General features: G+C 40.9%; 5 protein-coding genes across 11 annotated transcripts in view; 2 read left to right on the top strand and 3 right to left on the bottom strand.

Annotated features, from left to right (window-relative positions):
- Nucleotides 1-51,033: 51,033 nt before the first annotated feature.
- Nucleotides 51,034-59,224, bottom strand: mzt2b (mitotic spindle organizing protein 2B). The gene is made up of 5 exons (XM_031317419.2): nt 59,073-59,224; nt 58,189-58,377; nt 57,695-57,858; nt 54,316-54,453; nt 51,034-52,381 (listed from the first exon to the last, which is right to left on the bottom strand). The coding sequence occupies exons 2-5, from the start codon at nt 58,362-58,364 to the stop codon at nt 52,236-52,238; spliced, it is 624 nt and encodes a 207-aa protein (XP_031173279.1). The 5' UTR covers nt 58,365-58,377; nt 59,073-59,224; the 3' UTR covers nt 51,034-52,235.
- Nucleotides 59,225-59,632: 408 nt separating this feature from the next.
- On the top strand, nt 59,633-73,177 carry trim23 (tripartite motif containing 23). Of its 4 annotated transcripts, none has more exons than XM_031317416.2 (11): nt 59,633-59,808; nt 61,418-61,580; nt 63,301-63,422; nt 63,504-63,782; nt 64,361-64,519; nt 64,640-64,855; nt 67,634-67,768; nt 67,876-68,005; nt 68,116-68,226; nt 69,319-69,443; nt 71,389-73,177. In XM_031317416.2, the coding sequence occupies exons 1-11, from the start codon at nt 59,710-59,712 to the stop codon at nt 71,581-71,583; spliced, it is 1,734 nt and encodes a 577-aa protein (XP_031173276.1). In that variant the 5' UTR covers nt 59,633-59,709; the 3' UTR covers nt 71,584-73,177. The 4 variants fall into 4 exon arrangements, with proteins under 4 accessions (XP_031173276.1, XP_031173274.1, XP_031173275.1 ...); XM_031317414.2 differs by having other exon boundaries at nt 59,639-59,808; nt 64,361-64,543; XM_031317415.2 differs by having other exon boundaries at nt 59,642-59,808; nt 64,361-64,543; nt 71,404-73,177.
- A 381-nt stretch (nt 73,178-73,558) lies between these two features.
- Nucleotides 73,559-81,195, bottom strand: ppwd1 (peptidylprolyl isomerase domain and WD repeat containing 1). Its single transcript, XM_031317413.2, has 11 exons — nt 80,853-81,195; nt 80,641-80,743; nt 79,977-80,080; nt 79,675-79,795; nt 78,835-79,282; nt 78,561-78,751; nt 77,363-77,552; nt 77,074-77,255; nt 76,897-76,978; nt 76,144-76,326; nt 73,559-73,751 (listed from the first exon to the last, which is right to left on the bottom strand). The coding sequence occupies exons 1-11, from the start codon at nt 80,983-80,985 to the stop codon at nt 73,608-73,610; spliced, it is 1,881 nt and encodes a 626-aa protein (XP_031173273.1). The 5' UTR covers nt 80,986-81,195; the 3' UTR covers nt 73,559-73,607.
- Nucleotides 81,196-81,466: 271 nt separating this feature from the next.
- Nucleotides 81,467-112,032, top strand: cwc27 (CWC27 spliceosome associated cyclophilin). The gene is made up of 14 exons (XM_031317418.2): nt 81,467-81,719; nt 82,082-82,178; nt 83,400-83,512; nt 83,696-83,839; nt 84,947-85,045; nt 85,149-85,252; nt 85,478-85,547; nt 86,937-87,016; nt 87,106-87,142; nt 87,242-87,417; nt 97,606-97,709; nt 106,567-106,676; nt 106,813-106,919; nt 111,493-112,032. Exons 1-14 carry the CDS (start codon nt 81,678-81,680, stop codon nt 111,659-111,661), a joined length of 1,452 nt encoding a protein of 483 aa, XP_031173278.1. The 5' UTR covers nt 81,467-81,677; the 3' UTR covers nt 111,662-112,032.
- Nucleotides 112,033-130,938: 18,906 nt separating this feature from the next.
- adamts6 (ADAM metallopeptidase with thrombospondin type 1 motif, 6) overlaps nt 130,939-144,179 on the bottom strand; it is a 66,176-nt gene continuing 52,935 nt past the window's right edge. For all 4 annotated transcript variants that reach the window (XM_035991854.1, XM_035991856.1, XM_031317815.2 and 1 more), the window contains 6 exons: nt 143,305-143,443; nt 140,593-140,722; nt 137,934-138,138; nt 137,676-137,852; nt 133,889-134,045; nt 130,939-131,158 (listed from right to left, as the gene is read on the bottom strand). In XM_035991854.1, the coding sequence (XP_035847747.1) occupies nt 131,049-131,158; nt 133,889-134,045; nt 137,676-137,852; nt 137,934-138,138; nt 140,593-140,722; nt 143,305-143,443 (918 nt within the window). In that variant the 3' untranslated portion in view covers nt 130,939-131,048. The remainder of the gene's footprint in view (nt 131,159-133,888; nt 134,046-137,675; nt 137,853-137,933; nt 138,139-140,592; nt 140,723-143,304; nt 143,444-144,179) is intronic.

The raw sequence follows: 144,179 nt of genomic DNA, 5'->3' as shown, positions 1-144,179 counted from the left end.
TCTCAAGAGCTCGCACTCGACACTGCATTTCCTTGGTTCAGCAATACAGCAGCCAAGCATGAAGTCGATCGGGTGAACGGTTGTCGAGAAAATCGAAGGACAGACAGACAGACAGAGACCCCTTCCATTTTAGTTTGACAGACAGAGACGGGGCTGCACAATGTTTGCTCAGATTTTTTTTAACCTATTAATACATTTGCAGGTAAAATGCTTTATGCACTCACACCACAGTGTCACGTAAAAGAAGTGAAGTGACCTGAAGTTTTTGACCTGAGACTTTCCACATGCTGACGTTTTGTACAGTCCACAACTTTCTAGTGTAAACATTTTACAAAACACAGAGCAAGAGAACAGTACTTGATGTAAGAGGCTCAGCGGTAAAAAAAACAAAAAAAAAACGCCATGACTCTTCTAATTCAAGTGGGTCCAATCTGAAATATTCAGAGAAATTAAATAAAAACGAAACAGCCGTCGTAGTAGGAGGTTAATTAGCTTTGCAACAAAAGATACCAATACTTGAAGCTACCATCTTTCCAATTAAACAATAGGCTACTTGATCAATTCTGCTTGAATAAAGAAACAGGGTTTTCATAGTTCTGAGTGCAAAGCAGCTCATTACTGCTGTGGATTGTATTTAGAAGCCTTTCAGCTCATCTTCAAACAGATTTGGTGCAGTTGTAGGTGGCCCTGTATTTGACCTCTTTGTATCCTGCTCCTTATAAACGACATGTCTTTCTCATTAAGACTCAGAGAATCAGAATAACACTTAAGGGTTAAGAAGGACTTTATACGTGAAAAACAAGGAGAGAAAACTACTTTAAAACAAGTTTAACTCTTTAAATAATCAAATGAAGAATTAAAAGTTGTATTTCTGTTTCACTGCAATCTTGCATCAGTGTTTAGTGTGCATCGTTATATATTTCTGCAATGAACTGCCACGCATTTTAGTATTTAAATGATCAAACTATATGTCAGCTATGCATTTGGTTCGTTGAACCTGCTGCGTGACTGAATGAACCATCAACCGGCTGTGATCATGTGAGCTGATGAGGGGCACCACAGCTCTACTACACCCACGGGTCACTGTGGTCTCATCACCCCTTCTCACTCACACACACACACACACAGAGAGAGACAGAGAGAGAGAGAGAGAGAGAGAGAGAGAGAGAGAGAGAGTCAGGTCCTGTTCATAGTGTGGGAAAGCCCACGTTAAATCCAGACCACCACTCTGAGCACAATGCCCCCCGAAGGTGGTTATCTCATTGCCTGAGTCACTGATCAGGGTTTTGTCTTGTCACCTTTTTTCACTCCAACAGCAGCAGACAGCTCAATCCTCTCCATCAGATCAGAGCTCTTCTCTCCACATCTCCCCTTTTCTTTGGCTTTCTCTCAATAAAGGTCAATCCCACATCAATACGCAAGGCTCCTTTCACCGTGTCTATTCCCAGAGGTGGCCTCATTACCCCGGGGTGTTTTGTTTGTTTGTTCCTCGGTTAAAGAAGCTGAATTGAGCAGCCGGCAGGGGTGGACTGCAGGAAGAGGAGGGCTGGGGGTGAAGATGTGGCTTAAATGGGGGGGGGGGGAGACACAGGGGGTCTCTTTCGCTCTGAAGGGGACATTTTCTCGATCAGAGGGTGGGAGGTCAGTGCTGATGCCTGCATCGGTGATGACTACGATAACTGGAATGATTTGAATAATGGTGACAAAAATGATGATGATGATGATGATGATATGTGGTGTGTTACGACACGTTAGGACAGCAGAGCTATTCATTACCATTTTGACATGAATGACTCAGCTGATCAGGCTTATTGTTGCGTCAAATCAAGCGCTCCCTTTTCCACAGGTAAACTGCCTGACCAATCACAGGTGTTTGCTTCAGTCACTCTGTGATTACTTCTCTCTGCACGAGAGGACATTTTCTCTCCACAGGCAACCTGCAAATATAATGCAACTGCATGTTCTATGTGGAGATGTATTGTTCCTGTTTGGTTGCATGCTGTGATGATATTACTATTATTATTATATTCGGTTTTAAAAGGAATAGTCCGACATTTTGGAAAACACACATATGCTTTCTTGCAGAGTTAGATGAGAACATCAACGCTCTCGTATCTGTTTGTTAAATATGAATCTGGTCAGGAGACTGTTAGCTTAGCTGAGCATAAAGACTGAAAACAGGGAGAAACAGCTGTCTTAAGGATAATATAATCATAAGCTGCGTACCAGCAGCTCTAAAGCTCATTATAGCTTCTTTTTTTTATCTGTGTAAAAACAAATTGTGGTTCCACAGTGGATTATGTGCCGGACTATCGCTCTGATTTTTGAACGTTAAACAAAGCCAGGCTATCCATTACACAGTTTCAAGTTTTTATGCTAAGCTAAGCTAATCGCCTGCTGGCTGTGGCTTTATATTTATCGGACAAATATGAGAGTGGTATTGATCTCATCTAAGTCCCATCAAGAAAGCCAATGAGCACATTTCTTAAAATGTCAAACTATTCCTTTAGGACGACATTGATTTCATGTGAAGCGAGTTCATAGAAAATAAATAGGTCAAGGCAGTGCAAAGAGAGAGTTTGCCGTCTTTTAAAAAAAGGTTCATGAGCAAAAAAACCACTTTGTTCCCTAAGACAGATGAATAGTCATGGTCATGCTCTTAACCGTAATTCTGCAACCCTACACATTAACCTGGGAGGGAGTGTTGACACTATTGTGCCACTGCGACCACTTCATTCACCTCTGAGTGCACCATGAGGTCTGCACTGCACACAGATGTGGGCAGATGTGGACACCTGCCCAGTCTACATCATGGAGAGCATCCGAGGCTTCCCTCTCATTTTGAGCTGTGGCAGCCCTTTTTTCAGCAAGTTTCTTACCTAGCAGGGTCAATGGGCATTCACATGATGGGAGCTTCAATTATCTGGCTTTGACGGATTTCACTCTTTTCGGCCGGATGTCCGTTACCTTCCGCTTTCTTTGTGTTAGAATTTTAAACTCCGGTGGATTTGTGAGGACTATGGTTAACTGCTCCTCAGATCTCTGCAGGGTAAATCCAGACAGCTAGCTAGACTATCTGTCCAATCTGAGTTTTCTGTTGCACGACTAAAACAACTTTTGAACGTCGACATGTTATACCAAAACAAGTTCCTTCCCGTGGCTATTTTGCAGAGGCACCGTGGCTCTGCCCGGTGCTTAGCGCTGCCCATGACGATTGTGATTGGTTTAAAGAAATGCCAATAAACCAGAGCACGTTCGTCTCCCAGCCCAGAATGTTGTGTGGACTAGCCAGACCCTCCTCCGCAGCGCTGTGGAGGAGGAAGGTCTGGCAATGCGAGACTAACACAGAAGTGGTGGGGTAGAACAGGGGGGGGAGGAGAAGATGGAGGAGACTTCATGTGAACTTTAAGAAATCATATTGCAGCGTGTTTGTAAACCAAAATAACTGATAACAAAAAAAGGCTAATTTTAGGGCTGCAACTAATAATTATTTTCTCAATTAATCGATACATTTTTCTAAAGGTTGGTGAAAACGTCCATCAAAACCTCCCAGAGCTCAAAGTGATGTCCTTAAACTGTTAAATCCTCACATATGAGAAGCTGTTTCCTCCACCACTGGGGAAAACTATACGTTAACCTTTACATTGTGGTGAATCCGCTCTGACTTCTGTATTTTTGGTGGCTGATTTGTTCATATTCTTGTGATTCTTATTAAAAACGGACATATTCTCACACACACAGACACACACACACACACGCACTTTGCACCTTGTCAAGGACACGCAGGACGATTAATTACCAGGAGCCCATCGTTTTAAATCTGGTGGAAGGACAGCCTGTTGTTTCTGCAGAATGGGTTGTAATTAAAGGAAGCTGAGCTGCGGCGGTGGAAAAGGCCACACATCAGCCCCTCGTGGGCCTGGACGCCACTGATGGGAATTTATAGTCCAACATTCGCAAGTGTACGTGCTCACTGTTCACTGTGCAGCTTCGTGTCGCACCATGGAGTCAGCTGTTAACTGTCTAGATGCAAAGAAATTCAAGGGTTCGGTGAGCGCTCTTTATGAAAAAGTGAAACTGCTCTTATGTATAGAAAATGTCAGCTGCACGTCATACTAATCATGTTGTATTTATTCACTAAGAAGAGGTTACTGAGAGATACAGTCAACGGGGTGTAGGCAACGGAGAATAGAAAGGCACAAATAAAAGCTCACATACAACAAAAAGTACAATTTAGCATAGACAAATTTGAGTATGCTCTCTTCTCAAACAAAAAGTGAATTGATTTTATATGACTAGTCTTCAGCAGAGGGATTTATTTGAACAAGCCAAAAGTGTCTACTTCACTAGGCAATGAAAATTGGATACCCCCCTACCCGTATAAAACTCCCCTTCTATTTCATCCCTTTTCTCATTTTCCACTTTCTCTTCATGTTCCTTCGTCATCACGTTCTGTCTCAAAAACACATCCTCTCTTTTCCTTCCCCTCCTCCCTTTCCTCCCATATCTCACAGCCTGTGTATACGTCTGTCTGTTTTTACCTCTCTGTGCATTTTTACACCTCTATCCCTCTCTTTTGCTGCTCGGTTCTTTCCCCAATCGCTCCATAAAACACTCCTTCTACCCGCTGCTTTTCTGACGTCTCTCCTTCCACCTCCATCCATCTCCTCCTCACTCTCTCCCTCCCTTTCCCTCTCAATCCCCTCCCGACAGTCCCCACCCCCTAACCACCAGCACCACCTCACTCGCTCTCACAGCCGTTCACTCCATTTTTCTGCACATGAGATTTGCCTAACAATAAGTGGCTCTGCCCAAGGTCAGATAAGAGAAGCACAGCCCAGGAAGCCACAGCCACTGTTTCTTTCATCCCTTTTTTTTCTCCTCTCTCTCCTCACAGCTTTCGAATTATCTCTGCAGCACATAATAATAATTACTGAGGACGGCAACATAGAGATAAGAATGCAGGAGCTGAAATGGCGAGAGAGAGAGAGGGGGGGGGAGAAAAAGAGAGAGAGAGAGAGAGAGAGAGAGAGAGAGAGAGAGAGAGAGAGAGAGAGAGAGCGAGAGAGGGTGGGGGCAGGTTGGAAAAACTATAGAAGCAAGAAGCAGTGTAGTGAAGGTATATTAGAGAGAAACTGTGAGGCATGAGAGAATAAGGACGGAAGGGAGATTGGTACAATGTGGAGAGGAAGAAAGAGAAGAAATAAAAGGAGAAAACAAGGTTAAGAGCAGCAGAGGAAATGAAAATTATATATATGTATATAGGTAGGGCTGGTGTTATTCTATATTTTTCTCGATAAATAAAGACCAAAACCAATAATGCGTTAGTCCGTCTCTCAATATTGTCGATTCCTACAGAAAGACATAGATAAAAAAAAAAAAAATGGCTTACAAATAAACAGTCGAGCCTTTTTTTAAAGCCTCAGTCATTTCCTAAAACAGCTGGTCACTGTAGTTTTTAGCAGACATGAGTAAAACAGAGGAAAGTTGTGCATTTCTTGCAGCGGATTAATACATATTTGATGCTCTAAGTGAGTATTTACTAGGGGTGTGCAAAAAAAAAAATCGATTCACATTTGAATCGCGATTCAAGCTCTACTGATTCAAAATGGATTCATAGAATTCAAAAAAATCAATTGATATTTTTTAATATTGTTTTTTTTTTTTTTTTAATTTTTTTTTTTTTTTATTGTAGGTCTACTGCAATCACATGGGAAAAGTAACTACATTTACATACTGTGAATCGATTTTGAATCGAAAATCGATTTTGAATCGAATCTTGAGCCTGAGAATCGATATCGAATCAAATCGTGGCATTTTCTGAATCGTGCACCCCTAGTATTTACCAGTCCAGTATCCCTCAGAGTTCGCCACCCATCACAGACATGTCATCAACAAGATTAATGTTAACCAAGTGTTTTAGTTGCCTAATCCTAACCATACCTTAACCAGAGTTTACATAACTAAAATACCTCCCTAACTTTAACCGTACTGTAGTTGCACAGGAATTGTAGAAATCGAGAATAAAAAAAGAAGTCGTAATCCAGCAACCCGTTCAATAGTCGGCAGCAGGACGGTGTGTGTGTGTGTGTGTGTGTGAGATTGAGTCAGAATAATCTACAGTGTGTGTGTTTTAATGATAATGAAGGAAGAGATCAGCCAGTGCAACAGTGTGGCTCATTGATGTGTTTTTAACAACAATGGAGCTCTATGGCACAGGGGGAAAAGATATATCAGGCTGTGGATACACACACTATACTTGTTAGTAGATACATGCAATGTTGGCTTTTGTCTTTTCACAGGATTTATAGAAAATGAGAAAAATATATAATATAGCGGCTTATCCTTTAAAAAACAATCAAGTGCAATTGTTTCCCAACCTTAAAAAAATTGTTATTCTGCCTAAACCTAACCAAACCTTAACAGAGCAGTTAGAGTTCTGCAACTGTGATTGCTAATGCTTTTGGAAGGCACTGACAAATAATGGCTTCCTGCCAACGAGGCCTCGGATCAGAAAACGCTTCTGTTGAAAAGTGTTGCTCTGGAGGGAAGATACAAAATGTGTTTTGTGGTTTCATTTGGAGAACTTGTTTAAAACAAACCAGGCATCAGGAGGTAATCTTTGTCTTTGAGGCTGCTATACCCAGAAGAGGAATCACAAGACACAATTGTCATTAATTTTTGCCAAACTTCAGCGTGGTGTCGTCAAACCCCAGCGAGAGGAAAAAGCTAGTGGACAGCACACAAAGGAAATTGCTTTCTTTCTTTTTAATGCTGGCATGTGGTTCAGTAGCATTTCTGCACCTGTGACAATACACCACTCACTGTCACATCAGCCCTGCTCGCTGCAGGGGTCAAATTGCCATTTTGCTACAAGATGAAGAGTCCCCTGATTTGATTATACTTCCACAATCACTCTTGGGAAAAAAAAGATAGAAAAGAGGACAATTTCTCTTCACGAGTTGTTACACCTGAGCACACGCTCGTTTGCTGAGCCAACTCTGTAACCACGTACGACCTGCAGAGCGTCAATCAGAACATAAATGTGAAGTTTTTTTTATAAGTTAGGATTATCTTAGCACACAGGACACATTTTAAACAAAGAATCAGACAGAAATACACCTACAGACTGAGAGCTGCAATGATTCATCGAATAGTTGTCAACTACTGAATTAATCGCCAACTATTTTGATAATCGATTAATCGGTTTGAGTCATTTTGTTATAGGGGGAAAAAAGCTTCTTAAATGTGACTATGTTCTAGATTCTTCTCTCTGTGACAGTAAACTAAATATCTTTTGAGTTGTGGACAAAACAAGACATTTGAGGATGTCATCTTGGTCTTTGGGAAACACTGATCCACAATTCTCACCATTTTCTGACATTTTATAGACCAATCAACTAATCGATTAATCGAGAAAATAAATGGAAAATGAAAATAATTGTTAGTTGCAGCACTACTACAGATACACAAACACACCAGTGGTGTTTCTCTGCAGCACAGTGGCCGTCCTGCCCGGACTAACCCCTGACCTCCATATCGGAGGGAGCAGGGTAAGCCTCCTATAGTCCCTGAGCTGCTGCTCCCAAACACACACGCACACGCACACACGCACACGCACACGCACACACACACACACACACACACACACACACACACACACACACAGCCACCTCCACCCACCCATGTCTCACCCCTCAGCACTCCACCCCCAACCCTCAGAGGACCTGCTATCAGCTGGGCTGAGCCCTTCTGCACCAGCCTGATATCCACACTGGATTGGAGGGAGGGGCAGCGGCTGGGTGGAAGTACAGAGAGCTGTGATTTACAGTGAGAGAGTAAGAATCAGGGTCTTTCTGTAATTCTGTTGGTTGCTCCTGTCTGTTTGTCTCCGTCTTTGTGCGCAGCACCCATGTGTGAATGTGTGTGTCCTTCTTCTCTCTCTCTGTGTGTGGTGATGATTATCACTAATGTATTATTACTTCAAACGATGGCAGATTAGCCCCCACCTTCACCGTTCAAGCCCCCTCCCTGTTTCATCCCATCTCTCCATCCAGCTGTCGCCCCGGCGTCACCCCTTAGAGTGTCGGGGTGTAGTAATGCCATTCTGGCCTCGTCTTATCTCCCAACTCAGGCCCTGTCACCCGGCTGACCCATGAACTAACCATCAAGAGGGGAAGAGGAGGGAGAGAAGGAGGAGGAGGGGTTCTGGGAGGTTATATGGGTGACTGGAGAGCGGACGAGGGAGAAAGGAGGGGATGCTAAAAAAGTAGAGGAGAAGGGTGAGAAGAGTGAAAGGCAGAGTGGGTGGCTTAGAGGGTGGAGGGCGTCTCTGGGAAAGCTGCCTGGTCTGGAATCAGTTAAAATCAGTCTGAATGTAGTCCAAGAAGTTCAAGTCAAGCTGGAATTTGAATCCTCCTCACTTTTCGTGGAAGGAAGTATAAACTACGTTGTGCATACTGTGTATATTTTTCCATTTTTCAAGAGGATAAAACCATTTCTTGACAAAAAGGGGTGTCAAGCTGTAGATTCAAAATTCAGAAAAAAAGAGTAATAATAGACCTTGTTTGCAGTTGGAGGTGTCCTGTTAACAATTTTACATACAGGCGTCTCTTTTATAATGGTGGTCTATGGAGAAAATGCTTTTTGGGCAGCAGAGGATTTCTTGTAGCAATACCACGAGTGGCCACTGGGATACATTGGCAGCAAGTGAGAGCACCAGCTCTCGGCCACTTAAATTGAGAGGCGAAGTCCCTCCCCTTCCGGTGGACCGCCATGGGACCTTAACTCAGAAAAAATATGAATGGTAGTCAATGGGGAAAGACAAATTATTTTTTGATCCCGTTTCAATTGAGCCACGAATTACACATATGATGTTCATCAGTTTAATAGATAATTTCGCAAGTCAACAAAGTCTCAGTTTATTGTTAAACTGTTGAAGTATAAGACTGTGAAAATACATAATTAGAAAGACTACACACTTCAAAGTCGCATGGATGACGTCTCGCTGAAGCTACGATGTCTTTGTGTATCGTACCGGGATGTACCGTTACTCAAATGAGCAGTGGATCTTGCTTGTTCTTTTGCTTATCTGCTGAAAACAGTTCACCGGATAAAACACATCAGGTAAGATAACGTTACATGTGTTGTGGAACAGAGCTAAGCTAGCTAGCTAGCGAGCAAGTTGAGCATCAAGCTAGGGGACATAAATTGTGTGAGACGAGAGATGTAGCTCACTGAGCGGTTTCACACAAAACTAAGCGGTCATGTGACAAACTTACGGCTAGACTTTCTTTGGTTGAAAAATTATCTTTCAAATTGATGAACATCATATTTGTAATCCATGGCTCAATTCAAACGGGATCTTTCCCCATTCACTACCGTTCATATTTTTTCTGAGTTAAGGTCCCATGGCGGTCCACCGGAAGGGGAGGGACTTTGCCTCTCAATTTAAGTGGCCGAGAGCTGGACATGGTGCTCTCACTTGCTGCCATTGACATTTGTAACTACGCTAATGACTAAAAATCAGATGGAACGGAGCCTTTCTCAACATAATGTTGTATGACTAAAGTAAATGTTTAACCTTGTTGAAATCACCTTATTAACTTAGTTGTTGAAGTTGATGCCAATTTGTCTTAGAATATTGAAAGTGGAAAAAAAATTTATTTGATTTCAGTTTGACTTTAAATGTGTCCTCAGTCTGATATTTTCCTGACCGTGTGATTATATCTGTATTTGATTTGGCAGCTCCAGAGCTATCAACGCTCCAGTCGAATATGGATTATTGTGAGGTGCTTAAAATGCTTGATGCTCCCAAATTCCCATTTAAAAAAAAACATTTAAAAGTAATGTAAACATCTCTTCCAGTTTGACAAATTTACTTGAAGAACATAATTTAAAAATATATATAAAGCTGTAGCTGAGCAGATGTGTCAAAGATTTGTGATTTTAATCTTGGACTGGGAATGAATATGTTGTCTCAAACAAAGATTAAACGGAGAAACACATTCAGATCTGTCAACAGCATCGCAACAGCTACTTCATGAGAGATTTAAGGCAAAGCAGCTAATAGAAAAATGTCAGTGGATGTGTTCGGAAAATGCTGAGACAGAGACAATGCTTCGGAGATCTGCTAAGAATTTGACAGCGACTGTACGTACATCTGATTTGCATATTTGTCTGTGCAAAATCCAACACCATCCCGTCTGATTCGGAGGCCGACCTTATCTCTGTGTTTTTGGTCTAAAACCTGCCAATGACTGACTGTTAACCCTTCAGAAATTCATCATTTGGCCGCATTGATTAAAAGATGAGTGAACTTATTATGCATTAAAGCGTCATGTCAAAGCCCTGGCACGGCGAGATAGCGGCCTTATCTCTTCTCTACCTGATAAGAGACAACATGGGGGAGAGACGGGGCAGCGGTGGCAGAGGGGCTGAGGTGGGGGGGGGGTGATGGAGAGGTAGAGGAAGAAGCAGAGCGGGAGGAGAGATACAAGACGGGAGGAAGGGGTGTAAAGGGTGGTGGGAGGTGGAGAGGTGGCGGCTGTGGAGTTGTAATAAGAAGGGAGGGAGAGGAGAGGGAGCATACAGTACATTTAGAGCAGAGGGGAGGGGAAGAAGAAATTGAGAGGGATGGCAGAAGAGATGGGAGACAGTTCTGGGGCATCTAATGTTCCCTCTGTCATGGCATCAGCCTCTCTCCATTCACTCCTCTTCCTTACATTGCCTTTTTTGCCTCCATTTGCATTTTTTGTTATTTCTTTCCTCCACCGTCCAATGGTCTATCTCACTTTTTCCTTTTTTTTCCCTATTCTCTCCCTCTCCGCCCACTTTCCTCCCTCCCCTCTCTCTCTCTCTCTCTCTCTCTCTCTCTCTGTGGAAGGTCTTTGAAGGGAGGTCATGAGGGAGACAATGCAAACACAGGCCCTCTGAATAGAGAATGGGAAGAGGACAGCTGTTTCAGATGACAGCGATGGCTGTTAAAACGCAATCTGTCTCTCTTCCCACCGGCCTGTTGCAGAGGAAACACACACACACACACACACACACACACACACACACACACGCACACGCGCACACGCTCACGTCTTCACCGAGGCCACAATGTCACCGCGACACTCCCAACTGTCAAACACGAGTGCGAGAGCACACACTTACGGGCATGTGTCATCACACACACTATGTAAATGCACACACTCCGCATTAATACGCAGTGGCTGGCACATGAACAATGTGCACATGGTGAGACGTGTCTATGTGACACTGTTATGTGTACAGAATAACTAGAATGATGGAATAACTTGTTATAAGCAAGTGTACAGATAGACATTATTATACATACATACATGTTATACATACTTATTGTGCATCATGTTTAACAGTGGGGGAGGAAACACACTGTGAAAATACTCAATTACAAGTACTGAAATTATTTAGTAATAGTATGCACGTATTACTGGCAAAATGTACTTAAAGTATCAAAGGTAAAATAAGTCACAATGAATAAAGTTAGTGTGATACTGTAATATGTAAGTAGGATTTTACTGTTGTTCAATAGTTGCAGTCAAAGTGGAGACAATTCTTACTATTGTATACACTGTTGGGTAGTTTAATCTGTAACAATGCATCATATTTTATAAACACATCATGTTTGGTGTGTAGAATCTGTTTTAAGCATTTTCTTCTGGCCAGGACGCCCCTGTATATAAACTTATGAAGTAAAGTAACAAGTATCTAAAGGTGCCAAATAGATTTAGTCGAGTAAAAAATCACATTTTTCTTTTGAAGTATAAAGTATCATATAAAGGAAATTCTCAATTGTGACAAAAGTAATAAAAAACCTGCATTCATTGATTTTTTTCAGCACAAGCTATAAACACAACACTGAAATATAATCTCAAGTTATGGAATAACGGTGGCTTATTTACATATGCAGCATACAGCTGCAAAAGTTGGAGTCACGTTTGTCCATTTTTCACTCTCTTTTAGCTCTGTTTTTGGTCTCTACCAACTCCGAAGGAAATATCCACCTTTTTAGCTGCCAAATGCTCCGTTATGTTCACCAGCTAGTCTCGAACTGTGTCTTTGATGCTGAGCAGGTAGTGTACAGTTAGTATTAAGAGTTTTTTTGCTGAAAATAACTGATGTAAAACCGTAAAGTAACTGTTGTAAAACCAAGACAGTTAAACAAACAAAAAAAAAGCTTTGTAGACCGGAAGGAAACTGCAGAGTCATTGTCAGGTTATCACTACGAGTGATTCCTTTAACATTACATGTAGTCATTTGATTTATTGTTAATATAAATATTGATTAGAGCAGCTTGATATACTACAGTAGATAACTATAATCCCATTATTACCTTTATTTTTTAACTTTTACAGAATTTTAAACAATGGACCACATACAGTAACTGCATCTGGCTACAGAGGAACAGCCGCATCCAAACTACATTAAATTATGAATGTTGTAACTTTTGCATGATTAACTGTATAAAGACATCATGTTTTAAGTTGCTATAGCAGCAAGCCCATTTTGCTCACTTTAATTATGTTTTATGCACTAGCGGTAAAGTTTCACGTTATTTGATTAACATGAAAGTAAAGTAGCTGTACAGAAATCTCACATATTTAAGTACATTTCTGTTTCAGTGGCATTGCACATATAAAAATAAAATATGTGTAAAAGTAAAAGGATCAGTAGCTTTCCTCTGCAGAGAGAGAAGCATTGAGTATTACTATCTGAACACAAAATTCACAAAAGATGTCAATCGACAATCAATTAGACTAAAATTTACACATATTCCTGCTGGGACTTTAAATTGCACGTATTACATATTTTTTAAACACACATTGGGGAACCTAAATGTCATAAAGTTCAAAGGTTTCATGACATCTTTGTAACACAATATATTGGTTTGAAAACATATGTTAAGAAAATCTGTCCACTGACAATACACAGTGTAAGATTTTCCACTAAACACATGTTGTATATTGGGAAACAGCTCATCTCCATCACTATCCAGTGTGTGCAGCCACAACGTGACCTTTGTTAAAATCATAAAAACAGAATCCTGAACACCTGCGATAGCCAGCAGCTATTATCATGTTTCCATCCAATAAAAGCCGAAAAAGGGTAATAAAAGCAGAAGGGAGAAAGGGGGTGAGACTGGTTGAACGTCTATTAGTCAGCTAGTAATCAGCACAAACAGCTGACTGATGGGATTTGGGAGGAAAAAAAGCAAGAAAGGGAAAGAGGAGGCCGGCCCTACCTCCACATCCACCTAGATGGAGGAGGAGGGGGATGGAGGGAAAAGCAAAAGCAAGAAATCTCAGGTAACAACGGTCCTCTGTTGTCCTTGTTGATGTGTGTGTGTATGTGTGTGTGTGTGTGTGTGTGTGTGTGTTTTGAACGCGTGTTTTAATGTGTGAGCGGTATCTCAGGCCCCATACTCCACTGACAGCAGGAGATAAACACAGGCCTGTGCTACTGACCACATGATTTATCAACATGAATTTCACCCCCATCCGCTATCTCTTCCTCTGCCCCTGCTCTCACTCTCCTTCTCCCTCCTTTACTTTCTCTCTCGCGCTGTAGTCTCACGAAAACACACACACACACACTCATTAACTGTCAAAACGCACTAATGAGAAATAAAGAGATTGTCTGAGTATATTGGATAGAGGTGAAAGAGCAGCATACCAGCAGACACAAAAGAAAGAAATGAAACCGAGACAGAGAAGAAAGAAGGGGGAGGCAGACAAAGAGAAAAATGTAAAAAGAAACATTTTAGCACCCAGGGCACAACAATAAGCAACAAAATGTACGGCCGGAAAGTGCAGCAAAGGTCTTAAAATGTTGGGTTTGAGTCTAAACAATGAGCTAGCTGCAATATAGTATAGTTACTAATACCATAATGAAACGCTTGCATTAAAACTGCTTTAAAAAAAAAAAAAAAAAATCACAGCTAAAGAGCCTCAACACGCACGTGCACGCGCACACACACACACCTGACAATTAGACAGTTCCCTCTGCTTGGTTTGTGCGAGGGGGCTCTGGTGTTGAAAAGGGTGTTAACACCTTGTCTTCCTGCCTCCTTGCTCCTTCCTTTCTTTATTTCTCTCGCGTTACGCCCTCGGCTCAGCCCCACACTTGGAGCCAGATTTGGGCAAAAAGGTGCCAGACACTCAGAGCCAGACTAGGGACTCACTCTGCAGGAGATGGATAGGAAGAAAGAAAGAAATAATGATGTAAGGAGGTGTGTGTGTGTGTGTGTGTGTGTGTGTGTGATTGGTCTTCCATGTGTCTTGCTCGTACAAGTGTTAGCTTGTTTACTTACTGTTTGGACTGTGTTGGTTGTCCCCCTACAACCTTGCTTTGCTTGATGAGTGTGACTTCGCAGAGGTGCTAACTAGGACGCAGATGCTTCGGTATATAGATAGCATTTCCCTCACCACTCTCTACTTTATATATCTTGCTAGTGATGAACCAATCAGAGGGGACCCTGAACAATATTGCCAAAACATTTGACGATGATAAAAAAAGGACTGATTTGCACCATCGAAACAAGCTCAACTGCGGTCCCTACCTGTCTTCTTCAATTTCCATTTCTAGAATCCTGATTTGATATTAATGATTTCCCTTCCCTTATTCACTCCCATTTTTCAGACCTCCTTCCAGTGGCTTTTATGACTCAAGTTTTACCTGCAGCCCTATCAGCTTTGCATGCACAATGCATCCACATTACAGTAAGAGAGAACCCTTTCCAAGTCTTTGAACCAGGCCATGTACCTGTATTTTACTTGAGAATTTCTATTTTATTCCATTTTACTTTATACTTCTACTCCACTACATCTCAGAGGCAGGTATTAATCTGACAGCTTCAGTTACTTTGCAGTGAAAACATGTATTTAAAAAACCTTTAAGTCCAAGTTATTGTATGTTTACTCACTACCGAGTTGTTTTTTGACGACTTCCTGTCATGACAGACAATAAGGTTTTCTGAATCTGAATTTTGCTAATGCATAGTATTACTTTAGTAAGGGTTTTTTACTGATTTGGGGAGTGTTTTTACAATATAGTAAAGTAATTGTATACTGTATTAGTAAAGGATCTAAATACTTCTTCAACGCATGATGTAGCTGCACTCAAGTTTATGCTTGATTCAATTTCATTCTTAGCAAATCACGTACCTTTGTCATAACACATAAGGAATGATGGTGCAGTGCAGAATCAGGGCTGATTAGATAGTTCTTCTGTAATTATTTCTACCCAGCAGTCACTGAAATTGACAACTCGTCACTGTTAAAAAAATAAATAAAAATAAAGTCCAGTCGCTCTATTTTTGGCCCTTATCCACTTTCTGCATACATTGTGTATCGATCAGGATTGTTTTTAACAGACTGCTGTGAGGTCCATTAACCTGTGGTGATGACAAAGCATTAAGAGACTAATGTGTCCCTGGGGGACGTTAGGGGCAGGGAAGGATGAGTAGGACAGTTCAGCAGACAACACTGCTCTGCTCCTTTTATTCAAGCACAATGAGTTCAAAGTGGGGATGGCTGAAAGGCTGAAAGGCAGTGAAGATAAAGCGTTTCTGTGCCTCACATTAATGAACATTTTTATGTCCATGTTTATGTGTATTCTGTGGTTATGCACATGCTCTGACCTACACACACAACATACAACCTAATGTTCAATCTATTGTTACTTGTAGGCTACATCTACTACACAAACACACTGACATTGCACTGGACATAAGAAGTAAATTTCTCACAGCTATTAACTATCCAATCAGGGCACAATATGTTCTGTTATCCGGTAACTTCTTTACTCCATATTAATCTGAAGACGTTAAAGCTTTAATGCGTAACTTTAAGATATTAATGGACGTCCGTTACATTCAAGCCATTGCCAAATGAGTTGCTACAAAGCTAATTAAGACTATCAGCTCCACACAACTCTCTCTGTATTTCTCAGTATGACTATGTTCAGTAGATTGTGTCGTCCGGCGACTTTCGAGCACAAAAACTCGAGTGAAGATAATTACCTCTTCTGAAGAGTCCATCATGTTTTTTTTAATCCTCCGTGTCCTCCTTGACTACTAGCAACTGCATGGAGGTGGGGGGAGGGGGTCTCTGCGCGATCACGGAAGGCTTGTATCACGTGGATGCGCTGACAGCGTTGTTGGCATTACTTAGAATTCCTCATGGGGGCGACAGAAACTATGCACTATAGCTTTAAAGTTGAATTTAGAAAACAAATGTCTGTATTTGATTACATTAATGAGTGGGTGTCAAGGATAAAGCTGGCGTTATTCAATATTTTTCTTATTGTCAACAAATCCAGTGTAAAGGCCAAAACCCAACAATATACTTTCTGAATTCCTACCCTGACTGTCTATGGCACTTAGCCCCAAGCCCATTGGTTCCTCAAGACACCAATCTGTAGGAAGTCACAAATATTTTATTTCATTTTTGTTTTAAAGGCCCAATAGTTACAGCTGTGTAGCTATGTACCTTTGAGCAAATATTAACAGGATAATTATGGTTTATGGTAACTTATACTGTATGTTAAGACCATAATTCTTATCTGTTAAAGCAACACTAGAGAAGTTTTTGTAACTTAAAATAATGTTTCCAAAATCGTTTCACAGGGTGAACGGCACTTCTGCATTCGCTTTGCGGCTCTCTACCGGCTATAACCGCACTATGCAAGTTCGCCAGATCGGGTAGCGGATCTGTAGTTCGAATGAGACATAATGGGACAATTCCCCTTCTAACCTGTAGGGGGACCGAGGTGGGAAAAGTTCTCTAGTGTTGCTTTAAGATAAAAATGTACTCACAGGAAGCACCTTGGTAGTAGAGTTTAGATTCTCTGCCCGAGCTCGAGCCCGAACCGGACCCGACCCACGGGCCGGGCTGGGACAATATTTTCTGCTGCTATCCTCGGGACGGGCCCTTGATCAAGCATTGGTGTTTTTTTAATCATGACTTTATTAGCCTTATTCGGTGGGGAGCAAGCTATGCCTCTCCAGCTTCTCCCGTAGCTTTGGGTGTATGTCCTGCACTGACTTGAGTGTGAGGTAAACTGTGCTACATCGTGTCTCCCCCATCTGCAGCACTGTTGTCGGCCAGTGCGTCAGCATGCAGACCGTGCCGAAGGACAGTATTAATTAGGTGATCGAGACAAGAAAGTCTCCTACACGGTTCCAGGGCTTTGATTATGTTGCTGCCTTGATCTGTTACCCACACTATTCGGTTGAGGGAGCAGCTAGGGTCGAGTTTTTTTTTACGTTTCTTCATTCGGATCCATTTGCAATCCATTACATTCTGAATGGAATGGATTGCATGGCAGCACGGTGGCTCAGTGGTTAGCACTTCTGCCTCACAGCAAGAAGTTTGAAAATTAGCCGACTGGTTAACACTGGCGCATTTACAGAAATGTTGATTAATGTGCATTGTCCTAATCAAATAAACTTACAAAAATAAACAAACAGCACAGTTTACATGCTTCGTCCTTGTCGCATTACCGGTATTTATTAAGATAATTCTAAACAGATTTCTGTAGTTCAAACAACTCGGAATTGTAGCCCACGTATTATTATTATTGTCGGGTTTAAATCGGGCTCGGGCTCATAATTACAGTTAATGTGTCGGGCCGTGCTCGGACGCAACGTGCATGGGCTCGGGTAGGGTCGGGCTTAATTTTTTTGGGCCCGATCTAAGCTCTACTTGGTAGCCAAACGATCACAGCGCATGCATATAACTGTGTTTGATTCCTGCCTCGGGAACTTTCTTGCATGTCATACCCCTCTCTCTCTCTCACACATTTCCAGTCTGCCTCTATGCGGTCATCTTTAATAAAAAAACACACACATTGCTATAGTGAAGTGTGACAGGGCACGTACTGTATGCTGGATAATTACTGAGATTACATTTCTGAAAGGAGAAGGAGAAACACGTCAGACGATCAGACAGGTTGTAAACAAACCAACAGTTTAACCAGATTATCTAAATCACTATAATTAGAGGTCAAACTGAGAGTGAGGGCGTAATGCCAGTAATAATCCCTCATTGTACTGAAAGACTGTGGGTGCACAGTTACAGTAAATACATTAAAGTTAAACTAGGAAGTAGATCTTTAAACTGTGATGGATGTTTACAACAGACAGGTTTAGGTAATTATTTTACAGTTCGCCTTGGTCCTTCCAAAAAGATTTGCTTACAACCTGTCCGATCATCTGACTTATTGTACAAACAATGGCCAAAATAAGACCAAAGTTGTAATAAATAATCCTTCATGAGTAGCTAGTTGATCATGGCTGGTGGAAAAGACAGAAAGAACAGAAATATAGAGGTTTATGAAGAGAGTTATAGTGGTTATCTACAGAGTATTCAATGATCTGACTGCGCAGGGTGAAGAATAATGATTAGGTTATTGTTAAATTGTTTGTTGTCCTTTCAGATATTAATACTGTGCCTGCAGCGAGCATCACACAGATACAAGGTATCGGTCCTCCTGTCATCCACCCACTTTTCTGATTTCATGCACAGCTGGGAAGCCATGTTGTCTCTGTGACTGTAAAATCAGCCAATCACAACATCTTCAGGATAAAACAGTGCTTCTTCAAATTACTTATCTCCATGTTTTGTTGATTATTTTGTATATTTCAGATACAAGAAAAGCGGGCACAGTGATTCCTCAGAGGAACATAGAATTCTTTCAATCCTTTTACACTTTTTATTCAGCTTAGTCTTTTTTTTCCTAGCAGTGGACTCCTTTTTCAGCCTCCCTTATCTCCTCATCAGATCCCCTCCCTCCATAATTACCACTTATTAATCTTAAATGAGAGCCCTAACACGTTGCATAGTTTTAATACAGCCTGTTAATATGAGAGTTAATTTATGGGGTGTGGGTGGGATGGAGGGATGATGGAATGAGTGTCGTCCATCACAGAAATCATTAGAGACTGGAAGCTCTCTTTCACTCTCCCTCTATCAAAGAAAGACCCTCACCATCTCCTTCTGGACACAAGCTGATGACACACAGGTGAGTGTCAGCTAACCCTCAACGAATGCTAAGCCCGGACCGTAAGGATATAAGAAGGAAAATATACACATTTTAAACTTTTGCAAGTACAGTAGGAGCATGTTCAAGTGTAAATAGGAAACCGGAGAAAATATATTCCTCCTCCTCCACTTACAATCTTTCTCTCCTTCTCTTCTCCAATATCCTTTCTTCTCCTCTCCAATCCTGTCTTTGTGTTGTGTGCCCCATTTCAGAGGCTTTTCAGGGGCTGAAGTGGCGCTTGGCTATGCTGAAGTGTCTGAGCCTGCAATTCAACGACTGTATGTGTGTGTGTGTGTGTGTGTGTGTGTGTGCCCGAGCCTGCAATTCACCAATTTTACTGCTAATTAGCCCACAAAGGCTACCGGCAGGGAGGAGGAGGGAGAATAGGGTGGAGAGGGGTGGCATATGCGGGAGGTCCAAGCCTGAGGGGGGGGTGGCGATGCTGGCACAGCTGAGACACATATCACTGGACCAGACAGACGCTTTTGTGCATGCGTGCGTGCGTGCGTGCGTGCAGAGCGTATGTTTTTCTGTAGCAGTGTCTCGGAGCATGTATCCCATGGCCACTCTCTCTTTCTCTGGCAATGGCTGGGTTGGTTGCAGCTGTAGTTCAGCGAGTCTTAACTCCTGAGGCTGGTCCCAGCATGTCCAGTAGTCCTACTACGCTACTGGCATAAGCTGCTGGTCCTCTGCCATCACTACCTCTCCGTGTGTGTGTGTGTGTGTGTGTGTGTGTGTGTGTGTGTGTGTGTGTGTGTGTGTGTGTGCGCGTGTGTGTGTGTGCTTGGGGGAGAGGAAGAGAGAGAGAAATTCACATCCCTCTTGCCAATTGTTTTACAATGCATCCAACAGGGCCTTCCAGGGAGGCAGGCTGCCTGGCAGTCAGCCCCCAGAGCTGTGGAGTTTGCCCAAAGGGTTAGTTTTGGTTTTTTATTTGTTTGTTTCAGTGTGGTCTGTTTGTTCTGGTTATTCACACACACATGTACATGTATAATGGTATGCATGCCAAGGTGTATACAGTATGGGTATATGTACATACTATATACTGTACACATATACACCTTCACATGCATATACAAACATGCATATACTATATATGTATGTATCCACATATATGTATAAACAATATAATTGCATATATATAGTGTATACATATAATTTCCATGTATACAATTACATAAGCATAATCAAATTAATACTAAAAATAGTTACTGTGCATAACATATATTATATACACATATCTAGAAACGTATATACATTGCGTTGCATGCAAGCGGGAACGTATTTTCAGCAGGGGGGTGGGGGGGCACAGCTTACGTATACACGCAAATCCATGTTTAGAATAAACAGCTGACAGAAGTACAGTAGTTCATTTTCTAAAATTAAATCTGTAACTAGCATGGAAATAATGCCAGCAGAATAAACAATATGATCCAAATGATGTGCAACGAGTTCAGCTGCAGCTGACTCATCAAATCTGCAAAACTTCAAATACAGACTTAACACGTACATGCTGATTAACGCTGACTTTGTGGTGTTTTATTCAACATGTTATTATTAATGATGCCTCATGTTTCAGATGTCCATCCTCTGTCCTCAGAATAAGAAGCAGTCCTTCTACTTACTACTACTACTACTACTACTACTACTTCCTCTGCACAGTGTTTGTTTTAATCTCTTTACCTCGACAAGTCGATGGTTAGTTGCTGCTCTGTGTGCACAAGAGGACATCGCGAGAGGACACTCTATTTCGTGAACCCAGTGGCCACAGCTTGCAGTCAAGTGCGCCCTGTCAAGTGCGTCGGGAGCGTGCCAAACACACTTTTGTCGATTTCCTGGCCAGGCTCCCTTGGCGCACCTGTGGCAGTGGCTCACTTGGGCACGGGGTGGTATCAGAAAGAACGCATTACCATACATTATGGGTTCGTTAGAGGCTGTGACAACCATGGGCAATTATATTTACTAATTTTACTGCCTTTAATCAGAGGGCTCTCCCCGTCATGACGTACTGACAGTTTGGGAATCCTGGAGAGAGTTTCCCTCAGAGGGCCTGGGACTTATTATTGCTGACAATCTGGGAACAAAATTGTTGCCCATTTAATCTTTATATTGTCCAGTCCCTCCAAGATTTTGCGATGTCGCAATCGCAACAATTCATGCAAATTCAACCAATGAATTTGGCGCCACTCACAATTTGACCAATCAACGCAACTTTACCACAAATTTGACCAATAACTGGAGTTTCCCGCGACTTCAACCAATCACAGCGGTCCCATGTGCCGGACTTTGCGTCAGTATGTGACTCTGAGAGTCAACGGGTTGACGTAACACACGTACGTCAATTTCATTTCCTTGTTTCTGATATGAAGACGAGACGTGTGTGACTCGAACATCTCACATTTACCAACAAAACGTTCAGCGATAGACCGTGCGAAACATTTCAGACCGCCCTGCCAACCTGTATACATTTTAACATCAACGTACGCTGTAATGTTTTTTCAATCTAAAGTCGCTGAAAGCTGCTGCTGTTTCCCGTCGGCTCTCTGCAGTGGGCAGGGCTGCTGATCAGTTCCCCCCGCGACTGACGCGCGCACACAGACACAAACACACACGGTAGATGCAGGAAAAACCGGAGATGAGATGTACAGGATGACCTAAATTGAGAACAGCTACGCTCGTTATTGTAAGTGCAACGATAAGTTAAAGTCCAATAAGTACTTTATTAAACCGTATGAATGTGTGTCCCAGGCCAGGATAGGAAATTAACTAACAATGTAAAGATCAACAAGCCACTGACAAATTTGATTCATTCAATAAATTATTTTTTTTGTCTTAAGTCCACCAGCCATTTTCATATTATACCAACATTTGCAGAATCCTGAGCCTTTTTGGTAAGGTTACTAGGAAAACTCAGCCCAGAGTAGTTTTATTCTCCCCGAAACAAGTTTCCTTTTTATTTTTAAAGAAGTATACCAAAGAAAATCGGACTTATTATTATTAATTTTCACTGTCTCTCGCAACTTCATTGCAACAAAAATACAAAAGACGTTGCAATTTTTTACAAAAGCTCCCACAAAATCAGGCAACAATCTCAAAAAAAGGCCACGAAATCCTGGAGGGACTGATTGTCACATAAACGTGATCCTCGTAATGATCCACAAATAAATTGGGATTCTAAATAGTACTAGTAGAGCTGGGCAATATATCAATATTATATCGATATCGTGATATGGCATAAGTGTTGTATTATCCTGGTTTTAAAGGCTACATTACAGTAAAGTGATGTCATTTTCTGAACTTACCAGACTGTTGTAACTGTTCTATTATTTGACTTTACCCACTTAGTTATTATTTATCAAAAATCTCATTGTGTAAATATTTTGTGAAAGCACCAATAGTCAACACTACAATATCATTGCGGTATCGATATCGAGGTATTTGGTCAAAAATATCGTGATATTTGATTTTCTCCAGATCACCCAGCCCTACTATACAGCGTTTTGTTTCTGGGAGCACAACTACAAAACTGATTTCTATCACATCACGTTGCCTTTTGGGTGACAGACAGAGCTGTATTTATTAGTATAAAATCAGCATTATCATGTTCTAGAGTAAAGTTGTTGCTGCCACAACAATTCAAGTCAAGTCAAAGCACTTACTGTCATATGCACAGTTAAAAACAAGTTTCACTGTACAATAAAATTCTTCCTTTGCCACTTCCACTCTGAATGCCGTTCACAAGGAAACACGAGGTATAAACAGTGTTGGGGAGTAACGGAATACATGTACCGGCGTTACGTATTCAGAATACAAATTATGAGTAACTGTATTCCGTTACAGTTACAATTTAAATAGTTGGTATTTAGAATACAGTTACATTGTTGAAATAAATGGATTACATGACGATACTTCTCTGTTTCACAAGTTTATTTACTCTGAATAAATTAAGATAACTCCATGCATTTCCCACAAGCCCCAATATAAAAACAAAAAAATTAGATATTTGCGTGATCACTGATAGAGGTAGAGATGGACACCAACACAACAGAGCCAGGGCCGGAATGCATTTCTATCTTGGAAATTCAAACAGCATTTCACATTAAAGAAAGAACAGGGAGAACGAAATATAACTGTGCAGTGCAACCTCGCCAGCAGCCAACCTCCTTTCAGCGTCCAAATTACTCCACCTCCAACCTGAAGAAGCATCTTAAAGTAAGTTATTTTTTTTAATTAGCCAAGGGTAGTCGTCTGCTGTAGTTTTACTGGTCACCTTGCTATTTTATAGTTGACGTGCGACTTTACATTCTCCTACGTGCTGATTTACTAGCCCCAGAGCCGTTGAAAGACCCGTTTGACATGCTAGCTAGCGTTAGCTAAAATTAGCTCATGGTAGCTTAGACTGCGGTTAGATTTTTGTAGTATGCAGTTCGGGACTACAAATACAAAAATATATCTGCTTGTTCAGGTACACATTCAGCCAGTTGGAACAGAAGAACACAACAGAATAGGCATGTTTAGTAAGCTGTATGTGATGGCAGCATTCCTACACTTATAAACCGCAATTCAATGTGGAAGTAATCCAAGTATTCAGAATACGTTACTCAGATTGAGTAACAAAATACGTTACAAATTACATTTTTGGGCATGTATTCTGTATTTTGTAACGGAATACGTTTTGAAAGTATCCTTCCCAGCACTGGGTATAAAGAAATAAATACAAGAAAATGAATAAACAACACTATGTACAATATATAATTCACTAAGTTGCACATATTACCAAACTAATTCATGTTTGTAAATTCATCTGCTTTGCAGATATAACAGCATGTGCCATCTCAGGAATCCATTTAATCAAATGGAAAATGCCAAACAGAAATACCCACCAAACAGAATCCAGTTACCATACAGACACATTAGTGTGAAAAAAGGAACTTTGCTGATGGACAAGTTTCTCCATGTGGCCATTTAGCAGGCTGAAGTAGAAAGGGGCTCTGGTCTGTTTGTGAGTGATGGCTTCCTTGCCCTGTCTCTTCTCCCGGCTCACCACTGATGGATTAAAGCTCTGGACAGGTTTCAGCCCTATTGATCTCACCTGCCATGGCTGCTCACATCAGTTGGTGTGCGGGGGGATAAGAGGGGATAGAGAGCACGAGGAGGCGCGTTTTAAGGATGTTTTCACACTCGGCCGGTTTCAACTTTTTTGGTGAACTCTAAAAACAGATTAATCAGCACGTGTTGTCAGCATTAACTGTCCGACTCAGAACCCTGAACTCTGAAAACAATAAAAACAATCTGGAAATTAAATTAAAAAAGGAGAACTTGAAGCTAATTAGCACTAGGTTTGTAGAGGGAGTGGGTGTAAGCTGTTTACTAATTAAATGAGCCAACCTATTTCCACACAAAATGAAAGTCACCTTGTTTGTTGGTGTTTAACAAGCCTAGGACGACTCAATTCTGACTTAATTAAACTGTTTATCAGCACGGTTATACGCTGTATGTTGTCATTTAAATTTCAATATACAAATACAGACACAAAAAGAACTGAGAATCTACAGCCATGGTAGCAGCTCTGTGAGACTACTTATTCTCATTCAGCTCATAGCTAACGTCCGCATGCTAACATGCTGATGTTTACATGGTATAATGTTTACCTTGTTCAGCATCTTAGTTCTGCCACTAGGGCCAAAATAGGGGGGACAACAACCCCCCCCCCCCCCTCACTTTCGGGTGTTGTGGTAATAAAGTGGTCTAAGCCAGGTACTACGGTCACAGAACATTGGCGAAAATGACTAATGTCTAAGCCTATGGCCTCTAACAACAACAACCTGCTTTTCCTTCACATCTATCAATAAAATGTTAAATAACTTTGCTCCAAGTGACAGACACACTCTCACTACTTTGGAAAATAAGTCTAGGGGACTAAACCTCGCTCTGCTGCGGGGGCTGTCTATTTGTATGTAAGTAGGCATATCGGATGTAAAAACTCCTTTTTAATAGGACATGAATTTTGATTCTCTTTCTAACCTCATTTAAAAAGTAAACATATTAACTGGTTGAACAGTTCTTACATTAAAAAATATAACGGTCTGCAATTTGTATTAACAGGAGCTAGGATGCTCCTTTTGAGTCGCCACGCCCTTGTCCTTTATTCTAATGTAAGTACGTGCATGAAGCATTCTCAGACGAGCGCCGCGCACCGCAGAAAGCCTTGCGCGCTCACCGCTTGTTGGTGGGAAAAAAATATGCTACCATTTTGATCTGTAAGTACCCTGATGAGAAAAGGGAATGCATTTCTTACCATATTTTAATTGTACAAAAACAGTAGGCTAGGCTGAGATGGAAAGGAAGTTGACCAGCCTATTACATCATCCACAGCTGGATCCCCAAAAAAAAAGTTATTTTGACGCTGCTGCTGAGTTCAGCATATTGGCATGCTAACATTAAACATTAAAAAAAACACAGAGGCTGATGGGAATGTCATCAGTTTTGCAGGTATTTTGGTCATCAGCAAGAGCATTCGACAAATTAATGCATTTGACCTGATGGTGGCGCTGCATAGAAAGTTAAAGGATCACCAAAGTAAGTGAAAGTGAAAGACTACCTGAACCAAATTTGAAGACAATCCATTTAAGTAGTTGTTAAGAGATGGACGGAGAGGACATTTTGCTCCCTGGAGCCACGCTGCCAAAATATCAAAGACAAATAGAAATGTCCTTAAAGTTATTTTTTTATGATTATTTTATTTTTATTTTACCTTTATTTAACCAGGAAAAGAACCACTGAGATTAAAAATCTCTTTTTCAAGAGTGTCCTGGCCAAGCAGTACAACCACACATATGTACAAACACAAAATACACAGAACATTAAAAACATAAAACAACTGAATCAGCACATCCCTCAAAAAAGTCAACCACAATCCCAAACACATCAGTCAAAACATCTACAGCCAGATGTACTGTAGCTGCCTCCAAGTCATTCAACACCCTCTTAAAAGCGACCAATGAGAGCAGCTCATTACCTTTCATGGATTTCTGGAACTTGTTCCAGGTAGAGGGAGCAGCAAACTTAAACGCCTTTTTCCCCCCAGTTCAGTTCTAACCCTTTGGAACAGACAAAAGGAAAATATCCTGGGAACGAAGACTGTAAGTCCCAATACTATTTACACTGATATAGGTCAGAAGGTAGGATGGAAGCAGACCTAAAATAGCCTTGTAGTTGAGGGGAACTGAAAAATATTTTCAGTCCTCCTCAAAGAGACAACTCGTTTTTTTTCTTGCTTCACTTTTTCGGCTCACTTAAAGATAACTGAGCATGTGTGAAAACAGCCCGGGGCCGTGTTTGTCACTGCAGATTCACTATCGAGAGTCATTTTCGTGTGGTAGACTATCACCATCCTGCATGCCGGCTTATCTAACTAACTGATAAATAACAGTCTGTCACAACGATAACAAGGTCAATTCAATAGGCTGACCAACAGCAATGTTTTCCCTAAAGCGTTAAGCAGTCACATCTGATGCCTGCACTGACCTCCATGCTAATGAACAAAACACAGAGACAGAGAGGGAGGTAGAGAAAGAGAGAGAGCAAATGAATATGAATGAAAGGCAAATCTATCAGAAACACGCCTCCTTTAAATAACCCCCTCCCTCATTCCCCTCCTCCACTCCTTCCCTCGTGCTCCCACCCCCTTCCACCCTGTTAGATTTTATTCTCCAACGCGTGGTGAATTTAATAAATATATGCAAATGTGTGCTGTGGAACATGACGAGTGTAAATCAGGCGAGGATGTTCTTTGAGCGCTGCCGAGATTGAGGCTGAGAGCTGACCCCGGGTTAATCATTTTTCACTTCCCTATCGCATTCAATTCTGCTGCTGCTGCTGCTGCTGTGTGTGTGTGTGTGTGTGTGTGTGTGTGTGTGTGTGTGTGTGTGTGTGTGTGTGTGTGTGTGTGTGTGTGTGTGTGTGTGTGTGTGTGTGTGTGTACTACACTGTGGCAGAAGGCAATACACAATTTCACTACAAACTTTGTACACATGATTAGGAAAATATTTGCTTTAAAATGTATGCAAAATGTGATGTCAGTACTTTAAAAAAAATGTATGTTAAATCTGGATTTTGGTATTTCACACAAATTTGCTTGAGATTTATTTCTTCAGCGGTTTATTTGCACATGTGAATTGAAGTGACAGCATGTCTCCTTTGTCATTGCCTCTGAACTGCACATCCTTGCTATGGGAAATCAAATGATATCTTCCTAAAACAGGTAGAGTCACATTCAGTAACATGTTGCACACACTTAAAAATTGCCATAAGGTTTATTAAAAGCTTTTGTTTTGTCCCTCCGTTGTTAGATTGTTAATTGTGAAGTAAACAGCACAATGCTAACACGCTATCACCTCGGTAAATGGACCACGTGCGTAATGATGGCAGCCTCATGGACTGGTGCATAATTACTTGTCTTACAGTGCAAGCCTACAAAATGTTCACACATCCTTTGCCAGTGCAAATTGCATTGACAGTGCAGCTATTAATACTATTACACGTTGAGATGTATATCACACTACTGTTTGTTCCAACTCTACGTGTAGGTTAGTATTTTAAAGAACATGAGTAGTCGGCTGAGTCGGTCATCTTTTCTAAATGTAACGACGCAGGATATAAGCAGAGCTGCAGCTGAACTAACATGACTGTAAATTCTTAGGAGACATATTTAACTCTGACTGTTGCTGTGGAGGTCAGATCTAGTATTTTAGCACTGGTACAGTATAGCATGCTTTAGCTGCAGTGTGTCACAGTGCACCATGCTGATCCGATGATTCTGATTCTTTAATTACGTAGCAACATTAGCATTCATTTGGAGTCATGTTTTGGCCAACTGATGAATTTAAGTCCAGTGTTCACTCTCCTTTTAGCTCTGTTGTGTTCTCCAACCAACTGCTCCAACCACCTGCAAGGGACAACAACAACAAGGGAAATATATCTCTATTTGCTAACTGTTCCACTATGTTCACCAGCTAATCGCTAACTTTGTCTGTCTGCCGTTTGGTGCAGACAGAAAATGTACAGTGGGTTTTTAGAAAACAGCTTCCTGCGGCCAAAATAGTAAAGTTGTGGGCCAGAAAACTGAAACAATGAGCTGAAAGATGATAAAACGCTCCGTAGCTGAGGGGAACCACAGAGCTGGGTGATAACGCTCTGTTGGTTCATCACGACAAGCAAACGCCTTACACATACAGTATGCAAAGTAATTTCATCCAGCTTAAATATAAAAATATTGGTTCTAGCAGCTTTAAATTGCCCCTTGTGTAATGTAGCTAAAAAGTAGAACATACTACCAATGCTAAGTCAGGTTTTGAGTATTGATGGTGCTGGTGTCTTGAACTTTGCGTGTATTGAACTTCTCTGCTGCTATTGTCTGCAATCACCTTGTTTACTTCAGAGAAAACGCAATATTTGTTAAAGGCAAAATATGTGTCAAACCATTCTGAATGGAGTACTGTGGGGCTGTAGAGACGTCCTGGGCCTACATATCCCATCCTACAGACTAAAGGAAAACATCTTTGTTTGGTACAGATTCTTGCAAGAATCACACTAAATGACTATAGTTCATTTTTATGTGTTTCAATGAAAATGAGAATGATGATCCAAAAAATTATCATTCCCTCCAATATCGTGAATCATATCGCAATCGCAACATCAGTCAACATAATCGCAATTTGACATTTTCCTCATATTGTGCAGCCCTACTTCCTATTATATCGTCTATAAACATTTTACAAAATAGTATACAGTCACGACAAATGTCCAACTGTGAATCCTTATTCTGCATTGAAGGTAGCTGACATGACAGGACAGTAAAGAACACTAAGCTGTTTCTATTCATCTTCTATGAGAGATTAGAGAACTAAATCGACTGGCTGCTCATTTTAGTTGACTCTTGTTAAATAATAAAGCTGAAAAACGATGACAACAGCATCATTGCGACGCTTCACAAGTAGCGAGTACTGTCTAGATTAAAAATGTTCGACACTCATACCACACATCATTTGTGCAGCATTGTGTGGCTGAATGAACATAAAATGAACATATTTAACATTGTCTAATACCATTACGGGTTGCTGACATGCAGAAATGAGTCTGTGGAGCAGCTCATTCGGTAACATTTCACTGTGGTCTCTCGTTTGTGGTTTGCAACTCAACTGTAACTGTTGTCAACATTTCATCACGACTGATAATTGAAGGACCAGAGAAGAACCCATTTAGAGGATATGCTGGGTTTTTCTTACAGCCATCAGATCAAATGAAAAGTCCAGAACCAACAATGAATTGATCCAAAGCTGATATATTTTAGTCCTCAGTGCCTCTGAGCTCTGTTGTTGTCAAAAAACTATTAAAAACACATCAGTGAGCCACACTGTTGCACTGGCTGACATGTTCCTTCATCACCATGAACACACACACACACACACACACACACACACACACACACACACACACACACACACACACACACACAGAAAATAAGACTAATAGTAATATATATATATATATATATATTACTATTAGTCTTATTTTCTATTACCTATTATATTTTATTTCGATTTTCTTTATTTATTTATATTTAATGTGTATTTTTCTTATCTGTTTGGTTGCATTTGAGCTGCTGTAACAAGGGAATTTCCCCAATGTGGGATCAATAAAGTCGATCTTATCTTGTCTATAAGGTTACAAATAATTCATGAAAATATAGTCAAACACAATAATAATAATTCCGTGTAATAATATAAGATATGTCTTCATAGAAGTTATAATTGTATTGAACATTAATAAACACTTAAACATGTCCTTATAGCTGCTTAAAAACTACACTATAGTGTGTTAGAAAGCATAAATTAAATGTGTCTGTGCTGCTTATAAATACTAAATAGGGGGGGTTCTAAACTGAATACTATGTTATATACTTCATAGAGGTGTAAATCGATACGACGATACAATATATTGATTCTTTGGACATTTTATATAATATTTGCTAGGGGTGTTGAAATTAATCATTGCATCGATGCATCGCGATGCGGACGTGGATGACTCTGCATCGATGCAGTGACAGACCATAATCAATTATCAATTATTTTTTTGGCCTTTTGCTTTTTGTCTGCTGTGTTCAGACTCCGCTACATTCAGGAAGCGTCTTTTTTTAAAGTGCTCATATTATGCTTTTTGGCTTTTCCCCTTTCCTTTATTGTGTTATATATCTTTTTTTTGTGCATGTTACAGGTTTACAAAGTGAAAAAGCCCAAAGTCCACCCCAAAGGGACTTACCATCTCCAACAGAAAACACTGTTCACAAACTGCTCCAAACAGCTCTGTTGTAGTCCAGCCTTTACTTCAGAGACAAACGTGGTCACTTTGGAACACACGTTATAATGCTCACCTAGCTGCTAGCATGGCACGCCTTCATACTCTGCTTCTGACTGGCTAGTAGTCCTTACCTAGGTACTGTCAGGGCACGCCCTCATACTCTGCTTCTGACTGGCTAGTAGTCCTTACCTAGGTACTGTCAGGGCATGCCCTCATACTCTGCTTCTGGCTGGCTAGTAGTCCTTACCTAGCTACTGTCAGGGCACGCCCTCATACTCTGCTTCTGACTGGCTAGTAGTCCTTACCTAGCTACTGAGCATGTGCGACTCCCAACAAAGATGGAACAGAAGTGAGATGTCTCACTCTGTAGCTAAAACAGAGAGCTCAACACACAGGGTGAAAAGAGGAGCTGCAGCAATGTGCAGTACAACAAAAATATGGTGTTTTCTGAAAATTAAACCATGTAAACCTATTCTGGTACACCCTCTAAATACAATTATGAACCTGAAAATGAGCATAATATGAGCACTTTAAGAGCAGATGCATTAAAAAGGGGAGTTCATGTGATTGCTTGAATTTGTTGATGAAAACCATGTGTAGCAATATATAATAAATTTGAGGAGGTGGCGCATCGTGATGCATCGGGACATCGAATCGTTGGCAGGATAATCGTATTCTAATGGAATCGTGAGACCAGTGAAGAGTCACAACCCTAATAATTGCTCATATCACAAGTCTGCCACGATATGATTTTGATGAGATTCAATTCGGGGGCCTGCGAAGGAATATGAGACAATATCATAAGCCCATTTAAAATAATCAGTTACATTTATGTCAACTCACAAAAAGCAACTGATTTGACAATTGTATTACTGAGCTCTTCCAGACATTTAAATGAAAAACAAACTATTCTTTTTGATAAAAAAAATAATGAATAAAAGTGGGAATTTTTAAATAAGGGCGCATCTTAAAAGCTATGTATCGATATTTTCACTTTGCATCATTGATCACTAAATCGATAACTCAATCCAGATCGATGTATTGTTACACTCCTTATATGCACATTTGTTTCATCCTGTATACAAAGTCCTTTGTCATCTGAGCTAATAAGATGAATAAAGTAAATACAGAGCAGCGCAGTAATGCCTTACCGGAAACACAGAGCACAGACTATTCGTTTTCTGTGGCCTGAATCAAGCTGTAGTGCTTCTTCAGGTAAACACCAGCAGTGAAAACCCTGGAGAAAACCCTCGAGAGGCATTCGGAGCGGCTTCCTATACACCAGCATTCCTGCCATCTCCACATACAGTACAGCACATTTCTGTCCTCTCGCCACCACAGGCTTTTCTCGGCTCGCTTTCAAATGATTGCGCTTCTAATCAAACGTAATTTAACTCCCTATCTCAGCCCTCCTCACCCGCACTCGCTCACCCATCCTCACCCCTTCCCCGGTAGCCCCTAGCCCAGGGCCTGTTGCCAAGGCAACCAGCATCTCATTTCTAAAGTGTCAGTTTGCATTATTGTCTTCACGCTTTGCAGCAATAACCTCTCTCTCTCTCTCTCTTTTCTCTATCTTTTTCTCTCTCTGTGTATCTCTCTCTCTCTCTCTCTCTGCACTTTATCCTTTATATTTATATATTTTCAGAGCTATCCACTTGAATTTCCCATCTTTCTCTCTCACATACATAATGCAAAGCATACACAAATAATATCATGCAGAGAGTATGTAACTGTGTGAAATACATTGCCTGTCCTGCTGAAGACATTTGGATGTTTTCAAAACATTGGCTTCTTTGTGCCATACTTAAAAAACAATAACACCGTGGATAACGGATAATTGAAGCAGTTTTGTTGGCAGATGTGCATCAAAACCGCATGTTCAATTGAAGTAAAGACATAAATAACAAATATCAGAACAAAATACAATGAAAAGACATGTCCAATCTACAAGAGGCCAAGAGGCCATGGAATAAAAGACCCTTGAAAGCAGAAATTATGGGCTGCACAATATATAGTATATCGTTTTCTTATCCTCATCGCTGATATCAACTGGCGCACTATGCACATCGCAAAAGGCTGCGACATATCACGACATTTAAAATATTTTTTGTGTTAGTTGAAAGAAAATATCAGTAGAAAACTGCACTTTTTTTAAAGGTGTCAATTCAATGTTCAATTTGTTCAATAAAAGAATGTTGGAAATTATTTCATTTCATTTATTTTAAATCCAACAAGCAATTTGTTGTATTTTAGCAGAATACTGAAAGCAGCAGAAATGCAGAACTGGGTACACTTTTACATCCGTTTATTTATCGCAAGTAATATCATTATCGAGATATTCAACAATGTTATCCCATAACGCATATTTTCCTCATATCGTGCAGCCCTAGCAGAGATTTAAGAATATCGTGATATATGATTTTCTCTAAATCACCCAGCCACAAGTTCAATACAGTAGGCCTTATACTGTATCTTAGAGTTCTACAACAAAAGTGCCTTTAAATTGATTAAACCCAAGTAAAAGTACTGCTATCTGTGTAAAAGTGTACTTAGATAAAAGTTAAAAGTAGGTCAGTTAGAATGTCTCTCTCTCTCTGAGTAAACATTACTGTGTTAGTGGGATTTAGGCACCAAAATAAAATAAATTGCATTGAATGTCAATGTACAAACTACTGAAACAACAATTCTTTACAGAGCCCTGATGTCCAAAGCAAGAATAAATTCCATTTCTATGGATGGTACTATGCAGCCTGTAGGCTACATACACCTGATTATCAATTATAATACACAACCGCTATTCCTCACTAGAATTAACCAGAAAAGACACAACTCTAAATAATAAATACATTTTTAATAATAATATATATATATATATATATATATATATATATATATATATATATATATATATATATATATATATATATAATAATAATAATAATAATAAATTAAATAGCCGGAGCAACAACTCAAGAGATGTATATAACGTTAACCAATATGAACTTCAGCTGCAGCCACAAACACACGTTACAGCAAAAAAAGAGAGACTGCACAGTTTTTACATAGCTACATCACAACAATGAATGTGTTGTTGTACTCACCTGTCTGAACTAGGGTTGGGTACCGAACGAGACCGAGTCCACTCAGGCTTTAACTGACGTTACAAGCAACAGAAACTTTACTGCACGTTAGCCTAACGTTAGCTCATAGCCGTTAGCTAGTAGCTAGCTTAAAACACGGTTAAAATACATAGCTAAAGCTAAACGGTCTAAAGTGCGACTGGGAGGACCCACGGAGGTGGATATTGGAAAACCTTGGGCCACTATAGCGCTCCTTTAACCTCTGTGCTATCTATTATTATAACTGTAAATAATGTATTAAAGTTTCTTTCTTTCTTTCCGCAAAATGATCTTTTTCACGGCAGACATGTTGACATGTCACAGTAAGAAAAACACAGGTGTATTCAAAACCATTAATGATGGCTGCATTCCACTTAGAAGAGGCCCTGGTATTGTGCCATTGACTGTAAATATTAATATTAACAGTCTATGTATTGTGCATGCTGACTCACTGAAATAGCTTATTGGGACACTTGATGGAATTGAGCCATCGTTAAGGTTATCAATTTCAGCTGTGCTTTTCCTACTATGACAAGTCAAAATGTCTGCTGTGAAAAAGGTCCATTACTGGGCCTTGGCATAAAAAAGTTTGACAAAGGCTGAAGTAGGCTACCCATTTACCATCTAGTGGTTCTTCTTTTTCTTGTTTAAGCTAAGCTAACATAAGATAAGATAAAATAAACTTGATTGATCCCAGACTGGGAAAAGTGCATTTTACAGCAGCAATTGACTGGTAAAATAAGTTATTATTACATTTTAAATAAATTATTTAAATTTCACCATATGGCCTTAGTGTGATACATTCCAAAAAAATACTTGACACTTGATACCATTTACTATCTTTTTAAAGAAGAATTTTAAAATGTAAATGACAGTTGTCAGGGCATTAAACCTGTGATCTGTTGATCTTTACGAATAAAGCCCCCATAGTCTGGATTTGGAGAATTGTGACACTACTTTTAACAGTAGGCCTATATATATTGTTCAATTTCAAGTTCAAATTTGCCTTAGCAACAAACAAGCAAATCGGAGTCCATCGTTTTATGCTCCTTTTTTTTAAGTTTCTTTTTAAATTTCTATCGGTTCTTGGTCCGGTACCATTTTAAAAGTATTGTTTTAGCACCAGTATCGAAAAGAAAGAAAAAACAATACCCAGCCCTAGTCTGAACGTCATTCTCTGAGTCTTGTGCACCCAAAGTCCTCCATAATCTGCAATGTTTACCCCATGTAGTGAGTTTTAAGTCACAGCATCGCCTCAATGGCACTTTTTTTATATTGCTGCAAACACATACATTAGAAGTGAAAATTGTGTTCCCACTGACCTTAATACTGTGTGTCTGTGGCCAGTGCTTATGGAATCAGCATCTAGTGAGGAACCCTGAGAGCAGCATTGGGAACTTCAACACTAACTGGTATTCACTACATGATGCATTAAAGAGAGAGAACGAAAACTATGAATAAACTGGAGTTTCGAGTGCATGTATCAAATGGTTTACACACAAAACATGCCTTTTTTTCACGTTTGAAATCCTGGCTGTCGCAAAGTTGTGCATATTTTCTCATAAAGACCACTTCATTCCTCCCATTAAATCTTGTGTAAGTGAATTGATATTTTATCTCCCAAACGATGGAGATCTTAATCCTGCATAATTCCTGAGGGAAATTATTTGCTGTAGGCTTATTACAGATTGCTTCTTCAGCTGCAATTTACCCAAAGTTTATCTCACAAACACTTAGATGTAAACTACAGACATTCACAAACAAATTGACATGCCCAAACTCCCGTAGCACTTTCATGTATTTACAATGTTGAGGTCTTTAAAAATACATAAATGCTAGAAAAAAAAAGGGAGGGAAAACTGTTATTTCAATGCTCCACCTTACCATCATTCCTCTCTGGTGTTAAAATGTCAATTTCAAACTGATGAATTCAGGAAATACACTCATGGCAGAACAATGGCAAAAATTGAATGTAAAACAAAAGGTAATGCAGGCATTATGTGTAAGTATCACCAAAACGTAATGAACAAACACTCCCTGGGTTGGTGCTTGAACGTAGTGAGGTGCTTCCACAAAGTGAGCACCAGTTCTATAAACAAGATGTGTAAAGTGGAGTGTTTTAGAAGGTCTTAAGTGAACATTACCTGTGATCTCAGTCTCATGAGAAACTGAGAACATTGTGAAGAGTTGATAGTCGCCGCGGTCTGAAGATGTGTGTGAATATGTGAGAACGCATCTGATGTCAGACGAGAAGAAGAAGAAGCAGAAACCCGCTTGATGTCAGCTCCAAACATCTGCTGAAGAGATGCAGACAGGAGACGAAGGAGGCAGGAACAGAGGACCGCTGATTTGTGTTGGATGTGTGAACCGTGTAGCCACAAGTGAGAACACAGAGGAGATGCTTGTTGAATACCACACTGTGTGACATGTGGCATGTTTATAAAAGGCCTGGGGAAACTAGGTATATTTATACCTTTGAGTGATGTTTATATTGTTTGAGTATTCACCATCTAAGTCTTTGTAAGCTGCGGTGGTGGCTGAATATAAGACTATATTATATATATATAAATATACACATTATTACTGTATATTGTAATTGTTGTAGAAGAAATATAACAAACAAACAAAAAGGTACACAAAAGGTTGTGTTACTTTGGAGGAAAGTACATTTACTGAAGTACTGTACTTAAAGCAACACTATGTAACTTTTCCCGCTTTGGACCCCCCGTTGTCTCACTGGAACTACAGCTCGTGTGAGCTGTAGTTCCAGGGGGGGGTGTTCGGGAAAAGTTACATAGTGTTGCTTTAAGGGAATGCTTAAAATGATCATTTGTACATCAACTACTCACCCGGTGTTGCCTTGAATACTTTTTTGGACAAAACACACACACACACACACACACACACACACACACACACAGAAACTCAATGTGAGACCCAGGTATGAGAGGAATTGTGGGTATTGTGCATCTGAGGTCGTTTGCACTTCACGTCATGCTGCAATCATCACAACTCAGTGGAGGTTCTCCGTGTGTTTGCTCTGCGTAAATTAAAACCTTGATCTATGCCTGCAGGTGACACTGCATGCATGTCGGAGGAAATAAAGTATATCATAGAATAGAGTTGCATACTTCTTTGCAATCTTCTTTTTCACAACTTTATGCATTTTTCTCGACAAAGAGTCCACGAAGACGCCGTGCCTTCCTTATGTTCGTCACCTTGAGGTAAAATAATGGCTTGCTTTGGCGTTCTGTGCATTTGTATTCAACAGATTTTCACATCTATTATATACACTCAACAAAATTATAAACGCAACTCTTTTGTTTTTGCCCCCATTTTTTATGAGCTGAACTCAAAGATCTAAGACTTTTTCTATGTACACAAAATAACTATTTCTCTCAAATATTGTTCACAAATCTGTCTAAATCTGTGTTAGTGAGCACTTCTCCTTTGCTGAGAAAATCCATCCATCTCACAGGTGTGGCATATCAAGATGCTGATTAGACAACATGATTATTGCACAGGTGTGACTTAGGCTGGCCACAATAAAAGGCCGCTCTAAAATGTGCAGTTTTATCACGTTTACAGCAAAACATCCGTTAACACGGACGGATGTGTGCAGATGAGTAGCGCTGTTGTAAATAGTAAAGGTTTAGCCAAAATGTATAGTGTTTGGGAGGTACTGAGCACACGACTGGATAAATGCGACTTGGATTATACTGCATGAGTTTTGTGAGAGTTTGGAAACTGATGTTTCAATATAGTTTTGCTGTCGTTAAACGCCGTAACCCTAATACTTTATTGCGTCCAAAATTCTCTCCATTTTTGGATTCTTCGTTCACTGTGGAAGCACGCGAGAAAAGTTTCTTCAAGAATTCAAAGCAACACCAATGATCATTTTGGAGGTGAAGTATTCCTTTAAGTTCTTCCATTTTACGCTGCTTGGTAATTCTACTCTGCTGGATTTCAAATGGAAACAGTTCAATTTAGTCATATTCATCTCATAGTTGCTGAATTTCAATAATGGATTCATCATTTAAATGGGCTCTCCATCAATTTAACACATAAAAGTCAGTTTACAGTACATAAAGTTATTGAAATAACCTACACCTGGACTGGCTACAGCAGCAGGGGCGTCGGACTGGGGGGGAAAAAGGGGACTGAGTACCCAGGGCCCTCATGTGAGGAGGGCCTAAAAAGATGCTAGAATGAATAGCTGTGGATGCAGGGAGGGACCCATAGAAAATGCCTTTCTAAAGGGCCCAGAATTTTGTGCTTACTCCCCTGTGCAGCAGTAAAAATCTACTCGCACGTTAATGCATCAGAATTATTAATCCAATCATTCAGAATACTACAACAGTGGGGCGACCTCTAGCTCACCCAGTAGAGCGAGAGCCCCATGTAGGCTGAGTCCTTGGCAGCGGCCCCGGGTTCGAATCTGACCTGCGGCCCTTTGCTGCATGGTGTCCCCCTCTCTCTCCCCTTTCCTGTCTTTAAGCTATCCTGTCAAGGGCACAAAAGCCCCAAAAATAAATAAAGACAAGATTATAACAGTGAGAAATAAGTCCTGCACAATGCGTACTTTTAATTTTTGATAGTTCAAGCATAATTTAAGTAGAAATTTGAACTTTTTAGATTTTGGTATTGCTTTTTATTAGCTAATGTGCTCCTGTATACACACACTGTCTCCTTTGTGACAAATGATTGATGCACATGGAAATCTGAGACTATGAGACTGTTTAATGTCTTGATGTGAGTGGCATACTGTATTTCCTCTACGAGCTCAGCTGCGTTGCCCCGTTCCAGGCCATCCAGCCCACAGTGAGTGCAGGGCTGAGTCGTCCGAGGCCTCCCAGGACCTGGAAGGTTAATATTTGAAGGAAGGATGGCCCATAAATATGAGCAAAGGGACTTTTAATTAAATAAGCACTTCTTAAATATTCTCCTGGGCCTGCTGCTTTTGTTTAAAGATGATTGATTGACTACTATCTCTCCGGGCAGGACCATTAGTTTCGCCACTCCCCGCCATACTCCATCCCTCCCCATCTTCCCTCTATTTTTCCAGCTCTGCCAACATCTCGCCTCCCTTTCTCTCTCAATTACCCTCCTTCTCTTACCTCTCTTTCCTCCCTCCTTTTTTTTCTCATTCATCCCACCTCCTGCGTCTCTTTTTTTTCTTTTGCACTCTCCGTGCGTCCGCTGTCACCTCTCCCCTTGCTTTTCTCTTTTCATCAGTCCATGTCCCTGAGCCTCTCTCAGGAGGCCCATATTTCTCCAAACTCATGACAAGGTAATGAGGCCATGCTAAATCCTACCACGCCCTGGAGCAACATCAGAAGGTGGAGGGGCAGGTCGGCCCCTGCCTGGCCTGGCTGCCTCTGCGTCGGTTTCAGCCACTCTGTGAGGCATCTGTCATCGCCCGGACTCGAAATAAAACTTTTTGGATCTGCACAACCACGCAAACCAAAGACAAAAAAAAATATATATATATAGAAGAATTCTACCTCTACAGCCATCCTGCTTCTCTTTCTATTTGTCTTTATCTCCTTCAGCTCTTCTTTCTGTCTCTCCCTTCCCTCCTTCCTCTGGAGCGGTGCTGGAGCAGCAGTCTGCCATGCTCTGCTGATTTCTAGCTGGAAGATGGGGATCGGCGGGGGAGCTCAGTCTGGCTGAGCCATGGACAAAGCACGCACGCACACACACACACACACACACACACACACACACACACACACACAGGTAGAAACTCGATGTGAGACCCAGGTATGAGAGGAATTGTGGGTGTTGTGCGTCTGAGGTCGTTTGCACTTCACGTCATGCTGCAATCATCACAACTCAGTGGAGGTTCTGAGTTTGCTCTGCGTAAATTAAAACCTTGATCTATGCCTGCAGGTGACACTGCATGCATGTCGGAGGAAATAAAGTACATCATAGAAAAGAGTGTTGTATACTTCTTTGCGATCTTTTTCACAACTTTATGCATTTCTCTCGACAAAGAGTGCACGAAGACGCCGTGCCTTCCTTATGTTCGTCACCTTGAAGTAAAATAATGGCTTGTGTTGGCGTTCTGTGCATTTGTATTCAACAGATTTTCACATCTATTATATGTGTATATATGTATGAAAAGAAAATACAGATATTAGCACTGCAAACAGAAATACAGTACGTTGTGATTTCCTGCTATAGTTGCATTTGTAAAGAAAGCATACAGAACAGTAGAGAAACATTGCTTGAGATGTTTTGCACATGCACATTCAAATACTGAACTACAGCTCACTAAATTATATACACAGGCAACTCAATAAGATGAGAAAATGAGAATAAAGGCAGAAGGCAAAAATGTTCAAATATGCTGTCCTGTAACAGCCTCTGAAGCACCGCGCATTCATTAGCTCGTATTGATCATGTGAACTGAACAACATGTTTACCAAACACTTTAATGATACTACTGAAAACTGGAATGCAAACAGAGAGATTGACACGGAACGGTCCGTGTGTGGGATGGAGTGACACTCCACAGAGAGGAGGAGAGCAGGGAGAGGAGACAGGAGAGGCGATGGTGTGATAATGGAGGCGGTGGAGAGAAAACACTCGGAGGGTGGCGCGGTAGGATAGAGAGACGATGGTTACAATCCAAGTGTTGGACAGAGAAGCAGGTAAAGTAGGCTGCAGGTGAATGGAAGGGGGGGGGTGTGTGTGTGTGTGTGTGTGTGTGTGTGTGTGTGTGTGTGTGTGTGTGTGTGCGTGTGTGTGAGAGAGAGAGAGAGAGAGAACGGGGGTAGGCAGGCATATTAAAAATGCAGCAGTGGGGAGCAGGCCGGGGATTCACAGTAATTAGATGACAAAACGGAGATGAGAGAGAGGGGTCACACACAATGCCACTGCCGCCGGGTAATTTGTAAGTGTCAATCACTAGCCTGCCAGGGGAAAAGCGAGAGGGAGAGAGGGAGTGGGAGGGAGAGGAGAGGAGAGGGGGGTTAGTGTATAGAGAGAGGAGGAGGGGAGGGGCAGAGGTAGACGGAGTGAGACAGAATATGAGGGTGCTAGTGGGCTGCAAGAGACAAGAGGGAAGGAGGTTTAAAAAAAGAAAGAAAAGGAAAGTCAGAGGAGACAGGAAGTGAGAGTGAAAATTTAAAGATTGAGAGAACAGCGTGAGGTGACAGAGATTTTTTTTTTTTTTTAGTATCTAAGATTTGTCCAAAAGAAATAATAAAGTCTTGAAACGTGGTCTGTTGTTTCTGTCATTACAGACCAAAATCACATATACACTTAAGCATCAACAGTGTTACACCGTGTCATCGTGTCAACCTCATTATTCTACACACTGATACGCGTAAAAACAATCACACCAAGTGTTTACACTTTTAAACTTAGACTTAGACTTTTCTTTATTGATCCTTTTGGGATGACTCCTGCAAGGAAATTAAATTAAATATCCAGCAGCAGATTTTAGCAGCATACAAACAAAACACTCTTTAAATAAAGAGGTATAGAAAACAAAAAAATACAGTATAAGAATAACAATATACATAGACTTTTAGCTAAATATTTTTTTACAAAAAGTAAACAAACAGTAAAACAACAATAAACTATAGATAAATATATAGATATATAAGCATAAATTAGAAGTTAAGAGCAGTTAGAGTGTCCAGATATGTGAGTAGATTATAAAATTATTGCACAGTGAATGAGTGAGTGAGTGAGTGGCTACCACTCCTTCCCTTCCTTCCTGTTATGTCCTCTTTTACCTATTTCCTCCTCCCCCCAAGTGAGGAGTTGTAGAGTATGATGGCATGAGGGACAAAGGAGTTCTTGAGTCTGTTGGTCCTGCACTTGGGAAGGAGCAGCCTTCCACTGAACAGGCTCCTCTGGTTGCTGATGACGGTGTGCAGGGGGTGGCTGGCATTGTCAAGGGGCAGTTCACCCAAATTACAAAAAAAAACAACAACAAAAAAACACATTTCCTCTTTTACCTCGAGTGATATCTGGCCATGCAGATAGTTTACATTTCATTTATTCAGTTTTCAACATTTCTGCAATACAAAACAATACTATAGAGGCATACATAGGAATGTAAAATTCAGCATGTTTTTACAGAAAAGCCGTGATAATCCACTTTCAACAATTTTCTTATAGGGACTAGTTTTTTGGGTAACACTTTACTTGAAGGTATCTACATAAGAGTGACATGACACTGTCAGTCACTGACAGTGAAGTCAAAACTAAAGTGTAACCCACCGTTTCCGGAAACACGCAGGGTTCTTTTTTTTTTCTTTTCTTTTTTTACAATTTTTAAATTCAAATGTTCACCCATTTGACCTGCAAAAACTAAATTCCTTTTACCTCCACTGTGCATTGGAGTAGAAGCAGAAATCTCAAAAACAGATACCTCAAAACATGGACAAATGAAATGATCTGTTTAGTCTTTTAGAGCTCGGAGAGATGAGAGGATGACTTGCGTCCAGGGTCCCCATCAGGTCCCGATTCAAAACCACAAAACTGCAGGTACATCGTTCATCCAACGGGCCTACTGAGACGCGAGGAAGCCCCCACCTTCATTAATAAACTGTCAAGTCGCAAATTAATTGCAAACTTCTAAATTCAGGTGCAACGGCATGGACATGTTCGAATCACTGAGGCACAAAAGGAGCCCGAATGAAAATGGCATTAACCTTAACAGGATCAGCAGTGTATGTAAATATTCATCGTGTTATAGGGTAATTGTATGGTTTTTGCCATGTGGTTTGACAGACAGGTGAATGTGCGTGTGTGTTTGTGTGTTTGTGTGTGTCTGAGAGAGAGCTCTTTCAGTCTTTTCAGAGTAGGTACAAAAGGGGTAGATGTTGGCATTATTCCAGCGAACCAGTATGTGAGGAGCCAACACAATGGGCAAGCAGCACAGCAGTCTGTTGGGGTGCACGGCCAACACATGCACAGGACGCCATTACAGGATAACCCTGTTCTTGTGCACACACACACATGCATGCACGCGTAGACAAACCAGGGTAAAAGCATGTGCCAAAAAATGTACATAATCTGTCTTTACACATGCAAAATACTATGCTGGTATTGTGTCCGCGAGTCAAGGCAGTGACAGGACATGACATAACACCACTGACATTTAATGGATTCCTCAGGGGGATACTGTCCTGCACTACAGCTGGTTTCTTTTATTCTTTTCTTTTTTAAGATTATTTTTGGGGCATTTTAGGCCTTTATTTGTATAGGACAGCTGAAGACATGAAGGGGGAGAGAGAGGGGGAATGGGCCACAGATTGGAGTCGAACCCGCGGCCGCTGCATCGAGGAGTAAACCTCTATATATGGGCGCGCGCTCTACCAGGTGAGCTGCCCAGGCGCCCCAGCTGGTTTCTTTAACTGCAGCGCCACACACACACACACACACACACACACACACACACACACACACACACACACACACACACACACACACACACACACACACACACACCTGGAGAAGCCTATACATGCAAACACATGCCAGTGCAAGCTCTCTCTCTCACACACACACACACACACACACACACACACACACATAAACACATAAACACACACACACACACACACACACACACACACACACACGGTGAAATATAGTACCAGAAAAACAAAGAACAAATCTTTTAGAGATAGTTCTCAGTCAACAAACAATTACACAACACAAAAGAAAACTAATACATTTAAAAGAAAACGTATAGCCCTTAATTGCAGTCTGTTCTTCTGCCCCTGTTCTTCTCAGCAAACAAGTGTGCTACACACAATAAAGAAAGCCTGAAAACGATTCCAACTCAACAGGTTTAAAAGTTCCTAAACTGTAAACTGAAGGTGTATTCATTAAATACGCATAATTAAAGGGAATTAAAATCTTCACAGTTTAAACACAAAGAATAGAAAATGTATGAAGTACAACTGAGACAAAGATAGACTAGTAACCTCTGTCTCTGCCTTAATTAAAAGGAATTTGGAGCAGTGTCACACACACATGCACACAAAACACCTTTGGAAGCGTCTTAATTGGGGAATGATTAAACTCTTTCCTTCCCTGTTTATTCTTCAGTCGACAATTAGCAGCTCATAACCCACAGCACGGTTATTGTTACCTCTCCTTCTTTTAACAGCTCTAACACTGGAGTAACATTGCACTTCAAATGGACTTCATCAAGTATGTAGCAGATAAACAGCATCTCTTAGCCAGAATTTTGGAAAAACTGAGGTCATGAGGCAGCCAGCGCACCCCTTAACACTCATAATATTTTGACAATCAAAAAAAGGTGTCTAACTTTGAAATGTCCTCAGTGTCCTTTACTGGCAGCTACGCCTACACATAATGGGACAATTACTCACTTAATTAAATGACTATTTTAGTCTACAACATGTCAGGAAATAGTGGAAAACAAGTTCCAGGAGCAAAGAATGACACCAGTGGGGGAAGTATTCAGATATGTAAGTAAAAGCACTGTAAAACTCCTGCAGCAAAAATGTTACATAAGCAGAAATATGTACACATTATCAGTAAAAAGTACCAAAAGTAAAAATCCGCAATGCAGCAAAATGGCCGCTATACATGGTATACCATTATATTATTTGATGAAGTAGCATTTTAATTGTAGATGGTCAAGGCAGAGCTATTTTGTAAACTGTATTTTAATCTATAAAAATGTATATTTTAAGCTGCTTCCTTGGCTAGGAATCAGTTGCGAAATCACCTGAATCTTCGAGAGCTGGTGTCATTAGATGCATTTAAAGTGACTCTAAATGACTCGGAAGCCGACACATCTATGGCTGTAAATGTTTAGAATGTTGAAGTATGTTTTTGATATCTTATAATTCTGTATTTTGTTCTTTGTGTACATTTTAAATTGTTATACGTTTGTTTTATGTCTGAAACCATGGTATTTGCGCTGCTGCCTGTCTTGGCCTAACCTGACCAACTAGATAGTTTGTAAACATTTTTATGACATGTAAATGAACCAGTAGTGATTCTCGTGTGGACTCGTGATATACTCGCGAGAAAAAAAAGAAGAAATAATCAAGGTATGGGGAACAAACATTAATGAAACCAGATCTGATAGGTTGCTTTAGAGTCACCGGGGACTAAGTTTTCAGAAGAAAGTAGTTCCAGTGAAAACTGTTGCTAGAAATGTTGCTACTGATTTCATGGAATGTCTTCTTTTCTTCATTTTTTTACCATGTTGGACCTGCACAAACTAAATTTCATTAATCTCTAGTGTTTTAGTGTAGAGACAGAAACCTCAAAGACAGATATTTCAAAATGTGGGCACGTATTTTATGTTTTTTCAGCGAATCGACCTTTGATTCTCTTAAGAAGTACTAGAAAGAGCCAGCAGACTTGCTACAAAAGTCACATTGTGTGCTGGAATGGCTAAATATCGCACACTTTGAAGATATGTTGAACACAGTGGTAGAAGAAGTATTCCGACCTTTTATCAAAGGAAAAATTATATTACCACACTGTAAAAATACTCTGTTACAAGTAAAAGTTCTGCATTGAAAATGTTGCTTAAGTAAAAGTATGCAAGTATTAGCATGAAAAAGTACTTAAAATATTAAAAGTAAAAGTACTCGATGCAGAAAAATCCTCACATTTTAGAAACTGGAAACGATCCAAACAGTTGTGTGTTTAATCGTATAATCATTTCAGCTGGACTTGTAGGCCGTTATATTGTTGTGTAGTTTAATTTATAATGAAACATTGTATTTTATAAACTACCCGTGTGTTTTATGTGCAGACATCTTCATCTGTAAAGTAACTAAAGCTGTCAGATGAATGTAGTGGAGTAAAAAGTACAATATTTCTCTCTGAAATGTAACAGAGTAGAAGTAGAAAGTAGCATGAAAAGAAAAGACTCAAGTAAAGTACAAGTACCTCAAATTTGTACTTAAGTACAGTATTGGAGTAAATGTACTTAGTCACATTCCACCACTGGTTGAACATAAATGAAACAAAATCTGAAAGTTGATGTAGAGTCACCCAGTTGAACAGCCGTGTCACACCTTATATAGTAACAATAGCACAACAGCACAGCTTTGGAGCATTTCTATACAGTAATACTCAGCTACAGTGATTCCAGAAAACAATTAATGTAAGACGCACCTCGCAGGCAGCTGTGCGGAGTGTCTCGCCTTTTGTGCATGAGTGTTCGTCTGTGTATGTGTGTGTGTGTAACCTGACAGCCTGCCACACAATAGGGGTCCAAGTGAGTGTGAACTCTATTCGTTCCCACAGCTGCCATTAACAGACGGAGTGAACAGCCTCTTGCTAATAGTGAATAAATAAATAACGCTTAAGAGGCCATGTTTACCTCCTCAGTCTCTGTCGATTAGTGCTGCTTAAGGAAAAAAAATAAAATAAAAAATAAAAAGCAGGAAGAGCTTTGGGTTTGGTGGATTAACTCTTGTCAATACAGTTCATACATTTACCTCGGTAATTACAGTCACTCTGAGGATTGCTAGTCAGATTATTGCTAAAAGGTCATGGCTGCTGTTACTCTGTATTTTCATGTTCATATGTTCAGCTTTGTTGTCCTTGTTTTTAGTTGGATGTCTATGTGTCTATTTCTGTTGATGTACTTTGAGAGCAACAACAAGCCAGAGCTAAATCCTCTGTATGTGTTTACATCTACATTAAAACTGACTTCAGATTGGTTCTTATTGTCAACAAATCCCACGAAAACAACAAAACCAGCAATGTGTTAGTCTGTCTCTCTATACTTTCTGACTTCCTGTCTGTTGCACTCAGCCCTAAGGCCCATACATATCTACTTAAGATGTAAATCATTAAAAAGGGCATTCAAATGTAGTTTCATTTTTCAAAAAAGGCTAGATAATTTCCTTTACAAAGCTAGTTTTTTATGAAACTCCTCTTAAACAGGATGAAATTGTGCATTTATTGGGGACTAATTTCAGCGGCGGATTAATCCACATTTGCTGCTCTATAGTGAGTATTTGGGGCAGCAGGACGGTGTGCGGGGGATTGAGTCAGAATAAACTACTGTGTGTGTGTGTGTGTGTGTTCATGGTAATGAAGGAACATGCCAGCCAGTGCAACAGTGTGGCTCATTGATGAGTCTTTAAAAACAATGGAGTTCTACGACACAGGGGAAGAAGATACATCAGATAATACTTGTCAGTAGGTACATTCACTGTTGGTTTTGGTCTTTCCATGGGATTTATTGACAATAAGAAAAATATAGAATATCACCAGACTTCACTGTAAGTGGGTTTTTTTTTTAATTTTTGGGCATTTCTGCCTTTATTCGATAGGAAAGCTGAGATATGAAAGGTGAGAGAGAGGGGGAAGACATGCTGGAAAACCGTCACAGGTCAGACTCGAACCATGGACCTTCTGCGTCGAGGAATAAACCTCTGCACATGTGCGCCCGCTCTACCAACTGAGCTAATCGGCCACACTTTAAGTGTTTTTTTAAGCAAATATTTTATTAAGGTTCTATCAGTCAACGCAGGTGATTCCAAGACGAATGTTTAGAGACTAATAGTTATGTATTCATGACATGTTTATGTTATGGTTAGGGTACATTGTGCTATTATATCTCTATTTTCTTGATGTAAAAAGTAATATGTAGGCTAATAATAGGCTTTTTTAAGAACATATATTGTGTGAAACCACTGCTGTAACTGTGATCTAATTCCTTTAATGTAGCTTCTGGATTTTTGTCCACCACTGTAAAGACAGCTGTACAAGAGAGTCCTTAAAAGGGAAAGTTCAGCCATAATATAGCGCCTTATAAAACACTTTATGTGTGACAAAGTATTCTCAACTCAAGGTCCACTTACTACCTTTTTCAGAGCTTAACTGCACATTCTATTCTACCTTTTTTCTCCGCATCTCACGCTTAACTTGCAGGTATGTAAATTGCTAATCATTTCCTAGGAAGTTTCCTGGATGTAGTAAGATTGAAGTATGTAATCTACTAACTACACTATATACAGGGAAAAGAAATACAATTTGTTATTTAGTCAGAGTTAGGTTGGTTGTGTTGATGATTTCCAGGAGGAATTACCTTGAAAGACCTGCTCCATTTAAATAAAACCTGGCAAAAATATAATCGAACACAGTACTTATTAAATCAAATGTAAAAAATTCAATTAACTAAAACATTAGAGACTTTTCTTTGTAGGAATTTTGACTCATGACCTTTAGTATTTCTAAAAATGCTGGCTATGGCCCCGCTTTCAAAAAAATACATTTTGAAAAGGAAATGGCAACATTTAGTTTTTCCAGTAAAATGTCCAATTTAAACTGTGTGTGGTGAGGTCTGCGGATCATCCAGTGTAACAGAGACATTGTTTCTGGAAACAATTGTGAATTCTTCAAATGTCATTCGGCAATGCTTTGACGAGCAGAAATGCAACTCAATTCATCTCCATTGTATTGAATTGGCAGCAAAAATCACAGACACAAAACCAAAAATACAAGACAGTAAATAGGGGGGCTTTTTTGTAATTTGGGTGAACTGGCCCTCGAGGAATGCTCTGGGAAGAAATAACAAACAAGAAATAAAGTGACAATTATGGTGCTGAAGGTGCTGATCCAGCTACAAGAGGGAGAATGATGGAAGAGGAGGATCAGCGTGAAAGGGTTTAGCTGGTGGTTGAAAGACTATAGTGCGTAGCAGAGAGTATAGAGAGTGAATGGAGACAGAGACAGAGGATGGCGGGAGGTGTGGGTGTGGGTGGGTGGGGGGCAACAAGATGGAGAGAGACTGCCTGCACATACTGTCAAGGCAGTTAATATAAGGTGTGGAGATAAGGCCCCACAGACAAACATTGACCAAATCAGGCATTTCAGCAGCACAGCCCGAACTGTCAGTCAGCCTGAGAGACAGACCAACAATCAGCACTTTACCTCTGATAAGGGCTCTACTGGGCGCGTGCAGGAAATAGCCAATCTGCAGCCAGCCTGGCAAGGATGGTGATGGCGGGGAGCGGAGGAGAGGGGAGGAGGGCGGTGTGATGATGGAGAGTGAAGGGGTTAGAGGAGGGAGTGAATGTAGAGAGACAACAAGTGAGGGGAAAGTGGCCTATAAATTTAGAGAGAAATGTGGACCAAGAGTTCACAGGAAAGGATAATACCTGAGAGAAAGAGGAAAGATGGAGATGGAGAGAAGGGAAAGAAAACAGGATGATATTCCTCCACACCCTGCCCGAGTGCTCTCACAGAGAAAGAGATTCAGGAGGGAATATATGTGATGGGGGTAAAAAAAATATATATATATATATATGTATATATATATATATATATATATATATATAGAAGAGAGGTGTGATACCGGCTCCTAAAATAGTGTCTCTTCCCAGTTTTTTGTCACCTGGGAACAGCTTGCACAGAGAGAGTGTGAGAACTTGGTTTAGACCAACACCTTACATTAATGATTTGCCAACAGCTTCGACTAGCTCATTATTCAATGTGCTGTTCGCCTTGCCTCGCACACAATAGCATCATTTCATCGTCTCTATTGATTAATGGTGCATACAGTGTGTACATGCACACGCACAAATTCACTGCATTCATTCACATGAGTGTGTGCGGTGCGCCTGAGTGAAGGATAACACTCCCTATTTAATGGAAGAGTCTGCACTAGCCATGAAATTCCCTCATAACAAAATAAACACATCCAAAATGCTGGAGTGGATGCCTACAGAAAATCCAAGGCAGTGGAAGGCCATACTGGTAGCTTGGATCCACACTGGCCCCTATAGGTCACATCGGGAACTACAGTCTGGGAGCAAGTTTGTGGAAATAAATTCCCAGCCATTTACCTTTGTCAAACACATTTAGGTTCCTCCGAGCAAAACAGACAGGGAAGAGCACCAACAGCTGGCGAGTATTTATTTTCGGAAGTGGAGTCAGAGGGGTGTCTGGGCTTCCTTGATCATGAACCAAACTGCCATTACCATGACCACTGATAACAGTAGGAATCATAAACAAGCTAATCACCGAGGGCCCTATTTGTATTCTCATTTGTGTTTGCGTGCACTGATGTGCAGGGGGAGGGCGCAAAGACCAGGATAAAACAGGCGAGGGTTGCGGTGGAGACACGGATGGAGGGTGGGGGGTGTGTGCGAAAGGGTTAACTTCCCTCCCTGGTTGCATGCTGCTTTCTCTTGCTCTGTCAAGCCCCATTAAACCTGCTACACCACAGCAATAAGGTGCCATCAATTACAGGCACGCTGCCATCAATGCAGAGCGCAGAGGAGAGGCAGGAACACATAAACAGGACAAACGGCCACATAAAAGCCCTGCAGCTACATAAAGCCCTGCAGCCTGCCTCATAGACCGCTAAACACACAGCATCTCCCCGCTTTGGCTCTCTTTGCATCACCTGTGAGGTATACCATCAGTCGGTTTGTGAATGAGAAGATGCTTTGTTTTTAAAATACACAAAAAAAAAAAAAAAATGCATTCATTTCAGATTCACTTTCATTCATGATAGCAGCAGGAAAGGTGAAAAAAAGATTTGGGCACAACTGGATGACAGTATTAACTGCAGTGTGCTTTTACTGCCCCCATGTGACAGCAGTAAAACTATTCAGGGGCACGAGCATCAAATTCCAAACCTAAAAATATATATTTTTTATATATATATATATATTTTTTTTTATATATATATATATATATATATATATATATATATATATATATATATATATATATAGCACTTATAATGTAGTCCCACCCACACTTCTCACAATCATGGGACAGAGAAGAATAAAAATCAATTAGACCTTCACAGTAAGAGTACGATCAATAGCAGCATTCCTGCATTCCTCAAGGCTCTGACTGCCGTATTATCAACCATTCAACAAGAGGAAAGACAGAACAGCTGTACTCATCCATTGCCAGACGAAGAAGAAAGACAGACCATCACTACGCTGACATCTGTGGAGGTAACTGTTGCCAGCAACAACAAAAACACAAGGCAATCTTTCTTTGCCTTGTGCTGTTGTAGTGTCTTTAAAAGATTATTTTTGTGTAACAGTTTGACCGAGATTCTCTGTGCAAGTCATTACATAACAGAAAATCAAGCTTTTGGTTGTTACAAAAAAAAAGAGAAAGCATGACAATACAAATATTATAAACGCAATGGAAACAGGAGACATCTTGTGTCCAGCATTAACACTGTTGAAATTAAAATATAGATGTTTCAATGAGTAGATCATAAAAGGACATGTAATTAGGTAATTGGCCTGTTTTGGTGGACAATACATATCAGACACAAGTTATTATTCAAAGAAAAATGTTGTTCATGTTTGTATATCTTTAATATGTGTGCAGGGGATCTTTAAATTTGGAAAAAGAGAGTGCAGGTATTGGATCAAGAATCTGAGGTGAGGTATCAGAAACTGGTATCTGAAGAGCTAAAGTTGGATTGATGCATCTCTACCAAAGACGACGCAATAGAAGGATCACATCTGGGTCGGTATATTGTTATTGGATTTATTAAAGATGAATCACTTTATAAAAAGTTGCATATTGAATACAGATGTTTACATTTTTCAGTAGAAAATGTAAATATTTATTTGTTTTTTTCTTCTTTTCTGCCTGTCTCATAAAAGTTACAAGGCAACAAAACTTTGCAGACCTTCCAGTAAGAACGAGAGTGAGTGAGGAGACACTCAGGACCTCCTTACATTATGTTAGAACTTTAAAGGATTGGTTTACCCAAATTACAAAAGAAAATTCAAGGTTTTAAGATATCTATTTAAGATGAGGCTGACCTCACTGTAAACGGTTTTCAATGGAACTGTGTGTTGAATCAAAGAAATAGTCCCTACAAAAACTGTTCACAGTGAGGTTTGTGAATTATCCAGAGGCCCCGTTAGGCATGACGTGAAAGGAAATTAAAAGGTACTTTAGCACCCGATTAACGACATCTCAGTCAAATCTAAACACACAGACATGGTACACATATTTTAGATCCAGTGTGACGTACACTTTTCGAGGATATCATTATATCTGATGTCTCTCTTAGATAAATGTCCATAAATCCACTTAGAAATCCTAGGGAAAAAAAGATGCTCCTTATAACTTCTGGACTAATCCAGTGATAGTTGTCTGGATATACATGGGTACACTGCAAACAGGAGCTGCTAAAAGCTAAATGGCATATTTTTAGTGGTGCCAATTTGCCAAAATGTAAAACACAAATACAGGCTAAAAGAAAACAACAGTGCTGACTATGAAAACCCACTGATCCTAGGTTATCTGGACATTGTTTATGGAAAGACGGATTTTTTAGATTCCAATACTGTAAGCAGCATTAACAATTTTTTTGTAATTTAGGTAAACCAACCCTTTAAAACACATTGAACAGTCAAGCACACAGATAACTTAAATGTAAAGAAAACTACATATTTACAAACGGTCTCATATTTACAGTAGAGGATTAGGGCCACGTGTGAAAAAAAGTATTTGAGTTCTGAGATTAAAGTCAGAATTCTGACTTTATTCTCAGAATTCTGACAATTTTTTTTTTAAGTCAAAATTTGTTTTTTTGTTTTTTGAATTCTGACTTTATTTTCAGAATTCTGACTTTATTCTCAGGATGCTGACATTAAACTCAGTAATCAATGCATTTTTCCATGTGTCCCTAATCCTCTTCCGTACATATATTGACCTGAGGTCTCATGTGGAGTTTATCTGAGAGGAGGAACTGCTGCTGCCGGAGCTCTTAGTCTTCTGCCCTCTGGTGGCGCTGGGCTGCCGCTGCACTCGCTGGCTGGACGCCTCTCTGCTCTTCTCGCCGTGGCTCGCTCCAGCTTTACCGCGCACTGCTTGGGACAAAGCAAGAAAACGCAGCGAGTTGAAGGATTACGATTGTTGCTTCACAAGATCCAAAACAACGTGAAAAATGGAAAATGGCGATGACATGGAAAACATACAAATGCATTTTAACATAAAGAAGAGGAAATGGTTCCAATGTCTTACCTTTCCTTAAGCTACAGTTTATAGCACTGCACATCAACCCTGCACACTTGACTAAAGCAGGGTCCATAAAGTGACTAGAAAGGGCTTTTTTTGCAACTATGGACTGGGATAATTCAGTGTTTCTCAGGAGACTACAGGCGAAGCTATGCTACATCTGACAGAAGAAAATTGATTCTTCCTCTTACAAATGAAAAGCTGATTTCCTAAATAATAAACAGTCTTGCTCAAAACAATACTCTCAGGGTTTTTTTTTTTTCTGTTACCGCCTCACTTGGTCTGGTATGACCAGTAGCTTATTATATTTCAATGTTTTTTCATACAGCACCTTGGTGTTTCTTTGTTCAGCACTTTGGTCAGCTTAAGCTGTGTTTAAATGTGCTCTGGAAATAAACTTTACTTACTTACTTACTTACTTATTAGATATTAACTTCAGCAAACTTTCCACAGTCTACCGCGCTTGAAAAACATTTCACTATGTTGATGAACAACATCCACATACAATAAAGAAAGTCAAGCAGGTCTGGTATATTATCAACTACTTCACTACAAAAAGCACTACACGGCAACAACCAATATTTAATGAGTAGTAGTGGGAATGTTGGGGGAAAGATTCCAATAAATTCAACTAAGTTTTTCATTCAATAAAGGTGCAGCCAGTTTAATAGTACAAGTGTTTTAGTTTTGTATGACAAAATGTTGTTTTGTCTCAGTCATACAGTAGATGTTACATTAACGTCACATAAAAAGCTCCCACACACTTTTCTCCGCTTTATTTGTCAGTTTCTCGACAGCAATGGCTTTCACCAGTTAGTTATATTTCATATCACGGCACACACAAAAAAAAAAAAGACTAATAATCATTATTATGTTAAGTTTGCAGTGCACTGCAGTAAGATCCTGAAAACATTACCCCCAACAGTCAATATCGGTCATGTCAAGATCCTTTTCTTTTTTTAGTACTACGGTTAAGTTCAATGTGTGTCCAAAGTCCTGCTTCTATTGAAGATTGAGCTGTTTGAATTCAATTCTCTGCCATCATCAGCATATTTGGCGAGAAAGAACCACAACGTTAACGCACAGGACATTGTGAATCGATTTAGAATGATGGGAAAAAAAATATGTTTTTACTTTACCGCTATTAATGAAGCATACTGCTGTTTATAAATCAGAAGTTCACACATCACCCAAAACTATGTCGTGCAGTGAATATGTCCACTTGAGGGCAGGTTACCACACACACACACACACACACACACACACACACACACACACACACACACACACACACACACACACACACACACACACACACACACACACACACACACAGCGTTTCACTATCTTTGTGGGGACCCGTCATTGACATAATGCATTCCCTAGCCCCTTACCCTAACCTTAACCATCACAACTAAATGCCTAACCTTAACCCTTACACTCACCCTAACCATAACCTAATTCTAACCCTAATCCTAAAACCAAGTCTTAACCCTCAAACAGCCCTTTTTGGGGGGTCCAGCATTTTGGCCCCACAAAGCTGTCTGGACCCCACAAGTATACTGTATTCCCAGTTTTTGGATCCCACGAATATAGTTACACACACACACACACACACACACACACACACACACACACACACAATTATGAAATGAGGACAGCACAGCATGTAGTTTGCCACGATCTTGGTCCATATAGTGACGTAAACATGCACAACACTTGATATAAGAAAGGCAAGTAAGCGGACAGATGGAGGTGTAGGACAAAGGGCGCCAGAGGGGACCTTGAGAGTGAGGAGCGCTAGCGTCTTGGGGGCCGTAGACCACAATCTTAGTGTTGACCCTTGTGGCTCTGGGGACAGACGCTGAGGGGGGAGCTGCAGGAGGCTTAGGGCTCTTTCCAGAGACCAAAGAGTCTTCTTCTATAGCAAACAAGAGGCACAGAACACAAAAAAAAACAGAATTCAAGGGGGATAGAAAAGAAATTAGAAAGCACTACATGCACACAGTGAGGAGCAGCTTCTTCTTTTTTAGGACTATCTACTGTATATCCTTGGTCTTCAGTTCACCTCCATTTATGTGGAAAACCTCAGTATGGGGTGGAGTGAAGAGGGAATTTAGTTAGTGAGGGGATTAGATGGTGCAAAGTGCAGGACAAGAAGCTCTATTACAGTGTGTGCCCTACTTAAGTAAAAAGGAATGTGAATATTTTACATGCTTGAAAAGCAAAGTGAGAAGCAAAGAGCACAGGAAGAATAACGAGAGCAAACAGAAAGGTAAAGTCTGTCAGTTAATAAATATTTGAAAAATCCTGAAAGTTGTTTTCTACACTTTGGTATGAAAGGCTGAGAGCCTGTGCTTTGCAGACCTTGAGCTCTTTCACTCTGTAGAAAGGGACACACACACACACACACATACACTCCAGCACAAAATCCAGACGTGTCCAAAAGTGCTTTCCATAGTTTGGGTTATTTCCTTTAACCAAAACATTTGGACTTTTGAGAGAACCAACAGCGATTATTTGAAGAGGCGTTTGAAAGTCAAGGCGCGCATTTGAACGAGAGTTATTATGCCCAATGAATGCAAGTGTTACATGTCACAATGTTACATTCCCAATATGACAAATACGAGACGAGCAACATTTTTCACGGCAGACATCTTCCCTTATGATTGCAGAAAAAGCTCAGGCCTAGCTATACCACGAATGATGGATTCATTCCATTTAGGTATACAAGACAGCAAGCATGAACTGGAACTAGAGCTGGGTGATATGGGGAAAAAAAATTCAAATATCACGATATTTTGGACCAAATACATTGATATTGCGGCGATATTGTGGGGTTAACTATTGGTGCTTACACAAAATATTAACACAATGAGAGTTTTGATAAATAATTACCAATTGTGTGGATACAATGACTAAAGTGGGTAAAGGCAAATAACAGAACAGCTAGTAAGTCTGGTAAGTTCAGAATCACTTCACGGTCATGCAGCCTGTAAAACCAGGAAAAGACAACACTGCATTTGCACTTTTCCAGTACTGTGATCTTCTTTAAAAAAAGATTTTGTGAGAGTGTGAGAGTACGGCGTGAGTAAGTGTATGAATGTATACTACTATGCGCTAGAAGCACCTGCCCCATTATGCGTATGTGAGGGTATGGTTTGTGGGAGGGTATGGCATGTGCGTATGAATGTATACTTCTAGGCACCAGAAGGAGTAGCACTTCAATTCCGTTGTGACAATGTTTTACAATGACAAATAAATGATTCTGATTTGACAAAAATCGAAGGCGATATCTAGCTACATACTGTATATTGATGTCGATATGATATCAATATATTGCCCAGCCCTAACTGGAATGCCTAAATGTTATTAATTCAACCTGCGGAATTAAGTCCAAAAGAGAAAAGTTGACCTTTCTCACAGCAGACACTCCGGCTGTGTCTGAAATTAGAATAAGTTACACAAGGAATTTGACTCCGGCTTTTTTGTTGCTCTCACAGACAGTACGTACACATCACTAGAGCCATGTGGCTAAAAACAAGAGCAACGAAGCTAAACAAACATTTTCCATCATTTATCATCCTAACATTTAATCACTTCCTCATTCATAACAGACACTCAGGGGTTCAGTCTAAGCAGTGAATTGGGATTACGGGACACTTGTGAATCCTTATCATCATTTTGTGTCTTCACTGATGCGTGTAGAGTTGCACAACTGTCAAGTTTACATCTGTAAAATAAATGTTCTAATCCTGAAAGTAACTCAACACACTTTTAGATTTATACTATCAGGAAATGATAACACTACGTGTGGTGTTGGACATCAATTAGAATACCACTGCCAATGAAACTTCCCAATGAGACAACATTTTATATATTTATTTGTCGTTTTTCTTGGGTGTTCCCTGAGCAGTTTTGACCATCATCCAATATAAGTTTTATTTTTTATTTTTTTGCAGCTGTGAGCAGCTTCTGCCATTTCTTTGCAGCACTTTCCAACAACGGTGCAAACGGTGACAGGAAAAAGGAGGGCTCTGCAGCGGGTGATTAAACCCACCCAGAACATTTAGGGGAGGGGTCTGCACAGAGCCCAAAGGACCCCAAAAGACGATACCCGCCCCCAGCAACAGCCTGTTCACCCTGCTGCCGTCTAGCAAGCGATAAGGAAGTAGCCGCTGTCTTACCACTAGAGCTCGACCAAGGCATTTTCCAAACTATCGGTATCGGCATTTATAATGGCTGAGTTTTTGTTGGCGTTGCGTAGTTTGTCCACCAGAGGGCTCTGATTTATTTTTTTGTTATTGTGTTTTTGTTCAAAGGACTTTAAGTTTCATATCTTAAGTTTGTATTTTAATACATTTTATTTATCAGAACTTTGATATATTTTGATGTCCCTCTGTTCTGCTGTGACAATAAAACAAACAAGTTTATTTTTAAACTGCATTATCATATTATTTTAGTGAGGACTCATAAATAATTACAACTAACTAATGTTAGGGAAATCTGTTTATGTTTTGTTACGCGTTTCTGGATTTAAAAAAAAATATATACAGGCCGATATATCGGAATATAGCAAAATTAATGTTTTTTTTTTTTAGTATACAGATTTTTTGAGGATACTTTATTTTGTCACGTTTCTAGACATATAGCCTAGTGTGCTATATAGTAGGGGTGTGTGGGGGGGGGGATCGATACAGCATAGTGTCACGATATTTTGCGTGGCAATACTGTATTGATACACAGACGCCAAGTATCAATCTTTTATTATATGTGTTTGTCAGTTTGTCTGCTTAACAATCCCATTTTGCAGCGATAAAACTGAAGTGAGATGAACAAACAGAGAAATGTATCTTTTTAGATAAAACAGATGTTGACATAGTTTCCTTTTGGGGACATCGTTTGAAATTGAGTATTGCAATGTGTTTCAAATCGCAATAATATTGTATCATGACATAAGTATTGTGATGATATTGTATCGTGAGGCCTCTGGTGAGTCCCACCTCTACTATATAGTGTAAGTATATTAACCGCAAATAGTTATTTACACCTGCACTATTTTTGTTAGTACATGGACTATGAGCCTTAAAACTAACTTTTTGTCTGTGATCAAGTAGTCAATTTAATAGTCATTGTTGAGGTTGCAGAGTGCAGACACTGACCTCTTGCCTCTGTTGGTGCTGTGGTGATGCTAGTGGTGTGGGAGGCAGTTGAAGTCTCCCCGCCGCCGCAGCTGTCAGCTACCCTCTGGCCTGCACACATCGCCTTCAGAGTCTGGAAGACTGCTTGAGGAGCCACATTCATCTTTAACAGGTCCACTATGATCCTGGCAGGGCATGAAGAGGAGTGGAAAGATGTGGAATCAGGGTTTCTACCTGTTTATTACTCCATACGCACATTACTCAAGATTCAAGAGGTTTATTGTCATATGCACAGCAAAGACAACTTACACCATGCAATGAAAAAGCTTGCTTTGCATTGCAAGTGCACCGTGCCTAGACAGCTCTGTCTGTGGTGTGAGCCCAGGAGTCTAGGAGGGCAAGATCGTGGCAAACTACATGCTGTGCTGTCCTCATTTCATAATGGTGTGTGTGTGTGTGTGTGTGTGTGTGTGTGTGTGTGTGTGTGTGTGTGTGTGTGTGTGGTCTTCACTTACTTGAAGACCTCTTGGTCCATGGTGATGCCTGCAGCCTGGGTTACTTCAAACAGCTCTGCCTCTTCAGCACTGAGGACTTTCTTCTTCTTGATGGCGTATTTCTGCACGTTACTGGTGACCACCAGCGCAGGTGAGTCCGGGGCAGAGGGCGCCGTTTGTTGTGGTTGTTGAGACATCAGTGATGGATACCTGAGTGGACGTGAATGGGTGGTTTAGATGAGGATAAAATGGTAAATGAAAATAACTCCATCAATAAGACTGTGACGTTACTGTTCAACCATAGACTGCATGGGTTTTAACCAGTGGTGTAGTCTACGTGATAGGCAGGTATACGCAGCATAGCCACTAAGAAAGCTCCAGGATTTCCATATACCCACTTAAAAATGCCCAATGACACGCAACAACATACTTTGCATTATATTTTTGAATTGTCATCTATGTTTTTCTTCTTCACATAGGCTAAATAAAAGGTATGTCCACCGTAAATTGGTGCATACAATTGTATCCGAATACAGGATTGTTGGGTCTCTGTAAATTATAGAGTGTGGTCTAGACCTACTCTATCTGTAAAGTGTCTCGAGATAACTCTTGTTATGATTTGATACTATAAATAAAATTGAATTGAATTGAATTGAATTGAGGAAATGAGAAGTAATTGAGGACACCCAGACCCCCCCCTATGATATGCCCCCTCCCTCCTCCCCCCAAAGGCAGATTCTGGCCCATATACAGCACAGTATACCCACTACAATACATTAGACTACACCACTTGTTGTAATAGTTAGCTAACGTTACCCGCCCAGAATAAAAAAACATGGAGGAACTTTTTCCGACCTGCCGAACCGACCCGACTCAACTATTCTGTAAAAAAAACAAACACCTACCGTTAAATTTGCGGTGATGAGTTTAAGAGGTTTAGAGTATCGTTAGAAACAACAGTCCTACTCATGGATGTATTGTGTATTGGTATTAAGAGGTGAGGCGCGCTAAAAAATACGTCATCAACATTAGACAAATCGTCCTGTTTTTTTTTTTTTGTTTTTTTGTGGGACTTGTAGCAAAGAGTATAGAAGTACTCTTTGCTTGTAGTCAGCATTAATGTATCAAGTGGCACAGTGATGCAGGATTTATTTTTCATCAGTGGTGGAACAAGTATTTAGATATTTTACTTTTAGTAAAAATAGTAAAGATAACCTGGTAGAAGTACTGCATTCGAGTGATTCAAGTCAGCTAAATGCACAACAAAAAAGACTGTGGTACTGCGCATGCGCTTCGAAGAAGGAAAACGATGGCATTGGCATCTCAGGTTTCTCCTTATCTGCACGAGGCGATGCCTCACATTTACGTTACGCTACCCGTATCGTATCCGAAAACTAAAATCTGTGACAAGATAAGGAAAACACAAAACAGAGAAGACGAAAGAACGGCGTTGTTTGCTAATACCGCTTACCGAGCGAAACCGGAAGTACTTGCGGGATTCTCCTCTCGCACTTGCTCAGTCCTCTGCGCCGTCGTCCAAGAATGGCCGCTGCTGCAGCAGGAATAAACAAGCAGGGCGCCGTAGCGACGATGGAGCCCTGTATCCGACACGGGAGAGGAGCTCATGGAAACACGGTTAAGGTTGTTATATTGTCACTAAAATCCACAGCTGCGTTACGTTCGCGGTGGCTATGCTGTTTGGGTTTAGTTTGCACCAAGGGTCGACTGCAGGCTCGTCTTCGTGGCTTCTGATTTTGGGTGAATGCTGCTGCGTTGGCGTTGGTGGCAGTGGATGCTAAACAGACAGCTAGATTCTATAATAGCCGAGTTGTATCAGTAACGTCGCTAGGTTCGTACTAACAACATTCGTGTTATGCTAACAAGTTTACCATCGCTACAGGCGTCACTGTGGTTGCCATTTAGGTTGACTGCAGCTCCTCTGTGTGGTAGCATAGCTCACTAACGTCATAGATTTTAAAAGTCGCTGCACAGTGTGCATGCAAGTTAGAATATACTTCTCTCTCTCTTAAATTGTTTTTGTGTAACAGATATCAACATAGCATTTGTTTAAAGATCACAGATAGAAACAAGGAGGATTGAACCATCTAAAATGCTAAGAGTCAAGGTGACTGCGCCTCACTAAGATATTCAGTGAGTCTGAATCTTATTCACTCGTCTGTATTCTCTCTGGCTTCTTGTAGAGCATCCCTCTGCATGCTTAATAATAATAATAATAATAATAATAATAATAATAATCTTTATTTATAGAGCAGTTTTCAAACTCCATGTTACAAAGTGCTTCACAAAACAATGAAACAAGCAAGTCATAAAAACATCAGTTTTTTTTAAAACAAGAAATAAAAACTAATTCGGTGTATGAAAACCTGTCCAGTGTAGGTAGGGTTGGGTACCGAAACCCGGTTCCACTATGGAACCGGTTCCTACACAACCGGTAGGAATCGGACCGGATTAGAACGCGAATTTTGGTTCCTCATTTCGGTTCCACTTAATGTGTTGACTGAAATATTTTCCCTCTGTCGCTCCGAAACGGACATAAAAATATCACACTTTATCTGTAGTCTACCACTAGCTACTGTAAATGTAGGCTACTTTTTAAAATGCCATATTTTCCCTCTGGGCTCACCAAAACGGACGTAAAAGCATATTAACCATTCACTGCACGTGATCGCGCCTTTCTTTGATGTCATTTTTCAGTTTTTCAAGAATCGGTTTAGAATTCAGAATCATTTTAAAAGTACCGGTTCGGCATTGGAATCGTAAAAATCCAAGCGATAACCAACCCTTAGTGTAGGTAAGAAAAGAAAAGAACTTTTAAAAAGGATAAAAGACAGTTCAAGGAGGTTCAAGCATAAATAAAATTAGAAAAAGACTCTCAGATACATTACATTACATGGCATTTAGCTGACTCTTTTATCCAAAGCAACTTCCAATTAAGTGCTTTCAACCTTGAAGGTACAAACTCCAGACAGCAAGAAGTAAGTGCGTGCGCATTAGCTTTAAATAAGCCAAACTACAACGAGCCATATGAAAGTGCAAGATAAAAGTATGTTTTAAGAAGGGACTTAGAGATCACTGACTGAGCTGACCTGATATCCTCAGGCAGAGCGTTGTATATTGTGAAATCAGTGCCAGCTATTAAATACGTCTTCCCGCTGGCTTTTCTCTGCAGCAGTGACTGTCACATCGGTTGTCTGGAAGGTAATCAATAAGTGTTCACTTATAATTGCAGGTGCTGGAGTGTGGTGTATGCGAGGACGTCTTCTCTCTCCAGGGGGACAAGGTCCCTCGTCTCCTGCTCTGTGGTCACACAGTGTGCCATGATTGTCTAACCCGGCTGCCCCTCCATGGTAGAGCGGTCCGCTGCCCCTTCGACAGACAGGTCACTGAGCTGGGTGAGTAAAAGGACATCTGTTGCTAGGGATCGACCGATACTGGTTTTTCAAGGCTGATACCGATATTTGGAACCGATATGCATTTACAGGGAAAATTAAAATCTTAAAGTCAAAATTAAGATTTTGGAATGTTAAAAACTCCAACACAAAACCTTGTTTAAATGCTTGAAGAAATGATTTAATAAATTAGAAACTTTCAACATAATACCCAGTAAAATAGAGTCAGATAGTGTGTTGGGCGGGACATTAAAGGAGCAGTAGATAAGACTTATAAAACTAACTTTCTGTCATATTTGCTGAAACTGACCCTATGTTCCAGTAGAACTACATGAAGCAGGTCATCTCTGGCTCCACCTACAGCCTGTAGTGAGATTTGCAAAAATCCACCGCTCCCTGTTCAGATGCACCAATCAGGGCCAGGGGGGGTGTCTAACTGTGTGTCAATCACTGCTCATGCACACGCATTCATTCTCCCTTGTTGGGGGAGGGGCTTAGGAGACAGTTTTGGGCTTTAGCAGAAAGGGGGGGAGGGACTGAGAAGTCGTCGATTTTTTTGGCTAAGTCCTGGATCTTCACACTCCTACCTACAACACCTTTAAGTCAGACTCAGTGGTGAGTGAAACAGAAGCAGAGGGACAGACACAGAGCTGTAGCCGAGCCAAAGTAGACCACTTTTTGATTAATTAACTTGATCGGTTATCAGGCAAATAACACGCTGATACAGATAATCTGCATACTGCCAAAAAAACAGCCCGGTAATCTGTCTATCCCTAGCTGTTATTACGGTAACATGCAAATATATCCATCTCCTGTCTGAATATTTTATTTACATTTTCAGGCATCTTTCGTTTTGAATTCATCTTTGCTCAGTGTGAACCAGACAAGCCCTGAACATTACACTGCACAGAGGCACATCCTGCAATGCTAAGAAAAGATTATGTGACCTAGGGCTGCAACTAACAATTAGTATCATTGTTGATTTAATCTGTCGATTATTTTCTCAATTCATAGGTTAGTTGTTTGGTCTATAAAATGTTAGAAAATGGTGAAAAATTGTTGTTGTTCCCCAAAGATGCCCAAGATGACATCCTGAAATGTCTTGTTTTGTCCACCACTCAAAGATAAAGTCACAGAGGAGTGAAGAAACTAGAAAATATTCACATTTAAGAAGATGGAATCAGAGAATATTTTACTCGAATCGGTTAATCGATATAAAAATAGTTGGCGATGAATTTAATAGTTTGATTAATCTCCACAGCTCTAATGTGAACCAGTTTGTAATGCTTGTGTCTGACAAGTGTCTGTCTACCTGGAGAAAGTTTGGAAGATTTATAGTGCAAACCTTACAACAACATTTAGGGATCTTCTGGTCTTTTCATCCTTTGAATTTATGGCAGTTATTTATGAAAACATGAACGCCTAAAGCAAAGTTAATTAAAAAGCCCACATTTGTTCTGGAAAGTTGGGTATAGATGTGATGATAGAGGTGTCAAAAGTCCAAATGTAGGTTGGACAAAATAACAGCAACAAAATAGTTACACTCAGTAAACACACTTACTGCTACAGAAGTTGGTGTACATCCAGTTGACAGTATGGAAGCCATTATTTCACTATTCCTTCAGCCTTCAGTCGTTTTCTCTGTATTAAAAGGTGGAACTCTTCCCTTCCTCTGTCATTTATAGTCTTAAAGTTTGTTTTCTTGTTTTCCACATCTGTTTAGGGGACTCTGGAGTTTGGGGTCTGAAGAAGAACTTTGCTCTGCTTGAGCTCTTGGAGCGACTCCAGAATGGCGCTACCAACCAGTCGGGAATGGCGGAGGATGCCCTGAGAGGCATGGGAGAAGTAAGAGTGCTGATATATCAGATATTTACATCACCCTCACACCTACTGCACCTTTCACTCACAACTCTTCTTCGTACCTAGTGTATAATCCGATGTGATGAGGACGAGAGCCACACGGCCTCTATGTACTGCACCGTGTGTGCCACCCACCTGTGTGCCGAGTGCTCCCAGCTCACCCACTCCACCCGCACGCTGGCCAAACACCGTCGGGTGCCGCTGGCCGACAAGCCTCACGAGAAGACTCTGTGCCCGCAGCATCAGGTCCACGCAATCGAGTTTGTCTGCCTGGAGGAGGCCTGTCAGTCTGGGCCGCTCATGTGCTGTGTGTGTAAGGAGTACGGCAAGCACCAGGGACATAAGGTACTTCAAAACAAGTTACAGCCTCGTGTTAGATATCCTCATCAGGGTTTCCCACAGAAAGGTTGTTTAGCCCGGTGGCAATTTTTTTAACAAGGGCCAAGCTGGGGCCAGTTACAGACTGATGGCAGCTGATGTAGAGCCCCAATAGTTTCTGTGATAACAGAATCATGGAAGGAATCGCAAAATTGATCATTTAAAAAAGCTATAAGCAGATTCCATAGGGCCCTACATTAAGTCAGTGCTAAAAGCTAACTGGACATTTGAAAATATGACTAAGTTTGTAACCGAGTTGTTAAAAAATGGTAGTTTAAAAAAATGTTTATCTAAAAATACATAAATTCCCAGTGGCTTAGGTCTAGTTGGGGGCAACTTAGGCCCGATGGGCCAGCAGCAGGGGTGATTCTAGGATCAGACCTTTAGGGCCGACCCCCCAGAGCCGCTGAGGTGAAATTTAGGGGTGCTTGAACCGCCTTAAAAAGGGTCTAAAATCGCCCATGGCCAGCAGGCTTGCAGTACACTGGGGAAAACATTGCTCATGCGAGGAGACCTGCTCATGTGTTCCCTATCTTTCCTTTCAGCATGCTGTTCTTGAGACTGAAGCTAACCAGATCCGTGCATCCATTTTGGACATGGCCCACTGCATCCGCACCTTCACAGATGAAGTGTCCGAGTACTCAAGGAAGCTGGTGGGCATCGTGCAGCAAATAGAAGGTGGAGAGCAGATAGTCGAGGACGGTGTAGGCATGGCACACACTGAACATGTACGATACGTCACAGGACTTTCTCTTCATAGGAAAACATTGGTGATTGTGCTTTTTCTCCTGGCGCCAACAACTTCTCCGTGTCTTTTACGTCAGGTCCCCGGCACAGCAGAGAGCGCACGCTCCTGTGTCCGAGCTTACTTCGCCGACCTTCACGAGACTCTGTGTCGGCAGGAGGAGATGGCACTGAGCGTGGTGGATGCTCACGTCAGGGAGAGGCTGATCTGGCTGAGGCAGCAGCAGGAGGACATGACCATCCTGCTGTCTCAGGTCTCCACCGCCTGCCTGCACTGTGAGAAAACTCTTCAACAGGTAGGAGACGCGATAAACACTGAGTATAATGAATAGACCTGACCAGATACAGATGAAGCCTCTAGTATCAGGATGATACACATATAATGCAGTGATATATGTTAATAGGCTTATTTATCATATAGCACCTATTACAGACAAAGTCACAAAGTGCTTCCAAAAAAAAATAAGACCCATTGTCCAGTTCATTCGAACTACAGATCCGCTACACGATCTGGAAAACTTGCATAATATAATGTAATGGACAATTCCGCCTCCAACCTGTAGGGCGACCGAAGCAGGAAAAGTTCTCTAGTGTTGCTTTAAAGCATGAACGGAGACCACAGGTCGTATGACAATAGGAAGCGTGTCCCACCGCGTCAGAGCAACCACCTCAACGGTCACCTTTTTGTTTTTTTTGTCGAGTGCGAGGAACCACCTCCAGTTCCGATTCTTCCTTTCGATTCCGGTTCTTATCTCGATTCCTTTGAGGGGTGGAATCACATGCTTATTTCACAAATAAGAGGAACGTTTTATTTTGATTCAATGGTGGGTTGCAGTATTACCAGATTTGAAACCAAATCCTCCAAACGATTCCAATAAAATATCTCGGAAAATAATTGGCACTGACCTCAACAGCATTAGGTCTGTGTATGAGGCCAGAGCCACACAGAGGGCAATGGTCATTTTGGCTAATACCACTCACCCACTACACTCTTGAGTTTTGCCTCCTACCATCTGGAAGGAGGTATACCTTCCGAAAACGTGCCCGGTCTAACAGATACCTGAGATCATTTGTACCATCAGCTGTTGGGTTTCTCAATAAACTATAGGTCATTTGCCATCCCTGCCCATTTCACAGCATATATTTGTCATTTTTTAAGTGTAGTGTACATGTGTATTTATGTTTTTATCTATTTACTATTTTAGGTTTTCTGTGCTAATGTTTATGTGTTGGCTACATGTTGTGAACCAAATTGCCCCTTGGGGACATTAAAGACATTTCAACTTCAACTTCAACTAAAGAAACGATTCCACTGGAATCGTAATTTTTGAAACGATTCCAAGTAGGAATCGGTTCTCGATGCCCAGTCCTAGTGATGAAGCAGGTCAGGGATGTACACGGGAGCCATAAGTCCGAACAGTTGTCTTGGGCGGCGCTAAGCGCCGAACGGAGCAACGCTGCCGCTGCAAAATAGCCTCGGGAAGGAGGATTTGGGGATGGGAGGAAAATGTGCTGTGGTTTATTGGAATTTCTTTAAACGCATCACAATCGTCTTGGGCGGTGCTAAGAACCGGAGAAAAGCCGCGGTGCCGCTGCAAAATAGCCTCTGGAAGGAACTTGTTTTGGTGGAACGTGTACATTCAAAGGTTGTTTTAGTCGTGCAACAGAAAACTCTGATTGGACAGATAGTCTAGCTAGCTGTCTGGATTTACCCTGCAGAGATATGAGGAGCAGTTAACCATAGTCCTCAGAAATCCACCGGAGTTTAAAATGCCAACACAAAGAAAGAGGAAGGTCAGGAACATCTGGCCAAAATGAGGGACGGTCCAGGGACGAATTGCTGAGGCAGGTTTAACCGTCGTCTTGTCTTCCCGTCAGCCATACAACTTTTTGTTTTTCTGAGTCAACATTTTGACGTTTTTGTCACTTTTATCCAAGTTTTTTTGTCACTTTTTCCGATGTTTTTATCAAATTGTTTCTGCGCCTTTTGGACATTTTTGTCACTTTTTTTCAACGTTCTTTTATCTTCTTTTTTTTCTTCAAATGCTATAAAATTAAACACACAAATTCAAATTCTTAGAAACTTTTTGAAAACAGTCTCGTTAAAGGGAGTTGCAGAAGTCTAACTCGGATGATTATAAAAGCATGAATGATCATCTCTAGTAGGGCTGGGCGATATGGAGAAAATCAGATATCACGATATTTTTGACCAAATACCTCGATATCGATATTGCGGCGATATTCTAGGGTTGACAATTGGTGCTTTAAAAAAATATCTTCACACTTAGATTTTAGATAAATAATCATCAGTAATGTGGACATAATGTCTAAGTGGGGAAAAGGCAAATAATCAGTCCCTCCAGAAAAACGCGATTATGCGATCGCATAATTCAATTCGTAATCAGCCAAAGTCCGCATATTTATGCGGGGGGCCGCATTTTTTCAAATACACCGCACTTTCGCCGCATAAATTGCAGATTTCCGCGCAAAATATGCAGGGCTTGCATGATTTCATAATCCCCGCATTTTCATTGCAAAAAAGTCACATATATCTTAGCAGGAAGTTGAAAAATGTTGCGTTTACTTCACACAAGAGCAGCCATTTTCCCCTGTTGCCATGGGAACGTTATGAAGTGACGTAATTACGCGACGTGAACATCATCGAAAAGCTGCAAACCCCGTGATGAAGCCATGATGAAACCGCAGTTTTTGCAAGTTCCTGCAATTTCATCGCATAAAATTGCATAAATATCCAACATATTCCATCGCATTTTTTAAGAAAACGTGCCGCATAATCAAGGATTTTTGCCCGCAACAATCACAAAAAAACTCCGCATTTTTCTGGAAGGACTGAATAATAGAACAGCTAGAACAGTCTGGTAAGTTCAGAAAAGTACATCACTTTACTGTAATGCAGCCTTTCAAACCAGGAAAAGACAACCCTTATGTCATGTCACGATATTACGATATCCAAAATCTAAGACGATATCTAGTCACATATCACGATATCGCTATAATATCGATATATTGCCCAGCCCTAATCTCTAGCTCATGTTGCCTGTGTCCTTCTGTAGGATGACTGCAGAGTTGTGCTGGCAAAGCAGGAGATCAACTGTTTGCTGGAGACGCTTCAGAAGCAGCAGCACCAGTTCACAGAGCTGGCAGATCACATTCAGCTGGATGCTGGCATCCCCGTCACCTTCACCAAGGTACACACTGTCCCCCACTCATAGCTGGAGGTCTGCATTGATCTGACACTAAGCGTGAAGAGTTTTGGGTTTGTTCCAATATGTAACAATGTGCTCTGGGTTTTCAGGACAACCGGGTGCACATCGGTCCGAAGATGGAGATCCGTGTAGTAACTCTCGGGCTGGATGGAGCTGGAAAAACCACCATCCTCTTCAAGCTGAAACAAGACGAGTTCATGCAACCCATCCCAACCATCGGTAAATGCATCGACAGCATAAAGATCTTTTTATAATGAATCCACAAGAATACAAAAGCTTTTGTTCTGAGTGGAGCTTGTTTTCAATCTTTTTTTTTTTTTCTCTAAAAGGTTTCAATGTAGAGACGGTTGAATATAAGAACTTGAAATTCACCATCTGGGACGTGGGTGGAAAACATAAGCTCCGACCCCTCTGGAAACACTATTACCTGAACACTCAAGGTATTGTATGTACTTTGAATATATAGTTTAATGTTGTCTAAATGACACACACACACACACACACACACACACACACACACACACACACATATTCAACGCACTGTGCAGCATTTACAGCACATTTGACACAGATACACATACATTTAAGTATTCACCGAGGTGCATTTAACAAATGCTGACTTAGCAACATGTATTGTGTATTTCATATGGTAATTAATTTAGACTTTAGACACTTTGTAGAGATCGGTTTTCACTTGGACATTACATCATTGTCAAAAAAGACCCATTAAACCTACTTTGATTGACTGTGTTGAGACAAACAAACATGATTTAAGAGACTTGGTAATCTGGTCCAGTAGCTTGATCGTAGTTAACCATGGGGTTGGCTTCCAGTCGACCATGCAACTTGTTGTTTTTCTGGGTCCAAATTTCAAATTAAAAGTATTTTTCCAGAGTTTTTTTTTTTCCTTACCTTTTTTGACAATGTTGTCGCTTTTCCTGACGTTTGTCACTTTCTGACGTTTTTGTCACTTCCCGCTGTTTTTGGAAATTTTTTCCACGTTTTTTGCCCCATTTATACAATGTCTGTCAATTTTTTTTTGACGTTTTTATTGTTTTTTTCAACGTTCTTTTATCATTGTTTTTTTCAAATGCTATAAAATTGAATAAAACACCCACATTCAATGAAAGTAGTTAACTGGTCATTTACTTACTTGTGAAGAGAGTTGTATGGAACCATCCACGTTATTTTTTTTTTTTTTTTTTACAATTTGGTTGAAAGAAACCCAAATTTCTGATCTAACTTTTTGAAAAAGGGTCAGATTTGACCCGAGGACAACAGGAGGGTTCAGTTAGACAAAGGCCCAGTAATACCAAAAAGCGTGAAAATGCACCCTTGAAGGAAACCATTATCTTCAACATGAACTTAAAACATATTGATTAGATATATTTTTTAACTCATAGGTGATTTTTATTTCTCGAACTCTTGTGTGGCATCATAAACCTAAAATGTAATTGCTGAATGATTTCTGAGGTGGATGTTGGAAGTTAAAGCTGTAGCTCTCTTCCCTCCCTCTTTTTGTGCGTGTGCAGCGGTGGTGTTTGTGATTGACAGCTGCCACAGGGACAGACTGATGGAGGCTCACAGTGAGCTGGCCAAACTGCTGACGGAGAAGGAGCTGAGAGACGCCTTGTTGCTCATCTTTGCAAACAAACAGGTATATTTTATTATATTTATATTGTAGGTCATTGGTGCTTTTTTATGTACTGAATATAGAGCTGCAAAGATTATTCAAACTATTTTGAGTGATTCTTTTATTTTTTAAAAACTGATCCACGTTTTTTTTTAATCATTTTCTGACATTTTATAGACCAAACAACTAATCGATGAAAATAATCGACACATTATTGGAAATAATGGAAATGGAAATAATCATTAGTTGTGTGCATGGGGAGTGTGTGGTAGAGCGAGGGAGAGAGTGATGGCGATTAGCTTCGGAGCGAGTACTCTAGAGAGTCCTAGTGAGAGAAACAAAGTGTCTCCCCTGTCCTTTCCGACCACGGTGGGAAATCTGCAGCAGGAAAAGTTAACCCTCTCCTTGATTTCATGTTGTTTATGGAGAAGGAGAACCAGGAAATGTAGTCCCGCTTTGCCAGACCCTCCTCCAAAGCGCGCTGGAGGAGAGTCTGGCTACTCAACATAGCATTTGGGGATGGGAGGAAAATGTGCTGTGGTTTATTGGAATTTCTTTAAACGCATCACAATCGTCTTGGGCGGTGCTAAGAACCGGAGAAAAGCCGCGGTGCCGCTGCAAAATAGCCTCTGGAAGGAACTTGTTTTGGTGGAACGTGTACATTCAAAGGTTGTTTTAGTCGTGCAACAGAAAACTCTGATTGGACAGATAGTCTAGCTAGCTGTCTGGATTTACCCTGCAGAGATCTGAGGAGCAGTTAACCATAGTCCTCAGAAATCAACCGGAGGTTAAAATGCCAACACAAAGAAAGAGGAAGGTGACGGATATCCGGCCTAAATGAGTGAAATCCAGCGGATTTTCCTGTCCCGGAGATGGAACGTCAAGGATACAGACTAGCGGAAATGCTACACTAGCAAGCCACGGCTGAGCGACGTTCGTCGCCGCGACGTGCAGTTACATTTTCCGAGAGGTGTACTTCAGGCTACGGCGTAGGGTCTGTGTCTCCACGTATCTATGTACGTAGCCATGGCGTAGATTAAACGCAGAAGCATAAATCACACTCAAGCACTTTTTCTGTTTAAAGTGCTCATATTATGCTTTTTGGCTTTTCCCCTTTCCTTTATAGTGTTATATATCTTTTTTGTGCATGTTATAGGTTTACAAAGTGTAAAAGCCCAAAGTCCACCCCAAAGGGACTTACCATCTCCAACAGAAAACACTGTTCACAAACTGCTCCAAACAGCTCTATTGTAGTCCAGCCTTTACTTCAGAGACAAACGTGGTCACTTTGTAGCTAGCTGCCTAGCAGCTAGCGTGGCACGCCCTCATACTCTGCTTCTGACTGGCTAGTAGCCCTTACCTAGCTACTGTCAGGGCACGCCCTCATACTCTGCTTCTGACTGGCTAGTAGTCCTTACCTAGGTACTGTCAGGGCACGCCCTCATACTCTGCTTCTGACTGGCTAGTAGTCCTTACCTAGCTACTGTCAGGGCACGCCCTCATACTCTGCTTCTGACTGGCTAGTAGTCCTTACCTAGCTACTGTCAGGGCACGCCCTCATACTCTGCTTCTGACTGGCTAGTAGTCCTTACCTAGCTACTGTCAGGGCACGCCCTCATACTCTGCTTCTGACTGGCTAGTAGTCCTTACCTAGGTACTGAGCATGTGCGACTCCCAACAAAGATGGAACAGAAGTGCGATGCCTCACTCTGTAGCTAAAACAGAGAGCTCAACACACAGGGTGAAAAGAGGAGCTGCAGCAATGTGCACTACAACAAATATATGGTGTATATTTAACCATGTAAACCTATTCTGATACAACCTCTAAATACAATTATGAGCATAAAATGAGCATAATATGAGCATGTTAAGTACATTGAGAGTCTAATATATTGTATGTGCACACACTCTTGGTAAATACATCTGATTTGAATAACCTTGTCTAAGCTCAGACAGAGTTGATGATCAGTTTGCATGTCTGCAGGACGTCCCCGGTGTCGTGTCTGTGGAGGAGATGACGGAGCTGCTGAGCCTACACAAGCTGTGCTGCGGGAGGAGCTGGCACATTCAGGGCTGCGACGCCCGCAGTGGGATGGGCCTCCACGAGGGGCTGGATTGGCTCTCCAGACAGCTGGTGGCCGCTGGTGTCCTGGACGTTGCCTAAATGTAAAAACCTCTCTGTTTTGGCCCGTACTGACTCTCCCGTAACGACTCCAACCCCCCCAGCCTTTTGAGCCCTGCTCACCGGTTCTTCCCACCACTTCCAAATATTAACTTTGAAGACTGCGCGCTTTTACGCCTGCCCTCCTCATCTTTCCTTCTTTGTGCACCAACGTGGGCAAAGAAAAACAAAGATGCATTTACTTTCTCTAGCTTCACTGAATCGAAAACACAGAAACTACAAAACCACCCACCCTCCGAGAAATAAACCCAATGGCCCCAAAACCTGAGTTCAGACTACAAATGCCCATCCTGGTTCATTTGTAAGGCAGCGTACACGTAACGTAACACATTGCTTACTTTAGTTTTTCTTCTTTCTAACCCTTTTTTCCAGAGACAAGCCGTTTATCTGGCATCTATAGCTACCTGACTTATGTCCAGTAAAATGTTAAAAATCCTTGTGTCCCGACTTGAGTGAACTCTAATGTTTTTTCTATCTCACTTTCATCATAACCACCTCCATATGTGACAGTAACCTTAACTAAACTGCAGAGTAGTCTGTATTCGTGATAGTATCATTCACGTACCTTCTGTTGATTCAGTATATAACACATCTTATAATCCTGAGAAATAACTACAGTGACCTTTTTAAGCTACATTCAGTATATATGCAGGTGAGACAGGACAGAAATGTTCACTACGGTTTAAATGGACCCAGACGACTTCCAGTGGCTTTAGACAGATGGTCAAAAGTTCTGATTTTGGCTAAATTCTCACTTTGCCTTGACATCTAATGTAAGCAATAGCAGTTGATAGTTTCATAGGGTCTTTAAGTTATGTGTGGGCTTCTTTTTTAATTTTTTTTTAAGTGTACTGTATGAACCTATTTAATGCCACAGCTGGTCTTGAAATGGCGCACCAGTCGAGTTTTGGTTTGGATGTTTTCTGTTACAGAACAAACTGTTGTACTGAACTTATTTATGAGCAGGAACACGGATGTTACTTTGATACGAGGCTTTTGTGAGAAACTCAGTTTTTAAGCACCGATTCTGCCTCTGATTTGTGGAGTCTTGCACGCAGACTGTCGAATGCACTCATTTCTGCCTCATTACCAGTTTTCATTTGGGAGCAAATGAACTATCTGCTGTTTCTTAGAAGACGGAGTATTAATCTCACTGCAAAAAAAAAATAAAAAATGTATATATATATTCCTATTTAAACATCTCCCAGGTCATGTTAATCTGTTGCAAGTGCTTAGGAGATGGTACACCTTAAATCAACAGCCTTCAGTAATAATGTAATGTGAAACATTGAGCCTAACACTGACACTTGTTATTAAGAACCCATCCTTTGACTTTGATTTAATTCATTGCTATGTAATGTTTACTACATGTATATGTATAAAAAAAGTACTAATAAAAAAAAAAATTTAAAACATGCACGTGTGATAAGCCTTTCCACATTTGTGAAAACATTTCATGTTTTTGAAACGTAGAAGCACAATGCGCATCGAAACCTTTGTTACCAGTGGACTTGATAATGGCTTTTGTAAATTATTCATAATGTGTTGCTGTAAAATAAAAATAAAATTGACCTTATGTGTCTGGCTGTTTGATTTTTCTTTGATGTAATCAACAACTTAGCATTGGCTTCTGCTGCTTTAATCTACAGGTTGATAAAGGCCTCATGAAACAGAAGTCAGAGCGCTATTTGTTTCCGAATATTTCCGCATTTCTGGTAAAAACACAAAGCTAGGGATGGGCTTGTCTCAGATATTGATTGCCATTTAAAGTAGCCAATGGGCTACGTAGGCGTTACGCTCCACCCTCCCTTCCCTCCCTCCCCTCGAGTGACAGCAGCTAAACATGGGACCACAGGAAGCAGCCTGTTCTCATGAACCATTGATTATTAGACTGAAACCCCATCTCCAAATAATTCAAACTACAGTTTTGCTCTAAGCATCCTTTAATAACTCCTGGTAAAAAAAAAAATAAGCATCACTGTACAGGACATGCTAAAGACATACGATCACTTTATGGTGATGTTGATGATGCTGATGTCTTCATACGGTTTGTCAGTCTTGGGGTTAACTTTGACGTTGGAGATCCTCTGGACGGCCTCCATGCCTTTCGTACACCTTCCAAACACTGTGTGCTTGTTGTCGAGCCAAGGCTGCGGGAGGAAATACAGCAGCACGTTAAACAATATCCCAGATGAGATATTTAAGCCCTTTTCAGACATGGAACCTGTAGCGTCACTGGCTTCATCCATCTGTAAATGTTTTTTTTTTTTTTTTTTAAGCCACAATGCTCGCACAATATTTGACATCTGGTGAAAGATGGAGTGGCACTGCTGAAGAACAGCGATGAGTTGGACAATAACCATATCCAGGATATTCTTCTTCCAGGCTGCATCAATGATGGATTTAAAACTCAGTTGAAGGCTTAATTAATGCCACGCTTCTCACTAGTGGACCACCCTAAAAAACTTCCTTATCAATGTGATCATTTATTAGCCAAAATATGATATTCTGTTGCCCGTTTACAATCCGACAAAAACCAAGTACAGTTAGAAATGACAAGACTCTGCTTACGCGCTGGAGCACCACTAGGGGTGGTCAAAGCTTCACAGGGGATCAGAAGGCCCTCTTGACATTCAAAAATATTCATGTAAGACAGTGGTTCACATTTATGCTGTGTTTAAACCCCCTACCGCTAGATGGCTATGCTGAGACGCACCACTAGTGTCCTTGCCTAACAGTGCCTAGCAGTGCCTGACTTTTTGCTAGAAGCTAACAATGTAGCTATGGCTGAACTTTGGCCTACTTTAGCATATAAACATCAGCTCACTAAGAACCTTTGAACCACAATCCCAAACTGGCAGTTTGATTTTTCTGTGTACTGAATCGTTTACCTAAAGTAAACTTCTTTGACTTTTATGCACATCATGTCTTTTTTTAAATATTAGTTTTTCTAAAATTATATTTTAAAAAAATCCCAATATATCTCCTTACGCACAGTATTGAAATATATTGCAATAGATTGAATCGTGACCCATGTATCGTACACCAAATTCTTGCCAATACACAGCCCTAATATGTATGTATGTATGTATGTATGTATGTGTGTGTGTGTACACACACACACACACACACACACACACACACACACACACACTACCTGTCAAATGTTTGGTGTCACTTAGAAATCAGGGCAGCAGTTTTCAGATTACATTATGTGTTTACATAATTGCAAAAGGGTTCTGGACTGTTGTAGAAAGACGTGTCTGATCTTTAATGTAATATCTACATTGTCCGTTATCAGCAACCATTCATCCAATGGTCCAAAGATCATTCTGTTTACTAATCTGATATCATTTTAAAAGGCTAACTGAGAAAACATTGGAGAACCCTTTTGCAATGATGTAAACACATAATGTAATCTGAAAACTGCTGCCCTGATTAAAAAAACAATGAAACTGATCTCAGCTGGTATTCTGTCTGTAATGGAGTGGAATGGACATTTCTAAGTGACCCCAAACTTTTGACCAGTAGAGTATATACACACAAGTATGTAAAGCGTTTTGCGGGATATGAATACTGTGAGCAGTTGAGAACAATATTTTTGTGTTAGTCTATAAAAATGTTGCAAAAGAGAAATCTTTCTTTCAACACCTTTAAATTGGCTCCTTCACAGTATTTCACAGTCTATTCAACTGATTTTATTTTCTTTGGGCATAAGAGATGATATTTACAGAAATAGTTTAACATTTTGAGAAACATTTTGGTTTTTGCCCAAATTTAACAGACAAAAATAACCAGAGAGCGTTTAGAGGTGCTGGTAGGTATTTTCTAATCTTTTGACAGTCAGGCTAGCCGTTTCCCTATTTCTAGATTGTATGCTAAATTAAGCTAACTGGCTGCTAGCTGTAGCTTCATATTTACCGTAAAAGCACGAGAGTGTATTAAAAGGCCTCATGAAACAGAAGTCTGAGCGCTATTTGTGTATTTCCGCATTTCTGGTAAAAGCACAAAGCTAGGGAGGGGCTTGTCTCGGATATTGATTGCCATTTAAAGTAGCCAATGGGCTACGTAGGCGTTAAGCTCCACCCTCCCTTCCCTCCCTCCCTCCCTCGAGTGACAGCAGCTACACATGGGACCACAGGAAGCAGCCTGTTCTCATGAACCATTGATTATTAGACTGAAACCCCATCTCCAAATAATTCAAACTACAGTTTTGCTCTAAGCATCCTTTAATAACTCCTGGTAAAAAAAAAAAGAAATCGTCTGGTCTAACTCTCAGCAAGAAAGCGAATAAGCGGATTTCACAAAATGTTGAACTATTCCTTTAAGGTCAAATGTTTAACATGGCCCTTAAAAAGGCAGAATAACACATGCTATTCCACCTACTCAGAATGTCTTTGTGTTTTTTTATGGAAAAGTGGCTTGGGGCGCTTATCTAAATCTGAGGCTGACATTTTCCATTTCCAGCACATTAATAAAGTGCACGTCTGAAAGGGGCTTTAGTTGGGTTTGCCAATGTGAGCTACTAAAGAGGCAACTTACAGTTGGAACAACGGTGACGAAAAACTGCGAGCCGTTGGTGCCGGGGCCTCCGTTGGCCATACTGAGCGTGTACGGGCGGTCGTGTCTCAGTGTGGCGTGGAACTCGTCCTCAAACTCTCCTCCCCAGATACTCTCGCCGCCCATGCCTGTGCCTGTGGGGTCTCCTGTCTGAATCATAAAACCCTGCACACAACAAAGACAAAGATTCACACACAGCTTAATGCAGAGTCGGCTACGTTGACACTTGGCGTCTATTTTTTAAGCTGCCAGCGTCTGTTTTACATTATAATCCGACGGAGTAAACAGTTTTTCAAAAAAAGTCCTGAGCGCTTTTTAAAACGCCACCGCCGACTTCTTATTCCTGCAGCTCAGAGCGTCTTTTTGAAGTTGAAAAAAGTTCCGCTTTTTTCTTTTTTTTTTTAAACTTTGTTTACATATTCTGTTATGTTTTGCACATTCAGGAAGTGCCATGTGCTCAGTGCTGCAGTTTTATGTATCCAATTTATTTAGTATTAGAGCACTGCAGAATGTTATATGTATATGTATATATATATATATATATATATATATATATATATATATATATATATGTTTATATCCTATATGGCTTTAATAGTAAAAATGTATTTGACGCATCGTGATGCATCAAGATATCGAATCAGGAGATCAGTGACGATTCACACCTCTAGTTGTTATAGAAACAAAAGACTTACTATACTAGATATGTCTTACTAACCAGAGAAGGAAACCTACCTTGATCACTCTGTGGAATATGTGACCGTTGTAGTAGCCGTTCCTGCTGTGAACACAGAAGTTCTCCACAGTTTTGGGGCATCTAAAATAAAAAATAACAGAGCAAAGAACTAATACTTATATCTTGTTACATATAAAAGGAGACTTCTCAACAAAGCCATGTTCTCAAAAACCTACTCCACGGGGAAAAGCTTGATGTGGATGTCTCCCATGGTGGTGTGGATGATGGCGCTGTCAGACACTCTCTTGGGGCCCTCCGCCTGCGTGGCAGCCATCACCTCTTCCTTCGAGGGCTTCTCGTTAAAGATGTCTCTGTCCGAGTCTGCACTCTTTGTATCCTCTGGTTCTCTCTTTGAGAACTTAAGTACAGAACAAAAACAATGTTGTATTAAGACAGATAGCAGTGAGAAAAAAATTTTTTTCTCTCTCGCTGCATCATGTTATTTTGAACGCCATGTTATCTTACCATGTAGAAGCGGTTCTTCTTAAATGCGGTGCAGAATACGGTGGGGTCAGGCTCCACGTTATCTAAGGCAGGGTTGTCGCACGCTTTCATCTCCACCGTGGGGGCCACGTGCGTGGCCTTTGCAACCCCCTGGAACAGACACAGCTTGACCACACGGATGTTCTCCAACTTCCCGAGGATCCGCACACATCTGGGGGACGAGATCCAGAAACGTGTGTCTGACATTTGACCTCAACTAGGTACTCTACATCATGACTGATCATGGACTTCAAGGTTTAACTAACCAATCCAGTGCTTTCCCGTGGTTTGTGAAAGACTTTGGGTGCATGTATTTGGTGGGGGTGTAGGGGTCCTCCCTGAAGAAAATGTTATGTTTTTCCATAATAATAATAATAATAATAATAAAAAAACAAAAATGCAATTTCACATCATTTTGGACCAATATTATTACTATATCTGTGTCTAAAACGTTGAAAAAACTAGAGCAGATATTCAATAAATAAATACTCAAAAACCTTAAAGACAGAATTTGCTAATGAAGTCCACTGGGGACCGACTACAATCATTAGAGATGAGAAAAGTCATTCAGTTAGTTTTTGGAAGTTTGAAGTAGTATTTGAAGTTTAAGTTTCGAGTAGGGCTGCACGATATGAGGAAAACATCCAATTGTGATTATTTTGACTGATATTACAATTGCGATATGATTTACGATATTGGAGGGTATGATAGTTTTTGTAACATTATTCTCATTTTCGTCAAAAAAATAATAATAATAATAATAATAATAATAATAATAATAATAAATATATATATATATATATTTTATGATTATAGTGTGATTTTTGCGAGGATCTGTACCAAACAAAGAACATCTCTTTAGGCTGTAGGATAGGATTTGTAGGCCGGGACGTCTCTGCAGCACCACAATACTTCATTCAGAATGGTTTGACAAATATTTTGCCTTTAACAAATATTTTGCCCCTGACCCCCACCCCCAATTTAGATATTGCACTTGCTGCACTAACTGCAATTAATTGTGTAGCACTAGTTTCAAGTTTTTTTTAATTATACATTCATTCGACTTAGGCTGACCCAAAATGGCTTGGGTGCTGCACCTAAGCGTTATGATGGCAGGGAAAACCCTGCAATCAACACTTCGACCAATAAAAAGACTTTCTCCACCTTCACGTGAACGTACCTGTTGGTCTCCACATTGATGACCTTGATGCCGAGCATGGTCCCATAGAGCACAAAGTGGCCGGTCTCATCAAAGATGATATTTGTCAGTCGGATGCCGTCCACCTTCTCCAGCTCTCTCTCCACAGCCATCCGCCTCCCGAACTCCATGTCGGGCAGCTGCTGCCTCATCTGCTGCAGCTCTGTGAACATCTGACACACAAAGCGGGGTGTGATAAGCACGCGAATTAGCCACATCAGTAGAGATCCAGGCTGAGCCGCGTGCGAGAACTTACACTTAACGATTCATCGAACACTCTCATCAGTTTCCCTGTCAGGAAGCGGAAGATTCGGACTTTCCTGTCGGACGCAATGGTGGCCATTTTCTTCCCGTCCGAAGAAAACGTGAGGCTTGTGGGATACGTTTTGTGTTTTACGAATTCGTACAAGTCTGTTCCCGTTTTGTATTCCCAATGCACGTGCTTGGGGAATCGGAATTCGCTCGGGAGGCCAGTCCAGTATTCCAGCATTCCCGCTTTGTCAGCGGAGACGATGACTCGAAATCTGGGATTCAGGCGGATTTGGGACAGCGGCGAGGAGTGCATCTTGTCGAAGATGTGGAGCGGCTGGTTGCTTCCCCGTCCGTCATAGACGAAGATCTTCCCTGTGGATTTTTCCGAGCAGGCCACCGTGGAAATGGCATCCCCGGGATTGTAGATCCACTCAGACTGGCCTGGATGAAAGCTACACAGAGGAGGGACAGAAAATCATGTTCCATTGGGAAAGAGGTGTCGCTGCATCTTTGTAAACATGTTCTGCCCTTCATGTGTACACATGAAGTACAATTACTAGAGCTGGGCAATATGGGGAAAAAAAAATCAAATGTCACGATATTTTTGACCAAATACATTGGTGTCGATATTGCAGCGATATCGTAGTGTTGACTATTGCTGCTTTCACAAAATATTAACACAATGAGAGTTTTGATAAATAATCACCAACAATGTGGTAACTAAAGTGGGGTAAAGGCAAATAATAGAACAGCTAGAACAGTCAGTAAGTTCAGAAAAGTACATCACTTTACTGTAACACAGCCTTTAAAACCAGGAAAAGATAACACGTATTGCCCCACTCACCCCAACTTCAGCATATTGATCATGTCAAAGTTGACAACATCAAATACTTTCATGGCCTGATCATCACCAACCGAACAGAAAAGGGCTCCTTCAGCACTGACTGCAATGCTTTCTATCACACCTGCAGAAGATGCAAGAACAATTTCTGCTTATTGTGCCATACAATACATGTTATATTTGAGTAGACGATGCAATGCAAACACTTCAATAAAACCCAAGGAAGCCAGCATTTCATCCCTTCGTCTTCTTCTCATGAACTATAAATAATAAACAGAAAGATAAATATGATAAATAATGCATACCGAGATGGCTTCGAAAGTGTTTGACAAACTCTATTCCCTCGTCCTCCTTCTTCTTCCAAAACTTGACATGGCCATCCTGGCTGGCTGTGATAATGAAGTCCGTCCTGAAAAAAAAAGGAATATTTACTTTCATAAGAAACAAAGCCTGGGGCACAACGGAGAAATAAAAGTCAAAAATGTTAAGATGTAGTCTTCATTGTGAAGGAAGAGATTTAACATTATTTAAGCAGAGCAGGTTTTGCAGGGTTCAGGGACATTATAAACCACTTTCTCTTTTTGGTGATTGTTGTGGGTGTACGTATTTAAAAGAAGAAGGGAATGAAGAAGAATGGGAGATCTCTTAAATCATCACAAGTAGTTAAAGGCACTCACGCTATCTTATAGCACACTTCTTGCAAGTCTTCATTAGACTTATGGGACAGTTTTCTACTACTACTACTTTGTAACGTTGTTTAGACACAGGCTGACATACATTTGATTGATAATTAAGTCAAACCCAAACCATATAACTGTATCTGGAAAAAACGTAAGTTGAGCATGATAATTCATCTTGGAATAAGGTATATGTTAGTGGACATGGACACCATGCTGTCCCCTGTAGAGCTAGAGTCTGTTGAATACACTGTCAACGTTAAGGGTTAAATTTTATTGGAAAATAACTTACTTTGAGCAAACTATCTGTGTAATAACGTCTCTGTGCATGTAGCTCCGTTCATACATTGCAGCTGAGGGGAGGTTGTCCAGATAAACACGCTCATAATCGAGTACTGAGGGAAAAAACAATACAAAAGTATCCAGGAGTTAGCATGGTTAGCATTGTTTAAGCAGGAGTCAAACATGTGGCGAAGTAACGTTATCTAGCTGCTTGAAACTAACCTTTCCTTTTCTTAGTCGTGATAGCTTCGCTTGGCATGGGTCCGACCCACTCCTCCTCTTCTCCATCCCCTTCTCCATCCTGAGTGTCCTCGGCTTTTCGCTTAAGATCCACATTGTTTTCAGACGCCGCCATCGCTGCCAGTTTTCCGTGTTGTCCTTTCTGTGTTACAGTACTTCCGGCCGGGGAATTCTCTCTTACTGGTTAATATCTATGGTTAATATCCTGCCATATTTGATTAAAACCTACACATTATTGGCCACTTTAATTTTTATGAATGATGGTTGTACTTTAATATATAAAACTGGGCCCTTTTTCATCATGTCATTATCGGGTTTTAACCATCCGTTGATGTATTTTAACTGGGCTAGCTATAGTGGAACAAAAGTACTCTGTTGTTTCCGAGGGTATCTTGTCATAGACACTTGGGTCAAACCAAAAGTCAACTTTTGGGGGCGTCTTCAATATTGCTTGGGATTGTTCTGTGGCCAGCACATCTGCAGGTTGATACTTACGTGACTTTATTATTCACTTGATATAATAATAAACCCTATTTACTAATTTAAATGTTATTTCCCGAAGAAATAACGAAATAAACAATGTTGTATTAAGGACCCCCACGTACTCGGAAGTAAACAACAAGCACACTTGTATATGGCCAATATGGCTCGATATGGCTGTAGCTAACGTATAATATTTGTAAAGCAAACTAATTTAACAGATATACTGTTAACTAGTGGTTTATATAACGGGTTGTCATATTTAGAAGTGTCACACAGTGTAAAAAAGACAATTTTCTTCTTTTGACGACAAACCTCGGCAGCAGAATGAGCAATATTTACATCCAAGAGCCACCATCAAATGGAAAGGTGAGCGCGACGTTTTAACTTTAATTTTAACTAACGTTACCATTTAATCCTCTTATTTGAATTTTGAACAATATGCTTCATTATATACTTTACTTTTAGAGTTTACAACGTCGATGTAGCTACGTTGCGCGTTTCAGCTAGCACTATTAAAATGCAGCATTGTGATTATATTCACATATTCATATTACAATAAAGCCGCTAGGCTAATACTTCAACCTTCATTGTGTGTCCTGCAGCTAACCTTGTGTGTGTCAGATCATGAAATGTTAGATTTCTAGAGCATTTTGCTCGTTTTGTTAGCTATAGGAAAATGTGGATATGATTTCTTATTTACACGTCCCCACTTTGGGATCTTTTCTTAGGTCCTGTTGAAGACTTCAGCAGGAGACATTGACATTGAGTTGTGGTCCAAAGAGGCTCCTAAAGCATGCAGGAACTTTGTGCAGCTGTGCATGGAAGGTAAGAATTCAAAGGCAGTTAAGTGCAAGCTCCTAAAACTACAGTGGTGTAGTCTAATGTATTGTAGTGGGTATACTGTGCTGTATATGGGCCAGAATCAGCCTTTGGGGGAGGAGGGGCCATATTATAGTCGGGGATGTCTGGGCGTCCTCCCCCAGGAAAGTTTTGAACATCAATGATTTCATTTCCTGTATTCGAAGACGCTTTAATGCACCAAGGTGGAATTACCTTTATTTAGCCTATGCGAAGAAGAAAAACACAGATGACAATTCAAAATATATCAAACATATAATGGAAAGTATGTTGTTGTGTGTCATTGGGCATTTTTAAGTGGGATATATAAATACTGGAGCATTCTTAGTTGGTATACTGCGTATACCTGCGTATCATGTTAACTACACCACTTTAAAACAATATGTCATAACAGCAATATCAGTCACCCACACATATCCTCCCAGTTTTAAGAGGTCTTGTACTTCAAAAATACATTCCCAAAATTGTTATTAAAAGAAAAGCTCAATTTAAACCCAATTAAGTAATATGAGTGTATCACTGTTTTATTATTAGACACTTCATTATCCGCATATGTTGACTTTTATGCTTGCCTCCGACAAATGACTAGCTGTGCACACAAGAATTTACATCAGCAACAAATTGTACTTAATCAATTTAAGTGTTACAATGTTCAATGTCCATCGCCAGTCACGTCATGCAATTTTCATCACCTTTAATACATGTTGAGATAATACCGATTGCAACGGCCTTCAGGGTTGGTTTGTTGTTGCATAAATAGGTCAACATTTAACCCTTGTGTTAAAAAACGACGTTTTGTTTTTCGACGTTTTTGGCGCCTTTTTTTTCACAGTTTGTTTTTGCTTTTTCCAACGTTTTAAATTGTTAAATTTTTCTTCTACGCATTTTCAGCGCTTATTTCTACGTCCCATATTTTCTGATATAAAACAAAAATTTAAAACGCGTCAATTTGACCCAAAGTCAACACATTAATTTGAAACTTATTTTAAATAACCTTGTCACAGTAGTTGGGGTATTGTTCACTCGACTACTATTTACTCATTTACTTTTCTGTACTGTTTACCGTCTCTATTTTCCTTGTATTTTCTACCAAATTACAGAATTATTTCCAGGTGATTATTAAGACATTTTTTCAGAAATGACAGTCCTGTAAAATAAAGTGTGACCTTATATTTCTCTATCCTCTAGGTTACTATGATGGCACAGTGTTTCACCGAGTTGTGCGTGAGTTCATTGTTCAGGGGGGAGATCCCACTGGAACAGGGACTGGTGGAGAGTCCATCTATGGTCGGCCATTCAAGGTCAGACATCTCTACTTCTTTTTGGATTTTTCAGTCTATATGATGTTAAAACTAACAAGACTCATCGTTTGAATCATGCTTAGCACATGCTAACATCCTAACCCCTATTCCCAGTCCAACATTAAGAGAATGTAGCTGACATTGAAATGAACGTACCTAAGTCTTTTTTTTTTTTACTTTCAGGATGAATTTCACTCCAGACTGCGCTTCAATCGGAGAGGTTTGGTTGCCATGGCAAATGCTGGCCCGCATGATAATGGAAGTCAGTTTTTCTTCACCTTGGGACGTGCAGATGAGCTCAACAATAAACACACCATATTCGGCAAGGTGAATCTAAAGAACTGTAGCAATTTACATGAATATTTCCATTGTGTATTCAAATCTGTCCAGGGCCAGATATCTGTCAAAGGACATTAAAAGCTTCCCTGGGGGACTGGGTTTTAGTTTTTTTTAATCATGTCTTTATCAGGTTTTAACCATTCAAGTTAATGTATTTTATCCGAGGTAGCTATAGCAGAACAAAAGTACTCGGTTGTTTCCGAGGGTTTATGTTTTTATTATATTCGTACTTTTTATTGATCCCTAGTGGGGAAATTACAATTTTTTTCACTCAGTTGTTAGAACACACTACCACACAGGCCTGAAATACACACACATGCACAAAAGGAGAGATGTCACAAGCACCTTGGCAGTGCTTAGGAGGTGAACTGGCACCTCTCCAGCTACCAGTCCACACTCCTTACTTCGGTCCATACGGTGACTTGAACCACCAACCCTCCGGTTGCCAACCCAACTCCCTACGGACTGTGCTACTGCCACCCCATTTCCCAGAGCTGTGTATGTTAAAGTGCTCATATTATGCTCATTTTCAGGTTCATAATTGAATTTAGAGGTTGTAACAGAATAGGTTTACATGGTTTAATTTTCAAAAAACACCATATTTTTGTTGTACTGCACATTGCTGCAGCTCCTCTTTTCACCCTGTGTGTTGAGCTCTCTGTTTTAGCTACAGAGTGAGACATCGCACTTCTGTTCCATCTTTGTTGGGAGTCGCACATGCGCAGTAGCTAGGTGAGGACTACTAGCCAGTCAGAAGCAGAGTATGAGGGCGTGCCCTGACAGTAGCTAGGTAAGGACTACTAGCCAGTCAGAAGCAGAGTATGAGGGCGTGTTACAAAGTGACCACGTTTGTCTCTGAAGTAAAGGCTGGACTACAACAGAGCTGTTTGGAGCAGTTTGTGAACAGTGTTTTCTGTTGGAGATGGTAAGTCCCTTTGGGGTGGACTTTGGTCTTTTTCACTTTGTAAACCTATAACATGCACAAACTAGATATATAACACAATAAAGGAAAGGGGAAAAGCCAAAAAGCATAATATGAGCACTTTAAAGAGTACTCCAAGTTGTGTGTTTTTTTTCCAACAATGCCCACTGCAGGTCACAGGAGACACAGTCTATAATATGCTCAGATTGGCAGACGTTGAATGTGACGACGAGGAAAGACCTCTGAATCCCCACAAGATAAAAATTGCTGAGGTATTTTCTTCTTCTCCTACTACTTTTTCACTTCCTTGATAACTTTTAAATATTCATTGTCAGTGATTTGAAATACTGATATAAAACATTTTGTCTCTTCCAGGTACTTCACTCTCCCTTTGATGACATTATACCCCGTGAAACAAAGAAAGCCAAAAAGGAGAAAGATAAAGAGGAGGGAAAGAAATCCCAGTCAAAAGCCACAAAGTGAGTGCATAGACGTCATCTGACTCTCTGTTTGTATCTGCCCAATAATGTCAGAAACCTTATAACCTGCCCAGTTAGCAATGTGATCAGACCTAAACATGTATGGTGTTCTTATATCTTCTTGTTCTTCTCCTCTTTGCTCCTGATTCTTCTTGTGTTCCATCTTTTGCTTCAAGTCTTGTTGTTAGAGACGCTTCGATGCCAACTCTGTGTTGATTTTTGTAGGAACTTCAGTCTGTTATCATTTGGGGAGGAAGCAGAAGAGGAAGAGGAGATGGTGAATCAAGTGAGCCAGGTACTGAAGCACAAAACTAGTCTCTCTGATGGCAGCCAGTTAAATCACAGTGAAATTATTTTAATAGTTTTTCAAGAGAGAGAGAGAGAGAGATAGATAGATAGATAGATAGATAGATAGATAGATAGATAGATAGATAGATAGATAGATAGATAGATAGATAGATAGATAGATAGATAGATAGATAGATAGATAGATAGATAGATAGATTGATTGATTGATTGATTGATTTTTATTCATCCCAAAAATGGGAAATTACAGTGTTACTGCAGCAAAGTATCAGACACACAGCACACATTTAGAATATAGATGAAATAATATGATACAATATACATGAAATAATAATAGGATAGAATACAAGAACTTTTTTTTTTTTTAAATGAAGATAAAAAATACAAAGTGCAGAATGTACAACATATGTACAAGTTAGGAATACAAATTTACAACTACTTAAATAGTATTTATAAAGATGTAAGTAAACCTATGTTTGTGCAAGTTCAGTGTCTATTCACTGGCAGACCAACCAAAACCGAGCCAGAAGCCAGAAGCTTCCTCCACAGCGTCGCGGAGGAGGGTCTGGCGAGTCCACACAGCATTCCAGGATGGGAGACAACTATGCTCTGGTTTATTGGCATTTCTTTAAACCAATCACAGTTGTCTTGGGTGGTGCTAAGTGCCGGACGGAGCTACGACGCATCTGCAAAATAGTCTCGGGAAGGAACTTGTTTTGGTGGAACGTGTGTACGTTCAAATGTTGTTTTAGTCGTGCAACAGAAAACTCATATTGGACAGATAGTCTAGTTAGCTGTCTGGATTTACCCTGCAGAGATCTGAGGAGCAGTTAACCATAGTCCTCAGAAATCCACCGGAGTTTAAAATTCCAACACAAAGAAAGAGGAAGGTAATGGACAACCGGCCGAAAAGAGTGAAATCCAGCAGAATTTCCGGCGGCGACGGAGCAATTCCCAGAAATGGAACGTCGTGGATATGGGACTGTCATTACCGTCTCATGTTCTAGATCTTAAACTGACCAGGGCAAACTCTGTAGACTAGACTTGTGAGAACCAAGGACAGCCACCTATTTGATTTGATTTTTACAAAATAAAACATCTAATATCTGTAATTTATCTTGTTTAAGTTGATAGAATCTTATGTCTTTTAGAATGGAAACTTAGTGTGCTTGACAAACCTTTGTGGCAATTGGACTTTGAAAATGTAAATGTGTTTGTTGGTTAATTACAGGTATTTGCAGTATTGTTGTTTTTTAAATGGGGTTCTATTAAAATGAAATGGACGTTTCAGAAGTTGAGGCTGCGCTGAAATAAGAATATGTTGCAAAATGTGTAAAAAAACAAAATCAGTTGCTTACCATGGTTTGTCTTTCTTCAGACACTAAAGGGAAAAAGCAAAAGCAGCCATGACCTTCTGAAAGATGATCCCAGACTGAGCTCTGTTCCAGCAGTTGATAAGTATGTACAATGATTCATTAATAATAATAACACAAAAGGCGCCTTCTAATCCTTGTCCTTTTTTCTTTGTCCTTCTACCTTTTTAAAAGAAAAAAAAAGAAGGGGACACCAGGAGATACAGCGGAGGTACGTCGCACACCGTCGTAAAGTCTCTTTTGTTCCAAAACAAAGTTCCCAGAGTCACTTTTCTCTGATCTGTAAATGTCTTTGTGTTCCACCTTCCAGACAGATGACGCGACCGACGATGACGTTGACGGTGACATGGATGCAGATGAAGAGTATGACTCAGACGAGAAAGAGAGGATGAAAGCTGTCATCAGTAACAAACTAAAGAAAGACAAAGGCGCAGTGAAAACCACAGATCCCCGTGAGGAGGAGCGAGAGAAAAAGACCAGCCGCAGGTATGACTGCATGTTTCCGAGCCGTGTGTCACTGAGTAGAAATATAAACTAAAGGCCAACAGATGGCAGGTTTGTTTAATAAATAGCCTGCATGATTTTTTTGCTTTGGTCACAGAGCAGCCTTAGCTGTATCACAAATGTTGTTCCACTTGTAACACAGTGTAACAACCTGATGGGGGAGCTGTGCAACAGAAGAAAAAAAAAACGTTGAGCAGCCCTCCTCTGTTTTGTGAATACAATTAGATAAGAAGAGACCATTCAGACAAGCAGAGCGTTTGGTAAATCCACAGAGACGGAGAGAGGACCTTGACTTATTTACTAATATTTTTTATTTACAACCCTGAGTTAGGACTGCAGCTAATGGTTATTGTTGATTAATGTGACGATTATTTCCTATTAATTGATTAATCATTTAGTCTATGAAATGTCAAGAAATAGTGAATAAATGGAAATTTTAAAATGTCTTTTGGTCCAAAACCCCAAAAATATTCCACTTACGATGCTATATGACAACGAAAAGCAGAAAATCCTCACATTTGAGAAGCAGACATTTTGCTTAAAAGATCACTTTAAAGTTGGGGGACTCACAAGAGACAGAGTTTTAAAAAGAGCGGTCGAAACCACCAGAGGCCAAAAAAACCCACTGGATCCTTCATTTCCCATGATGCAACTCGAATGCATCTTTAATTAGACGCCTAAATGCCCACTTCTTTCAAACCTCACACCTCCAGTTTGTAATACAGGCTGTCCTTTATAAAAGTGAAGCCTCAAAGCTGAGATAACCCCGATGACCTCACAGTGACATCACCAGGGTTATTTTCTCAGACTTCACCAAGCCCCTGCAGAGCCACAGAAGACATGTTATCACAGGCTGAGGAGCGCTCGGCGTGATGAGTAAACCAAACTTCATGTGTAAAATCGCTCTTTTTAAGAAGGTTTTTAAATGTGTCTAAAATAAGTCCTCCTATTCAATTCTCCTACTCGGTCCCCAAAAATGATCTAATGAATTGCAGAACTTTATATTTTGAACAGCATTTACATATCTTCCAGCTCAGTTTCTACAGTACACACTTCCACTCGCTTTCACGCATTCACACACACGACAACCCCCCCCCCCCCAAAAAAAAAAAAAAACACACACACTGGACCAACATCAGTGGACCGGCTATTTGAAACAGGAATGTTGGCACTCAAGCCAAATTACTTACTGTGCTGAAGTAGAAGCAACAGTACGTCTGTCTGAGTCAACAGTGTGATTGAAATGAAGGTGAGAGTGGAAGGTGATGGTGTGTGGGACAACGTTAGTATGAAAAGGACCTGACTGAGAATGGAGAGAGTGATTTATCTTTCGTCTCTCTTTGATGCTGCTCGTTGGCCGCTTATCTCTCCTCCATATCCTCTTAACAGGTAGCCCTCAACACTGCTAATGGTGTGTGTGTGTGTGTGTGTGTGTGTGTGTGTGTGTGTGTGTGTGTGTGTGTGTGTGTGTGTGTGTGTGTGTGTGTGTGTGTGTGTGTGTGTGTGTGTGTGTGTCCTGACTGACAGCCAACCCAATGCAGGCAGACTGTAGTATATTAAACACAAGCGTAGATTGTTTTGCTACAAGAACTGTAACCCAACACAGTGGTTTGTCTTGGCAGGGAATCAAAGGGCAGGCTGGTAGGTACAGTGTTAGTCCGGGACAAAGGGGGCATTGTTGCAGGGTGAGCTCCGCTCTCCCACCGTTGCTTTGCTTTGAGCTTTTTAGCTGCTCTGTGCGCGACTAGGAACACCAACTGGTATCTAGTCACCTGGGAAAAAAAGGAGAGAGAGGATGTTTAAAGGCAGCCGTATTTTTCATAGTTCTGTCTGATTCAGTTTAATGATGCGGGGCTTTTGTTGTTTGCAGATGTACAGTGTGCGATGTGTTTAAGGACTGGTGTCTGCAGCATACTCAGGCCTCAGTTTGGGGGGAAATTTACAACGCTGATTGTATCTTTTTGTCTCAGAGTCAAGGCGGCTGAGACAACCTTGAAATTAGGAGTCTCCCTGAAATCAAAATAGCGTTTACATCAGGTCAAAACTATCGTACGTTGCTATCCAGCAGCCAGATGATATTCCACTGCAGATTGCAAAATGCTTGGACTTGTTCGCATTCATGAGCAAGCTGCCAAATAATGGCGTGTTGTACCCCGGACCAAGACAGTTTAATAACTTGAAAGATGATTCACGATCAATCAAAAGGGATCATTGTTTATACTAAGTTTGTCTCAACGCGCTGTGAGGTTTGATGTTGTTGGTATCGCTGGTTAAGCTTTTATGCTCACAGTTTGACACTTCTTTTACGTTACTATTGATCAAGTCTGGTTTTGCTGTGTTTGAAGTAGGCCTCTTTAGGGGGTTTGCTTTATAAAAGACACTACTGAATGAAGTCCCAAAAGCAGTGTATGTGGTAGTCGCCACTTTTGTTAAACCCGAGGGGCATGACTGGGGAAGCAAAACGCTTCCATATGGCTGTGGGACACAGTGTGAGCTTCTGCCAGCAGGGCCTGGCTCCCTCTGCTGTAGCTCAGGCTGAAGATAACACAACTGCACTTCCTGTTATTTATATCACTTGTTATCACATACTTATGTATGGTGTATACAGTGTGTGGCAGCAGGCTTTAATAATGCCGACTTTATAATAATAGAGTCCGTAAAAATCAAGGTGCAAGATTATCACGTTAGCCACATAATGTCGCTTTACAGTCGTTAGAATAATAACTAAATACCTATAAAGGGGCGTGTGTGTGTGTGTGTGTGTGTGTGTGTGTGTGTGTGTGTGTGTGTGTGTGTGTGTGTGTGTGTGAAATCTCAGAAAATATTGGACAAAGAGCCCCAGTTGACATATTCAAATTCATTGTTAGGTTGAAAAAAAAAAAAAAACAGTCCAAAACCTAAAGAATAGTCATATGAATTAATATCATAAAAGAAAAAAAGCAAATATACATATTTGACTAGGTTGAACCAGTGTATTTGGGGCATTTTGGCTTAAAGATTAATAGTTGCAGATTAATTTTCTGTCGACCGACTAATCTTTATACATAAGCTGTATAATTTAGTACATTTTTAATTACAACTTGATTAATTTGTACTCAGAAATAGGATCATATCATCATGATATGATTCCATTTAAAATCAATAAGTATAATGTGGAGTAATCACCCAGCTTTTTATGCGAATAACACATTGTTACTGGGGTCAGGAATGTAAAATATTGTCAAACTAGACACGTTTTTTTGATGTCAAAGTCCGGTAGCGCTCTAAAAAATCAGTTTGTGTTCCTTCCGGCACTCTGCCATACAAGTGTGTGTCTCACTGCCACTAAAGATTATTTTAATAATTGATTATTCTGCTGATTTAATTACTATTAAATGTCCAGCACAATTTAGTAGACCCCGATATGACGTCTTCAAATGTTTTGTTTCATCCGACCAACAGTCCCAAAAATCAAAGAGGTTCAGTTAACGACATAAAACAGAGAAAAGCAGCAAATCCCCACATTGGAGAAGCTGCAACCAGAGAATGTTCATAATTTTTGCTTAAAAACAATGACAAAAACGATTAATTGGTTATCAAAATAGTTAATTTTTCTAACTGACTAACAGGCTTACTGATGAATTGTCTATTCTTTTCATCTCTAGTCTTCATCTTGCTGGTTCTGGATTCGGTCTTCTGCCACATTGCTCTTTAAAACAGCACTCTTCGAGCCTTGTGGACAGTGTAACTTAAATGGGACATCAGACGCTAATTATCCTGCCTGAGTGGCCGTGGCCCGGACGCTGCGTCACTCTCTATTAATTGGCTGCACCTGTCTCTTGTCATCGGTCATAACCCAACGCGGTCTCGAGGAAAGGTTGCAGAGATCAAGAAAGCATTCGCCGCTGCTGTTCTGCAGAAAACTGCTTGAGATAATCCAGTTCTTGGCAGCGGGATTGTGTATGTTTTGGAACTGCCAGGTTTACACATCTCTGGCCCACTGTAACATGTCTGCCCCATATGGGGCACTTGCTCGCTGGAAACAGTTCCAGACAGCGATGCATGTCTAGGAAGAGGGGGTTAAGACTTTATTTTTTTTTGAAGAATAAAAAGCCAGCAGAACGCCACTTGGACTGTGATCAATGTCAACATTTGACAATGTGCACATGTACTTTGTCTTTTACTCTCAAAAGCAAGCAACATATTATCAGCGGAATAGAAAATTCTCAACTAACTTTAACTGATTTAAGTGTCACGAAAAGATACACTTGATATCTTCAATCATGACTAACTAAGAAAAAGATCTGGTCAATAATTGCGAGGCAGGCGAAGCGCTCTGAAAGATGAACTTTGGTCTGCTGCATGGGTAATGTGTTGGTCTAGATCACTCTGCAAAGTCATGCAAATTCCTGTGTTGAGGTTGGATTCCTCCACTCCAGCTCACAGTTCTCCTTGGCTTTTGACCAAGCCATGGAGTGCCCCCTGAGGGGAGTTCACCCAGCCATCTTGTTATTCTAGCACATTCATCCACATCACTTGCTTCAGTCGTTAGTTTAAGTCCAGCATAGCAGGGAGAAGCTGCTGCTGCTGCTGCTGCCATCCTTGGGTGTTCAATGTTTACTTTTAAATACACATTTGACTTGTTGTGGCTATATTTTTAACTTAAAACAGTTTGACTTTATCAGTAAATTACATGTCTCGAAAGTACCTTGAAGGCCGGGAAATTAAAATAAAGAGAAATCCAAAAAAGGCAAGTACGCCTGCTTGTACATTTTGGAAAAGGATTGAATTTTTGATGAACCATACAGTCATCACTGTACTATTTTTAAGGTTGTCGAAATTCCTGTGTCAGCCTCAGACTCCTGCCAGACACTGGAGTATTAAATGCAAGGTCATGAGAGAGTTTCTTGGTCTTCTGCCAATCACTTCATATGCTTTCTTTATGAAAAGTTAATCATCCACAGCTCTCTGGGTTTCACGTTGTTTTTTTACTTTCTAAAAGAGTGACAGTAGTAGTAGTGGTAGACCGAGGCTGCTGGGACTAGAAGGGATTCACAAAAAGGATCCATAATGCATCTAGCTTTGCCCGTTTAGGTTTGTTTGTTATTGGATGACAACATTAGTGGCTTTTCTATCTCTGTTGGCCTTATGGTTTTTAAATAACCATCAGAGTCTCCTCTCCTGCACCAGATGGAGAGTCCTTTTGGATGGAGATAGCGAGGGCACGCGCCAAAATCCTCTTCCTGCATCCATCATATCATCTTTCAGGGTATAAATCACCCGTACTGAATATTTATTCTTTGTTTTTTTTTTTAGATTTGCATCCAGAAATTGGTTTATAATTAAATGTGTTAAGAATACACTCACATTGCAAAGAGAAAACAAGGTCCAAGGCACCCTTCTTGTGAAATTATTTTAAAAGGCCTTTATTTAGATGGCTATTTCATATTGAAATCTTGCATTTAAAATAGAACTGGGCAGCAACCCACGCTTATCGGCACAAAGCAGCCTTATTCAGGGTGACACACCTTCACACTACAGACTTTTTTTGCTTCCTAAGTTGCACTCAAATTACAATCGGTTCTGTTTCCCCTCATGCTTAATAGCCAGTGCCAGACTGATAAGTGCTTATAAAGCTTATTTTTTAATATTGGACAATGTACTGAGTTGACTGTGCCTGTTGTTTGAGGTATTAAGACGTAGGGACCTAACCAACTATTAGAGAAAAGGGTTGCTTTTTAATATTTAACATTTGGAGTACATTATAAAACGGGTAGCTCAAATCAAGCAATCTGATTCGTAGGTGTGATATAATAACCATATACAACACCTTTGATTCTAATTGCTTTGCACATGAGATTATCACTCCGCTTCTTGTTTTTTTGTCAATGAAAATGTGTAGGAACCCTGTATGTATGCACATAACCCTATGTATTTTTTTTAAATGTAAAATACGGATAACAGTTTCGGCCTCAATAAGAACCTCAAAAATACAGATGCACATCATACTGAACAAATTGTGATTTATCTAGTCTTGTCAAAAAAAAAAAAAGTTGTTACATAATAATTTGTAGTGATGTGAGGGTCTTGAGAGGAATTTGCTGAGCCGCAAGGTGTGTCTTAACAGGTGTTGTCGGGGCTTTTCCTATCCTTTCTGGCCTCTTTCTCTTTATTGGCACCGGGGCGGTGGAGCCGATTGTTTGGCTGTTGTCTTGGATACGTCTCTTGTTTTCCGAATGGCAGCATGTCAAGGCAGGCAGAAAATGATCACTCAGTCCAAAGTGTTCCACGCTGCAGAATATATGTATAAAACCTCACCTCTTAGTCCCAGAGAGAAGAGGCTGGACTGTGTTCAAGTAAGAGCCTTGCGTCATTCTTGACTCTTAGTTTGATATTTCAAGGGCCTGACAACACAGTTATAGAGTCATATGAAGTCCTCACAAAAGCGTCTCAAAAATCATGATCACATTCCAGAGAGTTAAAGTACCTTAGCAGAAAATAACAGTCTTCAAATGTAGACCATTCCAGAATTTATGGTCATATTATTTTGCCCAGTAATCACACATTTAAAACAGAAGATAAACGGGCTGTTTTACTTTTGATGAATGTCAATATGCTGTCTTAAATCGACGTGCAATAGCCAAAAAATAATTTACATCCGACCTGATTTACCAGGCTTTACCTGTTGTGTAACATGTAGTCTCGCTTTGCCAGACCATCCACACGCTGCGGAGCAGAGGAAGGTCTGGCTACTCCACACAGCATTCTGGGATGGGAGAAAAACGTGCTTTGGTTTATTGGCATTTCTTTAAACCAATCACAATCGTCATGGGTGGTGTAAGCGCCCCACGGAGCCGCTGCAAAATAGTCATGCGAGAGAAAACTCAGATTCAACAGACAGTCTAGCTAGCTGTCTGGATTTACCCTGCAGAGATCTGAGGAGCAGTTAACCATAGTCCTCAGAAATCCACCGGAGTTTAAAATTCCAACACAAAGAAAGCGGAAGGAAACGGACATCAGCGAAAATACATGCATCCTGCGGCACCGGCGCAATCCCGGAAGTGGAACGTCAAGGATATAGACTATGTAACATGTGACATTGTGATGGGCAGTTATAGTCTTTGAATTATTTTATTATTTTTTGCCAACCTCTGGATTTGTCACATCTAAGTCTTTGTCTCAGAAAAGAGGTTTTTTGCCATTGCTCCTAGACAGAGCTGAGCTGACGACTTCCCCACACAGAGTGTGACTCTGCCAACCAGTTCTGCTCCTGGCAACTCCGTCTGGACTCAGCTGCAACATTTTTTTCTTAGGGAAGAGAGACAACAAACAACCGAACGTCTGACTGATTCCTCATGTGTATCCTCGGGAGCAGCAGAGAAGCTAACGAGGAAGAGACATGACATCAAATCGGCCACAGCTGTTAATATTTGCCAAGGCACTCACGGTTAAAATATCACTCAGTTTGATGCCTCGATGCTTTGCCACAGACAATGTCAGAGATTTAACAAAAGTAACATGAGTGTTGGACAGCTAGAAACAGAAGAATGAAATAAAAGGCAAGAAAAGGATATAAGTGAACGGCAGTCCAGAGAAGCAGATGTAAGAAACAAAGGCAGCCATTGTTTGGTCTGGAGATGCCTCACATGTTTCTAAGCCAAGGACCCAGACTGTGCAGCTTACCTGTGCTTTGTGGCTCCGCAAGAGAATGGGACAAAAACAGAGCTGTCAGGCAGTACAAAAATATTATAATTTCCTAACATAACATATCTGCTCTGCAACTGGCAGTAGTCTCAATACTGTGAACAAGAGCAATAATCAGCATTTGCTGACCCTGGTTCAGACTTCTAGCCTTTCGCTTCAGGGCCACCTGCCAAAGGGGATGCTACCTTGAGTCAAGGAAGCAAGGATGTGCCTTGGCCTGCCTCTGTCATGCAGTTAAAGATTTTATAAGTGTGGCTGGACAGGAGCGGTGCCTGTAATACTTCATGTTGTGCCACTTGAGTAAAGGAAGTATAAAGTCTTTCATTACTTCTGCCACTAACAGCATTTGACAGTTGTGTATTTCATGTTTCACAGGACATTTCTGTAGTTTATCGCACACAACATGCAGGAATATCACACGACTTTCATCCAAAGTGTGCTCTGCTTTACATGCATGTTCACTGTGTGCATATGTAGAGGTGTGGACTCAAGTCACACGACTTGGACTTGAGTCAGACTCAAGTAATGAATCTGATGACTTTAGACTAGGGCTGCATAATTAATCGCAATTTTATCGAAATCGCAATATGAACTAGTGCAATATCCAAATCGCAGGGGTGCGCAATATTTGTTAAAGGCAAAATGTGTCAAACCATTCTAAAATAAAGTATTGTGGTGCTGCAGAGACGCCCAGGCCTGCAAATCGTATCCTATAGACTAAAGAAAAAATCTTTGTTTGGTACAGATCCTCTCAAAAAAAATCACACTTTCACAAATAATGAAAAAAATAATGATCATTCCCTCCAATATCGTGAATCATATCGCAATATCAGTCAAAATAATCGCAATTAGATATTTTCCTAATATCATGCAGCCCTACTTTAGACTTGACCTGACAAAATCAAAAAAGTCTTGGAGCTTCTCTTTGAATTTGACACCGATGGCATCTAATTTTGTCAAGGGCACATCATGACTAGTTTAGGACTCAAAGCACAACGTTTTTTGACTTGGGACTTGATTTGGGACTCGTTAGTCTTGACTTGGCACTTGTCTGTATAGACTGGGAACTTGATCTTGGCTTGTTGGTCTTTAATTGGGAGTTGTTAACTGGAGACTTGGCTTGGGACTTGATTTGGGACTTGCTGGTCTTGACTTGAAAATTGACTAGAGATTTACTGCCCTTGACTTGGGACTTTGTTGCCAAGATTATAGACTTACTTGTGACTTGCAAAACAATAATATTTCCCCACATCTTGTGCTTATGTACAGCTAAACAATCATTATAAATACAAAGAGGTTTTGAAAAGCCTCAGACAGCAGCATAAAAGATTAGAGACATTGAAGTTTTAATTGCATTTTACTTCACATGCGTGTATTTTGAAAATAATTTGCTCCACGCTAGATCTGTATTCATCACCGCTGTTAAGTGTTGTGCAGTTTAAAAGGTTAAAAAGCTTTATTGAGTGCTGCTACAATGTAGCCTGACAAGCCAGACCCACATCAAGATGTTAGCTCTGGGAACTCACCATTGGCAGGGCTCAATCCGAGGGTTGTCTTTCAAATTCCCTCTGCACTCATGGCCAACCAGAGCAACACTAGTTGATAGATTAAACTTTTGCCGTATCCGGTCGGCAAAACTCCGAACACATCTTCCTTTTTTAAGAATGACTTCAGTGCTTAACTCCAAGTCTTCCAGAGTCGCGGCCAAAGCCGATTCCAAAGACCGCTGTTCGCCAGCAGCAACAGCCATCTTGATTGTTTTCAAGTAGCAGGGAATTCACGCGGAACCGTCGCAACTCTGCCGTCATTATGTTAAATCTGCCCGCCGACTCTATACACAATGTGATTGACCTGAGTTTGGTTTTTCCAGCTCGCAAGCCACCGGATAGTCTAGACGACCCTGGCTGCAAATTACATTTGCTGCCGCTAGGGTGCGTCTAGATTTCTAGGCTAGCTTCAATGACAATTACTCATCTCAAAACAAGAAACACATTGACATTTTTCTCACTTGAGTCTGCTCAACCACAACACCTCATCTAGTGCTTTCCAGGAACCTGGAGGGAGAGAATAACACTTATTTTGTTAAGGCTCCATCAAATTTATTGGAGTAACACAAGCCTTTCTTCATTATGACACTCGCACACAGTGTTTTATGTTTGTTTTATATACCCACCTAATTAGCCATGAACATTACATTTTGAGAGGCAGAACAATTGATGTTTGTTTGTGAAAACCAGTACCACTGAGGGTGTTGATGTATTTGTTTTAATGATGAATAACCTTGTTTAACAGCAGGAGCCAGTGGAGCCAGAAGTCTGCTTTAACTGTCCACTATACATTTGTCGTGACTGACTTTTGTCTGTGAACCTGTTCTTCTGTCATCGTTCTTGTCTGTTAGCCTACTGGTTTAGTCTTTCATAACCGTTATATATATATATATATATATGTTGAGTTTAAACTCTTTTAACTTCATTTCTGACCTCACAGTGATGAATTACGGAAAGAGGCGCGACAGTTGAAGAAGGAACTACAGGCCATAAAGCAAAGGAAAGAAGAAAGTTCAAAACCTGAAGTAGATGAAGCCAAGGAGGGTATGTGAGCAGATTTAATTTTTTGATGGATGCGTATGACTGTTACTCATTATCGGGCGGTTGATAATATACTGTACATGTATCTCACCACAACTAGGTGCTTGAAAAAGAACTCTTTTAGCACAGAGCTGAGTGTGAACAGTCTCTTAGAGGGTGGTCCGTGCTACATTCTCTGCTAATGGACACTTAGACAGGCAACCCTCTGATTTAGTCAATTAGTTGCAGATGGCTATTTTTCACCCCCCACCCCCCACCCCATCCAAGGGTCTGCATTTTTGTGTTAAAGCTCACAGAAAAATTGTGTGGGTGATATTTTTTAGTGGCTTCCATAGTTGCACATCAAACCCCTTGTGTGTTTGTTAGTTTGCAGCTTTGGCCTAAGGGAGTCTATAAAAATCTGCCCCCAAAAACCTCCCTGGGTCTTCACCACACTGCAGTCTGTCATAATGCTGTCAATCTTTGTTGATTTTTTATTTTTTTTTGCTTCTGCTGAAACACATTTTTGAAAATTACAAAAACCGCTTAGGCACAGAGGTTAGGTTGAGGCTGTGTGTGTACAGTATATTGTTAGTATATTTAGTTCGTGGGGGGTTCTGCAGGGACCAGTCTAACTGCGAGATTACCACCCGCCAAAATTTACTGGAGACCATGATGGGCTTTTGTTGCTCAAACATAGTTTTTGTCTCCACAAACACTGATGGTTTTATTGTTTAAAACACAGACACTGAGGCCACTCTTGACTTGCTGCTGATTGATTCAAGATTTAAACATAAAATACAATCATTACATTGTACTTTAATACGAAGATTAACAAAGGTTTTGTTTGGGGCTGCAACAACGGATTATTTTCATAGTCAATTATTTTCTGGATTAATGGATTAGTTGTTTGGTCTCTAAAATGTCAGAAAATGGTGAAAAATGTGGATCAGTGTTTCCCAAAGCCCAAGATGACATCCTCAAATGTCTTGTTTTGTTCACAGCTCAAATATATTCAGTTTACTGTCACAGAGGAGAGAAGAATCTGAACATAGTCACATTTAAGAAGCTGGATTTAGAGAATTTTGACTTTTTTCATAAAAATGACTCAAACCGATTAAGCGATTATCAAAAAATAGTTGGCGATTAATTAAATAGTTGACAGCTAATCAATTCATTTTTGCAGCTCTAGTTCTATTGGTGTGTCTGACTTAATGTGTTGCTCCTAGTGATATCTGCATAGAGTTAAGCTGTTTCTATAAACACCCGAGGCAGAAAGAGGCCTTCTCTTAATAGATCGAGTGCTAAACTCAAGTGTTGAGTCACTAACAGTCCTGCATTGTTATAGCGAGTGGCAACTAGCCTAAGCTCCTCCATTATCTTACAAGGTATTTCAGCTCTGCCAAGGACCTTTGTTTTGTGCTTCTCAGAGGCAGGAGTTTCTTAAAAGAGTTCCTCGTTACATTTCTGTGTTGGAATCAAAAGTTAATTCCATTAGATGGAATTCTAAGATGTCATGGGCCGATGGCCACTGCAGGGGAGACGGATGTCTGCTCAAATGCTGTAAATCCTGAAACTCAGCTCAGCCACAGAGGAACACTGTGGTGAGGGCTCGTTTTATCTCATCCCACTGGAGACACTGGACAGCACACACACACATATTAAATATAAAATGGAACTGTTCCCATTCTTGAACTTATTACTTGTCCTGAAGAATCCATTGTACAAAGTGCTCGCTGACATTGTGTCTGTGGCCAAAATGAAAATGATTGATACCTGATGATTGAGGCATATGATGCAGCCAGGCGTATACCGGGCGACCTATCTCAACGCCCATTCTAGAATAGTTTTGTTTTGAAGGAGGACGTTACTTTAAAACAAAAGCATATAGTGCTGGACTAAACTAGAATATTTGGCGAGACCAATGCCCGAGTCCGAGACAAGTCTGAGTCCAAATAGCAACGAGTCCGAAACAACAGAAAAGCGCCTCCAGTCCGGATTTAAGTACTACAGCCCTGCCAGTAGTAGTACTCCTCATTTCCACCGGTTGCGGAACGGCTCCGTGCTCTGCCGTCCGTCAATACCCACCAGGTCCGGATTTGTTGCGGAACGGCTGCGGCCATGACTGACATCTGAAGTCACGAGAACCCACTAGATCTCACGAAATCAGGTAGAATAGAACCACAAAACCAACAACAGTTAGTTTCCATCCAGAGGAGTAGAGGGGAAACAACCCTGTGCTGTGTTTTCAAGGTGTAGTGCAGGAAAATATGATCCGCCGTGAGCACAGTGTATTTTATTTTGAAAATTAACCGGGTGTTTTATTTTGTTTCTGTGCTCGACATCCTGTCCCGCACTATCCGAATTGTACTGAATTGCTGCGGAGCTCTCCGGCGTCCGGCAAAAATAGAAGCTCTGCGTATCTGCTCCGGAGGGCTGCGGACCACCGGAGCTGGGACAGAGTCGGAACGCAGCCGTTCTGCAGCCGTTCTGCAGTCAGTGGAAATACACACATTGACTTTAATGGAAACCTAATGACTCCACCGCCGTTCCGCAGCCATTCCGCAACCGGTGGAAATTGGGGGGGTTACATCAGTCTCGACGCCAAATCGGGCCAGGGACGTAAAGTGGGGGTGCCCTTGCCTACTTACTATCCTCCTACGTCCGGCGCCCTTGCCCGGAACACACACATTTTAATTTTTGATCTCAACTACACACCTGTAAAGTTTCATGACTGTTTTTTTTGCACGGTTGCGACATTATTGTGGTGACAAAATCTGGCAGCAGACATATAAACACCTGGCAAAGTACTCAAAACTGCCTCTGTGGTAGTTTTCCCTCAATGGTGTTTTAAGCCCCCAACGTCGACTTCAAGGCAGCGCTGCGACTGTCCACTTCAAGACACCTAACCCTAACCATTGCCTAATCCTAGTGCCTTCCAGGCAGCGCTGCCTGACGACGTTGGGGGCTTAAACATCAAACACCGGTAGTTTTCGCTACAGTAGGTAAGTGAAAACGATAACAAGCGTTAACATGTTGATGACACACCAATTTTGCATCTCATGGCACTTGAATAATATCTCTTAAGATGGACAGATGTTGTACCACAGTCGGACAAGAGGTGAACAATCATTACATGAATTTCTTCAGCAGTACAGTTTTTGTCATAGTAAAAGTCACCATACGGTTTTTGTTCATTGGTTTTGTGCTTTTAAATTAAGGTTAGACTCCAAGATGATGTTTATTTCTTTGCTATATTAGTCTCAGTGTAAAGTGGTTGTTTTAAGATCCATACATTCCCACACTTTTGCCATTAAACTACTGAAGCTCAATATGTGACCCTCACAAGCATGAGGAAACAGATATGGGGGGAGTTACCTTCTTGTCATTTCCATCTTTATTCAGTCTTCTGTTGCACCCAGGCCATGGATGCATACAGGAAACAAAGTAAAGATTTTTCCCTGCAATGGTCAGATTTTTCTTCCTGTAATATTGCTATAAATGTGATCCTTGACCAGTCAGTCAGTGCCCATTCCTCCCCCCCCCCCCAGCAGCCGCTGGCCATACGGCTGCTGGCATGTGCACAACGTTGATTGGAGTGAAACGCAAATTGTCTCTTCAGAATTCACCTTTTTCCTTTCAGTTTTCATCACATAAATTATAGCATGTTCCTGTAGTCTGGTTTTCTCTTTCTTGGCATGACGGCTGGGTGCCAGAGCCAAAAATAAGAGAGCCATTCTGAAACCACTGTCCATTCAATACCCACCCTAAATGATGTGGCAGCAGTCTTTATCCCGCTTAGATATTATACAGGTTATGCATGTGTGTGCCCTTGGTGTTTTATTACACTGCCGCCTGTTGCATATTGTTGCAGCAGAGTGATATTTGAAACGGCGATTACCTGTGATCAAGATTAGCGTGTTATTTTGTCTCCTCAATATGCCTTCGGACAGTTTTTGTCCATGTTAGTTTTTTTTCACAGGACAGTCTTTCAGTTGCATACCGGTAGTCGAAGATGGACAGTTGGTGTTAACCTCAAAGCACTAACTGACAATATCATTTTTTATGTGTTTTTGATTGATGATCAGCAGTAGTGTTGCGTGACAACTCGCCGCTGTTTCCTTGATTGTTTAACAGAGAAGAGGAAGCTTTTATCCCACAGAAAAGGCATTTGTCGTCCACAATATCCTTCGGTTGCGACAACATCAGCAGCTTGATTTGTAGCTCCCTTGGGCCCAGGTGACAGAGGAAGGGAGGAATGTAGTTAGAATGGCCATCAAACTCAAAGATAGTAGTTAGTGACAACAGCTGGAGAGGGTGCTGTGTGTTCCTCATGTAGGACCTCGGGGCGTCATCAGTCAGCATGTCACAGGCTGCAGCAGGGAGGCAGAGGAGGAGAGGTGACGGGGGATGATCACTTGTTGATCTCATAAATCAAGAGAAAAAGGTTTGCCCCTCGAGGAGCAGAGCAGACTTCCATGTTGACACTCGGGGGAAGCGGGGAAAGTGTTACACTTAGATTTCCATGGCTGCGTATGGAAATTCCAGTGATTGCTCCGTATTTTCAGTATTTCGCAGCCTAAAAGCTCAGAGAAGCGAGAATAATTGCGTTTTCTCAAATGACAGCCGACTCAAGCGCCCTGTGGGACTGAAGCCTTTCGTTGTTACATTCCTCCTGAGGTGAACTTAAGGTTGTTTAATGCTTCTGCGTCAACTCCACGCCGTCGCTCCTACGGCGTCGTGACCCTTTCGGGAATTCTGCGTCGGGGTTGCTTTGCATCGAGGTGCATTTCACCGCCATAACGCTAGGGGGCGATACGTCTGAGGTTATTTGCGAGGTGTCTGCCAGCCAGTTTATGTTAGCAAGCAAACCTTAGCACAAGTGCCCACAAAGTACTGCTTGCTGGCGAAGTGCTAATTTCAAAACGTTACTGACATCTAGACACTTTACAAATGGATAACCCCGTCATTGTAACCATAATTCAATTCAATTACATTTTATTTATAGTATCAAATCATAACAAGAGTTATCTCAAGACACTTCACAGATAGATTAGGTCTAGACCACACTCTATAATTTACAAAGACCCAACAATTCCAGTAATTCCCCCAAGAGCAAGCGAGGAAAAACTCCCTTTTAGGAAGAACCCTCGGACAGACCCAGGCTCTTGGTAGGCGGTGTCTAACGGTGCCGGTTGGGGGTGTGATGAATAGTGGCAATAATAGTCACAATAAAGATAATGGAACTATGACTAGAAATAGTAGTTGTAGTAGTTCATGGCATAGCAAGGCACTGCAGGGCGTTACAGGACATAGGAGGGCACTGCAGTGCACCGCAGAGCATAGCAGGGTGTAACAGGGCATAGCAGGGTGTAACAGGGCATAGCAGGGTGTAACAGGGTATAGCAGGGTGTAACAGGGTATAGCAGGGCGTGCAGCAGGACCACTGCGACAGCTGCAACCATGATTTTGGTGCCACCTTAATCCAAGGAAACATGCTGGGCGAAAAAGAAAACATAAGGACTCTGGGGAATAAGCTCCCCATAGCTAGGTTAGCGACAAACATTTCTGGGACATGGATGCACACAGATGGAAAGAGAGAGGAGAGAGGAGCTCAGTGTGTTAAAGGAAGGAAGTCCCCCCGGCAGTCTAAAACTATAACAGCATAACTAAGAGAGGCAAGTTAAGGAGAGGAGCCTGGTCGGGCTAGAACTCTTCCCCAATCGGATCGGGCTCTACTGGCCTGCCTCCCTCTACTCTGATTATATTATTGATTATATAGTAGATGAATCTAACGACTATGAAGAGAAGCAGGTGGGCCGGGCTAGGCGGACGCTGCAACTCCTCACTCCCTAACTATAAGCTTTATCGAAGAGGAGAGTTTTAAATGTGGTGACGGTGTCTGCCTCCCGGCTCCGGACTGGAAGCTGGTTCCACAGGAGAGGGGCTTGATAGCTGAAGGCTCTGGCTCCCATCCTACTTTTAGAGACTCTAGGAACCATGAGTAACTCTGCATTCTGGGAGCGCAGTGCTCTAGTGGGACAATAAGTTACTATGAGCTCTTCAAGATATGATGGTGCTTGACCACTTAGAGCTTTGTAGGTCAGAAGAAGGATTTTAAATTCAATCCTGTAATATGTCTGAGTTTATTTGCAAAGCTTATGTCAGTGAAGTAGCATGTTGCTACTCCCCACAGTAGGCTGCTTGAAACACCGACTATCAACACACAGGACCAGTTGACCAATCACAGTCCTTGCGATCTGCGTCACATCGACGCAAAGTTACAGTTTTTTGGAGGTGCACGTCGGGCTACGGCGGAGGGCTCGGAGGGGGGTTCGCGGCGACGCAGAGGGGTCTGCGGGGGTACGCCGTCAATTCGACACAGAAGCATAAAACAGCCTTTAGTTTACACATACCTATTTATTTGCTAAAGAAGAAATGTGCCAAAGTACTTACTACATGAGTGAAATGTCTTCCAGTAAGTGGATGGCTATAAATGACATTATAACAATTCATTTGAGATTTAATGAATTTGTATTTTATATTTAAATGTCTTTATTTGTATTTCTGAAACAAGTTATTTTTTTTTATATTTAACATTATTTTTATCTTTAACTACGTTTATCATGATGGCTGTGGCTCAGCAGGTAGAGCGGGCCGTCCTTTAATCACAAGGTTGACATTTCGATCCGCGGCTCATCCTGTCTGGATGTCGAAGTGTCCTTGAGCAAGACACTGAACCCCGAGTTGCTCCGCCCGCCACCATCGGCGTATGAATGTGTCTATGTGTGTGAGTGAGTGAGAGGCAAATTGTAAAGTGCTTTGCACTTACAAATGCTCTTACCATTTACAACCGAGACCTTATTTCCACGTTAGGGTAAGACAATAGTTTTACCTTTTTTATAAAAGTCACCTTCTGGTGTTTTATTACAGTAATAGCAGCCTTTTGTCCGAGCCAAATCTCCCTTGGGACAAATAAACAAATCTTGGTCTTGATCTAAAACAAGTCAAAGTTTTTCCTAGTTTAAAGGAATACTTAAACTTTTTTGGGAATACGCTCTTTGCAGTTTTGCAGAGAGTTTGATACCGTAGCTCGATACCACTCTGGTAAATATAAAGCTACAGCCAGCAACCAGTTAGCTTAGCTTAGCATTGAGACTGGAAACAGGGGGAAACAAATGAAGTCCGCACACTACGAGCACCTCTAGAGCTCACTACAGTAAGATCTGCTTAGTGGAAAGAACCCTGCCTTTATTTCTCAGAGACTGAGGCTGAGGCTCTGACTATAATTTCATAAACTGGATTTATTATTAACAGATACACAAGTGGACTATTGTGTATTTATATTAAAATCTGTTTATCAGTGCTAAGTTTTACCTTTATGTAAGCAGAATAACAGATGACTTGTTTGAAACATGGCATGTCCAAGGTTTCTTCCTTATTTACTTATTATTTATTAGAATAGTTTGCCCCAAAAAATGTAGAATCTGTAGTTGGTGGTGCAGACCACCTTAGGATAGTTTAGGATTGTTTCTTTGTGTCTTGAGCTTCAATTTTCTCCACTGTGTTTTACGTTGTTGCATTTGTTCTTTAATGTGGTGCTTATTAGCAGAACTTTTACTGCTCATGATAAAGGGCTTTATACAGCACACGTTAACAGAAACTCATAACATTGCCGCTCTTACTGAATGACAAGCAGTGGACTTCAGTGTTTTCTCTGTTACATCATTTGTTTGGTGCCGCTGAATGTGTCCCAGCATCCAGCCCAGAGGCGGCACAGCTTGGCCAGCGAGGTGACGCTGTCCCGGGGCTAGTGGCGGTGTATGTGTGACATCACATTTTGTTGTGGAAAGACAGCGCTGCGGCAGCCAGCAGACTGTGCTCACTGTCTGCCACTCTGTGACTTCACAGCCTGTGTGTCTGAGCTGGGAGATTTACAGAAGCACATTGACTGCATGAGACACCAATGTCAGCATGCTGATTGTCTCTCTCTCTCTCATTCATGATGAGGTACTACTTCACACATACTGCGCAGGAGGACAGTTTGGTGGAAAAAATTGTGGCTTTTACTCTCTCTGCCTGTATTTGTAGCACCAGTCTGCTGCAGTGTCTGCTTTTACATTTGAGCTGCCCCTAACTTTTATTTTAGTGTCGATCATTCTACCGATTGGTTTTTTGATTAATCATGTAGTCCATAAATTGTCAGAACGTAGTGAAAATCTCAATTTCCCAGAGTCCAATGTGACGTTTTCGGAATTGTCTTTGTTTTGTCAGACCAACAGACTAAAGTCACAAAGATATTCAGTGTACTATCACAGAAGATTAAGAAACCCAGAATATATTAACATTTGAGAACCTGGAACTATTTCAAGTGTAATTTTGTCCAAAACTGTCCAAAAAAACTCAGACTAGAATGATGTGAAACAGAGAAAAGCAGAAAATTACATTAAAGAAGCTGGAACCAGAGAATGTTTGGAGAGTTAGCTTCAAAAATGACTTTTACGATTAATTCATTATCAGATAACATTTTATAAAGCAAATTATTCATAAAAAGATTACCCTTTGCTAATATTTCAGTAACACCAGTTTAACCCATTTGTGCATAAGGACTTTATTTAAAATGATAAGGAAAAATACCACATTATTTGTTCTGATTGGTCTAAAGTCGTCAAATCTGGGACGGACAACTTTGACATTTTTTTTCATAAATAATAAGAACTGGATTTAATATGCTCAACAGTTATGTTGTTGTTTCTATTTTGAACATATTTTGTAAAGTACTTTATGATTTGGCTTCATATTGCCACAGCCCTCTAAGATTTATATAAAGCAAACAAAGAGTTAATAGTAATCAGAAGCGGTGTCTCTCTTGTCTCTCCAGTGGATGAAAAGCCAGCCAATGAGGCGGTGGCTGAGTATCTGGAGGGACGAAAGAAGTACGAAGAGAAGAGGAAACAAAAACTGAAGAAAGGCTCAAGCAGAGAACAGCAGGTAAAAGAACTCAATATGCTGTCATTCGTTACTGAACATGAAATACAAATGCAATTCAGGAGACAGAGTGGGGACTCTGTCCTAGTTAATAAGGTTTGTACTGTGTATATTAAAGTATGTCTGATCTTTTTGGTAGACATTGGAACTCCTCAATCGTTTCAAGTCCAAGCTGTCTTCGGCCATCACCGAGGAGGCTCCAGAGGACGCCGTGGAGGAGCTGGCAGAGGACGACGACAAAGGATGGTCAGTGAGCCTTCTGTGCTGCCGGGTTGAAGATGTGTCTGAAGCATTAAAAAAAAAAAAAGAATACACTTAATACCTTTTTATTAAATCCCTTCCAAGTCCTTCCCTACATATGTATATTATGTGAGTCTGGACGGACATGGATATAAACTGCAACTTAACGTACAACCGCGAGGCGGTACTTCTATTTTACTTTAGTATTTTTTTTTTTTTACTTCATCTGCGATTATTGTAATTTAATACTAACCTTAAGTTAGGAGGACATTTTTGTCAGTATTTTATGATGAACCATATGAAAGCTTATGCATCTGGAAAAGGAGTACTGTATATGACAGAATGAAATAGCTGCCGTGTAAGTATTCCTGCTCAGCTTTAAATCACTGACACTATTCGCCGTAGCACATATTAGTAGCAGCATGTGAGCACACCAGAGTCCTGAGTGCTCCTGGAGAGTTCAAGAAGCAGTTTGGCTGACACACGGCTTTTTTCGACGATGAATCTCAAGCATGACAAAAGGCCTTTTTCATTAGCCTCGGCTGCTGGTGTTATTCCTATTGATACCCTTGTGGCGAACACTGAATCAAAAAAAGAAAGCCATTTAATATAACAGTAATATCAGCTTATATGTGACACTAAAGTTGTCAAATACTGCAGAAACCCCTTCTTTGTAACAGGGATGATGAAGCTGACCAGATCCAACGCTTGCTTTAGGGTTCTGATAAATGTGTGTGAAAGTTCAAGGTGTGTGTGTGTGTGTGTGTGTGTGTGTGTGTGTGTGTGTGTGTGTGTGTGTGTGTGTGTGTGTGTGTGTGTGTGTGTGTGTGTGTGTGTGTGTGTGTGTTGTCAAGTTGGGATATCAACCCGCAGCCACCAGATTGGCCATCAGGAAATCAGCCCTGACGCTGTGTTTTCCTCTCATATTCTGTTTTTCACCAAAGATCTCAAAGTCTTACTACACAGAGTAGGGGCTTGAAATGAATACCATGTGTTTGAATTTGAGCAAAGTGTCTGTGTGTGAGAGATTTAGAATAACAAAATCTGTAGTTGCTATTAGTCTCGAGAAGCCCCCTTGAAGTGCAGTCTGTGTGTGTGTGTGTGTGTGGGGGGGGGCGCTAATGAATCTGAGAGAAGCCTTGGCTGGCGTTTGGAGCCTCTCCCGGCTGTAGACACCTCACTGTGTCGCCCCCGCCAGGTATGGGCACAGAGGGAGGGAGGGAGGGAGGGACAGGGGCAGTAGCATAGCAGTCCTAGAAAAACACCAGTGGGAAGTCTGTGCCACTCTGGGAGCACTGCGAACAGAATGTGGGTTACAACAGGTCAGACATTGGAAGTCAAGTCTGGGCCAGAGGAGGTAAACTATTCCATCTGTGTCTGTGTCTACAAATTCTGACTCTCCCTCTTCAGCCCCCTCCTCCTCCTCCTCCTGCTCCTCCTTCTCTCGGTCTCCGCTAACACTCACAACTCACATTGAGAGTCCATGCTCTCAGTGCAAGGAGTTGCTCTTACCATCCCTCCTGTACTCCTTAATTTCCACCCCCTTAGTTGAGCAAAAAAAAAAAATGAAAAAGATAATGAAAAAAGGATAATTTGAAAACATTTAATTGATCTATTTTTCTCAGACCAAATCACTCGTCACTATTTAAATATTTATATTATTTAATATGTAATATATTTATTTACAGACAGATGTAAAGGGTGACCAAATGCATTGATTCAAGGTTAAAAAAACAAACAAACATAAAATATGGAGACAAAATTAAGGAGAGGCTTCTGTAGCGTGGATTCATGGCAGCACAGATCGGTTTTGATAAGCCCTGAACGCTGGGTTTCCTCCTCCCGTCTCGGAGCTGTGTGACTCTGAGGCCGTACGGCCGGCGGGCTGTCATCACTGAGACTGCTAGACAAATTATCAGAGGCAGCCCGCTCGCACAGCAGGAGTCCTCAGGGTCTGCCAGAGTCTAGCCATGACATTCTAGATGAGCTGTCACAACTCCTGCCGATTTCAAACGAACGCTGGAGAGAGTGCAGAGTGCACACACACACACACACACACACACACACACACACACACACACACACCTGAATTGTGAACGCTCAGCCACAGAACGCAGCAGACACATACCACATGCTATACACAGTAGACAAGGCATCACAATATTCTAAAATATACAATAGAGAATACACAGTTTCTTTATTTAGTGCTCGTGTAAAATGTAAATGATCTCTAGCAGATAAGAAAGACCTGTTGATGATGAGGACGTTCCACTTTGGTGATAGCTACGACGTGGAGTTGACGCAGAAGCATAAAACAGCCTTAACAGTCTACAGCCATGCTAGCACCTCTGTGAAGCTTTACTGAAGCACAGCGGTGCTTTGAGCTAGCATTTAGCTCAAAGCTAAATGGTGCTAAATGGAAAAAGTCAGGGATATAACCAACGTCGCCCGGATTCACCCTCTTGGGACCATGAATGGCAATCCATCCAATAGTTGTTAGATATGAATAAATGTTAGATATTTTAGTCTGGAACAAAGTAGTGGACTGACTGACCGACCGACTGGCTGCCATCCATGGAGCCCTGCTGTTAGCATGACTGAAAACAATTGATTAGTCACTCCTGCTGTGTTGTTTAGATTTACTGATAGCATTCACACAGCAGCTGAAGAAATCGTGTCAGTGGGAGAAAATGTGTTTTATCTGTGACACTGATATCTCCTGTGAGGAATGTCCTGATTCTTTAATCTGTCTTTCGGGGAAGAGAAACTGACTGGGGAAATGAAAGACACATGAGCGTCTGTTCTCTGGGGAGCAGGGCTTTCTTTCTGGATTTCTGAACTGCTAAAATCTCTCGAAAATATGAGCCCTGTTACTGTAACTCTCACTTTGTACATTCAGATACCTGCTTAATGCTCCTCTGTCAAAGAAAGTGCTTTTGGTGTGGTTCTTTAAATCATTTTTGCTATAATTTCAATACCGGTATTAATATGGTAGTATATCCCCCAACCAGACTCAGTTTGTGTTTTAACTATTTTGTCTGGGTGCTCTTGTGTCTTTAAATTCCAACAGGGCTTAAAGTCTGTGTTCAAAACACCTTGTGTGCCCTTATAAGCTTAACGTGGCTGCATATTAGCTTCCCACAGACAACAATACAGAGTATTCTGGAAATATTTTGGGTTTAGTTGAAACGAAGTCCAGCTAATCACTATAATTTAACATTCAACCTTTATCTTCATAGTCCATTATGATTCCTTTAGAGCTACAATAATCCATATTTTCATATTCACAATGCATCATATGACTGTATATTTATGACAGACCCATATTCCTATCAAAGTATGTGAATGCATGACTGCAAGCATTGCACTAGGCCAATCCAAACAATATTTTAGTTGTTTTATGCTTTTAATGTTTAGTTTTGATCTCTTTGTGTTTGTGAACTTATCTCAGGCCCAGTCCACAAGTACCCAGGTATTTTCTCTCTTTCGTTCTCAAAGAAAATCCTGTCCACACAGGCACTGTTGTCCAAATGAAAACGTAGAAACACAATTGAAGCGCTGTCATTGGCATGCCAAAGCCTGAAAAAAAAGTTATTATCATAGCTACCTGGCTGCAATGATGCGTTGTTCGCTTTATAGTGCATTTTGACTTCTCTGTTCCTCAATATAGCGGAAGAGTCACATTTACATTTGTACATTTATGTGGAATCATGTGAAAGGTCCTGTTAGTTGTTAGAAGCAGCACTAATTTAGGCACGTCCGGCATTGCACAAAACATCTCCTCTTTTGTGAGACCTCACAAAGAAGATAAAGGTGCACACTCTGACATTAGCCAAAAACTCAGTTTCCATGTCTACACTTCAACAGTGCAGCGGCGCAGGTTCAAATCCGACCTGCTGCCCTTTGCTGCGTGTCATCCACCATCTCTCTCCCACCTTTCCTGTCTATCCACTGTCTATCTAATAAAGGGAAAAAGCCCCCAAAAAATAATCTTTACAAAAAAACAATGAAAATCATCACCCCGGCAGGAGTTTTCTAGAAGATCCATTTTCATTTCATTTTGTGACCTAAAATACAGTTTATGTGTGGACGAAAGGCCAAAACGCAGAGAAAAAGTGTTTTTAAGATTATTTTTTTAGGCCTTTATTCGATAGGACAGGTTAGACACGAAAGGGAAGAGAGGGGGAATGGCATGCAAAGGGCCGCAGGTCGGAACCAAACCCGCGGCCGCTGCGGCAAGGACTGAGCCTCTGTATATGGGCGCATGCTCTACCAGGTGAGCTACAGAGGCACACAAAAAAGCTATGTTTAAAAAAATAACTGTGTACAAGTGGACTAGGATTCAGTTTAACCACTTTTATCTGCCTGTTTGAATACAAATGAAGTTTATTATAATCATTTAGATAATCGTATTTATGATCAGTGGCTGTTTTTCAATTTCAAGTTTTTCCCATTGTGATTATAATATTGTAATCAAACTTGCTTAAAGCAAAAGAGACTCCCAGTAAAAGCTCTGCAGAGCGGTGATTTAGTGGATCCTCTGATGCTGTTCTTTGAACTCTTTCTCCATCTGATTTAGGATGGCCCATGTTCTGCAGTTTGATGAGCAAACCAGAAAAGTGAAGGACGCCGCCATGCAGGACGAGGACACTTTTGAGATCTACGACCCACGCAACCCCGTCAATAAACGGAGGAGGGAGGAGAGCAAGAAGCTCATGAAGGAGAAGAAGGCCAAGGTGAGGTCATAGGCCGGGTCCGGTCCCGCCCGAGCCTCGAGGAACTCCTCAGCATCCTGCCTGTCCACTTCTCCAACACTTCAAACCCCACTTTGTTGAACTGTCTCCTGGCTCCAACATCTGGATCGAGGATGCTGAACTGAGCGCATACGATCCCTGTAATCTGTGATGGAAAGGCCTCTTCGCTTAGAACAGCTACACCCGGACCACGCTCAGTCACTCAGACAACTGTGGTCGTAGCGATGGTCATTAAGGTCATGATCTGATTATGTGTAATGTTCGCTTCTTTGCCATTCTTCTTCCGTTTTATGTTATCTATCAGCTCAAATGTGAGAATTTAGACTTTTGCAACGAAAATAAATAAATACCGTTGGTTAACAGTCTGTAGTGATTTGACTCTTTCCACAATCAAGCAGCTCTGCCATACACTTTATCTTTGTTGTAAAGTGTTTGTGTTTAATGTTCAGTCTATGGTGACATTGTCAGAAATGTCTTAATTCAATGAGACACAAGCTGAGCAAACGTTAGTGGCAGCTGGGCTCACAGACACTCCGCCGCCAAGCTGAACAGCGTTGTAGAAACACAGATTGTTAACGTGAAAATGCTTTATTCAGTGTTTTGCCGGTTTTAATCAGCTGATCAGAGAGGAGGAGACCTCTGCGGGGGAAAAAAAACTCCTGAACGATGAACACTGAAGGAATCCTAAACAGGAGTACCTGTCTGGTGGTGAAGACAACGACTCCCATGATCCCACGCTACTTCACGATCTCACCAAACTGAGTCCTTTATTATTGTTTTGATTGAGAGACCCCCTACCAGCAGAAAATGATATATTGTCCATTAAATCCGTACAAAAACTGCAGTGAAAAAAATATAATGTAGGTTTACAAAAAAAATGGTGTTTATTTTTCCTCTTACCTTTGGACAGCTGTCTCTCTCTGTTTACAGTCGTCATGCTAAGCTAAGCTAACGTCTCCTGGTTATAGCTTCACGTTAAACGGACATGAGAGTGGTATCAGTCTTCCCCACTAGCTCTTAGCAAAAAAAAAAAAACCTTACTTTCCAAAATACAAAACTATTCCTTTAATGCTGAGGTGGACACAGTGATGGCCTAACCACTCTGTTGCATTTTATATTTCTCTGCCACACTGTCCTGCTCAGGTCACCACTGGAGCAGTCAGAGCTTGTAAAAAGGAACTGTTTAAACCAAAGACTTTACCTCACTGTGGTGATTTTCGAGGGTAAGTGATCTGCCACTGCCATGTGTGTGACCAGGAGCTGCATTTGGCCAGCTCACTATTTTTTACTGCACTTCTGGGATTATGCTTAAATTTTCATATGGAACAGGAAGGAGAGTTAATGTTACATTATGAGCCCGGCTCGGCCCGAGTTGACGCAAATCTAAAACAGGTGATACAATGATCTAACTGACTCTATGTGCTTCTGGGTCCAGGTCAGGTTGAGATGTGCCGTTGAGAGAAAAGCTGAAAAAAAGAAATCATCAAATATTTCTCATGAAGACACGCAGAAATGCTCATATAAATTAGCTTTTTAGAAGGACATTGCTTGCCACATACATGAGTAATTTATGTTAAAAGGATACAAGGCAGTGTAATTCCTCCCCAGCACCACCAGGAGAATACTTAATGTTCCCCCCGGTGTCACCCTGCCCGGCTCGGAGCAGGAAATACCACTCTTTGCTGGTCATGTCACTGCCAGGGATGAGATGGAATGGTAATAGCATATCATACAACCACTATCTCCCCCTGTCCTTGTGGGTAAGGGCTAAATATAGCGAGATAATCCTTTTCATCTCTTAGAAATTCAACCAACACTTCATTTGTGACGGGGATTATACTTACCTAGCTTTTTCTTCTTATTGTTATAAAAAAGCATATATGTATATATATAATTTTTTCAACTTGCAATACTATGACATTTTTTTGACTTACTATATAATGATTTTCTCACTTTTTTCGACATGCTATACTATGACATTCTTGTTGTCTTTGCAAATAGCTTAGTGTGATAAATACCTAATAATCTGTTTGAGGAGTGAAGGTTGTGGGTTCAAACCTGGTCAGGATCATTGAATTTTTTACTTTTTTCGACATTCTATGCTATGACTTTAAAAAAACAACTTTTTTCAACATGCTATACTATGACTTTTTTCTCATTTTTTTCAACATTCTATACTATGCAATACTATGACATTTTTTCGACTTTTTTCGACATACTATACTATGACTTTTTTTTTTACTTTTTTCGACATGCTATCCTATGACTTTTTTAAAAACGTTTTTCAACATGCTATACTATGACTTTTCAATTTTTTTCGACATGCTATACTTTGACATTTTTTTGTCTTTGCAAATCGCTTAGTGTGATAAATAGCTGGTGATCTGCCTGAAGATTGAAGGTTGTGTGTTTAAACCTGGTCAGGATCATCGAATTTTTTACTTTTTTCGATATGCTATACTATGACTTTTTTTCTCATTTTTTTCGACATACTATACTATGACTTTTTTCGACGTGCTATACTATGACTTGTTTTTCGACATACTTTTTTCCATGGATATGGACCCACTTTTTTGACAAGAGAAGTGGTTCAGTAAGTGAGGCTGTTGCCTAAGAGTCTGAAGTGAAAGGCTTAAATCCCTGCTCCCCTGTCTAATTATATGATCTTGAGATTATGCAAGTATTCCTCTCAGTGGTGTGAAGAACAAATAATCAAATGAAATAGCAATCTTTAAGTCATGGGTGTAGCTCCCCAAGATAAGATGTTGACTTTGCAGATAGATCATAATCTGAGGTTGAAGGATCAAACCCCTGCTGTCTCTTAAGTTTTTCATTTTCTGACTTTGGTAATAATGAATAATTAATAATAAATACAACGTCAAACCATTGTAGTTCAAGTTTTGCAAATAGCTCAGTGTGATGAATACCTGGTGATCTGCCTGAAGGTTGTGGGTTCAAACTCTGGTCAGGATCATTGAATTTTAAGGTCTAAAACCCCAAATGAAGACGTCAAATATGCTACGAAATAAGGGTGAGGGTGTCAGATAAGATGGCTCAGTGTGATATAATGCTGGTTTGAAGACCCCAATGGTCATATGTTCCAACCTGATTATGGTTTGTTTGTTTGTGTTTCAAACCCAAAATGAAGAAGTCAACTATGCCAAGGGAACAGCTCTGAGTGTAATTTTGTTGGTGGTGCGGTAGGTTGGTTCTAGACACATAAGGTACCCACGTTGGGTTCAAGACCTGCTTGCTACCAGGGTTAAATAAAGTAAATCAAGGAACGTAATCACAGAAACAATTAATTTAAACATGTATTTTTTATTTCTTTTGCAGCGATACAAAAACATTTTATTTACATTTTTTTTATTTATTGTCATTTTTATGGATGAAAACAATCTTTTTATGTGCATTTTATGGTATGTACAGACTTTTCGTCATACTATACTATGACAGTTTATGACTTTTTTTCTACTTTTTTCAACATGCTATACTATGAAATAATATTCATTGGCTTTTTAAAAACTTTTTTCAACATACTATACTATAACTTTTTTCAATGGATATGGACCCAATTTTTTACAAGAGAAGTAGCTCAATAAGTAAGGCTGGTGGCTAAAAGTCTGAAGTGAAAGGCTTAAATCCCTGCTCCCTTTTCTAATTACACGATCTTGAGATTATGCAAGTAGTCCTCTCAGTGGTGTGAAGAACAAATAATCAAACGAAATAGCCAGCTTTAAGCCATAGGTGTAGCTCACCAAGCTAAAATGTTGACTTATAATTAGACAGATAGATTGTAATCTGAGGTTGAAGGATCAAACCCCCCTGTCTCCAGAGTTTTTCTAATTTTCTGTCCTTAGTAATGCTGAGTAATAAAAACGACGTCAAACCATTGTGTTTCAAACTTATCAAATAACTTAGTGTGATAAATACCTGGTGATCTTCCTGGAGATTAAAGGTTGTGGGTTTAAACCCAGTCAGGATCATTGAATGTTTTACTTTCAACATTAGATTAGATTAGATTCAACTTTATTGTCATTGTGCAGTGTACAAGTACAAAGACAGCGAAATGCAGTTTGTGTCCAACCTGAAGTGCAAAGAAAAGCAGAAAAGTGCAATGTGATATACAAGTATAGACAGGTGGTGCATAGGCAGGACAAGAAATATATTGCAGTGTTATAAGAGCAGAATAAATATGGCTATGTAATATGAACAGTGTATGAACAACATGTACAGATATGTGCAATGTAGTAGCAGTGACATTATACTAGTAAGAATAATATAGATATAGATATATGCATTGTATTAACAGAATATATATTAAGAAAAACAGAATAAATATGGATATACTGAATGAACCATATAGACAGATATGTACAGTATGTACAGCTATGTGCAGTGTGGTAACATTATAAGAATAGTAAGAATAAGTGTATGTGCAGGATGAAAAGTATGAAGAGCAGTAGAATATAGCTATGTATAGGTGTAATTACAGTATGTACATCTGTTAATAAATAAATAGAACAGAATGGGTGGGGTAGGGTAGTGCAAATTGTCTGAACTAGAGTTCAGTAGGGTGACAGCCGCAGGAAAGAAGCTTCCTCTGAACCTGCTGGTACGTGTGCAGAGAGACCTGAAACACCTCCCGAACGGGAGTGGGGTGAACAGGCTGTGGTTGGGGTGAGAACAGTCTTTGATGATGCTGCGCACCTTACGCAAGCATCGCTTGCCCTGGATGGTCTCGTTGGAGGGGAGTGAGGAACCGGTGATGCGTTGGGCAGTTTTCACCACCCTCTACAGTGCTTTCTGGTCATGGGCAGAGCAGTTGCCATACCAAACTGTGACACAGTTGGTGAGGATGCTCGCGATGGTGCAGCGGTAGAAGTTCACCAGGATCTGAGGAGACAGGTGGACCTTCTTGAGTCTCCTCAGAAAGAAAAGACGCTGGTGAGCCTTCTTGATCAGGGTAGAGGTGTTGAGGGTTCTCAGAGATGTGAAAACCCAGAAACTTGAAGCTGGTGACATGCTCCACCTCAGTCCCGTTGATGAGGATGGGGGTGTGTGTGTGTGTGCCAGTTTTAGACTTCCTGTACTATGACGTTTTTCGACATGCTATACTATGACTTTTTTTAAAAACTTTTTTCTAATTTTTTTCCGACATACTATACTATGCAATACTATGACATTTTTTTTGACTTTTTTCGACATACTATACTATGACTTTTTTCACATTTATTTCTACATATTTTCTACATATTACTATACACATTTTCGTCTTTGCAAATAGCTTAGTGTGAAAAATACCTGGTGATCTGCCTGAAGATTCAAGGTTATGAGTTCAAACCCGGTCAGGATCTTTGAATATATATTTTTTTTAATATGACATTTTTTTGACTTTTTTCGACATACTATACTATGATTTTTTTATACAAAGTCATAAACTGTCATAGTATAGTATGACGAAAAGTCTGTACATACCATAAAATGCACATAAAAAGATTGTTTTCATCCATAAAAATGGCAATAAATAAATAAAAAATGTAAATAAAATGTTTTTGTATTGCTGTAAAAGAAATAAAAAATACATGTTTAAATTAATTGTTTCTGTGATTACGTTCCTTGATTTACTTTATTTAACCCTGGTAGCAAGCAGGTCTTGAACCCAACGTGGGTACCTTATGTGTCTAGAACCAACCTACCGCACCACCAACAAAATTACACTCAGAGCTGTTCCCTTGGCATAGTTGACTTCTTCATTTTGGGTTTGAAACACAAACAAACAGACCATAATCAGGTTGGAACATATGACCATTGGGGTCTTCAAACCAGCATTATATCACACTGAGCCATCTTATCTGACACCCTCGGCCTCACCATTGTTTCGTAGCATATTTTCATTTGGGGTTTTAGACCTTAAAATTCAATGATCCTGACTGGGTTTGAACCTTCAACCTTTCAGCTTCAGGATGATCACCAGGTATTTATCACACGGAGCTATTTGCAAAGTTTGAAATATTGTGGTTTGACGTTGTATTTATTGATCAACATTACTGAGGACAGAAAATAAAAAACCCTAGAGACACACTTAATTATTCATTATTACCAAGGTCAGAAAATGAAAAAAGAGACAGCAGGGATTTGATCCTTCAACCTCTGATTATGATCTATCTGTAAAGTCAACATCTTATCTTGGTGAGCTACACCTAAGGCTTAATGTGTGTTATTTCATTTGATTATTTGTTCTTCACACCACTGAGAGGACTACTTGCATAATCTCAAGATCATATAATTAGACAGGGGAGCAGGGATTTAAGCCTTTCACTTCAGACTCTTAGGCAACAGCCTCACTTGCTGAGTCACTTCTCTTGTCAAAAATTGGGTCAATATCCATTGAAATAAAAAAAAAAGTCATAGTATAGTATGTCGAAAAAAGTAAAAAAAAAAAGTCATAGTATATTATGACAAAAAAAGTCATAGTATAGTACGTCGAAAAATGTCATAGTGTAGTATGTCAAAAAAAGTCACAGTATAGTATGACGAAAAAGTCATAAAAACTCATAGTATAGTATGTCGAAATGTCTGTACATGCCATAAAATGCATGTAAAAAGATTGTTTCCAGCAATAAAAATGGTAATAAATTAAATTTTTTTTTTTATTCCTGTAAAATGTTTTAATGTATTGTTTCTTTTCCTGTATTTACTAAAAAAAATGAAATATTGTGGTTTGACATTGTTTTTATTGATCAACATTACGGAGGACAGAAAATAAAAAACTCTGGAGACACAGCAGGGGGTTGATCCTTCAACCTCAGATTATGATCTATCGATATGTAAAGTCAACATCCTATCTTGGTGAGCTACACCTATGGCTTAAAAATTGCTATTTTGTTTGATTATTTGTTCTTTACACCACTGAGAGGAATACTTGGATAATCTCAAGATCGTATAACTAGACAGGGGAGCCGGGACTTGATAGTCTGGCTAACACCAGATCAAGCACAATCTTTTAAGATTGAACATTAGTCTGGGGAGTCTGCTCTGTATTTTCTCTGAACAAGAGGCGTGATCAACGGGCATAGTTCAAATGACTCTGTACGCAATTGGATAGTCCTTCAACCAATCAGATCAACGGGTGACGTACTTTGCAGAACGAGGCAGAGCGAAAGCTGGTCGGTAGTAAAAAAAAAAAAAAAAAAAGCCGGTCGGTAGTAAGGTAAACACATCCTTCTTTTGTAGGAATTGTTCCTACGAAAGTTTCTGTTCCGTTTTCAGAGAAAACTTGCCTTTGAACTCTTTTAAAACAGCAGTGACAGCGGCATCAACGGGTTGCTGTCATGTTGAATGTAAACAAAAAGCTGCTTGTCTTCGCTTCTCTATCGTCATCGTGTTAAACCCACCAATAGCGCGCCAGGTGGATAAGCCAGTTTGTGATTGGTTCCCGCAAATTTGTAACGGAAGCAGGATAGATAAACGTCAAGGGGGTAAGCCTCTCCCCGGTACGTGTAGCTCCTATTGCGCCATTTTGATGCTACCAAATGCTCACCCGCAGAATGACATCTGTAGGTCAAAGTATGTGGGTGGAGTAGCATTTCAAAGAGGAATAAGCCTGAAGAGGATTTGAAGATTGCTCCATTGACTTCAATGCAAAATCTTTTTTGAAAAAAAGCTTAATATTTTATATATTTCATAAATAGCAGAAAAAAGTGAATAATAGCCATCATGTCCTTAAGGAGCTAAGCATTTTGATATTTGAATGTTTTTTGTAGCTGAACGTAATCAGTTGAAGAATAAAAAATCAGATAACAATACTGTGAATGGTGCTGAATCAGCATTTACACAAGTATGTGCATGTCTTCCTTTGCACACTGCAGGTTTAAGTGGTCCTTTGTTGCTGTAACTGATGTGTTGGATGGGCGTGCGTGCATGTGAGCAGCAGAGATGGCCCACATGCCTGACCCCTGAACCACAAGTCCTCCCCTCCACGGACAATTCCCCAGGGTGTGATGGACAGAATGTGCGGAAGAGGAGAGCTCGGTGAGTTAGCACACGTTCATAGGAGGGATATTGATGACTTGGCGAGATCAAAGAGAGAATGTGGTTTGGCCAGGCAGATTTTCATGTTTAATGGTTGGTCATTCACAGATGTCCAAGGACAGAGCAGAGCTCTTTCTGTATTGCAGATGTTCTCTACTTTTGTGTTTAAAGGAAAGGTTCTGAATTCTTAGAGTCCATGTCAAAACAACACTTGCATGCCCATATATACATTCAAGGAGTCAGTGGTTGCTGAAATTGTCCCTCCTGTTCATATTGGCCGTGAAGAGATCCTTTCCTTAAGTCATTTTAAAGATGGAGGACAAAATCAGAATATATTAAAGTTTATCTGAAGCTTCAGCAGTCTGTTATTTAAATCATGTCTTTATCTACCAAATTTACAATCTTTTTAGTACCAAAGTCCCACTTTGTTTTTCCTTTATTCAGCTGCAGTTGTGGGATAGTAACACCAAGAGGAAATTGCCTACTAAGTAGTCGACACATTCTCACTCCCTCATTTGGTTTAGTAGCCTTTGGCTTTGACACTCTGGGTCGAGACCGATTTGGCGTCATTTTTCAACGTGCAGGGTTAAAAAATGTACATTTAACTGACACGTGGCACAAGAACGGTAACAAGAACCCCAACCTTCCTCCTTACAAGGATTTTTGGTCTTTCATACGAAAGATACTTTATTGTCACATACATGCAGTGAAATTCATTCTCTGCATTTAACCCATCCCTCAAGGGAGCAGTGGGCAGCCATTTACATCACCAGTGCCTTTATCAAGTGCATTGACTGGAGAACCTAGTACATTTTTTTGATGGTGGGGGGAAACCGAAGCACCTGGAGGAAACCCACGCAAACATGGGGAGAGCATACGAACTCCACACAGAAAGGCCTGGAACAACCTGGATATGAACCCAGAACCTTCTTGATATGAGGCCACAGTGCTAACCATTGGGCCACCAAGCTCGCTACCAACGTCCCTCTTAACACTACGTCATCTTACAGTCGTGGTCGAGCTGCTGCTATGCTCGGTGCGGCCCATCCAGAAGCTAAAGTGTGATTTTTGCATCTGTATCTGACGCTGAGAGCCACTGACCAAGTAAATAGTAAGCTACTTTAATGCATTTTTATATAGAATGAAGACTGCAGATTTTTCGAGGGGTTGTTTCAGGTACTGGTGAGACATGAAATAGAATCCAGGAAGTCCAGTTTGAGTAACAGATCCGAAAGTTTGAAGGCTTATCAGACACCAGAACTCTGCACAGCAGTTTATAATAGTATGAGCCAGGATTTTACAACTGTGGAAAGTTGTTGAGGCAGCAATTATTTTATCTTTTGTCGCGACAATCGAGAGGTCAACAGTAGGAATACAGCTGTCACGGTACAAAATAATCCACCAGGAATGTGCACAACGATGATTTTGCATAGTGGTAAAAGTTGAGCAAGGTCATTTTGTTAGCAAGGGATCTCTTTACAGCCAGAATGGACAGGAGGAAGACTTACAGTCTCCAGAAACTCTTTAAATGTACATCTGGGCATGTAGGTATTGTTTTTTAAGACTTGAAAAAATGTAAAGCGATCCTTTAACACAAGCTGAATCAGGGCCCCCTTCTCCTTTAATATGCTTTACTTGAATAAATGTCCTTATGTCACTGATCATATTTCACAGCTACTTTATAAGCTTATTTTTCATCCAGGCCAAGTCTTCCCCAATACACCACTTCATCTCTTTTTTCCCCCTCTGTGAACAATAATCTCACAATATATTACACCAGAGCAAAATTAGCATGCACACTTGTTAGAACATACTTTAAATAAGTAATACAACGCAGTCTTTGTCTGGCAGCGCTGCTACACTCTTTTGTTGCCATTATTTTTGTGGATCATAGATACATCTCCCTGGACACACCTTGAAAATGACATGTCAGTGCAGAGGTGCAGGAGCCAGAGAGATGCCAGCCAGAGGAAGAAAATGGAGCAGAGAGCTGTTAACAATAGCATATTCATTCCTCTACATCTTGCCAAACACATGAGGTCCAAGCCAGGCCTGCCCCATGAAATTTCCAATACCACAGCAATTGGACAGGACGGATCAGGAATGAATGTTATTTCTCCTCACACAGAAGGAAACTAAACAATAAATTAAGCCCAGGACTACAACTAAGACCAAGGTCAAATTCAAAAAAGAAAACCTCACTAATACTTCACCTTAAACTGAAAGAACATTTAGCATTGAGTTACATGGAAGGCAGTTGTTATCTAACCTCCGTATTTCCATTTAAGCTCTGGGTGAATTTATTCCATATTGTGAGAGATCATCAGAGAAAGAGTTAAGTATAATATTGAATTTTGGTGAGATGTAATGTGGTTTGGTTTACATGTGGATGCCAACCAGTCTTAGTATATGTGCAGTCATATTAATACAATGTTGTTTTAATTATTATTTCAGCTTTTAGTTTTAGTTGAACTGAATTGTTACAGGTTGATCATTATGGTTTTATCAATAATGTTTTTAGGCAAACAAGCCGTGAATCTCTGAGGATAGGGATGTCCGTCTGTCAGCCGGTCCATCACCTTGGGTACAGGCTGAAATATCGTAACAACTATTGGATGGATTACCATAAAATGTGGTACAAATATTCATGATGCCCAAAAGGATATATAATAATGACTCTGGTCATCCTGTGACTTTTAATCTAACACCGCTTGCAAGTCAAACTTTTCAATTATCCAGTGAAATATCTCTATGTCTGTAATATGGATTGGCACACACATTTGTACAAACATTCATTGTTCCCACAGGATGGATAATTGCTTCCTCCTCTCCTTTTTCTTTCTTAGTTTTATGCTCTTAATACATGTAAATAGCCAGTTATGACTATTGTGGCCTCTTCATTGAAGACCCCATGCCTTAAATTCAACTAATAATTCCAGGTATTTTCTGAACTGAAGTGCCGACATATTCTGCTTTCTAAAAATAGACAACACTTGAGGTCTTGACTGGAGCCTTGACCTGATCCTTAGGCAAAGTCAGAAACATTTTAACCAGTTCAGACAGAATCCTAGCCTGACGTCGTCATACTCAGATTCTAGTCAGAATATGAGTCTGATACTGCTCCATTAAGCTGTGATTATGGGGCGTGTTTCAACAGAACCAGGAAAGAAAATGCCTCTGCACTCAATTGGATAGTCCTACAACCAATCAGAGCAACGGAGACAGACATCACAGAAGCTGTAAGTCAAAGGCAGGCTTCGACAGAGCAAAGGCAGTCGTGCGGACGGTTGTGGCAATGTGTATACATACGTGATCACGGTTCTCTATTCCTCTTTCAAAATTAATGCGCTGTTAATATCTTCTATAACAGACGCGATGGCAGCCATCTTTGTTGTAAACTAATTCAACCCAAGCGCTCTTTGGTGACGTGGTTGATTACGTTACTGTTGATCATCTGTCCATCATCATATAAAGCCCACCCTGACAATTTGATTGGTCCGAACAGCTCTGGTTCGAGCATAGTTGCTCCACAACGGATCAAGTCCAGACCGAACTTCCCGACCTCAAATGTTGTGGGCGGGGCTAAGTTCGGCTGGCATCAAGGCTAACACAATCCCACTCTAGACAATGTACTTCAAAGATACCACCCCAGGTCACAGGCCAGCTGAGTAGGGATACTGTATGTGTTTTTTGTATTGTGTTTTTGTCCTTTTCTAAAGAGACACCGTATAGAGAGTTGGCTTACAAAAGGAAAAGGCAGTTTTTTATTTCAATGTGACTTTAAAGCAGAGTGGTATTTGTTGTAGTAGCTGTGCTATTTTAACATCTTAAAGACAAGGACAACTCAATTGACCTACTCCTGAAATAGGACGTTTGATTGATGAATCTCTAGTCAATTAATAAAATTGCTTGCAAGCAGATCATTTTGTCCTTACAGCCACTTTTTCATTGTAATAGGGGCGCAGAGGGATGACATTAAGGACAACTAAGACACTATGAAATAGGAGGATTTATTCCTCCATAAAACATTGTTACATCAGAACATAATTACAGTTACAAGCTACTAAAAGAATAGATCTTAAAGCTTAAAGAGGGGTCATATAACAGCGGACCATCAAGGTTGCTGTCAAACCTTCAGTATGCCTCCGCTGGATGTCCTCGGTGCGTCCGTGTGTTATACAAAGATTCACCGTTTCCTTGTCAAGAGTGAAGGACATGTAGGCTATGAAACTGAGACAGAAGCAGCATTACAATGTAACTGAACGGAGTAATAACCATGAGCCTTGTAGCTCTCTGTACTACGACTACACCCCCTTTATCATTTGTCCTCATTAGCTTGCTGTCTTTTATAAGTCTTGGACGGTTGGAGCAGAAGAGGCTAAATCACGACATAATTCATTCTTGATGGATTTCATAATGTTCTCCAGAGAGAAGATGTCCTTAAGTATGCTGTACATAGAGCGTGCTGTTCAAGAGCACCATCTACCCAAATGATGACACTCACATACACACACAACATTATTCAGCCTCATCCACAACCAAGCAAAAGCTCTTGGCTTTACTCCATTGGCCTAAGTGATTGGCTATTGATTTTTTATACCCTTAATCCATTTATCTGCTGTCTGTCCTGCTGACAGAGGACAGTATAGGAACAAATCCCTTAAAGGTGACCCAGCTACCTGCTGAACTGCTGCACGTACAGTATGGAGCCGGAAGAGTTAAGGCCTCAGAATGCTTGAAACTCCCTCCTGTACTTTGACAAGTGTGCCCACTTCACGCAGTGATTGGCCGGGTGTGCAGAGGTGAGAAAGTAGGCAGGGTTTGGAAAAAAAAAAGTAATTCTTTCAACTACTTCCATCTAGCCTGGTTGACACCAGACCCACTCTCAGTTGTAACAGGGTTGCTGCACTTCGGTGGCCGCCATGTTGAATGTAAACAAAAAGCTGCTTGCTGTCGCTGCGCTATCGTCATTGTGTAAAGCCCGCCTCAGCAGTTGTGATTGGTGCCTCGATTTGGAAAAATTGGAAGTGGGGCTTGAATGGGCTCTTGGCCAGACTGACTTGCAGAGCAAATCTCAAATTTGCCGGAAGTTCATCAGGGTTTTCCCAGGCTAACTTCCATCCTTTTTGTGTGCACAAACAAGTGCAACACCAAGAATGTCTTCAAGGAGAGAATGTCTGAAATTGTCCATTATTCCCCATTATGTTTTGCCCCTCTCTGTGATAACAGGCTTTTCACCCTGCCTTTGAGTGTGGCCATTCACACACAACACTTCATACAAACGTCATTGTTTGAAGCACAATCCAGCCTTTACAGATTAAAGACTGATCTGTGACCCTGACTTTGGGGTGTTGAGCAACAGCTTGCAGCAAAGGATCATGTTGCCACCAGGGCACTCCCATATTCAATTAATTTCGTGTGGATCATCACGATTGGTGAATTTTCTCATGGAGAAGCACATTTGCTCTATTTTTAAAGATTTTTTGGACTTCTTTTTTGATAGGACAGATGAAGACAGAAAATGGGGTAGAGAGAGTGGACATGCAGCAAAGGACCGCAGGTCGGACTTAAACCTGGGCCGCTCCGGCAAGGACTGAGCCTTAGTACATGGGGTGCACGCTCAACCAGGTTAGCTACCAGGCTCCCCCATTTGCGTTTTTTTTTAAAGCAGAATTTACTTTTGGGGAATTATGACAAGCGATTTCAATGTGCCACTTTCTGATGTGACAGGGCAGTTAGGAGAGGTCACTAAGGAACAGTGTCCTATTGAAATGCACAAAATAATGTGTATGTTTGTGTTTGCTTCACAGCTGATAAGAAAAGTGTGGAGCTCTTGACACTGGAGGAAAACAGCTTTGAAAGAGGCCACGGTGCACAGCTGAAACACTTCTCTTCACATGTTTAAAGGTGTGAAAGAAAAAACACATCCTCCTGGTATATGTGATGGGGTGGCTGTTGCCCTCTCCTCCGCTTTGATCTCGTCCATGGAAGTTCAATCTGGGCCTCAGCTGTGGGAAAGAGCAGCGAGGCTTAACAGGACTGAGCCCAAACAGAGCCCAGTAGATAGCAGGTGCTGGAGCCGTGACCTTTTGGCCAGCATTCCTGCTTGTCAGACCCTCCCCCCCCCCGCCCGGTCCGTGCATGCACTGTTTCCACCAACACCATCTGGGGCTATTTGTCCTGCTGCACTGTGTTCAAATGGAGGAGTGTCGGAAACGCTTCAAGCACTCATCGACGACTCATCGACAACACCGCAGTAGCACAGCAACTTTGATTAAGAATGATGAACCCTGAGAGAGATATGTTGTTCGTCCCTTTGCTAATCCTCACACCTCCGAATGAATACAGCAGCCACTGTCATTAGGTTTACAGCTAAGAGATGTCTTCAGGACCCCAGCCAAGAGCAATGCCACAGGTCTTTTGGGGCCGGTGATTACCCCCCGAGAGAATTCAATATTTTGTGAATGTTTTTGTGCATCCTTATGTTAGTACTGTAATAATGTGGCGCAACTTTGCACACCTTTGTTTTGTCATGCAACTTCTTATCCTCTTCTTTCTTCATGCTAAGCTAAGCTAACCGTCTTCTGGCTGTAGTTTATCTTCTCATCTATTTCTCAGCAAGAAAATGAATACGCATATTTCTCAAAATGTCTTAACAATTCCTATATCCTCATGTTAATACTTCGATGGCGCATCTTGCACACCTTTGTTTTGTCATGAAACTTATGAGGAATATTTAATTGCTGATAAGCCAACAGCAATGGCTTCTGTCACTGTCAGTAGTTTTCATTTGAAGTGCAGAATCCCAGAGAAGAGGAGAAATCTGTTCCCAATCATCTCTACACCTCTTATCATAAGCAGCCCGTGAGCTCCGTGTGCTGGGAAATCACTGTGTCACTTACTCAGTCAAATGCACATGAGACATGTCAGGGAGACTAATATTATCCCCTCGACTAATAAAGTCAACATACAGGAATAAGAGAGTTAAACAGTACTTTTCTGCAGTCTTGCATTTGTTGTAAACAGTCATGCTGACGGTATCTTACTGTGAAATTTACTGTCGAATTGACATTGCCACCGTTAGTGGATTTGCTCTCCGAGGGGAATTGAATCTGCGCACATTTTTCGGGTGAATTTTGAATTAGCGCCGTTAACCAATAGCAACCTGTCTTCGCAGTGCTGACCTTTGAGTGGACGGAGTGCCCAAATTGGAGGAAGCTATCATAGCTGTGTTGCACCTTCACTTAAATTAACCCTCCTCTGTCAGAGTAAAAACTGTTCCGCAAAAGAGGAAAGGTTTGCAAACAGTTATGAGGCAGGAGTTGATGTTACAAGTATGTCTTTTGAATAAACTGTGATAACTTATTTTTCCATTGGCAACTGGAGCTAAGTTAACGAGAATGCTAACTGACCGTTAGCATGGTTGTACACTTGGAGATCTTTATTTTCTCTCTTGAATACGTTTTTATTGAGCAAAATGCATAGAGGCAGGTCCAACCAAGAAAATACTTTCAATACTGCATGACATGTGTTGTCTTGGACTCGATCTTACTTTAATCGCATCATCATCATGGAGGCCTCTTGGCCGTGTGTATGCGCACAGTATCCAGTGAATGGCTTACGTTTTCTAAAGAAAAACCTTTTGTTTGTATGTTCAATCTACAATGAGCTATCGTCGACGTATGTGCGCACATGATCGTGGGCAAATGTTTCGTGTGAAGTTGCCACCTCAGGTCTGTCAGGTCGTCTGCACACAAACTCCATCACCTTATCTTTTTTTCTCTTCTAGTCGCCCTCAGCTCTGTGGGGTTAGGACTAATGTAATCACAGACCCCTGCAGACGGGCCAGCGCGGGAGACGGAAGCAGGGCCAGACGTACAGGTATTCTAAACTGGTTACATTAGACCAAACAGGCCATCTGTCTCCCTCTGTAATTGGACACTGTGGATTAGAAGGAGACGGCTGCGTTTCCCAGCCAAGTGGGCTAGTTACTGTTTATTTGGAATTAATTACCAAGGAGAGTGGAAACCTCACAGTTCCCAAAGAGTGAATCCAGACACTTGAGGCCAGGATGAGAGGAAGGAGAGTGCCATACCAAAGCTATGGCAACAGAGCTGGGACAGTTCAGAAAGGCGTTTGACGCTGTTCTCTTTGAGTAGCTGACGTTTATTATGTTTGAATCTCCGATGATGACGCAGCCGGTGTCTCAGAGTTAGGTAGATAAGGACAAAAGCTTTTACAAACATTGCCCTCCTTCTCCGATTCGGTCACCCTAAACTGAGGCAGCGAATGAATGGATTTCTTCAGCGGTGGTAACGGGTATCCTGGTGTGATGCCATTAGCTATTCTCGTGCTGTAGGTGCTTTCCAAGAGTTGAGTGAAAGGACAAGAGTATATATCTCTTAAAGCCTGTGAGAACGGAGCATCCACCCTGGCAACCAACACTTCTCATTTGATCCTCAGTGTATGCTGAGCTTTTTCCTCTCACAGGGATCACTTGTGTACACCGCTAGAAATGTTGCACAGTCATGTTTTGATGTGTTTTGACAAGCAGGGGGAAAAAAATTAATCCACTAATAGAGTCTCTTTAAAAGCTGCTCTTTTTTATTGTATCTACTTTAAAAAAAAAAAAAAAAAGGGCTGGTGAAGGGCTGCATCACTGCATTGTTTTTCACTATGCTAAAGTTCAGTTTGCATGCAGTGAAATAAATGTACAAGTGAGACAACGCAATAAATTAGCATATAATTTACATTTGAAAAAAAAAAAAATTAGTAACAGTGTACCAACATTAATACTGAATATAAAATATACGCAACTAATCACGATGCTTTTCATTTCTCTTGCACTTTAGGTACAGGTATAAGCAATGTGACATTCAAACATCCAAGTTCACAGCAATGATTACCAGTTTGAGTGATTTCACTTTTCTTTTTCTGGAGGCTCCGTATCCCGCAGCCAGTTGATGAGTTAGTCCAAGCAGTTTAAAATTGATTTCAAATGCTTCTCAGCATCCACTGCCCTTTCCCAACGGCCTCATTCAAGGTTTGGTAACCGATCAAATCTGCTCGACATTGTCATACTGAACGTGGCTACGAAAAAAGTAGCAGCAGCAAAATTAGAAATTAGTTGTTAACAGCTTCGATGAGATTCTTGCAAACTCCTAAATTGTCCTTTCAGATTTCTAAAGACTCCCACTGTACCTCCATAACAAGTGTGTGATGGAGACGTTCTCTTTCACAACCCCTACACCAGCAGGAATGTCACCTGGGTAAGTCCGTTACAACCGGGTGAGTGTCCATTTTGTTGGTAGCACAAACAACAATACACGGTTAACAATGAAAATTCCCAGTGTGAGGTATTAACAGATACAAACAAAACATAACATGACCAGCATTTACCAACAGAGATATTGTCAAGGAGAATTATTTCATATTGTTTGGATCCAGCCTCACTTTTAAGCACACTGGAGGGATGAATGGAAGCACCCACTTGATAGCACCAAAAGCCTGGGAAGGCTGTAACCCTCGGAGCAGAGCGGGAGGAAAAGAAGAGGTAAACACAGTACTCCATGGAAATAAAAAATAAAATACAAGAGGGGAAAAGCACCATTGAGTTGGCTGGTTTTGTCTTTTCACTGAGGGACAAAGATGATGAAAGGAAAGGGAAAGAGGACGAGGGGGGTAACTTTATTTGGGGGGGGGGATATCCAAAACAAATGTGATGTGTGTGTGTATATATTTAGCGCTGGTCACGTACTTAAAGGAATAGTTAAGACATTTAGAGAAATATGTGTACTCATTTTCTTGCTGAACAATAGCTGAAAAGATCAATACCAATCTCATGTTTGTACACTAAACATAAAACTACAGCTTAGCCTAGCATAAAGAAAGTAGAGGGCAACCCTGAATAATAGACAATAAATGGTTAAATACAGTGATGGTGGGCCTCGTTTTGAACTGTACGTAACAGATTGAAATGCAAATGATTTGAATCAGCAAAGTGTCTCTACTTTTTACACTTTGGTTGTTAGACACATTAAAGAAATGAGATATGACGTGCTTTAAAAGTGCCGATAGGTGGATGTTTTTACGCTTGGACAGAGCCAGACTAGCTGGTATCAATCTTCTCGTGTGACTCTCAGCAAGAAAGCGAATGTCGAACTATTCCTTTAACTCTTATCAGCGCTGAAACCATGACAACTTTTGATTAAATAATCATCCAGCTTAAAAAAAAAGTAAGAAATAGTGACTGCACTGTGATTCCAATGAACAAGCTGCTTCACAGAATATGCTCCTTCAAAATGAATCCTTCAATAGTGAACTGAACTGTTTCGTAAAGGCCAGTTTGGTAAAAGTGTTCCGTGTGGCCCAGGCACCGTCTCACAATATATTTAACACTACTTAGGACTAATGACTGACTCTGGGCGAGCTGTTAGGAACTAAGGCACCCGTCTGGGGAAAGAAAAAGTGATTTTAACGATCCTCCAATAACCACGTGGTATTTTCTGGTCCTGGATTAACGTCATATATATATATATATATATATATATACAAATCCTTACAGTATATAAGGGTTTAACGTATGTTACAGTATGTAATATTTTCATTCCAGCACAGAGATCACATTACATCCCCTTCCATGACAGTAGGCTACTATCTGACACAAACACGATCAGAGGACAATATCTCAGCTCTGTTTGGAATTGTACAATAAATATACAGTACACTGATGGGGTTTCTCCGTCATATCTGAGCGAGTACATTGGCAAAGTATTTAAACAAAAAAGTGCACTGAAGCCAAAAGTCTGCCTGCCAACAGCACCATCACAGTCGTCCCAAAAACAGGAGTCCCCCCCGCCCCACCCCACCCCCCCGCCCTGTCACTGAGGAGTCCTCCCCTCCGTCTGTCCGTCTCCGGGGGTAACATCCTCTGCGAGCGATGTGTCCAGCACTTTGGATTCATAAAACAAAAGAAGACTAACAATGATATCAATAATTATTATTATAATAAAAATAACATCTCCAACGAATAATCTTCCAAGTTCCACTTCACAGAAGTGAAATTTAAAAACAAAGTTTGTGTCAGCGTTATGGGCTGAGCAGTGGTTTGGATTCCACCGCGATGGAGGGCCAGAGGACCAGGTGTGATAAACGGGGAAATCCTTACTTCTCTCCGTCTCTTTCTCCAGTGCTGATCTCTCTTCGTCTGCCTTCCACTGGTCCAGAGGTTTGAGTTATTTTTCAGTCAGCCCTGTTTTCTTTTTCTCTCCCTGTCAGTGCTGTATCAGCCTCCCTCCATCTGTCTTGCCTTTTCCTCTCGCTACGTCTCGCTTTCGTGCTCCAAGGGTCAGTGCCCTTGGCAGGTCTTGCAGCACATCTGTCTGAAGTACGCACGGCTGCAGAACTTGAACTTCAGTACCAGCGGGCAGTAAGCCACTTTGTTTACATCTTTGCACTCTGCAGAGAGAAAGAAGAGGGCTGGGTTTAAGCGTGAAGAATTGTTATACATTTTAAATTAGCTTCCTGAGTGACTTTTGTAATGTTTTATGTTTTTTCATGAGGATGACTCTCCTTTTAAGAGGTGACCAGCTTCCGGCCTCATGTGTTTCCATTACATTCAACTCACAGCATCCTATATTCTGGCAATTTTTGAAAAGCCCAGAATGTCGTTTAACAACACTTAGCCCACTGTTGTACTGAAAGTATTTTAAGACCCCTCAAACACTCTTTAACCATCTGGATGAAAAAAAATCTGTTGCAAGAATAAAAAAAATAAATAAATAATAATTTGAATTCCCAAATTGCAACTCTTTTTCCTAATTCAAATTGGATAGCTGGAAATGACATGTATGTTTTCCATGTGAATAAGAATGTACAACTTCATTATCAGTTATATTAGTGCAGTGTTTTTGCAGGTTCGCCAAGTTAAATCTAAGACTTTTTAGGATCTTTTTAACACCACACAGAATGCAATTCAATTCCTGTTTCACAAGCATAACATCCAAAATGAAAACCAGCTGGGATGGTATTTTTTCAGTACTTCCCAGCAGTAAAAAAACAATACTTCCTAATGATATAATTAACTAAATTAACTCGACCTGGACCCAGATAAGCAATGTAAAATGGATGGATAGATTAACCAATTGTTAGAATAATTATATTATCAAATGATAGACAGGGACCACTGAAGAGATATTAAAGTTCATTTTACTTGAGAACCCAACGAGGAGGCCTTCTCCGCACTACGGAATAGTACAGACAATGACCTAACGAAAAGCTCTCCACAGCAGCTTTTACTTGTAATACAACGTAGAACGTGATAATCATGATACAAGAGTTGGTGTCCTCAGTTGTTATCTGGTAAGAGACGATGACGTCTCCTTTATCTAGTCAGGGAGCGCCTGTTCCTTCCTCAGCATCACACCGTGCTCCAGACAAGGACACGCAATGGCTCCATGTTATCTTGTTTAGAGTATTCAGTATAATATTATTCTATGCAAGCAGTTTAATAATAACAAGAGAGAAAGTATGTAAATTAAAATTACCCTAACACCAATTAAAAAGGGTTAAGTTCATGTAGGTTTTTGCTCAAATTAACAAGTGCCCATTGTGAGTTGATGAGCTTCCTTGCTACTGTAGCTAGCAGTAGTGACAGTGTTTGCTGCAGGTCTTATGGTGCTGAATAAAAAACAGGATTAAACAGCCTCCTGTGCATCCTCTTTTAGTTTGTAGGTGTATAACATCTCCTGACAGCCTGCAATCAGATACATAAACATCTAACAACTAACAATACTGCCTGCGACAGGCAAGAGAAAATATTTAAGACTTTTGTGACTATTTTAATACCTTCTAAGGTCATTTTTCTTTTCTGGGCATTGTAGGCCTTTATTTTTATAGGACAGCTGAAGACATGAAAGGGGAGAGAGAGGGGGGTAATGAAATGCAGCAAAGGGCAGCAGGTCGGAGTCAAACCTGCGGCCACTGCGTCGAGGAGTAAACCTCTATATATGGGCGTGCGCTCTACCAGGTAAGCTACCCAGACGCCCTTCTAAGACCTTATTTGAGGAAACTGAATGCTTTTCGATCCAATGCTTTACAATACCTGCAGGTTTCTTTCCAATATTTCATTTTAAATACAAAATGTCTTAATATTTTGCTTGTGTTTACAAAATGAACACATCAATTCCGCTAACTTGATTAGGAAATATTTTTTTTGTGCAACAAATGTAATATTTAAGGATACATTCAGAGCAGTGGTAAGTGCTTTTAAAAAACCCTTCTGGGTTTTTCAAATACCGCCAGGTATATTTATTTTTCTTCAGAGAATCGGATGCTTAGCGCTGTAACTCACAGAATACATGAGAGGCACAAACTGGGGCTAACCTGCTATACGAGGGCTGGTGCATCTCAACAGAATCAAACTATACTTGGATGCAGAGGCTGAAGCTGAGACAGATACTGGCCCCGTTCACTAACTGGGCTTCCTGCCATCCCTAAAATGCGCACACACACACACACACACACACACACACACACACACACACACACACACACACACACACACATGCTTGCTGGATGCCGGACAGGCAGTGCTCTGAATGCCTTATCACGATCAGAGTGTCTTCCCTTATTAGGCTTTGGCCCCTGCCTCTGCAGAGCCAAATGAAACGAGACATTGCCTCACTGCTGTCCGTAAAGGAACAATTAGCCTACAGCTAATCCCATTAAACGCTGCTCACGTTTTCCATTCAGGCTAATCGAAAGGCCCTTCTCTATGCATCTGAATAACCATCCATCATGTGTAAGTGTATATGGAGGGGTTGAGCTGTTTCGCTTTGACCATGATCCAACCTCGCTGGAAAGATTAATGTAGCTGGCAAAGTGTAGAGGAGTGTGTCATCCAAGCATGTTTAGGTCATAGTAGAACAGTGAAGATGAAGATAGAGACTGTTTATAACCTTTTCAATTGGGGCTTTGTGTGAAAGCAATGCACGTGCAGCGTAGTAGGTATTCACATAAACCATCTGCCTTTGCATTTAAAGGAGCTGCAGTTTTGAATAGAAACCGTCCGTCTGGTGAGCACGCATTTTCTTCGTGATGGAAAAAAAAGTGCAAGGTGACAGCTCGCAGAGCCAGCGCTATTAAAATGTGAGAGTCAGATGTGTGTCTTACGTTTCGTCATCTTACCGTCGCCATTGGAGATGGGGGTGGCGTCACACTTGCTCTCACACTGCTGCATGGTGGTGGGTCGGAGGGAGTCTGCACACTCATTAGACGGCTGCCCGGTGTAAGATAGACACTGCACAGTCCTCATCTGCTGCCCCAGGCCGCAATGCGCCGAACACTGCAACAGAAAACGTCGGAGTTAAGCAGGAGCAAGTTTGGCCAATGAAGACTGAGATTCAACAAGGCAAATGAGGACCATCTTTCCTCTGTGACCCTGAGTGCTGTAAATCTTCACTCCCTCATGCACACAGACACATGCTAAGCCATTCTGAGTAATCCCTGCACACACACGACTTGATCCAATTAACCAATCATCAGGGCATGCAGGCAGCAAGCTCACACAGCCAGCTAGAGTCACCTTCCCTATTGTCTCATTCAACTGGCTGCTTGTCAGTGGCTGTGTTTCCTAACTCAGAGTAACCAGGTCAACTGTTGCTTGTGAGTTTTTTCCCCTCCTTTTTGTGTATGTGTAAGGAGAGACAGAGAAACAGACACACAGACAATTCCCTCTTGTTTCTCCTGAGGAATTTCACTTTTATTCTTTACAGACAAAGAGCTGAGCTACAAACTGTGCTCGGCTCAAGGAGACGAGGGTGAATCTTTTCAGATTGAATTATAAGGCCACATCTATTAAGTGCTGCTTGCAGAAAGGCAATAACTAGAAAGCATCAAAAACCTGAAATACCTTTATTTTATAAATTCATCAGTCAAGTTTGTGTGCACCTGATGAATGTAAGTCCAGTATTCCCTCTCTTTTAGCTCTGTTTTTGGTCTCCACCCACTCCTAAATGAATAGTGGAGCTGCTAAGTGCTCCACTATGTTCACCAGCTAGTCTGCTGTTTGGTACAACTCTGGATTACTTATCACTGGGTTACTTTGATATTGAAGTAAACCTAAGAATGTGATGATTCTTGCGGATGATTTCTAAGCAGATTTATTGATGTTTATTCATGAGAAATGATATCCTCAGAAAGTATAAGTCACAGTGAATCTGACAATGTGTGTATCATGTCTGCGTGTTCAGATTTGACTCACATTTGAGAGATGGATTACAAATTGTGGTGCAAATTGCTGCAACGTATGTTCACGTATTGCCTCCATGAGCTGTGATTCACTGCTGACGGTGTTGATTCATGGGTTAAATCAGCGGGCAAACTTCAATAACTAACTTACCGTTGTTTTTAGAACACCTGCATGCACCCGACCCTTTCACCTTTTCCCAAACTCTCCACCCAGTTTGCAAAAATGGTCTTACAACTGCAGAATTGAGACAAAAACTAGCAAAAACTTTATATATAAAAAAAAAAAAAAAGACCCAAAAGAAATGAAAGCCAGTGGATGGATTTATTTTTGTTTCTTTCATGGGACAGACATTATGTCTAATAAGTGGGTGCCTTTTTTTCTTTTCAAAAGTTTTGTCCATAGTTCCAGTCTACTTTCTTTAATCTGCTTGTCCATTCTCCTGTGGAAGGTGCATCCTCAGTTTGCCAATGTCCAGTTATATATTTCCGTTCCATAAACAAAAGAATAAGTATGAATGCCTACAATCTTCTGGGATTATTCCCAGTACTGCAGTCTTATTTAGGATTTTACAAGGATTTGTCCAAAAGATTGGAGTGTTAAATGTTGATGGATCTTAATAAAAGCAACCTAAAAGATGCTTCTTTTAGCATCTGCTCATACTGGCTTGATTTTCTAAAACAAAAGAAGCAAAAGGTTAATGAAAAATGACTCTATTCGATGGACTCGCCTTGGCCACAGAACTAAGGGAGAAAGTGTTTGTTGACACATGAACAACGGTTCTTGTACTGAACCCAAATTGTGCACCTGACTTCTATAAAAGTGCTAGTTGTAATAAAAAGTGAGATTGGTTCTATGTGTGGCCATTAAACTCCTTTTTGGAATAAAAAAATAAATAAATACAAAAACAATTGCAGTAGATGCCAACACACCTTTGGCAAAACAAGAGCCTCGAATGACTCTTCATGATTGCTCTACTTTGAGAGAGAAACAACACACCTGTCAGCCATCAAGATGCGTGTGTACGAGTGTGTGATATGAACTCAGCCGTCAACAAATGGCCGCTTCTTTGGCTGACAAGAGAACTACCGGGCTTTCAGTCACCTTCAATGATCCTCTCTGGCTGCCTCAGATCAGTGAGCCCGCATGTCATCCCTTCCCAATTAGAGAGTCTTTATTAGGACCCGCTGCCGGCCATGACAGATGGCGTACGTCAATGGTGCGACTTAAGTGGGATTTGAACCGGTGACCTTTTGGCCTGGGAGACCAGGAGCTCAGTAGCTGGCAACAATCTCTCCTTTCTGACGCTTCGAGGGATCGGAGCAGCGAGGCCGAAGCTTGTAATTACAGCCAAAAACAAAACAAAAGAGGAGGTGGAGGCTGAGGGAGAGGGTTGTACACTAGGGCTGGGTACCCAATGTGATACCTTTTAGGCACCGACCAAATTGCCTCCATAGTATCAAGTATCGGAAAAATGCCTCGTCGTTCAATACCAAATTTCAATACCTAAATGAGTAAATCTCATCAGGGTCAGTGAGCCAATAGGCATGCAGCATGCTTCTACCAAGATCTAATAATGCTCTTGATTGGCTGTCTAACGTTACACGCCGTAGAGACACGCAGGAAAAACTCTACGTTACGCACAGAGACGGGGCTCACGTAATATGAGCTGAAAAATTAATAAAAAGATGTGTGCCCTAATGTGTAATTTTGTAATTGTTTTTTTGTTAAAATGGATTTTTATAAAATTGGTATAGAAAAAAGTATTGTTCAGGAACCGGTATCGAAGTCACTGTATTGGTATCGGTATCAACATCACACACACACACACACACACACACACACACACACACACACACACACACACACACACACACACACACACACACACACACACACTCCAACTGTGGCTCGGCTCTTTGATGGACCACACTGAGGTTATCAGTCAGGTCTGCTTTGTTTACGGCTGTTAATGGCACTGATCGAATTGTAAAGGTGTGTTATTGATGTCTGTGAACGCACATGTGGCCGTTATGAGGAGAAGCCAAGGGGATGTGACCTAGACAGCCTGACTCTTAACCTTTGCCCTGTGACCTGAACAACACAGGGCTCAAACCACCAGAGCACGAGTGACCGTCTTCTAAACATTGGAGCACACTGTTTAAAATTCCACTTTTACACCATATTATTAACAAATCCTACAAAAAATAACAAGCCGTACTTTTTGTGCGTACAACTCGCTGTGACGCACGTTTCTTTGGCGTCCCCTCATCAACATGAGTCAGCTGTGTTGTAAAGTGTTCAACAGCTTTGCTGAGCGCACTAAGTCATGTCAGAGTGAGCCCAAGAATGCTCCTCCTCGGCCTTCCTCTAATCGTGTTCCTGGAAGTGATAGAGAGGCCTGGTCTGAGGCAGAGATAAACTTCAAACAGCCAGGAGGATATTACTGCCACTGATCACACACTCCAGGCCTTCTGCAGCACTTGGACTCGCGCACACAAACACAGCATCTACGCAGACACACACACACGTCACAGACCTGCTTAGTATGTCATCCAGGTGTAAATTATATTAACCATTCACCATCACATGGTATCCATCTGTGCAACTTTTGTCTTTTAGACATCCAAGCTATCCTTTTAAAGGATTAACCAGCATACTGCTGTTTAGGAAGCCCACTAAAATCATCTCAAGTTTAAAGAAGTGCAGAGGGAGGTGGCGTCCTACCTGTCCCCATTCACCAGGGATCCAGCGAGGAGGAGGACAGCGTCCTAAGCTGCAGCGGATTCGGACCGGAGGTTTGTTGTGGCTCGGGCAGTGGGCGGGCGGGAAGGTTTTTGTCAGGTCGCTGCTCTTACACAAGGCGATGCGGTGCTTGAAGCCGGGGCCACATTTAGGCGTGCACTGCAGAGGGAGGAGAATGTGTGAGAAGGAAAGCCTTCGACGGCACAATGAGCCAAAGTTAGTCTCAGAATGTTATCTCACCTCTGACCAATCCAGAGGGACCCACTTTGGCGGGCAGGACTGGTTGTTGCACGACTCTCGTTCGATGGGTCGGTGAGTCAGACAGTGGGTGTCCTCCAGTGTCTCCTCCTCAGCAGGGCCGATCTTCCTGATGCACAGGACTGTCCTCGTCCTCATCCCGCCGTCACACGTCTTCCCACACTCCGTCCAGTCGCCAATAAACCACCTGATGGAGAGAGAACCAAAGCTAACAGTGAGCTCAGTGTTGTTACTCTGTGTACCAGTGTGTTACACTCCTTGCGGTTACTTCATTACTAACAGGCTGTTGAGAATGTCAGAGTGTAAAATCCCATTATGGTTCTGTACATTTGGGTGACTTTATCAAGGTTGGATTGCCAAAAGGGCAAAGCGGGAAAACGCAGCAGGGCATCAGACCTCAGTACCTTCTTGGTACGAGCTGAAATATGTCCACAGTGCAAACTGTCAAGTGTCAAACGTTGGCATTGAATGTGTGATCAAATGAATAATCTTGTTACGGTTTTTGACAATTTAAGACTAATTTATTTGGGCAAAGTTCTTGTAGAGCTACTTGTGTTTAGATAATATTTCAAGAACTTCAAACTCTACCCAGCCCTACTAGGGCTTTGATTCTCTGCTCAATCCCGATTGGACCTGTCGGGCTGTAATTTCTTAAAATTCACCTACGCTTGAATTAAGTCGGGTTAGCACATGTTTCGACTCCTGCGTCTCAATAATGAGGAAAAATGTTACACAATCTCTATTTCATATGGCATCCTCGTTTTAGTGTTGCTTGAAAAAGAAAGAAAATTAGACCCAGTCCTATTCATCTCTCCGAATGAAGACTTCAGAATTAATATCATAAAACTGTCCAGACAACAGCCCTTCAAACACATCCAGTCTGTGAGATATTACATCATCTGAAGGAATGTATACAGAATTAACGACGTGTTCAAACATCTGTGTTAGCTTTCATTACTCGAGCCCATAAAACCCCAGCTATTCTAAAACAATCGTGTTTACATGGTCTCCTTCAGTCGGCCTTTCCTCAGGCTGCAGGGGGGGTGTTTGCCTCCCTAACAGACAGGCAGACAGCACTGTGACTCAATACACACACATGCACTGCAATAGCTTTCAAGTACTAATCAAAATAAATAAGATAGCACCGGTCTGCGTGCGCTAAATACAGATGTGATAATAAATAACCCAAGACAGTACAGTCTAAATGTATGAAAACAAATGACCACTTATACAGTAGATTTACGATACTATCAGTTTTTCTGGCTGAAAGACACCAACACTCACACACATGCCATTTTTAGATATTCTGAAACTAATCAACCCGATGCATTTAATCCCTCTTTTTCCAGACAGGCTTCATGCTTCCAGCTAGAGTGTGAGGTTTACAGACACTTGGCCACCAAACACAAGTTCATATTCCACCTGTATATGTGTATGTTACCCCTCGAGGGTCGGTAAAGAAGCCAAAACAATCAAACACAGGTGGTCATTTTCAAGGCTCTAATTTTTGGCACGAGGCGAACACTGAAAATAGTTAACATGTGAAGTTATAAATCACGGTCATTTTATTTTATTATTTTGTTCCAAACGCTTCACAAAGTAGGGCTCATTGAAGGCAAATTAATATTGCGAGGCAGTCTCATTTTTATGGAGGGTTTTTCCTTTTGAAAACGTAAAGCTGCTATTCTCAATAGCTTTATATTAAGAATGGATCAAATGTCTCCGTGTGATGTTAAAGGTGCAGCTCGTAAAGAGAAAACCTACGGAGAATTATCACCTCCTCACCTCTACGGGGCATTTTAACATCTTTCAGCTAATTATTTTGGTTTTACAGCTCACAACTTTACTGGTTTGGTTCAGTCTCACTGCTGTCATCAGCGTTGTTTCCAGATGCAGCAGGCAGCTGTTCTCAGCTCAACTTCCGCTACTTTCCAAGTACCAAACGGGAGATGAAGTTAGCGGCTAGCTGGTGAACATAGTGGAGCATTTAGCAGATAAACAGCAAAATATTTCTCTCAGGAGTTGGTAGAAACCAAAAACAGAGCCAAAAGAAGAGTAAATATTTGACTTAGATTCATCAGGTGAACACAGACACGACTCCAAATGGATGACAATGTTGTTCTGTAACTGCTGAATGTGTAAAATAGGCAACTGTTTGCTAGTTACCTTAAAAGGCTATAATATGTCAGTGTTGTGTTAACAGCCTGTTTCAGCTGCATTTTTGATAAGTTCTGTCAATGAAAGTTTCAAAAATACAAAAGTATTGAACGAAGCAGGCTTAACTACGCTGGAAAGCAGAACTTGGGGGGGAAAATGAAAGAAAATGTGATTAATTAATCAACATAAATATAAATGGCAATTTTGATAACCGATTTATCATGTTTGTCATTCATCAAGAAAAGATTCTCTGCTTCCAGCTTCTCAAATGGGAGGATTTGCTGGTTTTCTGTGTTTCATATTGTTGTAAATTGAATATATTCAGGTTTTGGATTGTTGGTCGAACAAAACAAAAAGTCGTCTGGGCTCTTGGGCTGTGGGAACTTGTGATATTTTTCACTAATGTCTCACATTTTACAGACAAAACAATTGACCAATTAATCAGCTGATAGTGGAAAAACAATCTAGGCTCCGTGTTACGTACTCTGGAGGACACGGCTCAGTGTTGCAGTCTCTCTGGTTCTCTGGAGGTCTGCTGTCTGTGTCACAGTAGTTGTTCTGGACCACCGAGTTGTCATCCAGCCTTTTACACACCACCTCCTGCTTCTGGGAACCTAGCAGGGGAGAAAAAAAGACCCGATCAATAAGGCAGCACCAAGCTCAGCTGATCTCGCACATTTAAACCCCTTCAGAAACATGGAGGCCGGCCGTCGTGTCGAGCGGAGATGGTATCGCTTTCAGTCTGTAGTAAATCCAGACATGTAAATTCCTGATTCTTTGCAGGATATCTTGGCAAATCACTTTTACAGAGCAGAAAGCTCTTTACTTTGGCTTCTAATGGACAGAGTGAGGGCTACCGTATCGGTGTCACACCTCCCACTGTGTGTGTGTGTATATGTGTGTGTATGTGTGTGTGTGTGTGTGTGTGTGTGTGTGTGTGTGTGTGCCATACCAACTCAGAAAGGGTCTGTTTAGGCCCTCATGGGACATTTCCCAAAGCAGACTTGTCTGGCAGATGTAATGAGATATGGTGTGTGTGTGTGTGTGTGTGTGTGTGTGTGTGTGTGTGTAAAGTATAGAAAATCTACCCATCTGTGCAACAACACAGAAGTGAAATACAGTTTGGAGGAACATTGCAAAGCATGGGGTAAAAGAGTTTTGGTTGTAAGGCTGTCAGAAGGTGTTTTTCATAGATTTTATTACTGTGGTGATATATTAAACAACGCTTCATGATTAGCCGAGCTAGCTGTATCGAATGGGTGTGTGATTAAATAACATTTTACTGATTTAAAGCCCGGCGCGTTCAGAGACTCGAATTAGATCATTTGAATCAACAATGCAAAGGCATGTTTACAGCACTGGAAGGAGCATGTGTGCTTCCCCTTCTGAGGAACAGCTTCAAACTTCTGCTCCGGACTTGGAAATCCTTCCTCAGAAAAACCCACATGCTTATTCAGTCATGCTTTTACAAAATATTACAAACCCGTCCAGGCCACACTTGACAACTGGGAAGAAACACTATTTATTGTTACATGAAACCCATTGCTTTTGGGCTAAAAAGTTTGGTTTAGTCATTCTTGAGGCCATGGTCAACATTTCACTGCGGTTTCAGATTTTGAATGTTTTGACTTTGTAGGACAAGCGCTCTGGAAGAGTGGCCGTATCTGTGTGCAGCGCTGGTAAACCAGGAGCTATGCAGAGCAGCTCATTCACAGAAATTACACCATATTCATTACTCTGGCTCAAAAATGGAAAATAAACATATTGAATTTATTAGAGGGCTGAATCTCCAGCTATAAAGTAATGATTTTGGAAAGCCATCGCAAATTATGATACTGGTTTTCCACACGCTGCTCTTCAGCATTTGTGTAATTATTGGTTGGGCAAGATTTAGAGAATGACACACACACACAAGTCTTACATATTTGAGAAGGTTAGAAATATTCAAAAAGAATTTAAACACCCACAGCGTGTTATGCTATTCAACACCAAAATGCTTGGAGTGCTCTTTTGCAAAAGGCAACTGGCCACTGGAGCTCAGCAGAAGGTCGACACAGAGAAGACGCCATTCTTCTCTCAGAGAAAAATAAACTTTAGAGAAAACTTGTACAGCAGTTTTATAAAATCAGTGTTTATGAAGCGATTTACATGCAATAAACGACATTCTGTATGTTTTGTGACTGACGGTTAAAGCTATAGTGCGTAGTTTCTGTCTCCCCCATTAAGAATTCTAAGTAATGACAACAAAACTGTCGTTGCATCCACATGACGCAAGCCTTTGGTGATCGTGCACCACCCCCACCCGTCCTCCACGCAGTTGCTACTTAGCCAAGCATGACACGGAGGATTGACAAACATGATGGACTCTTCAGAAGAGGTAATTATCTTCTGTGGAGTTTCTGCACGCAAAAGTCGCCGGACAACACCAATTTCTAAACATAGCGATATACTGAGAAATACAGAGAGAGTTGTGTGGAGCTGATAGTCTTAATTAGCTTTGTAGCAACTTATCTGGCAATGGCTTGAATGTAACGGACGTCCATTAATATCAAAAGGTTACACACTAAAGCTTTAAAAGATAAAACGTTAGAATTGATTATAAAATCTATTTAAAAGCATGTACCAATGTTACAATTTGAGCGTTTCTGTATTTGAAACCTGACATGAGTAAAGTGAGTTAGTTGAATTTAGTGAAGAACAAATGAATGCATTAAAGATCAAAACACCACATCCGTGTGGAGCAATGAGGACATTGTAACGTTCTTCGAATTAATACATGAGACAAACATTATTTTCATTTGTTTGAGGCTTTGACTGCTGCACTTTCAATTACATAATCTCATTGCGCCCTCTTCTTCTGCAGAGGTCTAATGGCCATTGACTTGAGAATTGGCACCACCAACGCCTAATATTTACTGTGGATGGAAATGCAGATTCATCTGCACTTTCTGTTGCTGATTTTCTGGAAATTCTGTGAAGATTTTCACTTAATTTGGATGGAAACTTAACTTTAGTTCCCAGCCGAATAAAACACGACTGCATAAACATTTTAACCTTTGTGTGAAAAGTTAAACTGGACACCGGGAGGTTCTTCGCTACAGGTTTCATATTGGAAAGACTGTTTTCTGTGGCCATTGAAATTCCAGATGACCAGAGAGGAAAGTTACTGCATTTAAGGCTTGCCGTGCTGACTCACCTCCAGCGCAGGTAGCCGAGCATTCAGACCAGGGCAGGTGGTGCCAGGAGAAGCCCACCTCGTTGTCACCACTTCCTGTGCGCTGGATGGGCACGTTGAACTTATAGCGTATTCCCAGGTTCTGCTCCTGAAGGAGGACCTGCAGAGGAAGCAGCAAACAGAAGGTGAGGACAGAAAAAGAGACATTCAGTCAAATGTCTGTATTTAAAACAAACTATAAACAATCAGGTGAGAACTGTGTGGGTTTGTGACTGCAAGCCGTCCCTTTCACATCACACATAGTCATTTCATCCATTGTAAAAAATATTGATTATAACAGCTTTAAATGAAGTTTGAATAGTCCAGATCAGTGAGGCTCTGGTAGGTTTATATTAGTCTGCTGGATGCAGAGGGAGCCTGAGGGAGTCAGGCTTTGCAAGCCGCAAAGAAATGGCTAGTGGTCGAGTGGCCGGTTGCTCGTCTATTCCAGTGGTGCTGTGTGGTCTGGTATTTTCAGCATTCATGTCAAGGCAGAAACCACAGAGTATTACGACAAGAAAATGCTCAGTTGCCTCACATTAACACACAAACATGCAGAGCCAGAGAGACTAAAACTACTTAACATGAACAAGCATCTCAGCAACACAGATGCTCTCCAAATGAAGTCACAGTTTTTTTTTTTTTATATCCACATAAAAAATAGCTTTTAACCCCAAAACCGCTGGCTGACAGTCAGCTAAGGTTAGCAACCAGATGTTGAGTTTAAGTGGACCAACAGCGAACATACAGCTTGAAATGCACAGGACTTACTATGGAGTTGCAAAGTGAGAGAAGTTATTTTGGGTGTCCCAAGTTTCCGAAATTTAAAGTCTGATTCATTTTCTCCATGCCATGAC

The sequence above is a fragment of the Sander lucioperca genome, chromosome 14, assembly GCF_008315115.2.
Source record: "Sander lucioperca isolate FBNREF2018 chromosome 14, SLUC_FBN_1.2, whole genome shotgun sequence".
In the NCBI taxonomy this organism is placed as follows: Eukaryota; Metazoa; Chordata; class Actinopteri; order Perciformes; family Percidae; genus Sander; species Sander lucioperca.
This window is presented reverse-complemented; position numbering and strand designations above follow the sequence as displayed.

Coding starts and splice junctions, on each gene's coding strand:
- mzt2b (XM_031317419.2), bottom strand. CDS start 58,364: ATGTCTCAACAACCACAACAAACGGCGCCCTCTGCCCCGGACTCACCT. Junction 57,859..58,188: donor ATGGACCAAGAGGTCTTCAA/GTAAGTGAAGAC, acceptor ATGCCCTGCCAG/GATCATAGTGGACCTGTTAA. Junction 52,382..54,315: donor TAGCGCTCCTCACTCTCAAG/GTCCCCTCTGGC, acceptor TGTCCCAAGCAG/TGCGCGGTAAAGCTGGAGCG.
- trim23 (XM_031317414.2), top strand. CDS start 59,710: ATGGCCGCTGCTGCAGCAGGAATAAACAAGCAGGGCGCCGTAGCGACG. Junction 63,783..64,360: donor GCAAGCACCAGGGACATAAG/GTACTTCAAAAC, acceptor CTTTCCTTTCAG/CATGCTGTTCTTGAGACTGA. Junction 64,856..67,633: donor GTGAGAAAACTCTTCAACAG/GTAGGAGACGCG, acceptor GTCCTTCTGTAG/GATGACTGCAGAGTTGTGCT.
- ppwd1 (XM_031317413.2), bottom strand. CDS start 80,985: ATGGCGGCGTCTGAAAACAATGTGGATCTTAAGCGAAAAGCCGAGGAC. Junction 79,283..79,674: donor ATCAATATGCTGAAGTTGGG/GTGAGTGGGGCA, acceptor TCCTCTGTGTAG/CTTTCATCCAGGCCAGTCTG. Junction 78,752..78,834: donor TGTTCGATGAATCGTTAAGT/GTAAGTTCTCGC, acceptor TTTGTGTGTCAG/ATGTTCACAGAGCTGCAGCA.
- cwc27 (XM_031317418.2), top strand. CDS start 81,678: ATGAGCAATATTTACATCCAAGAGCCACCATCAAATGGAAAG. Junction 87,418..97,605: donor GAGAAAAAGACCAGCCGCAG/GTATGACTGCAT, acceptor CTGACCTCACAG/TGATGAATTACGGAAAGAGG. Junction 106,920..111,492: donor GAGGACGACGACAAAGGATG/GTCAGTGAGCCT, acceptor CATCTGATTTAG/GATGGCCCATGTTCTGCAGT.